Consider the following 129,385-nt stretch of genomic DNA (forward strand, 5'->3'; position numbering starts at 1 on the left):
AACATATAGACAGTACACGTACTGTTCAACATGCAAACCTGGGGTATAGCTAGCTAGTTTGTTTTAAACATGCCCAAACTGGTTCCAGATTTTTTATCAATGCCCTTGTCCCAGAAATTCCCGTAGAATTCACCGTAAGTGAAGCTCCGGTAGAGGGCCGGATGATCATCATCAACCAGTTTCGGGGCAGGTTTGATCACAGCATCGTATGATGGGCAGTAGAATGTTGGGATGGAGATCCTTTCCTTGTCGCTATTCACCACCGCGCGGTGGAGTATACTCTTATAGCGATCATTGCTCAAAACCTAATAAACACAAAATAAAAACCGTCACATATAGAAAAGCAATTATTTATTAGGTATCTGACGTATTATATTATCATATTACACTAAATTATAACAGTCCATGGTACATATTATTTTCATTTAATAATGTTTCTTTCTGTTGAAATAACTGGCATAATTATGTCAAACCCCAAATTCCGAACTTCTTGTTACATTTCAAGTCACTCGATCATCTAGAACTGATGAAAAGTAAACGACACAACTTATCAAACGACAACAACAGGAGCAAAATTCTTCATCTACTTAGGTTGATTAAATCTTTGGTTCTTTACGTACATAGAGTTGACTTCTATCGGGACCGTGTTATAATGTTCCATTTTTGAAAAGAGAAAGAGGCACACCTAAAATTCTTAATCCATGAACGGTCCAATCAAATCGTTGAACCTTACAAAGAAGGCTGTGTGAATTTATGGACCGCTAAATAGTGCAGTGTGTGCGTGTTTTTATTGCTTTAGATCTTCGCCACCTACTCATAAAACTCATAGAGCCAAAATAAAAGCTATGCATGTTGACTGCATGTCTTGAGCACATGTTTCACTCATGCAAAATATCAATGGCGTCACCAATCCAACAGATCGACTACCAAGTCATCTGACGTCATGGGGATTATTGTTACTTATGAGTTTCTAGTTCTGACCTGCATTTGGTCGCCGAGGTTGACGATGAAGGTGTGAGTAATGGGCTTGACAGCAACCCATTTCCCGCCCTTGAGAACCTGCAAGCCTCCCACGTCGTCCTGGAGGAGGAGGGTGACGACGTTCGGGTCAGCATGCCCGGGTAAGCCGTAGGTCAGCTCTGGCTGAGGGCATGGTGGATAGTAATTGATCGCCATGTGCTGCCCATGCTTTGCTAGGGCCTTGTTGATGTAGTCTCGTTCCAGTCCCAGGCTTTCAGATATGCCTTGAAGGAGTCTCACTGCAAGGCCTCTGACTTTCTTGCAATACTCTGCCACATCTTCCCTGCGATAAGGTTCAAATTAAAGTGAATAAACTCCGTAAACGGAAAAACAAGAGACCGTTACAATGCAAATTTCTAGAATAGTTAATGTCCTTCAACCGTTCTGACGAGTTACGTTGGAGACTACGAATGAATCTAGAGTATTAGACTAAACGTCTGTTGTCAAATTTTGAATAAAAATCAAAATCATGTACGGTACGACTATGTGTGTTCAAAATTACCCTTAAATGAAATATAGGCAAACTAGAATCATAGAGTGACAATAAACAAAACAGTAATCCGTCTATTTAGCCTCCCTAAAAATTTTCTTATGTGACAGCTATTGTAGCTTTAACACGTTTATATATGTTGCAAGAACATCATGCATTGAGGTCGAACAAGATTATATCTTTTAAGTAATTCGACTATATGGCCGATGCGGGAGTAGAAATATAAGTTCCAATTATAGATACCTGAAAGAGGGAGGGTTGGCTGGCCACTCATGAATGTAATCCTCTAGAGGATGGCAGTGGAGTCTTAGGTAATCTCTCCAGCAGGATACTTCCTCAACTCTGACATTGAAGCTAGTTGACAGTCTTATGGTCTTATAAGGGTCTTCAGAGTAAACCTTCATCCTTTCACTCTCTGGCAAATGGAAAAACTCCTTTGCCACAGCCAACAAGTTATCGATCACTGCCTCGTTAATTCCATGGTTTTTAACCTTCAATGGTGAATTAGTGGAAAAAATCAAAAAAATAGATGTTAATTTACTTCCATTAATGGAGACGGACTTTGATATGCATGAAACTTAATGTGTGAGGTGTACCTGAAAAAAGCCGTAGTCTTGGCAGGCAAGGCCGATCTGCTTAATGATTTCTGAGCGCCGTGAGCCGTCGAAATCTTGGAGGTCGATGAGAGGAATGGACATATCAGAGGACTGAATGACCTGGTCAAGATTGGGACGATCATGTTCGGGTCGGACGAATTGAGAAGGAACATGGGTTGCACCAGATACAAGGTCGGATATGAGTGCTGAATTTGGAGGTGCCATTGTAATGTGGACAGTGAGAAATGCTATGCTAGCTGTCTAGTGTGGGAGGAGATGGCCCTTCTTGGGAGCTAGCTCCTCTATTTATAAGCTGGGTATCATAATTACCATAAATGAGCGCAGAGCCAGTCCTGAGTTTGTCAAGGCCTGAGATGTAAAAGTGAAAGATTGAGTTTTACTGAAATTTTCATTAATCAAAACCCTCACATTTATAATAGAAGGTAATTAATCATTTTTATACTAACAAGTGAAATTTTCATTAATCAAAACCCTCACATTTATAATAGAAGGTAATTAATCATTTTTATACTAACAAGTTAATTATAAAAGTCAAAAATCAAATTAGATTCACAAAAATGGAAAAAATATATGTAAGTCGTAATTTGAGACCATAAAAAATTGATAATTAAAGTAATATTAAATTCATTTAATAAATGATAAAAGAATATGGTAAGAAAGAATTGAAAATGAATATATTAATTGCTTTATTGACATTTTATTTATTTATTTTATTTTTACAAAAGTTCTGTAGGTAAGTTTTAAAATTTGTATACAATTGAAGAAAAAAGTTTTTGTTGTAGAGAAACTGAATTTGGGAGGAATTTGCTGTGTATACTCATTGATAATAAGGGCCTCTTTATATAGAGGATTACAATGCATAGAATCTCAATCATACAAGGAAAGTAATTCTACATTGATTAGGATTCTAGATCCTTCTAATTAAATCCTATTACCACTAGGTCAAGTAACCTAGAGTTTGGGCTAAACACAAATTAGGTTTTCCTTCAACACTCCCCCTTGTGTTGCCCAAACGCGGTGCTTCTCTCGTTGCCTCGTTAAAAACCTTGCCGAGTAACAAAAACCCAGTGGGACAAAAATAACCTCGGTCGAAAGGGAAAAAGAGCACAACACACCCTTCACGATTCGAGACGAACATGTAGACATCTCCCCCTGATGTCTGCGCCTCCCCCTGATGACTACGATCATGGGAGTTCAGATAAATTCTGCAAGCCAATTCTTAACACATGTTTCTCGAACGTGGTATTGGGCAATGACTTAGTAAACAAGTCTGCCTCACTGTCCTCAGATCGAACCTACTTCACTTTGATCTCGAGGAGTGTCTGTTGTTGCTGATTATGCTTGGTGTTGTCGCTTTTGATGTAGCATTGCCTCATTTGTTCAAAACAAGTAGCATTATCCTAAATGCTCGTAGGCTCATCTGTGGTAGACTTCAAACCACAATTGTTCGAACATGTGTAATCTGCATTGTTCGAAGATATAGCGACTAGGGTCTATTATGTAGACCTCCAAGATGTCACGGTCTTTTCCCATGGTGAACACTTAACCGGATTGGGAATGACCATTGTGTGGGTCAGAGAGATACCCAACATCAGCAAAACCTTCCAAAACACATGTCGTTTTGGGATGGGGACGATGGACGCAGGCCAGTGTTGGCGGCGTACCTGGTGTGTGATGGGTCCGAATCCATCATCTCTTTGTAGGGATAGAACAAGCCCATATCATTCATACATCTCAAGTATCGAAAGATATCTTTTACACCAATCCAATGGCGTCGCGTTGGCGCAGAGCTATATCTAGCTAACAAGTTCATGGTAAATGAGATGTCCGGTCTTGTGCATTGAGATAAGTACAATAATGCGCCTATTGTACTAAGTAAGACACTTTTGCCCCTAACACATCTTCGTCATCATCCTTTCGACGAAGAGGATCCTTTTCAGGATCAAGACTACGGACGATCATGGGGGTGCTTGAAGGCTTGACCTTGTCAAAATACCTAAGCATCTATTGACACGATGCTCAAGTTCCAAACCGAGACATAATCGTGTTCTCCCAAAAACCTTCATCTCAAAACTCGGATTTCAAGTGTTCAGCGGTTTCCCTTAACTCTTTACTTCTAATGAAGATCATGTCCAACATGAACCGCGATAGAATCTGAAACTTGTTATATAAACGCGTGGGCATATCCCTTCCCAATCAAGTAGTCATTTTAGTGAGCGTTTCAACCTCTTTGTAAACGCGCTCCGTGGTCTAGAGCCACTTGACTTGGGTAAATGAAGTTCGCCATGAACCTTCATGTATATTCCGTATCTAGATCCCTATAGAGATACGTAGTGACCACATTTGTAAGCTGCATGTTCAGTTATTCGGAAACAACCAAACTGACAGGGTAGTGGAGTGCAATGACATCCATTACGAGAGAATATGTCTCATCGTAGTCGTTTCCAGGGCGTTTTGTGAGAAGCCTTGCGCCATAAGGCGAGATTGCCATCTCTTTTTCTCATCACGCTTTCTAACGAAGACCCATTAGTCAATAGGTTTTATGTCAGGAGGTGTTGGCATCACTAGCTCAGAAAACCTTCCTCTTCGTTAGAGAATACATCTTAACCTGGATCGCATCTTTCCATTTGGGCCAAATTTCTCTACGTTGGCATTCATTCATCAACGGAGCGTGGTTCGATATCATCGGACTCAACAAACTCATGCGCAACGAAATGCGTGACTACATCATCAATTATGATGGAGTTTTTATCCCACGTCTCATGTACACTAGTGTAATTTTCATAGAGCTCTATATTCTCAGGAATAGGTTTTGACGTTGAGGCGTCCCCCAACGATAACCATAACCCGGAAGATTCTCATGAGACGGATTTTGAGTGTCGATGATCAAAGGATTGGAATGTGCCAAAGTATCCTTCGAAACCACGGGCCTCCCACGCATCCTAGCTGGGGCCATGGCCTGTAACACCAGAGTGCCACTCTCTTTGGCATTGGCGCCATGCCTACCTCCGTTTAGGGTGGCGCTTACGTCCTCTCGTAGGGACGTCCTTCCTTGCAGGCATGTTTGCAGCATATTTGTGTGATCTCGTCACTTTAACAGGGATCGAGATGAGACATAGTGGGGACAGACTACGACAATTCTTGTCGTTCCTGTTGAACATTCGTGTTCGTATCTCCGCCTAACGACGGGAAGATTGTCTCATCAAAGTGACATCCGCAAATCTAGCGGTAAGGAGATCGCCTAGCAAGGGCATTAAGTGGCTGACGATTGTTGGCGTCTCAAATCCAACTGAGTTGCTCATTCGTCTGTAAGGACCCATTATAGAGCGCTGTGGCGGCGCAATTGGCACATAAATGGCTCACTCAAATGTGCGTAAGTACAAAATACTTGTACCCAGTCACTAGCTGTAACGCAGAGAGACATTGAGTGGCGGTAGGTCGTAGACGAATTAGCATAGCTGCATGCGATATTGCATCACCCCAGGCGGATATTGGTGCGCATTACCAATGTCCGGACTACCATCGTAGTCGTTTCCGCGAGACCATTTGGGTGTGCTCATGGGAATATGATGTCCAACATCAATCCCAAATGCAATAACTATCGAAAGTCTTCGATGTAAACTCACTAGCATAGTCAAATCCAATTGACTGAATAGGATGATTCGGGGAGTGAGCCCGTTGTCACATGATATGTGCTAGGAGTGTAGCATAAGTAGCTTTTATAGGTGGACAATGGCACTACACGTGACCGGCGTGTTTGCGTGTCAACCAACATCATGAAATATGTAAGCGTCCATAAGTTGGTTGAATCAATCCACAAAATCCCTACGGATTCTTTGTAAGAACAGAATGAGCATTATCATATCCTTTGCATAGGACGGTCTCAGTCCTAATTTCCATAAGGAATGGGCTTTGTAAAATGAGCGAGAGGCCTTACAAGCAACCAAGGAGAGTTTTGGTTGGGCCTGAGCGTTGGAGACGCATATTGAAGCAAAGTTTGTGACTACATCACCCATCATGGTGTCATGACCATGGGAAGTGGCATCCAGGGCGTTATAACCATGGGGATTGTCATCCATGGCGTCATGGCCATAGGTAGCGCCATATATGGCGTTGTCACAAGGGACTTGGGCGGCCATATGGCGCTCCAAGACAGCTGCAGCGCCAGATGCTGCAATTGTTGCGGTCTTGCTAAGTCCAGGAACCAATTTTGGATTCTTGCTTCATTTCGCTCGAGGGTGTCCATGTGAAGTCTTTAGTAGACGGATCATCATATCATGACCAGGGTGACTTATCCTGTCGAGACAAAGCCAATATGTGTCTAAATCCAAGAGATCTTCTCTCATAACTTTATTGGATTTAATAGCTCGAATAGTGACATAGAGTCCACTAGAGAGACACATAAACTTCTCTAAGATGCGCCTTCGTTCGCAATCATTAGAGGCATTACAAAGGAACTCATTTCCGTTCTCTATATGCGTTTTCGCATGGAATCCGTTGGCTATCCATATGTGCGAGTTGCCCTAGGAGCGTAGAGATTTTCTGTGACATTAATCAAGGTGCCATTTGGCAAAGAGAACTTGGGCTATTCCATGTCCTTGAATTAATACTGATGGCCCAGCCATCGTAGTCACAAAGTAACATGCTCATGAATCAAAATGGAGTCATAATGAAAAGAACTCAAAATTTTATTCATAAGCCAACGGAGTACATCATTGTCTCTTAACCATTAGGAGAATCTAATCCAAATGCAAAACAATGGTAGTCGTCTAACTTCTTTCGGTAATTCCAACGCAAATGTGACCAGGTGAGTAGGGAGATGTCGGTGGAGCAAAGCTCGCTTAATTACCACTTATCTCAAAACCTTCCTAGACATCACATTTACATTGAGTACGCCTACTTTGAAGAAAGACTAAACCATAGGCATCTACTACAAAAATAATATGGCAATTGCCTACATCTCTTGGAAAATAAAGACTTAAACAGAATTGGCGATCTATTGATCCCAACCAGATTCGTAGTCTTCAACCCTTCACTTTAGATCATCTTCTTGATCTTCTTGTTCTACATAGTGAGCTCTCTTGCTTCACAAATATGCTTTGTAGGCGGTGACAAGTTCTTCACGAGCTCTACAAATGTGTGCCCAATGATCAGACACTCCACATTGAGAACATACATCTCTTTGCTCAAACTCTATTGATTGAGGCGCTTTGAAAGCGTCATTAAGATGGCTCTTAGTGTTGGTGGAGCCACCAACATGGCCAGAGGCGTTGCCTCCCTCTCTCTTTCCACGTTGACCTCTTTGGTTCCGTGTTCGCCTATTTTGGCGATTACCTTCCCAAGTAGAGCGATTATATGGACCAGAAAGTCCATAAGTATCCCTAATGTTAGGGTTTTGCTCTTGGCGCCTTCTCTTAGGGGCACGACTATAATTGGATTCCGGAATATGGTCTATTTCCACGGATCTCGAATTATAGTTCTTCACAAGGATGTTGTCATACTTTTCAGTGACATTCATAGCTCCAATGAGCTCATGAAACCTTGTGATCCGTCCTGCAGTAACATCAATTCGATAGTTCTTAGCAACCATCAATGCAGAAACGGGGAAGGTAGAGAGAGTCTTCTCAATCAACATCGCATTTATGATCTCTTTACCACAGAATTCCATTAAGGATTTAATGCGAAGTGCTTCCGAGTTATAGTCAAGAACTGACTTGAAATCATAGGAGCGGAGGCTATGCCATCTCACTTCTAGGTCAGGAAGCAAGGAAGGAGTCACGGACGTTGCCAAATCTTTCTTCGAGTGAGACCCACAGCCTTCTGGGGTCTTCTTCATTCATACACTCGTACTGGAGCGAATCATCCATATGACGAGTCATTAGGATGATGGCTTTCGCCTTATTTGCCTCTAAGGCTGCTCTATTTGCTTCCAAAGCTTGAGCTTGCTCAACAGTTAGCACGTCCTGGCTAGGCTCAAGAATCGTATCCAGGATTCCATCGGCCTTGAGATGCTGGCGGACATCACGAACCCACCTGTGATATTCAGAGCCAGTTGTTCCCAATGGAGCAAAATCCAATTTGTTCAGGTTACTCATCCTGAAAGAGAACAAGAAATTAGGGTTAGTTTCGGAGCGTGAAAGGCTACCACGAAAACATATAAAATTTCTGAGCGTAGTCGCTTCCAAGAAATTAGGAATTTCCGAGCGTAGTCGCTTCCAAGAAATTCGATTCCAAGAGGGATTGGATTAGATCGAAACAATGATGTGTGTGGTCGATCGTTTTCTTCTCAACAAACTCTTAAGTTTGGAGGACTCTACAAGCTCCAAGCTTGGAGTGAGCACGAACCCCCACAGTTCGGCTTTTGGTCTCCCCTATGAAGAAGAAAGGGGGGTAGAAGAAGGGAGGTTGCAAGTCCCCGAGAAAAGAAGAAGAAAAGTAATAAAAACTTCAAAAACGGGAACTTTTAGAAAAGTTTACCTTAAAAGATGGCCGGAAAAATGTTGCCCGAAAAAGTACTGTAGCTGACCGGAAAGTGGCCGGAAAAAGTCACCGAAACTGCAGAAAGTGGCCGGAAAAATCGCCGGAAGTTGGCAGGAAAAGTTTCCGGAAAAGTGTTGACCGGTCTTTGACCGGCGTTGACTGATCGTTGACCGATGTGATGACGTGGCACGTTGCTGATGTGGCAGATCAGTTTGGCGGCTAGGTGGCTTGGCTTGGCGGCTTGGCTTGACGGCTTGGCTTGGCGGCTTGGAGCCTACTGCAAGTGGGCTCAAGTTTTGGGCTGCAGCAGGTGGACTTGGGCTGTGGCTTCCTCCTTTTTTTTTTTTTTTTTTTTTTTTTCTGTTTTCTGCCGGTTCAGGTCATGAAGATTCCGGTGGCCGGTTTGGATATTTTCCGGCCGGTTCTGGGGGCGGGGCCGCCGGTTCTGGACTCCTGGAGTTGAGATCTTCAAGGTGGGCGGCGGTGGTTTCTAGGATTTGAAGGCTACGAATTTAGGATTTCAGGGTTAGGGCTCGTGCTGATAACGTGTTGTAGAGAAACTGAATTTGGGAGGAATTTGCTGTGTATACTCATTGATAATAGGGGCCTCTTTATATAGAGAATTACAATGCATAGAATCTCAATCATATAAGGAAAGTAATTCTACATTGATTAGGATTCTAGATCCTTCTAATTAAATCCTATTACCACTAGGTCAAGTAACCTAGAGTTTGGGCTAAACACAAATTAGGTTTTCCTTCAACAGTTTTAAATTTGGAGGTTTTCACCTAGGTTCAAGTCTGGCAGTGAATGAGCGAGAAGATTAGAAGAAGAGAAAAGAGAGAGAAAAAAGAAAAGATAGAAATTACACAAATTTAATTTAGACAGAAAAAGGAAAATGTGTTAGGTCCAAATTAGTTTTGGCCAAACAAATTTATGAATATGATTCGTGTTGAGAAATTAATTAACTGTTAGTACCCCCAAATATATCAATATTCTAATAATGGAAGTTAGTTTTGAAGTGCTTGATCCTAGGGATGACAAAAATCCCCAGCGGGGCGGAGCTCCAACGGATACCCGCCCCTAATGGGGGGAGAATTCGGGGACAAATGGGGAATGGGGATCCCCAATCTCTTTGGGGATGGGGCGGAGATAGTATTGTGATCCTCATCCCCAAACCCGCCCCAATAATATATACATATATTTAACTTATATATATTTTAATTTATTTTTTATAATATAAATCACAAATATATACATTTAATACTTTACTTTAATTGCTACACTTTTACTTTAATGGTGTTTTGACTTTTGCACTCACTGAATTATGATTTATAAATTTAATAATTTTTTAAATTTATTTGTTGTAGATTTTGATTTTAAAAAATACAATATGAGAAAAAATTATTTTATTTATTAAATTCTTATTGGGGATGTGGGGCGGGTTTTGTCACACCCCCAAACCCGAGACCAATATTATATTGAAATATGGTACCCGAATTCGTGATGTGAGTTATTACAAACAAAACTTCCTCAAAGAATAAATTAAAGTAAGAGAATTTGTAAATAAGTCTGAATAGTACTTTTATTAGGAATTGAAATTATTATTTTTTTACAATACTGAAGTTGAACAAAAATATATTACATTATTTCTCTTGAAATAGTAGTAGAAAATAAAACATTCATTTATTTAGAGAATCACCCCACTTTCCCCAAGCGTCTACTCGTTACCTGAAAACAAGAAGGTGTAGCATCATGAGCAACACAAGCCCAGTAAGTACACAACATACATTCTTATATTAATGTGTCTTATAGGAAATCAAAGTGAATAACCAAGTAAAAATGTACCGGGAACCATTTATATGTTCATACGAATTCTTAAATATGTATATGTATACACACAATACACACACACATATATACAAATATATTCATCTGTGTGAATGGTTTATAATAAATCATATAGTCACATCTCCTTATTGAACCAACAATATATTGCAGCATTAATATGTGAAATAACCTCAAAGAAATGCATGCTCAATTCTCTTTTTCACTTATCATCGTAACATATTAATAATATATCGCAGACAGATATTTTGATCGAAATAATATAAGTACACTCCTCTTCTTAGTGAATTTTCGGATTAACTGGTAACAAATCATAAATACAAGTGCTAGGGTCCAACGTACTATACCCAAAGCACAAGTAAGCCAGGTTGACTGGTAATAATTCATAAATCCACGTGCTAGGGTCCATAATACCAAAGCACGGGTAAGCCGCAGCATACTGAGGACACCTCCAAAGTATGTATACCCAAGGTAGACACCTCTTTCCTATGAGTATAATAGTGCACTATCTGTAGGGACTAGGGCCCAAGGCTAACTTCCACATAACACCAAAACACGTTTACCAGTAATTCACTTAAGCACGGGGTAGTACTAATCACCCGGCTTCACAACTGTACTTCTCAAACATAATCAAATTCACAACATACAATCTTTATGAATTATAGATCATAATATATGTATATGTACTCACACATATAGATACATATACTTAGGAATAATCTCATATGAAAACATGTGTAACATAATTGTATATCACAAACAAGTAAATTCACTAGCAAACAACATAATTAAAAAGAAGCTTATACATAATTGAAATAAAGTAAAATAGGTAATAATAAAGCACAAGTATTAAATAAGTAACTATAAACAATTTAACAAAATTATATTATAGTTAGTATTTCAGTCCTTATGTCCAAATCCATTGAAGTTCATCAACCGTATTCATGTTTCTCCGATTAGAGTCATCAAACTTCAAAATATGTTATATTGTCCATCACAAGTCCGAATTAGTCAAATGAGTACACCATTTCAAAGGGTTTTTCACAAGGAATTCAATGGAATAAGTCATGTAGTCCAGATCAGAGGGATATAGTCCATAAATGGTGAAGAACCATAACAGTGCAGAAACCGATATTTTTGTTACTGACCTTTGATTTCTTAGTCTTTACGTACAGTGTAAAATTACCAATACCTCTCAAACTCTCCAGATCACAAGTAGAGGTCCTAAGCTTCAAATTGATATAAAGTTTGTAGAAAACGGATAAGAAATGAGGGAGATATGAATTTTTGAAGTTGTGATGGCTGTATGAGATTTCCAGCGAGTTTAAAAGTTGAAAACTTTGATTAGCCATAACTTCTTCATTTCTTAACCTTTTTGAGTGATTCAAAAGCCTAAATTGAAGAACTTTTGATGAGGAACTTAATACTGTAATTATTTTTGACAAAACAGAATTTGTTATATACGAAAATACGGGTTTGCAGCAAAGCAGATCCTTTTCCATTTTATCATTGATTATGCAATTTGATAAATCTTAAAGACAAAAGAATATAGGAATGTAATCATGTACTTACTTAAGGAACTCAGAAGGTCTTGTGAAGATTTTGGTCTTGAAATCAAGCTTGGACTTCTTTGACAAAAAGGGAATTTCTTAAGAGAAAAAGAGTGAAGGATTTGTGTGAGAATCTTGAGTTTTCTCTTCAACTAAGGAGGCTTCAAATCAGTTTTGCACTTGATTGTTAAGCTTGTAGGAAAATATGATAGAGATCATGTGTTTATATAGGCTAGAAATAAGCATAAAATAAGTAAGTGACTTAATATTGTAAGGTGAGTGATTAATCACTATTTAGGTTGAATGATTAAAGGAAATTGTAAAGTGAGTGATTAATCACTATTTAGGTTAAATGATTAAAGGAAAAGATAAAATAATAAAAGAAAGAAAGCATAAATCAGCTTGCTAATTATATATATATATATATATATATATATATATATGTATGTATGTATGTATGTACACACACATCCATATGCACATTTACCCAATTAATAAGTAAAGAACTTTAGTGCTTTCTTAAGGTAAAAATAGCAATAATTAGTACTAAAATGACATGCATCAAAATAATATAGATAATAGTATTGAGCTCAATGATAAATATCGAGTGTACACAAGAAATATGAACTAAGGTATTTTGATAAGTTTACTAGAAGTCTATTATTAAAAAAATTACATATCTTCTCAGTGCGGTATGTGATGATATTGATTTCTAAAAAGAAAATACTCAAAACAAAGTAAGACTTTTCGAATATAACTAATAATATAGTGTTCTATAGTTGACACTAATTTTCGGGTTATTACAGGTTTGGAGGCTTAATCCCCACTGGGGATGGGGACGGGGAATCCCCAATCTATTTTTATTGGGGATGGGGATGGAGATGGGGACGAGGAATCCTCAATCTATTTTTATTGGGGATTAGGACGCGGATGGGGGTAGATAATGACCCCGGGAGGATGGGGATGGTATTGTGATCCCCATCCCCAATCCATCCCATTGCCAACCCTACCTTTTTTTTTTTTTTTTTTTTGAAAGGATTTGATGTTATTAGATATCAAAGCCATGAAAACAGGCCAGAGTCTAACATGCACTTACATAAGAGTCCGGTGAAACCGAAGAACCTATCTAAGTCAATACTAAACTCATTAAAGTCTAAAGGGACACTCGCTGGATAGCAAGCCTAAGCAAGCAAGAACAACTTCGCTATTCTAAGGAAAAATCATTCATCCAGTCTAATCTGTCAACACGCAATTGTGGTATAAATACAACTAGAAACATCTTAGAAAAAAGCTCATAGAGATTACTCCAACTTTAGAAGGCTTGTAACCAGATGTCTAATAACAGAGACCTAGAAAAATGCTAGCTCCTTCCCCATAGGGTTGGAGCCAACACCCTTCACGACCTCTTCAGGAGCCAACAACCTCGGCAACAGGTTGGTCTGGCTCTTCTTATCCGAAGCAACTGCAACAAACTCAACCAATCCAAGCTTGAGCTCGAACCCAGGTTCAGGAAACCAAGCCCAAATCCAAGCAGATGGAGAAGAGCCCATCAGCTCAAATTTAGGCCCAAGCCCAAAAGCCCAAGTCCATACCAGAGCAAAGACAACAGCAACCGCAAGGCTTTCTTTCCTCATCAGCCCAAGGTGGAACCCAACCCACCTGATTGAACCCACATTGGAGCCCAACACCTCAAGCTTGATCCTAGGCCCAAGGGCCCAAGCCCTAACTCGAGCCCTAGCTCGAGCCGATGGGGCAGAACCTGTAGGCCACTGTTGCCATGCCGCCTCCGCCGCCGTTTGGCCCTCCGGCGGCCAGCCTATCTTCCATTGCCTCGTCAGTCAGGCCCTCAGCTGGAAAATCAAAATCAATCCCGGTGCGATGCCTCCTTGAACAGTCCACAATCCCACAGAGGCCCTGTCGGAAAAGATCTCTACCTCCTTGACAGCGGCGACCCCTCCCGTGCCTCGCTGGGGTGGAATCTGTGCAGCGCCGATACCCAGATCCCGATCTACTACGCCCAGTCGGAAACAGGAAGACCTCCCGTCACCAAACACCCCAAACTCCACCGGGATCTGAACACCCCAAATACCGACCGACCATGAGCGCAGAGCACCGGGCCTAGGCTAGAAGAGCGCCGAGATGTTGGCGGAACTCCTCTCTGTGCTCGACGAAACCCTAGGGGAGAGCGCCACTTGTTGCCTCATATACAACTTAGTAGAATATACAAGAAATAATAGAATCCATTGCCATCCCTACTTGATCCTTGACTAGAGGATATAAATTGAGATTTTTTCCCCACAAGTTTTCAACTTGTTTTTATTTTTTTCCATTATGTCTACTAAAAGGTTAGTATGTGAATTTTCTTTCAGTTTCTTTTTATTGACCTTCTGTAAAAATCAATAAAACAACTATTAATTGACCCACAAATAATACCTTTTGTTGTAGAGAAACTGAAATTGAGAGGAAATCGCTGTGTATATCATTGATAATAGGGGCCTCTTTATATAGAGGATTACAATGCATAGAATCTCAATCATACAAGGAAAGTAATCGTACATTGAATAGGAATCTAGATCCTTCTAATTTAACCTATTACCACTAGGTCAAGTAACCTAGAGTTTGGGCCAAACACAAATTAGGGTTTTACTTGAACACTCCCCCTTGTGTTGCCCAAACGCGGTGCTTCTCTCGTTGCCTCATTAAAAACCTTGCCGAGTAACAAAAACCCAGTGGGACAAAAAAACCTCGGTCGAAGGGGAAAAAGAGCACAACACACCCTTCACATTTCGAGACCATACATGTAAACATCTCCCCCTGATGACAATGGTCATGGGAGTTCGGATAACTTCCGTAAACGATGCTACCAAACATGTTTCTCGAAAGTGGAATTTAGGCAATGACTTAGTGAGCAAGTCTGCCACACTGTCCTCAGATTGAACCTAGTTCACTTTGATCTTGAGGAGAGTCTGTTGTTGCTGATTATCCTTGGTGTTGTGGCTTTTGATGTAGCCTTGCTTCATTTGTTCAAAACAAGCAGGATTATCCTAAATGCTCGTATGCTCATCTGTGGTAGACTTCAAACCACAATTGTTCGAACAAGCGTAATTATGGATCCAATCCATATACATTCACGAACCTCTTCGTGAAGAGCAATGATCTCTGCATTGTTCGAAGATATAGCGACTAGGGTCTGTTTTGTAGACCTCCAAGATATCATGGTCTTTTCCCATGGTGAACACTTGACCGGATTGGGAATGACCTTTGTGTGGGTCAGAGAGATACCTAATATCAGCAAAACCTTCCAAAACACTTATGTCGTTTTAGGGAGGGGATAGAGAACGCAGGCCAGCGTTGGCGGCGTTTCTAGTGTGTGATGGGTCTGAATCCATAATCTTTCTGTAGGGATAGAACAAGCCCATATCAATCATACATCTCAAGTATCGAAAGATATCTTTTACACCAATCCAATGACGTCGCGTTGGCGCAAAACTATATCTAGCTAACAAGTTCATGGCAAAATGAGATGTCCGGTCTTGTGCATTGAGCTAAGTACAATAATGCGCCTATTGTACTCAAGTAAGGCAGTCCTGCCTCTAGCACATCTTCATTATCATTCTTCGAATGAAGAGGATCCTTTTCAGGATCAAGACTACGAACGATCATGGGGGTGCTTGAAGGTTTGACCTTGTCAAAATGCCTAAGCATCCATCAACACGATGCTCAAGTTCCAAACTGAGACATAATCGTGTTCTCCCAAAATCCTTCATCTCAAACTCGGATTTCAAGTGTTCAGCGGTTTTCCTTAACTCTTTAAGGGCTTCTAATGAAGATCATGTCCAACATGAACCGCGATAGAATCCGAAACTTGTTATGGAAACGCGTGGGCATATCCATTCCCAATCAAGTAGTCATTTTAGTGAGCGTTTCAATCTTATTGTAAACGCGCTCCGTGGTCTAGAGCCACTTGACTTGGGTAAATGAAGTTCACCATGAACCTTCATGTATATTTCGTATCTAGATCCCCATAGAGATACATAGTGACCATATTTGTAAGCTGCATGTTCAGTTATTCGGAAACTACCAAACTGACAAGGTAGTGGAGTGCAATGAAATCCATTACGAGAGAATATGTCTCATCGTAGTCGATTCCAGGGCGTTTTGTGAGAAGCCTTGCGCCATAAGGCGAGATTGCCATCTCTTTTTCTCATCACGCTTTCTAACGAAGACCCATTAGTTAATAGGTTTTATGTCAGGAGGTGTTGGCATTACTGGTTCAGAAAACCTTCATCTTCGTTAAAGAATCCATCTTAACCTGAATCGCATCTTTCCATTTAGGCCAAATTTCTCTACGTTGGTATTTATTCATCAACGGAGCGTGGTTCGATATAATCGGACTCAACAAACTCATGCGCAACGAAATGCGCAACTACATCATCAATTATGATGGAGTTTCTATCCCACGTCTCATGTACACTAGTGTAATTTTCATAGAGCTCTATATTCTCAGGAATAGATTTTGACGTTGAGGCGTCCCCCAACGATAACCATAACCCGGAAGATTCTCATGAGGTGGATTTTGAGTGTCGATGATCAAAGGATTGGAGTGTGCCAAATCATCATTCGAACCCACAGGCCTCCCACGCATCCTAGCTCGGGCCATGACCTGTAACGCCAAAGTGTCACTCTCTATGGCGTTGGCGCCATGCCTACCTCTGTGTAGGGTGGCGCTACGTCCTATCGTAGGGACGTCCATCCTTGCAGACATGTTTGCAGCATATTTGTGTGATCTCTTTACTTTAACAGGGATCGAGATGAGACATAGTGGGGACAGACTACGACAATTCATGTCGTTCCTATTGAACATTCGTGTTCTTATCTCCCTCTAACGACGGGAAGACTGTCTCATCAAAGTGACATCCGCAAATCTAGCGGTAAGGAGATCGCCTAGCAAGGACATTAAGTGGCGGACGATTGTTGGACTCTCAAATCCAACTGAGTTGCCCATTCGTTTGTAAGGACCCATCATAGAGCGTCGTGCCGGCGCAATTGGCACATAAAGGCACACTCAAATGTGCGTAAGTACGATACTTGTACTGTGTCACTAGCTGTAACGCATAGGTAGGTTGAGTGGCGGTGGGTCGTAGACGAATTAGCATAGTTGCATGCGATATTGCATTACCCCAAGCGGAGATAAGGAGATTGGTGCGCATTACCAATGTCCTGACTACCATCGTAGTAGTTTTCGCGAGACCATTTGGGTGTGTCGATGGGAATATAATGTCCAACATTAGTCCCAATGCAATAACCATCAAAAGTCTTCTATGTAAACTCTCTAGCATCGTGAAGTCCAATTGACGGAATTAGGATGATCCGGGGAGTGAGCCCGTTGTCATATGATATGTGCTAGGAGTGTAGCATAAGTAGCATTTATAGGTGGACAATGGCACAACACGTGACCAGCGTGTTTGCGTGTCAACCAACATCATGAGATATTTAAACGTCCGCAAGTTGGTTGAATCAGTCCACAGAATCCCCACGGATTCGATGTAAGAACAGAATGAGTATTTTCATATCCTTTGCATAGGACGGTCTCAGTCCTAATTTTCTATAGGAACGGGCTTTGCAAAATGAGCGAGGGGCCTGAGAAGCAACCAATGAGGATTTTGGTTGGGCCTGAGCGTCTGTAGCGCTATTAGAAGCAAAATGTGTGACTACATCTCCCATCATGGCGTTGGAGCCATGGAAATTAGCATGTATGGACTCATGGCCAATAGGAGGAACAACCATGGCGTCATGCTCATGGTTGGCGCCATTTATGGCATCATCAGATTGTTGCTTCGTTGTGCTCAAAAGGATGGATGTCCGTGTGAAGTCTTCAGTAGACGGATCATCATATCATGACTAGGGTGATCTATCCTGTCGTGACAAAGCCAATATGTGTCTAAATCCAAGAGATCTTCTCTCATGACTTTATTGGATTTAATAGCTCGAATAGTGACATAGAGTCCACTAGAGAGACACATAAACTTCTCTAAGATGCGCCTTTGTTCGCAATCATTAGAGGTATTGCAAAGGAACTCATTTCCGTTTTCTGCATGCGTTTTCGCATGGAATCCGTTGGCTTTTCATAGGGTACGATTTTCCATAAGAGCGTAGAGAGTTTCTGTGACAATAATCAAGGTGCCATTTGGCAAAGGGAACTTGGGCTATTCCATGTTCTTGAATTAATACTGATGGCCCAGCCATCGTAGTCACAAAGTAATATGCTCAGAATCAAAATAGAGTCATAATGAAAAGAACTCGAAATTTTATTCATAAGCCAACGGAGTTACATCATCGTTTCTTAGACCAAGGAAAATCTAATCCAATGAACTAGCTAATGCAAAACAATGGCGGTCATCCAACTTCTTTTGGTAATTCCAATGAAAATGTGACCAGGTGAGTAGAGAGATGTCGGTGGAGCAAAGCTCTCTTAAGTACCACTTATCTCAAAACCTTCCTAGACATCACACTTACATTGAGTACGCCTACTTTGAAGAAAGATTAAACCATTGGCATCTACTAAAAAGTAATATGGCAATTGCCTACATCTCTTGGAAAATAAAAAGACTTAATCAAAATCGCCAGTTTCTGGGTCTTGATCCTTGTAGTCTTCCACCCTTAGATCGAGATCGCCATCTTAATCTTCTTGTTCCATGTAATTTGCCTCCCTTGCTTCACGATACGTCTTGTATGCGTTTGCAACATTCTAGGGTGCTTTACATGCTTTGGCCCAATGTTCAGTTGATCCACATCGAAAACAAACATCATTATGGTCAGGCTCCCTTGATCGAGGCCCCATTGGGGCGCGATTTGGATGACCAATGCTCTTAGTGGCGTTACCACCATGGTCGGAGGCTCCGCCTCTCTCTCTCTTCACACGTTGACCTCCACGGTTCCGTGCACGCCTCTCTTGGCCATTTCCTTCCTCTTTAGGGCGAGAATATGGACCAGAACGTCCAGAATTGTCCCTACTCTTAGGGTTTCGCTCCTTGCGTCCTCCATTGGGGGCGCGACTATAGTTAGACTCCGGAATAGACTTAGTTCCCACGGGTCTAGCATTATAGTTCTTCACAAGAATATTATCGTGCTTTTCAGCTACGTTCATGGCGCCAATGAGCTCATGAAACCTTGTGATACGTCCTGCATTCACATCAATCCGATAATTCTTTGAAATCATCAGGGCAGAGACAGGGAAGGTAGAGAGAGTCTTCTCGATCAACATCGTATCAGTTATGGCTTGGCCACAAAAGTCCATCAGAGACTTGATACGAAGAGCTTCCGAGTTATAATCAAGTACAGACTTGAAATCACAAAAGCGGAGGCTATGCCATCGCACTTCTAAATCAGGAAGCAGGGAGTCACGAACGTTGCCAAATCGCTGCTCAAGTTCTACCCATAGCTTTCTTGGGTCTTCCTCATTGAGGTATTCACTTTGGAGCGCGTCATTCATGTGCCTTGTCATGTGAATTATGGCTTTAGCTTGTTTTGCTTCAAAAGCAGTAGTTTGCTCAATGGAGAGCACGTTCTTACTAGGCTCTTGGATGGCTCCCAGAAGTCCATCAGCCTTAAGATGTTGGCGCACATCTTGGACCCACCTATGGTATCCTGCGCCAGTTGTTTCCAGTGGAACGAAGTTCAACTTGTTCAGGTTACTCATCCTGAAAAACAACACAAGATTAGGGTTAGTTTCGGAGCGAAAAAGGCTACCACGAAAAACGATTAAATTTCTGAGCGTAGTCGCTTCCAAGAAATTAGGGATTTTCTGAGCGTAGTCGCTTCCAAGAAAATCCGATTCCAAGAGGGGTTTTGGATTAGATCGAAACAATGACGTAAGTGGTCGATCGTTTTTCTTCTCAACAAACTCTAAGTTTGGAGGACTCTACAAGCTCCAAGCTTGGAGTGAGCACGAACCCCTACAGTTCGGCTATTGGTCTCCCCTATAAAGAAGAAAGGGGGGTAGAAGAAGGGATGTTGGAAGTCCCCGAGAAAAGAAGAAGAAATTGAAAAACTTCAAAAACGGGAACTTTTAGAAAAGATTAACCTTGAAAAGTAGTAGGAAATTCTTGACCGGAAAAGTTACTGTAGATGGCCGGAAAAGTCAACGGAAAGTGGCCGGAAAAGTCGCCGCCGGCGGCCGGAATAGTGGTCGGAAAGTTGACCGGTGTTGATGTGGCTGCTGACGCTTACGCAAGCGCTGACGTGGCAGTGCTGATGTGGCGCATGAGGTGGGATGATGTCAGTGGGCTGACGTCAGTGGGCCAGGTGCTTGGCGGCTTGGCTGCTGCACGTGGGCTCGGCTATGGGCTGTTGCACGTGGGCTCGGCTGTAGGCTGCTGCACCTGGGCTTGGGCTGCGCAAGGTTCCCTTTTTTTTTTTTTTCTCTGCCGGTTCGAGTCAGGTAGACGCCAGTGGCCGGGTCGGTTGAATTTAGGCCGGTTCCGGTGGTGATTTTTCAGGTTCCGGAATCTGGGGACGAGGTGTAGCTACTGACAAAAGGTGGCAGTGAAGGGAGGACAGGAAGATGGCTAACCACGCAGGAGATCTTCGAATTCTTCTTGGGAGGCCGGTTTGAACACTTCCGGTGGCCGGTTCAGGTTGATTCCGGCTGGTTTTGGGGGTGGCGCCGCCGGTTCTGGGTTCCTGGGATTGTGTTAATGTCTAAAAGTCCGGCGGTAGCTGAACCTTTGTTAACGCTGATCCGGTGAGCGGATCGATACTTGCGGTACTCTCAAAGCCTCCGCTACCTGTCAAGTAAAATACAAAGGGCGTCAGAGGGAGACCGCGTTGGGCGGTCTTCAACTCTCCGATGCCTAAGTTAGTCAATGTATTTATGTTGACAAAGTAACAGTAGGTAAGTATTGAATGCGTAATTAATGAGGAGAGAGGAGAGAACCTTTTATAGGTGAGGAAGAGGTTGATCTTCTCTTTGTTTTCGATGTGGGACTGATATGCTTCAGTTCCCAGTTTCAGAAGCTTCTGATGCTATCTTGGCGCGACGCGTGGCGGCGCGTCGGCGGCGATCTGGAGGTGATCCGACGCTGAGGCTGTAGCCCGCCTGGCGGTGTGTCTGCATGTCATTATAGTACCTTTGGTTGGAATTAGTACCTTTGGCGGTACAATGAGCGTGGCCCATTATAGCTAATTATGCTTGCAAATGTACATGTATGTACAGATTGAGAGCTTCAAGGTAGGCTGCGGTGGTTTCTGGGATTTGAAGGCTACGAATTTAGGGTTTCAGGGTTAGGGCTTCGTGCTGATAACGTGTTGTAGAGAAACTGAAATTGAGAGGAAATCGCTGTGTATATCATTGATAATAGAGGCCTCTTTATATAGAGGATTACAATGCATAGAATCTCAATCATACAAGGAAAGTAATCGTACATTGAATAGGAATCTAGATCCTTCTAATTTAACCCTATTACCACTAGGTCAAGTAACCTAGAGTTTGGGCCAAACACAAATTAGGATTTTACTTGAACACCTTTCACATTCTCAACAAATTTTATTTATTCACAGGAATTATTGACCCTCAATAACTTCCTTTCGTTCTTATTGGAAAAATGGTAAAATATATATATATATATATATATATCCTTATCGAGAAATCCACATATACGAGAAAAAAAAATTTGTGGGGAAAATTAGACCTTTAGAGGATTTTCTTTTGATCCGAGTGAAATGAAATATTGAGCTAGTAAAAGATAATAATAATTGGCCGTGAGCAGATTCATAACCCTTGCATTTTCTATAAACTTTATACTTTTTCAAACAAATTAACCGCATTTCTTGCAAATTCTTTTCCTTTTTGTGTTTTATCAAAAAATTTCACCTTTATTTTATTAGCTATCTTTCAATGAAATTTTTTATGAAACTTCGTTGCATTTCGCCATAGTTCAATTGTTATTTGGAGATTTTACTCTTAAACGTACCGACAATGACCTATTGTCATCCACATTCCACATTTGATGCCTGCCCTCATGCTCAACAAGAAAACATATATTTTTATGTAGATAACGTAAATAATTAGACCAACACGATAAACATCCATACAAATCCACATTCTACATCTAATCTCTAACCTCATGTTCAACACATGTAATACCCGAAAAATTCAAGTTAATTTCCGATGACGTTTTGGAAATGATTTCGTGGTCGTGGACACGAGTACGAAGCTTGGAGGAGTGTGGAATTAGTTCGAACGATTTTATTTCGAAAACTGAACGTTTTAGGGGGGGTCAAAGGAGTTGACTTTTTATTCATTGGGAATTTGGAAAAACTTCCTTCATGAAAGTTGTAGAGCGCGTCGATACGAGTTCGTGGACATGTGGAACGCAATATTCGGAGTTCGTATGAATAAGTTATGAATATTTGAAAATTTGGAAATTTCTATAAATATAAAAAAATGTTGACTTTTTTCATTAAGGACGAAAACATGTTGAATTTGCGGAACAGTCCCCGCGTTTTCTCTCCGTCTCTCCTCAGAACCCTCGGGTTCCGACTGACCCGACCCGGCCAAACGGCGGCCCTCCGACCTCCTCCGGCCCCGGACCCGGACTCCCCCGTGATCGCCGCTCCACGCCCAGCCGTCCCCTCCCATCGCTTTGCCGAGCCGCTGCCCCCAGACCTGGATCGAAGATGCTCAGCCAAGCGGATTCGGACCCGACCGGATTTCCTACTTCCGGCGACCACCCGACAGATTTCTTCGACTTTTTGGGTTGTCCTCCTTCCCCTGATCATCCCCATGTAAGCCTTGCATGACGATTTTGAGTGTAGACCGCTAGATCAAGGTTTGACTTTTTGGACGCCTCTGATTCAATCTAGGATCCGATCGTGCGGCCGAGATTAATCCAACTTCAACGCTTGATCTAGGACGATCTAGGCCGAACCAGGCTTAGCTCCAGGTATGAAAGTTGATCACCCTTTCATTTTGAAGAAGTTTGTAGTTGACGACTTTTGCATCAGAGGTGGTTGACCTTCGTTGACCGCCGCGTTGACCACCGTCTGTCCTCCGCTTGTGGCGGCGGGTCGGACCTTATTTTGAGTTTATATTATCTGGACGATGATCTACGCATCCATACGAGCGTTTTGATATATTACAAGGTTATTTTAGAAAATGTGGATAAATAATGGATTTACGTTTTGACGTTACTATTTAACGTTTTTACGTTTTATCTTCGGTTTACGATCTGCGAAGATCTGACCATCGGTTTTACTTCAAATTATAACATGTTGATCGTATGACTGTCCCGATGACTTTGTGTGGTCATGGGCGAAGATCCGACCGTTGGATCTTCGTATAAATGCAAAACAGTGATTAGGGAGGCGATTCGTGAGAATCCGTCCGTCGGATTTTCGTATAAATTTGTGAAGATGTTAGTAAGGACGATTCAGGAAGATCCGACCGTTGGATCTTCGTGATGATTTTTGGAGGGTGATCCTAAAGGAGATCCGTGAGGATCCGACCGTTGGATCATCATTTAATTTCGATCCGACCGTTGGATTGTCGTTTGAGTATGTTTTTGAGTTGTTGGCTAAGTTAAGGTCATGTTTGACTAGGTGATTGACGGTCTTCCTTGGGTTAGCGGTTTCGGTGTGTATTGTGTTGAATTGAAGACGCAGCGGGAATATCGAGGTGAGTAAATCGCACATGGTTCATTCACGAACCGAAATTTGGTGATTTTATTTAATTGAGAAATTGTGGAAATTGTTTTATGAAAATAAATATTTGTTTTAAATTATATGGACTTGATCGACTACGGTCCATAGGTAAGTAAAATGTATTTAACTATAAAAAAATGAATTTCTAGATTTTATTGCATGTGAACTATAGTTGGTATTAGTGGTCACTCTTGTGTGGGTGACTACATATATATATATTTACGTGGAATATATATTGGATGGTGTGATTTACTGAGTTATATTTTGAGCATTACCCTTTGGAATATGTGATTTATCTTAGATGTTGTGTTGTCTATGATAATGGGTAATTGAGTAAAGTGCGATAGTTGAGTCGTTGAGATGAATTAAATGAGGAGTCGAGTGAATTGAGAAAAGCAGTCATTCGTAAGGTGAACCTTGGCCCAGGTGACACTTTACGATACAGTTAGAGCTCTAGTCTGTCTGCCATCATACTGCTTGGGGGATAAACGAGTTATCATATGCCCTTGGGTATGACATCACATACTGAATGGGATGATTAATATAATTAATCATAAGCCTGTAAGTATGATATACTGAATGGGGTGATTAATATAATTAATCATAAGCCTGTAAGTATAATATACTGCATGGGATGATTTATATAAATAAATCATAAGCCTGTGAGTATATATTGAGTAAGAAGTTGTTTATTTTTGAGTAGTCATGATGAGATGTGAGTTGATTGATGCTTGAAGTGACGTTGTACACTTCAATTCTTATGCAAAACAAAATTAAAATGTGCTTGAGTTGATTGTGTTACTTTAAATCGTGCAATCCTTTCGTTTACTCATACGAGCTTTGCAAAAAGCTTACCGGGTTTGTATTGTTGCAATCCCGGTACACTATTCAAACGGTGTAGCGGGTAATCCTGCAGGTCAGGAGAATCAGGGCGGTGATCGAGCGGGTTAGAGTATTTGTTATAGTTTTACAGCATTTGTAATAGTGAGGTGAGTTAAGCTCATTGAGCCTTAGAATTTGATTTGGTGAGAGTGTGTTGTAATAATTAACTTGAGGATTTGATTTATTGTAATATTGAGAGGTGTGAAGTGTGGTTGTTTGTGAGAAAAAAATTCAGGACGTTAATTGTAATTGTTATTATTCATGTTTCGGATTTGAATTGATTATTCAAAATTCGGGGCGTGACAACACATTACTCTTCTTTATTGCGAATAACGTAAATAAAACAACACGGAAAACATCCATACACTTGAAAAAAAAAAACAGCATCAGTGCAAGGAAAGTAGATGTCAGCTTATATGCAATTGCATAATATCATCACAAAATATATGCTTGAAACAGACAATCTAGCGTAAATAAACCAACACGAAAAGCATCCATACAAAGAATCATCAAGAAACACATACTTAGATCTAAGAGCAACTCCAACAGCTTCCCTATATTTTGATTTTTCTCTATTTTAGGGAAAAATAAGCCTTTTTTGCTCCAACAGATTCCCTATAACCATCCCTATTTTAGGGGGGTGTATTCAATTCAGATTTTAAAAGATTTTGTTTGAGTTTTTATAATCCATGGATTTACTTAATCCATAGATTGTTTAAATTCTATATGGACTTTGATTGATTCTAATGGATTGATTTACTGGTATTTGTTTAGATTTTACAAGTCCTTGTGATGTTTTTGATAGGTTAATTTTTTTTTTCTTCTTCTTTAAAAGTAATAGATGTATGGATCCAACTATAATGCTATTTCAGTGACAAAAAAGTGTGTGTGTGTGTGTGTGTGTGTGTGTGTGTGTGTGTATGACAATCTACCATTCTTTATGTTGTGTATAATGATATATGAATAATAAGAGAAAACTAATCAACCAAAATGTTACACAAAAAATAAAGTAGTAAACTAATGACATAATTTATTTCATATCTAATTTACAAAAGAAACATGCACATGACCTATTCTGGCTTTAAATGAATATATATATATCTGCACCCGGCTTCCGGTTTGATTATAAAAAAAAGTGTATGTATCATCTATCATCTTAACAATACCATTGAAAGTGAGCTTAATTAGCTAGAAGGATTAAGGCTTCCAGAGCTATAGTGATAAAAATTTTAAAAAAATATTAGATGAGAGCAGAGGCAGAGGCAGAGGAGGATAGTGGGAAGATAGGTCTAAGACAAAATGGATGAGTGTCACCTATTAAGAGCTGCTTCTTCTTCTTTTTTTTGGTGAAAAGCTTCTTCATTTTTTGAGTGAGAAAGAATCCATCAAAATCTCTTAGGAAGTGGTTGGTTTGTTTTTATGTTTTGATATGTATAAAAAGTACTATAAAATCCTCCAAAATCCAGCATTTAATGAAATCCTTAAAAATCCGTATACTTTTGAATATCTGCAGATTTGAATGGATAATTTTAAATCTTAATTGAAAATACATAAAGATTTTAAAGGATTGTTTAAAATCTCAATTGAATACCCATAGACTTTCAAAATACAAAAAAATCTTGTAGACTCTTAAATGAATACACCCCCCTTAGAGAAAGTGAGGAAAAAGAAAACCAAATTCCCTAAATTTACAGCAATCTCTAAAATTTTAAAGAAGGATATGGAGATTTTAGAGAATGCTGTAAAATAAGGAATCTGTTGGAGTTTGAGAAGAAAAATAGGCTAAAGCTTTGACTTTTGCTTCTCTACAATACAGAAATTATAGGGAAGCTGTTGGAGTTGCTCTAACACTTGAAATATTTATAAGGGTGCGGCTATCGCCACCCTATTATTTACTTTGTTCACCCTACTTGCTCATTACACCATACATTTTAATTTCAATTATTATATTTACTAAAATCATAATCTGATTTACTTTTTTTTTTTTTTCAATATCAATGTTCATCTATTTCATTCCATATCAAAATATTAGTAAGTTAACAACTATGAGCAATGAAGAAAAGATTGATTTTTTTCGTGTTTTATTTTTTTTACTATAAAGAATATTGCAAAGATTTTGACGAAGTTAACACTAATGGTTTTGTAAATTGAATAACAAATTAACTATGAGGAGAGAACAAAAGGACAAAAAAAATAAGTAATAAATTCAAATTTGGGTGGAGAAGAAGAAGATTAATGTTATAAATTAAGTCGTCTTTGTATTTAAATTTTATCTACAAATTTAGATTTTTAAGAAAATTAGTGTACTTATTAGTCATTTTGCACTTGGGTAATATAGTCTTTTAATAATTCAAATATTTGTAGGGTAAACTAAGAAAATGGTAGGGTGACAATAGCCGCACCCTATTTATAATGATGAAAATAATTTTTTTTATCTTTTGCAGTCACAATTCACTCTCTTAATTTTCTCTCAAAATGAGTTTAATTAATTAAAATTGTTTAAAATGACATTCCAATCAGATTTGGAAACAGGTACAAACCAAGTATATATGGTTTGAAATGAAGGTTAAATAAGATGGACTAGAAGGTATACTGAGCCGACAATTATCAGATTACAATAAAACACAACGCTTGAACTTGTCCAAAGCCCTTTGCTTATTAATTAATAGAAGATTTTGTTTATTTTTTGAGTCAATCAAATTTAGCATGGATTAATACATCAAAAAGATTTAAAAAAAAAAAAAAAACATGTGTATTGAATAAAGGGAAAAAAAAATGTCGTACTTTTCCTACTTTTCTGTATTCAGAGAACCTGAACTCGTGTATTAAGTATTTTCCTACTTTTCGGTATTCAGAGAACCTGAACGCGTTTTTCTTCAGGAGCACATATCATATATGGTTGCATTAATTGCATCAGAGTTTTACTAACAAACGAGATAGTACATACTACAACGCTAGCTAGCTATTAGCCGCTGCTCGATTCTCTTGCTCAAATGCTCAATATAAGGAGGTGGTCACTGATTGATCTCATCTGAGGCAGCTTCGCCATATCATTTGGATCCTTGCACTGATCCACCGCGCGCCGCCTCTCGACTCTTCCTGAATGCATGCATCTTAAATATCACATTTAATTTACCGGCCGGTTTAACAGTTTTCCTGTTCTGTAATAATACAAAACTCTTGGGGAAAGTTAGGAAACAATAAGAAGTATATTTGTACGTTATCGTCATCCAATTAAACACTGCCATATAAACTCTTGTTTTCATGATCTGAGCTGTATTTCTAAGGATATACACTAAATTAACGGCCAGGATGAGTCGGCACCACCTTGTCCTCGCACTCTTTGCTCTCCTCCTTCCTCTGGTCAAGGCCTTCGCAGACAGCGAGGTCATTGTAGTCGGTGGTTGGAGACCCATTGAGAACATCGGTGATCCCCATGTGAAGGAGATTGCAGAGTTCGCCGTGTCGGAGTACAACCAATCCCAGAAGAAGAACTTGGTGTTTCAGAGCGTGGTCCGGGGAGAGACTCAGGTCGTAGCAGGCATCAAGTATCGGCTCGTCATATCTGTCAAGGAAGATGATTCCTTCGAGAATTATGAGGCTGTTGTATGGGAGAAGAGATGGATGAAGTTTAGGAAATTGATCTCTTTTGATGATGTGAATAATTAATAGTGCTGGCGTTTTTTCTTTTTCTTTTTGTTGTTGTTGTTGTTGTTTATAAAAGGTCAAATTCTATTGCTTTCATTTCGTGTGCATCTTTTATATTCATGGTCGGAGTTGAATGGTTGATATTGAGAGAAGTATTCATCTTCATTTTAGTTCGTTTTCTGATTATTTATAAAGATTTATACGAATTAGTCAAGGTGAGCTACGTTCACACAAGTCAAAGTAATCCCTTTCTAAGGAGGGAACCCCTTTGTAAAATGAGAATGGCCACCGTCTAGTTGGCCTTGGAAGAAAATGTGGTCTTCTGGTTTACAATGTTCCACTGTGCCCAAGTGCAAAAGGAATTAAGGCCTAAGAGCAAGTGCACCGCATCAGGCAATTGGCAAAGGCAAAAGGAGAGGTTTTGCCTCCTAATTATGCACTATTCATTGATTTTGCCTTTGCCTTTCATTATTTTGGTGCGCACCCCTGTAAGGCAAGACTTTCATCTGCTGCAGAGTACATTCTTTTCTTCTCAGTTTTGCCCTTGCTTCTGCTTCTCTTTCTTCTTCCCCTTCTTCTTTGTTTCTGTCTTCGTCTTTGCAGCAAAGGTCAAAAGTGAGAAGAGAAAAAGCTGGCAGATAAAATAAAGTGTTTCATATGCTTTAATTATGTAGGTCCCACTGAATTGGTCGACCAGATCAAGAGGCAAAAGCTGCCAGTGTGCTTGATCGATCAGCTTTTAATCGGGCAATAACCCATGCGGTGCATTTGATTCTGGGCTGATTAAGAGGCAAGACCATGGTCTTGCCAGTTGCGGTGCATTTGCTCTAACCATGATCTAAATTCCAAAACTCGAGTAAGGCCAACTATGACGGCTTGGAATATAGAGCTTGATGTAGGCCTATTTTGATAAGCATAACTGGTGATCGATGCAGATAGATGCAAATGAATAAAAAGTCGAGTTATGATGTTCAATTATGATATGACTTAAAATTTATAAAAGATTCTTGTATCTTGCATTTGCATAATTGGTGATGCAGATGCAGGCCAATTATGACCGATTAAAATACGAAGTAGAATTACCATAATGTCAAGACTTTTTTTATGGCTTCTAATACAGTAATACCCAATTAAATCATGCTCTAACACCTAACGTATAACAAATCATCTGAAAATCAACTATAACTGTTTCGTTACTCAAATAAACTAGTGTTATTAAAGAGCTCCCAAACCTTACATCTAACGTCAAATGTCTAGTTCATACATTGTCTCAAGGCAACTTTAAAGTATTTTTTGTTATGATTTGCTTTTGTGTTCGATCAATTCTTGGGATATAGACGGATGTAACGAAGTGAAGTGAAGTGAATTTGGAGCAAGCCTACAAAGAGAACTAGGCCAAGTCCCAAACTACAAATAATGAAAAAGCCCAAACCTAAAACAATAGAGAGGCCCTAAACCCATACCCAAACGAAAATACCTAACCAAAACGACACTCCCCAGAAGCTTCTGAATCTGAAGCTCTCTCTCTCTCTCTTTTCACAAAGTAGGCGCGTCACATGATTCCCCTATAATCCGCGGCCTAACAAAACGTACGGCACAGATCGCACCCCCCTTGTCTCTTTGCACGTAGCGGTTTCCACACTATCCACGTCGGCCCAATCCCCCGCCTTTTGTCCCCGCGTCCGTACCATCTGACCGGTAACCGCCGGTGAACTCCACCGCCACGTCAGTGGAGGGCCCCACGGGGCACAGCTGGAGACGCTTTTACAGACTTAGCCTTCGAGGGGGGAAGGGAGCTTGTGGACGAGAATCGACGCTGGGAAAAAGAATTTTAAAAAAAAAATTGAAAAAGAAAGGAAAAAGCGCTTGTGGGCTAGGACGAACTGAGCCGCTAAATTTTCGACACTTGGCGCGATCTTGAGGCTCTAGAGGGCTCTGAGACTACAGCAGCCATAAGGAAAATAAAAAATAAAAAATAAAACAGAAAATCAAAAATCCACAAGAAAAAATAGTGGCTGAGATTGCTCGTGAACTGAGAGAGAGAGAGCTTCTGGTGGTGTGTGAGGGTGTTATAGTTCGCTTTCTTCTACCAGGTTCCCACTCCCTCTCTTATACTCTTTGCTTTTGCTCTGGAGATTTTCGTGTTTAGTTTCGATTGTTCCGATCAAGTTTTTCCGAGGCTATTAGATCTCTCCGTTGCCGGAAACTATGCCGTCACCGGCGAGCGTGCGGTGACAATTCCGGTTGGTGTCTCATTCGCGGAGAGAGCTCTCATCCGCCATGGAAGGTACTCTTTCTCTCTCGTTTTTCCTTAGGAATTGAGCTTGTCTCTTACTCTCTTTGGTTGCTGATGCGAAATTAAGTTGAAAATATTGATGATGAATTTGAGCTTTGAGCTATTGAGTTTTGAATTCAATGAGTGAGGCTCAGCTCAGTAAGTGATGAACAAAGCTCAGATTTGAGCAATGAAACTTTGATATTTCGATTTGGTCGGCAACCAAACAGAGGTTACGATTTTGCAGAGGAAATATGGAAATGGTTGCAGGTTTACTGATCGAAATTTCTTTTTCGTAGTTAAAGGTTTTGGCGTCTTCTTCTTCTTCGGGTTCATTTTGGTGAGGATCATGAATAAGGAAATTTATTTTAGTTCTTTCGGTGAAGCATCTATCTGATCCTCTCTCTATGTGGTTTCGGTGGATTCTGAAAATTTTATGGATCAATTTATGTTATATATGAGTATCTAAACAGCTTCGGTTTCGTGAGAAATTCGAGTGCTTAATTGTGCTGCTATAAATCAGAGACGGATCTCTACCCATTCCTGTGTTTCTTTTGCAGTAGCAGTAGCCCCTTGTAAGCTAAGTTTGAGTAGTAAAACCACGACGGCTTTACTAGTAATAGCGCTCGGTGCTTTCACTAATGAAAGAAGGTTCTTGTTCTATACTTTGCTGGTTAGAGAGGATTTGAAGCAGCGCTCAGCTCTGCCCAAGTCCAGTAATGGACAATTTCTCATCTGGGGAAGATTTGATCATTAAGGTAACAAAAGTGGAACTCTTTTTGGTTTAAAATTTTAATTGTGCAGTAAATGGTAAGTAGCTGAATTGTGGAATCCTAATGGTAGGCAAGAAAGCCATATACTATTACCAAGCAGCGAGAGCGGTGGACTGAGGAGGAGCATAATAGGTTTCTTGAAGCCTTGAAGCTCTACGGGCGAGCATGGCAGCGCATTGAAGGTTAAAATTCAAATGACCTTTAACTCTAGGCTCTTCCTCCTGTTTATTTCCGTACTAAATATCTTGTTAGCATCTACTGCTTCGAGCTGAATCCCTAAATAGCTCATGTTAGTAGTTTTGACATGATATATTGCTGTATTGTTTTTCCTAAGTTGGGGTCATCGTCTCAATCTTTTTCCTCATCTGTTGTTACTTTGTGGTTTGCAGAACATATAGGAACAAAGACTGCTGTGCAGATCCGAAGTCATGCACAGAAGTTCTTTTCAAAGGTCCATCCATACCTTTTCATCTTCTTCTTTTGCAAGATGTGTGCTTTGCTTCTTATGGTTTGGTTATATACAACATTGATCCTTTGAATTGCACATTTAGGTTTTTATGAAACATAGTGGATAATTCTGCTCTCCATAGCAGGTTGCATATAATTTCATTGCCATGACTAAAAACTACATAACCATGTCATCCTGTCATTTGTCTGCGAGATACTCTGAGGGCCGTTAGAGGTTCTTGTAAATGCTAGTCTGGTAGAAGGTACTTGTTCTTTCATATGCTTGTTAGCTGTATATTGTCTAGTGATTATATATAAAAGACGGCCCAGTACTTGAGGCTCTTGTGAATGCGAGCTGAATCCGCTACTCAAACTGCAACTTGATGGTTGATTGGGGCAAGCAATACATGGAACTGACTGAAACTATTTTATGCTTAAAATGTTTATTAATGCTTGCACATGCCATATCAGAACCTACATGAATTGACTGAATCATAGAATTCATACTTGGAACAAACACAGTTCCATTCTTTTTATATTGTCAAGTAAACTGTAGCAGTATATGATATGTAGTATAGTCCTTCCAGCCTTAGCACTCTCCCTTTGGATCCTTTTGGAAGGAAAAAAAAAAAAAAGAATGATGCTTATGCCTTTGGGGTTTAGGAATATATCAAATGAAGGGTTTTTTTTTTCCTAGCCCATTATATGAGAGAGATCCAGATCCAGATCCAAGATGCTGACTTTGATAATATTGGGATATATATGCTGATTTAGTCTCTCTGCATATTGGGATATATATGCTGATTTAGTCTCTCTGCATATTGGAAATGATGTTTGCAGACTTCTAGTAATGTACTTATTTGATGATTTAGCTATTGGCTTGTCCACTAGAACTTTAATTTGTGCATGCAAGCTGCTATGGTGTATAAGTCAGTATTTGCCTGGTGAGCATCCAAACAAATTTTTGGTCTAGTATTTCACGAGTTTCTGGGTCATGGGATCAGATTTCCTTGATTATCCTACAAAAGAACCTGAAGTTGACTGTAGCCTGTAACAAGTCTCAAGTTTTTTCCCTCAAGTGTATGTGACCTGTGTATAGTTTGCTTATATGGTGAGTAAGGTTAATTAATTCTAAACAGAAGGGAAAGTTAACTGAAATCTACTAGCTTTGGATAAGTTTAACCTTAAAGACATGAAGTGACTCACTTTCAGCGGACAACCTTAGGCTTCAAAGATAGAAACTTTACTACGGGTTTAAAGGTGAAATGGAGGCTACAGGTTTGGAAGTAAGCATGGTTTTTTGAAATTCTTTGGGAATAACTGTACAGGAAAATAGAAATTTAGGTAGGTGCTATTAAAGTTTGGAACTTGGTGCTATCCTAGGATTTTGATGACCCGATAGCAGTGGAACTTGGTGTCATGCCCAAATAGATTCTTTTAATTGGCTGATTACTTTTTAAAAGACGATATGAAATATGCTCTGTTCTAATCTTGCTTTTTTAGAACTCACAAGGGTTCAACAGTGGAGACCCACAGATATAAGATTCATTTCAAACATTGTTTCTTTTATTTATTTTTCTTTCAATGACAAATGCAAGTTATCTTCTTACATAACACATACCTCTCTCTCTCTCTCTCTCTCTCTCCATGATTGCTTGCGATAACTTGTTTATTTTCACCTTTTAATATTCTGTTGCCGATGCATTTTCTTTTGCTTTGGGAAAATAAGAGCTCATTGATTTCTATACACAAACTTTGTTTTCTTTTTCAAAATTTGGCATGCATTCAATGAAGGATCAGCTAACATTTCCATAAAACCAGAATCAAGTACTGATTTTTCTTAAACAGATTTTGCATACGAACTTTTTTTTTCTCTCGATGAAGGTGCATATCATCCCAAGATGACACTACCTCCCCCTGACATATTGATCCAGAATCCAACATCTGTTACCCTTTGACCACCTGACCAACTAATGCGGCTTCAAACTCTACCAAACACATTTGTCCACCTGACCAACTAATGTGGCTTCAAACTCAACCAAAACATTTGTCCATACTTGAAAGACTTCCCAAGAAGGCTTATAGATCTGAACAGTAATTTTCCTGTTCTTAGTAGACAAAATAATGAAAAGGGCATTTGAGGTTATCTCAATCTACAGTGCTACTTAATTCAGAAACAGATATCACTAGATCAATCTAGTATTCACAACCCAATATCGACCTAGTAATAATACCACCTGCACCTGGATTAAAGTCATTTGACTCTCCTCACTTAGATTATTACTACTGAAATGTTTTGAAATTTGCAAAAAGAATTGGCTGCCAGTCAGTAAATCCTGGACGACAAGTATGATATAAGTTTTGTGCTGACTATGTTTAATACTAAGACATGAAATTTCTGAGTTTCCTCTGTTTAGTCTCTGTAAACATCTAGTATCTTGTTCCCTCACTCTTCCCTCTGACCATCATACCCGGACACACGATTTTTCCTATTCTAGAAGAAAAAGGGGTTTGGTTTGGCCAAATACCCCTCTATTCATGTAATTATGTCATTGCGGTTCAAGTGGTTCAAGTGACCACTGATTCAGTTAAGATTGCATAGAATATGTTTGATGGGTCACCACCCTAGCTATCTTTTAGGTGAGAGTTTGAGTATCTTTGGTATCTCAGGTATTCATTTGCTTCAAATGCTCCAGACTATGGCAATGCTGAAGTCATGAGAGTTCAATAATGTTTGATTGCTAAAATTTAATTTCTGATATACCATGAGAAGGATAATCAGATTTCTTGTGCATTGAGGCCTTTTTATAGTATCATTATAATTTTTTTAAATTTCCTTTTCCTGGTATCGAACCATACCGTATCCCCGTAACCGTACCCGTTTCCATGCTTCTTAGATTATACTGTTCTTTCTGAATAGTATTGTTCTACTGCTTACTGTGCTTCCTGAGTAACCAAAGTGGTATGGATGTGGCAGACAATTGAGTGATATGGCTTTGAGTCTGAGTGCTAGGCTATCTGGCACTATAATTCCATAATTAAGTTTTGCTAAGGTGAAGATGGTAGTGCATTACTAATACCTATATTGGAAAATGGAAGAATTAAGTTGTGAGGAAGTATGATGATCCTAAGAGTTGCAACTAAAGAAAGATATAGATCCTGTACGTTATGTTGATTTTCTGGTAAAAAATTGGTTCAAAATTTGTTGGATATTGTAGGATAGATCATTAAACCAATGTTTCTTGGCGACCTTGTTGCTTAATAGCTAGATTTATAGTGAACTTGGCATTCTAGAAGACTTGGAATTGAATCTTGTCTCCACAAGTAGGTAATGGCTTTCACTGGTTAATTATCCCAGGTGTCTTATACAACACACACATAAGAATGAGATAAATTAATTAATTTAGAAAAAAAAAAAAAGAAGCTCTTGGATCTGGGTGCGAGGCTTCCCCTCCCATCAGGGCATTTGGAGGTCAATGCAGCAGGTCTAAATAGCAAAACCTTTACTCTGGTACACCTCCACCCCATGCTGGATTTCAAAGCAAACCCTAATCTGGTTGAAAGATTATAAATAATAAATTAGAATACAAAGAAGGAAACAATTCGTAAACAAAGTTTGTTGGTCAGTCAATTTGAATAGGTTAGTATGTCATCAAGCTCTGCTGGTTATGGATGCAATTGGAAACATCTCTCACTGCTGATATATAGTGAGGCCAACTGTCCACTGTTCCCTGGGGTTATCAGTAGGCATCCTTGTTTTGACTCGTGGTTCCAGAATGGCTCTTCCTCTGAACTTCATACAGAAAGATTCTGCACTCATCAGGAGTTGTGTATTTTAATGGCTTACTCCTGGAAACCACTACCAGTTTCCAGCCATCATCTCTTCATATCAATACTCCTAGACCATATACCAAGGGTTTTTATTATTCTTTTTGTCCTCGTCTCCCACCGAGATTGCAGATAACATAACCATGGTTACACACTACACTGATATGAACTAGTCTCCCATCTCTAGACATTTGCTGCACCATTTATTAGGTACATGTTTCCAAAAATGTAGGTTAAATTAGTGATACTTGAGCTATTTCATTTTCAACAGAGTATTTGAGACATTGAACTCCATTAGACCACTGCTTTTGGTGCCCAGTAAATTTTCTATTTAAATTCATTATCACTGACGAAAAGAATGTTTAACTTCCAGCTGGAGAAGGAGGCAGTCAGTAAAGGTGTTCCTGTAGGACAATCAATTGACATAGATATTCCGCCTCCGCGCCCTAAAAGGAAACCAAGCAATCCTTATCCTCGGAAGTCTAGTGAAGCTGCTCCAACATGGTCCACGTCGCATGTCGGAGCAGGGGATGGAAAACTTGTGTCATCAGCTTCTTCTTCACATTGTAAACAAGCAGTGGACTTGGAGAAAGGACCACTCGATGAGGTTATTATTTTTATTCTTTAAGGATAAGGACTTTTAATAGTTCTCATTTTACTCTTTCTTTATGTAACTTTACTTGACCTGCGACTTGATTAGCAGAGATCCAGTGGAGAAGAAAAGCCAAGTTATGGAAAAGAAAACAAAGATGAAAGTTGCTCAGAAGTCTTCACCTTACTCTCAGAGTCTCACTGCTCCTCTGTGTCTTCTGCAAACAAAAGTTCCATACCTGCACTCAGAAATGCTTGCACTTTTAGAGAGTTTGTGCCTTCAGTGAAAAAGGTAATCCCTCGAGATGGCAATGAATCTTATGTCACTATTGAACTTAAAGGAAATGAGAATTTGAAGAAAACTGATGCCAAAAAGATTGTTCAAGATAATGCCACAAGTGAAGCCTCAAAGTTGGAGAACACTAATGCTTTTAAGTTGGTTCAAGGTGAGAAAGCAGATGATTTGAATTGTTCATTGCCAACAGATGGGATGCGAAGTACTCCGGCCTGCCCGAGGAACGTTCCTATACACATACTGGATGGGAGCGTAGGAGAATGTAATCAAACTACAACCCCAGATTTGTCATTTTCATTCCAGGATTCTGTATTTCATCCTATGGGAAAGATTCGTGTACAGCCTAACCTGTTTACAAATCCAGCTGCATCTACTACTACTACTGAACATGAAAGTAATGTATCAAGATCTTGTATTGACCAATCATTTCCACCTATTCCACCTCCATTTACCCCATTCCACCACAATCAAGAGGACTACCACTCATCTCTTTCCTCCACATTTTCAAGTCTTATTGTGTCTTCTCTGCTACAAAACCCTGCAGCCCATGCTGCGGCTAGCTTTGCAGCCACATTCTGGCCTTACACAAATGCGGAGAACAAGGAAGGTTCTCCTGCATGCTCTGCCGGAGGTTTTCCATCTAGCCAAATGAACTCCCCTCCAAATATGGCAGCAATTGCTGCTGCCACTGTAGCTGCAGCAACTGCATGGTGGGCTGCCCATGGACTGCTCCCCTTGTGCGCTCCTCTTCAAACTAGCTTTAGCTGTCCTGTGCCCGTGCCCGTGCCCGTGCCCATGACTGGAGTTTCATCAATGGACAATGATCAAGCTCCTGCAGCCGAGACAGAGAAAGGACAGGATTCTCTTCAAGTTCCTTGCTTGCAGGATCAACTGCAGGACCCAGAACAGTCAGAAGCTGTGCAAGCACAACATTCACCTCCAAAATCACCAACCACAACCTCATCAGACTCTGAAAATGGAGGTGCAAAGCCTGATATTGGATCAAAAGCTGATGATAATGAGAAGGACCTAGCAACAACTGAAGTTCAAGATTCGAACAAAGCAAAGAGCAAAAAACAGGTTTTCCTTTAATATTGTCACAGAGTGGACTACTAGTCCTGTTTCAGTTACTTTGTACTTTCCCCTAATTTCAATAAAACTTTTTTTTTCTTGAAAACAAAGCCAAGAGCGGAAAAAAGGTTTTCCATAAAAATTGATCAGCTAACATAACTCACTACTAGTCCTCCTTTCAATACTTTGTACTTTTCCTCTAGTTTCAATAAACCAGTATTTCTTATCTTGCAAAAAAAAAAACATAGGTGGACCGTTCTTCGTGTGGTTCAAACACAACTTCCTGCAGCGAAGTAGAGACGGATGCATTAGAGAAGCAAGAAAAAGGTGAGGAAGAACTAAAAGAACCCGACATAAACCCAGCTTCTGAGTCTAGTTATCACCGCACTAGAAGTATAAGCAACATGAGTGATTCTTGGAAAGAGAGACACATGAATGATTCATGGAAAGAAGTCTCTGAAGAGGTATTTAAACATATTGTTTGGTGTATCTATTTGGACAACTCTGTTTATGATTTAATTGCTCTCTCATCAATTCTACTATCTTTTTTAGGGGCGAATGGCTTTTCAAGCATTATTCTCAAGAGAGGTATTGCCCCAGAGTTTTTCACCTCCACCTGACCTGAAGGATAAGGGGCATAAGGACACTATAGAAGGACAGCAAAATAGTGGTGAGAAAGACGGAAGATCTCTAATGTTAGACCTGAACAGCAAGGCCTGGGCACTATGTTGTCACCCAGATGGGGAGAAAATTGCATCACCACCAGGAGGGCTCAACGATGCAGGGGGGCTGTTGACATTAGGCCTGGGATATGGAAAGCTAAAGGCTCGTCGAACAGGATTCAAGCCTTACAAAAGGTGCTCTGTAGAGGCCAATGAGAACAGGGTGGCAAATGCCAGCAGCCATTGTGAAGAGAAAGGTCCCAAGAGGCTTCGCTTGGAAGGGGAAGCTTCAACTTGACATTCGATATTGCATGCAAAATCAAAGGAAACCTTTGCTTTTGCAAGTAATGTTATTGTTTCCCCCTTTCAGTAAGTTATATTCCTTTGCGTTTCATTTGAATTTTCAAGTCAAGGAGATCAGGAACTTGTCTGGGTGTGTGTACCGTATATATGTCATTGCATTTACTCATTCACTACCTTGGACCTTTGCAAATGCACTTGAAGACTTTCTTCATTAGATCGGCCATGATATGGCACTTTTAAAGCTACTTATCAGATAGAAATTTCGAAGTCTACCCATACTAGAGCTGCTTAAAGATTTCCGTCTCATGCAATTGGTTACAGGCCACTTGATTGTGCTTGTAGTTCTTGCAGCTGAACTGTAGACATATTTTCAGATGAAATGAGAAGCTTTTGCATTTACACTGAAAATAAAGAGTGATGCTTTCTAATTGTTCTGGCTGTTGTGAGAATGGTCATCATACACCGGAATGCAAGCATTATTATACACTGAAATAGTTCAATGGTGGAATATACCTTGAAGAGTCGGATGTCTTGGTTTTTTTGGTCAAATATGGGGATGATAAGATCCAGTTTCACTAGTGAGGAAAAATGTGTAATTCTTTCCTACGACCCAGTTGTGTACGATCATTGTGTCACCTTATGCATAGATGAAAAGAGAGATGACTGAGGGATACATACATGAATGTACAAAGGCCAATGGGGAAGAAGGATCAGCGTTTTTGCACACCAAGAACCAATTAGTGAGAACTGATTGCTATAAGTTTGGCACTTGCTATAGCCTACAGCCACTATCCAAATTTACAATTGTGACCATAGAAAGAATAGAAAAGTTATTTACACAAAACTCGTGCAATAAAGGTGATCTCGTTCGATATTGCCTGTGGTCTACTACAGACTTCCCTATAGTAAATATTTGTCACTGTTAATAATCATCATCACCATCACTCACGTAATAAAGTCGTGTCCATCCCTATCATTCCCCAAAGTTCCAAAAACTGCCTGCTGATCTGACCACAATTTACACCAAACCGGTAATATGCACAAAAAAGGAAGTTCGTTGAGAATGGCTGTACACCAGTAATATTTACTTAGTAATGGAGTCTTTAACTTGAACAGGAGTGGGATCTGGTTTGAGAAACTTGATCCGATGGGACTCCAAGTTTACCATGTATTGTTGGACTCGCTTCTTATTAGCCGGAGCCAAGTAAAATGGAGGGCTTAGGGGCAGAGAGGTTGCTTCTCCTGCAATAAAAGAGAGCAGAAGCATAGCTTTGGTGTACAATGCTGCTGCACTACCCTTGTTCTCCATATACTCGTCAACCTAGAACATAGACAAAGTCTACATAGTCAAAAGATAGTGTCATCTGCAAACAAGATTGCAGATTTATATGAAAAAATAAATAAATAAAATGGCAGCATAAAAGGAACTCACAGCGGCTTTTGTCCCAACGTCTAGAGCTTTTTGGAATATAATTTCCATCGCATCTGGTACTTCAGCAGCACCTACAATATAAATGACACAATGAGCAATATATACATGGTAAAACCAGAAAAATCATTTTTACGTATTGAACGTCTAACCATCCATATCTTGGACGTGATAGGATAACTTCTCTGCACGATCAAATGCAACTAGGAAACCTTGCTCGGCCCAAACTGAAACAGATGACGGCCTAGTAAAGTCTACATTTTCTGAATTGTTTAGTGACAAGCCACCCTGAACAACTGAGGATGCATTTGCTGAACTGCTTTCGGGTTCATCCTTTTCAATTGATGCCAGCCAACTGCTGCAAATTTGAAGAGCTTTCTTCCATATGGCCAAAACAACTAGTTCAACTGAAAATGACTCTAGATACAGTCCTGCATTGTACTGCAACCAAAAGTAACCATTACTTCTATACAAGAGAGAGATAGAGAGACTTCTCTGTAAAAAATTGAATTACCCCTACTGTAAAAAATATCAATCTCTGCCTATATGTACATGTTCCAAATGAAAACTTGCAAGTGACGTACCTTTTCCTGAGAAAGATCAGCAAGGACCTGAGCATGCTGATGTAACAGATGGAGCCTGGTCGAAGGATGCAATATAGATAGTCCTTGCACTTCCAGTAACAGAGTCGATGCACAAGATGCTGGTTCTATCACTGATCCTTGAGTTTGTGAACTTCCCACACCAAGAGAACCAGCTGCCAGCTCCTCTGTTTTGATGACACGTGGTATACCATGATCTTTCTGCTTTGAAGCACAGATAGAAGCTCTAGTTGTGGAATCAAGTTGCAGGGAGTGTTCAAGGTAATAGGAGAAACTCTCCATCGATGCAAAATGAGAATTAACCATTACGTAATCTTTTTCAATGGACTCCATTGAATCCGAAACTGTAAAAACCAAATTAAAGTAATTAAAATAAAGCACCAGCATACAGAGGGAACTACAAACAGAAATACAAACCTCGGAGCTGATCCTGTAAGTTTGGATCTTGATTAACAGATTTCCTCGGCCTATCACATGAAAAAGCTGGCACAAGACCTTTAATATGTGCAGCTGAATCTAAACTCAGATTTCCGATAGAGGAGTTGATGGGATGCCTGGCATGCAATTGCAACATCGTATTGGAGCCAGAACAACTAGGCTGTTCACCCGTTGATTTAAGTGGTGAAGTGTGTTCAACTTCCACCATCACCCTGCAGATTATGAAAAAAGAAATTATTGCTCCTTCAATTTCAGCTTCACTACGAATATATGTGGACATAATAAACTGCTATTATATGTACATATAAAATTGATACTCGATTTGTACTAATTGCCAAATGCATCCATAACCATTATATAATACAATTATAAGCTACGAAATGAAATGCTTTACCTCACTTCTCTGAGAAACTTGTGATTGAAGAACTCCTGAAACGACAGTCGCTCAACTGCATAGAAGGTTTGATTTTTACACTGTTAGCTATTTTGAAGAGTTTAGTAACTTTGGATATTCATATGACAGTTGGAGTATCTTCTCCCATCCTTGAATTTCTAAATTGATCAATTACACACAAGCACAATATCAGAGATGCCTTAAAATAGCAATCATTACCTGGATTTAGACGCAAAAGGCTTCTGCAGAGATCTACACAATCTGGATGCAATTCTTCCAAAGCACCTTGTGGAAACCGCAGCTCAGTAGATGTCAGAACATTATGAAAAAGCTGTATATAGCAGAAAAATGATTAAAAAATAATATAGCTCCTTCAAATATATAACTTTCTTACTAACCCTTCCAGTGGCTTATTTCTTAAGGATGTGCATGGCAAATCTTAAAATTTTACTACAAAAGGAAATCTAAGGATTCTTCCAAAAACCTGTAATTGACTATTCCCATCAAACGGTAGCTTCCCAGTCACCAGCTGATATAAAATTGCTCCAACACTCCATAAATCAGCCTGCAAAGACCATAACAATAAGTCAAATATGACATAAGACTGGCAAAGATGCTTAAAAACATGTCAATAATGTCACTTTCACAATCTATCACCTTTGCATCATATTTTTGATTCAGAATAATCTCTGGAGCCATGTATAATGGTGAACCGCAAAGTGTGTCAGCCAAGTCTTGGGGTGTGACGGATCTGCAAGACAGGTGAATCAAATAATTAATGAGTCCAGAAGGAAAAGGAGGAAGAAAAAAAAAGACCAAGTACCAGTTACATGTTGAAATATGTGTCAGTGTGTCACCAATATTTACAATTTTATATTGCCAAAAGAATTTACTAAGGTTTTTGAATTATTCTTGACAAAAGAGGCTGCTTCAGAAATACTTTTAGAAAAAAGATCTTCTGCATATAGAAGGAGTGATAATTTTAATAAACTTCTCCAAGTAACTTCTCTGCTTCAGTTCATACTGTTTCATTCTCACTAGTATAGTACTTCCATAAGCCACAGATTAAGAACAATAAATTTGGATGACAGAAAGGGAAGAAGCTGAAGTTCAAAAAAGCAGAACTCTTTTTACCACATGGTTATGTTGAAGGCGCAAAAATTGTATGAGCTTAAGACTAACCTGACAACTAATAATGTAAATGGACATGAAGTTTATTGGGTCCTCGTCCTTCTAAGCAGGCCAAAATTGGGATAGTGCTAAACCGGTGTTGGTGGAATATATTAGCTATGAACCTTTCTACTAGGAAATGTTGTCATGGCAGGACCACATACAAGCACCACAAAGCTATATAAGTACCATTTACTGGACAGATAGCGGAGATTTTACTTAGGTTGCAGCAGTAAAATTCACAATAAATAGATTATTTAGGATCCTACCTTGCAAAACCAAAGTCCCCTATCTTCAATAGTGGGGTTTCCTCATTGGCTGACAAGAGCAAGTTCTACAAATTCAACGTGAAACCAAGTAAGTCACAAACAAACCTAAATTTAAGCCAAAATTGTCAATGTCATAGAAGTTTATACAGTGACGTGCGGGTGCTACATAGTTATACATTGATTGAGAATACGTCAAAAAAGTTCTCATGAGCCACAAGCACGACCAACCAAAAAAAAAGCAGAATACCCGATAAATTTGGCAATTTGCAATTTTTGGCTGACTGATGTGCTTATTAGAATGACAGTAAGAGTTAAATCACCTAAAATATAACATAATAACCCAACAAGGTACACCGTACCTGTGGTTTTAAATCCCGGTGGATGAGGTGCTTTTCCTGAAGCACTTGCAATCCTGCAGCTGCTCAGGACAACCAAATTAAACATGTCAAAATCCACATAACCACTCACCAGAATAGGTAAAAAATAGCTAATGTGGAAGAGAATCAAAGCCTTATGATCACTAACAAGAGCATTCCCACTCATCCTAATCATAACTCAGAACCTAACCATCCAGAAATCAATTCTCTCCCATAAAAGCGCACACACCAAACTCCCCAGTCATTAAAGAAGCTTTTAACTTTTATCCAATTCTAGAGCCAGGCATTAAAGAAGCTTTTAACTTTTATCCAATTCTAGAGCTACAATTCAACTTCGGGCACAAACCCAAATAAGTAAAGATGAACTACACTACCAAAAACAATCAATCAAACCGAGCATAGAACACAATACCCAATTGCCTCATGAAGTGCCTGGCCACAGTTTCTGAAACTTTCCCATGGCGCTGTATGTAAGCCGCCAAGTCACCACCATCACAGTACTCCAGCACAAGGTAAATTCTTTCCTTGGTCTACAAAACCCAAAAGAACCCACATTTAAAACCCAAAACAGTTCAATACCCAGAATTCAAACGCTCTCAAAACCCAGAAAAAAAAAGTTACCTGGATGGCCTCAAAAAGGTGAATAATATTGGGATGGTTTATGGTGCTAAGAATCGAAATTTCCTTAAGTAAACTCTCGCTGACTTTTGGGCTCAAGTGTTTCTTGTCAATCTCCTTCACCGCAACTTCAATACCCAGTTGGCGATGGGTCGAGCGCCACACGACGGCGAACGAGCCCGACCCGACTTTCGGGCCCAGTATGTAGTCTCCGATCAACCGGGACTTGTTGGTGTTTGATGGGCCGCCGAGACTATCCATGACTGTGTGGTATTGGGTTGGGTTTCAGTAGAAGAAGAAGATCATTGTGAAAGAGTGGAGAAGAGGAAGGGCGGCGATGGAGGTTGTAGGCAGTGTTAATGGTGGCTCTGTGTTTGAGAGGATAAAAGGAGAATTGGTCATATTTGGGAATTGGAAACCAAAAAAAAACCGTCTGGTTTTATTACTTTTTGTGAGGAAACGACGCCGATGTTGCCAATGAGAATTTGCAGAGTGAGAGAGAGAGAGAGAGACTCCCAAAGTGACACTTTTTTGCTTTCGGAGAGTGAGGGAAGCTTTATCCTAGAGCCAAGGATGAGTAGACCTGTTTTTAAACCGTGATAAAAACTCCAATCATCTTCTTTTTAGAAAATACTCCAATGGGGTTTTAACTTTTAGAAAAGACTTCTGATGGTCATCATCTTTAAGGATTAGGCATTAGATTTGTTTCATGCGGTTCATTTATCCCTTGTAATTATCTATTAAAATAAAAATAAAATTATGAAGTTATGAATAGAAACTTCCTTAATTTTATTTTTATAATTTTATTCACTAATTTCATATACACTAGAATATCAATCATTTAATACTCGATAAATTAATAACCTCAATAAAATAATATTTTTGGCCGGTCCTAATTTGGGGATAACATGTTAAATTAATAATAAGATAAATTTATAAGATATTACATTAAAAAAAAATTCATATAGACTTTATATAAATTAATAATTTCTTGATACATAGTGTTTATGATTCGACTATGAGGCCTTCATAAAGAATGACTCGATCGTTGTTCATTTCTTCTTGAAATTGATGTTACCTTGAAATTGATGTTACCTGTATCAAGTCTTCCCTTTAGTAGACTATCAATAGTTTGTTAAGATTTCTAACCATATAGAATGCAAACAAAAAATTAAAAAAACATTTCATATCACTTTGCAACCATTACGATGATTTATAACTTTTGTCTTTTGATGCGCCTTTACTCTTTCTGTCACATACATCAAAATTATGGGGCCCATAAAATTACTGTCCCATAGACTATGCATGTAATACTGCATACGGGCTTGAGATCCTAGTCCATATTGCAAGTCCCTTCGCTAATATGAACACCAGATTTCTGGACTTAGAGAACTCTAGCCAACCCATCAAGTGATTGAGGGTGTTCAAACCCAGCTCAAGATCTCATGAGACACCATGAAGTTCATCACTTTTTTTTTCTTTTTTCTTTTTTTTTTTGCGAAGAACATGAACCTTTTAACATTGGTTTCCTAATTCGTAGTACAATCTATTGTATAAAATTTAACCCCAACGTTGAAAGTCCAATGTATCTGGACAACAAATGAGTCTCTTACATAATGTTACTTTTAGTCAAATGGAAGGGTATAAAAGCAGCGTGACTGGTAGGCTATAAGTGAAAATTTCACAATGACGTTGATGTATTAATGAATTGAAGTTCTATGTTGCACCACATTATCTTTTTTTTTATCAAGATCACACAGTTCCTCAAAGACTTTTTAGGCTCAGAGACTAATCCGTACCATATTATCTTTTTGGGATAATAACCATTTACACAATTTGAGCCTAAAAATTGTCTACTTACTATCTTTTTTTTATCAAGATCACACGGTTCCTCAAAGGCTTTTTAGGCCCAGAGACTAATCCGTACCGAAAATCATGTCAGAACGCTTCCTCTCCCTTGACCACCAAGAATAGATAGGGATTTAACTTCAATTACCGTTGACGGGATTAGAACGTGGGTGTCGGGGTTTCACACTGGAGGTTCTTACCAACTCGACCACCTATGGTGGTTACATGACATTATCTTAGTTATTGATGTCATTGTAAGATTTTAATTCTTTAACTTTTTTTTTTATCACAATGAATGACTTTTTTTTAAATTCTTTAACTTGTCACTTGGGTTATGATTAATAATATATAATATTGAATACAAAATAGTTTATTTATTATAAAAATGAGAAAGAGAAAATAAAAAGTTAAAAATCATAAACTAACTACTATTGTCCCAACTTTGTGAAAAATGTACCCTATAACTTTCTTTAAAAAAAAAAAAAAAGAGTTTAGGTTTAGGGTGTTGTCGTTGTTTTTTTTTGTAATTCTTTTTCTTTCATCGAAAAAAAACTTTCTTAAAAAAAAAAACCGTTATTTATCTAAAATTATAGACTATAGCACATGATTTTTTGTCAAAATTGCATGTTCATATTCTCTCACCAAAATTTTTTCATTCACAAAAAATATTTTTTAAACACTTCCCGAACTAACAAAACTCAAAAATTATAATGCAAATTTTCTTTATGGTTTTTCAACGTAAAAAATAATAAAATCCTTCAAAAAATTCTTTCGCAGTTTCGGTGTTCCTCAATTGGAACATGTTCTAAAAGCCATGTTGTACAAATTGTGAGCTTATGGTACAGAAGTTTCAATAAAAATATTGTTAGCAACAAGGTTTAGCATATTCCGACATGTCATTGCACTTCGCGTGTGCCCCCATGGCACCTCCCAACGTGCCAAATCATGCAAAGTCTCAATCTATCCAATTTGTCATGTTTGTTAATCTCACCATTGGAAAAACATGATATTTATAATGTGGTTTCAATTGATGGTGTTAAATAGCGACAAACGTGACCCGTGGCTCACTATTGTATCGATATTGCCGTGACTTTACCACTCATTAGGTGTTGAGTTTTAACACAAAAAGCCTTGGTAAAGTTAAGTGCGAGCCACCTAATTATAAGTTATATTTTCGTTTGTCACTTTTTTAATGTGAGACTTTTCTTCTCTAACATACGGAATACCGGAATTCTTTAATGAAAATTTTTGTTACAATTTTTCAAAACTGAAAAGCAAGAAAAATTCGTAAAAATTATAAATACAATATGCAAGACACCTTAACATTTGATGTATGGATACACCTGGAGCACTTAAGCCGTTCTAAGTTATAAGGAGCCTTATACTTTCTCTTATTAAAATGATATTACTAAAGGGTCTATTCCCTCCAAGGGGTTAGTGAGTTAGTAACTGAGTCAAGACTATAATTGTGGTCACCTAAGTTTAACTCTCACTAGCTCTAGAAGAGCTCGCCCTGTGGCGTTAATAGAGTTTAGTTGGTAACTCTTTGATACAGTTCTTAGATATTTAATTTGCATGTAGATATATCACATCATTGCCTAATGGTGTATCCACAAATTGTTACTCGGCAATGACCAAAAAAATAAAGACATATAGCTAGTGTTCTAAGTTTGATCCAGCAATTACACCCTAAATAGTTGATCTACATAATAGTATCCATATACTTGACATGCAAGTTAAGGACTTTCTCTCTGAAATGTATCATACCAGATCATTCATTATTCCCAAGTCTTAAAACTCTATCTGCTTAAACCCAAATGGCAACAGTTAGGAGATGAAACTGGCATGGGCATAAACAAATCTCCATCAATTTCACTATACCTAAAAGCATACCAGCTGATTGATCGACACGTAACCCTGGCCGAACTTTGGCATCTCCAAGTTCCCAATACACACAGAGAGGAGGTCACAACAATTACCAAGAAGAATGCTAACCCCAAAACTTATTGTTTCTCATTTCTCCCAAATTCTATTTCATAATTTAGGCTGCAAGTGAAGCAAGCAAACTCAAATCCTGTGAGCTAACACATGTCAAAGGCTTGTTACAACAAACGCGGCTCTACATGAAAACCCACCATGCATGCCTGGCATTGGGGCTAGAGAGATTTACAATTCACAACTCATAGGGGTTTCATATATACTTGGTTTATAGTAGGATTAGTAGCAAAGATTATATATAAGTTCCATAATATATAGTATATTACAGATCTGACATTCCGTAATTATCAAACTACATAGTTTAATTGTACGTTGATGTTTTAAAATACCAAATCTCGAAGGCCATGCAAAATATATATCAGATTTTATATATGAGAGAGCCTTTGAACTTGAATCGAAAACCTCCCACATTGGCCACGCTCACAAAATGCACAGCATTCCATATGAATATATGGTGATATTGTACTGACTGTAGCCCATTCCCCAGACAAATCGTCTCCTCTTTCTCAAACTCCTAAGCTTGCTAGCTATAGCAATTTACCTATCCCATTACATTCCCGTAGCTATATACTATACATATACAGTTTCTTATATCCAAGTACGGACTCGAAGCCTATCATTTATTGGACCATTCTTAGATACTTGCGGAGACTTGTACTTCAAAAGGTTAGTTACGAACTTTGTTTGATATACATCATATTGTTGATTAATTGTTTCAGCGTTTAAAGTTTTAGATGAACGGACTTTAGTTTGTGAAAATATATGGCTTGAAGTTCTGCCCCCATTGCTTCTCCAGTTGCAGTTGCATGATGAGTTATAATGAGAGAGCGTCATACATTGTTAACTTACTTCTTGGTGATAGATCAAATCATAGATTATTGACAACCAAATTTAATGATATTGATATAGGGCTCTCTTTAACATGTCGAAAACATAATTAAGCTTCACTATATGTGTACGTGTATAATGTATGTACAGAGTCGTATTATAAACTACAACCTCGATCTCTCGAGCTCTCTCTCTCTCTCTCTCTCTCTCTCTCTCTCTCAAGCTAGCATTGACACAGAAAAGGCCATATATTTACACATACAGTCCCATATCAACCTGAAGTACTCCTCTTTTCTTCTTCTTTTAGTACCTTAAAGTTTCCTTGCAAATATTCTCTCAAGTCAGCACTTTCACTGACAATGTTACCTCTATCATCTCTAGCTTCCTTTCTTCTCCTTACCCTCTTTAAGTTCTTAGCCATTTCTCACTCTCTCCAGGAACACCACCAGCTACCACGACCAAATATGTGCCATGAAAAATGTGGAGACCTTCAAATCTCCTTCCCATTTCACTTGAACAAATCCTGTTCTTCACTCTCTGATGCTTTCCATCTCTCTTGCGTCAACTCAACTAAAATTTTCCTTAACATTGGTTCCGAAAGCTACCACGTCCTCGAATTCTTCTCTGATGGTTTGCTAGTGGATTTTCCAGGCTCCTCTTCCTACTGCCGCCAGTACAATGACTTGAACTCCTTTGATTTCTTAGGAAATTACCACTTTGGCCTCTCTGCTGACAATGTCATAGGCCTCTATGATTGTGAGGACTCTTCTCTGTGCAAAACAGAATGTGAAACCATTGACTTGCCTGGCTGTGATGGCAATGAAAGCCAAGGCTCTCCTGCTTGCTGCTACCCTCTTTCTGATTACAGCCTGTGGCATCTTGGTGACAAGTTCTCAGTGTTTTCCAAATTTGGGTGCAGGGGCTTCTCAAGTTGGGTTGTTCAGAGAGGCTCCAACTTGGGAAAGAGAGGGGTAAAGTTGGAATGGGCAGTGCCAAGAAACTCATCCAAGGGGGTTTGTGCTACCAATGGTTACATTATCAATGCCACATCAATTCAAGCAGGGGCTAGGTGTGCTTGTCAAGATGGGTTCATTGGTGATGGATTTGCAACTGGAGAAGGATGCATCATGTGTAAGTATTTATCCATAAATCATTTTAAGCATATTCGCTCTGTTATGTGGGTCTTGAATGCCCATTTCTGATTTGAGCATCTAGTATTGAACTGCAGAAAATAGATTTTAACTTATTATCAAAGACTGTCACTACCAACATCATGATGGAGGCAACTCTATGTGATTTGGAATTATTAGAAATTAGGTTCACTCCCTCTTTCTGCAGAATTATTATGGTGCAATGATAAGAAATGAATCAAATGATTGATATGGCAATGAGTAGAACCAGGAATATTAGATACCTGGCCCATGCCTAAAGCAGTTTGATATGCTTTAATCACTTTTCAATTAGATTTAAGTCTAGAATTTCAAGTATATACACCACAGCAGCAAATAATTGCATCCAGTGATAAAGAAATGGTTGAAATACAATGTAATACGTATCAGAATTGTTAAACAGGTATTATGCATGTTCATCCAGTGTTAAGGGGATAGTCACACATACATACAATGAAAAGTTGTACGCTTTGACCTACAAATTTACTGACATGCCTTTTACAGCCTGCATCAAAGAGAGAAGGGAAACATATGGCGCAGACTGCTTCAAAAAAAGGCATGGTAGCAAGAAACTTTTAATTATAGTAGGTAAGTCTAAAAAATCTTCATATGCATTGTGTTTTGACAACCTGATCACATAGTAAAAGAAGTTTTGGCAGAGACTAATTGAAGCTGAAAAGTCATATCAGCTTCAATTTGATATAAATGAATTGTGACATCTTGAATTGCAGGAGTTCTTGCTCCCCTCTTCATCATAGCCTCATTGATTGCACTTCTGTATCTACTCAAAAGGCCTGTTAAACCGGGAACGTTTGATCCAGCTCAGAAGGTTCACTTCCACAGCACCATATCATTCCGAAAAGCTAGCAGGACTCGGCTATTCACTTACCATGAGCTAGAGGAAGCTACCAAAGCATTTGAAGAGGATCAGAAGCTTGTAAGTGGAAATAATGGCACAATATTTGCTGGGGTTCTCGAGGATGGATCCCACATTGCTGTGCACAAGATAGATTGTGAGAATGAAAAAGAGTTGATTCAAGTCCTATCACAAATTGAGGCTTTGTCTGCTATTCTACACCGGAATATAACCCGATTTCTTGGATGCTGTATTGACTTGGCCTACACTCCACTACTGGTGTATGAATATCCAGCAAATGGTACCCTCGAGGATCATTTACACCAAACAGGAGGACAACATGTTGCTCTTGACTGGTACAAGAGGTTGAACATTGCTGCTGAAACAGCAAGTGTTCTTGCCTTTTTGCAGTATGAATTTTCTCCTCCCATTTTCCACTGTGATCTCAAGTCCGGTTATATCTTTATTGATAATGATTTTTGTAGTAAACTCTGTGGTTTTGGACTACTGGTTTCGAGTCATGAAGAAGGCTCGCGTTTTCAAAGAACAGATGTTTATGCTTTAGGTGTGGTGCTTCTTGAGATGATTGCAGGCTCAAACTGCTTGGACTTGCAAATAGCCCTGCAAAAGATAAGAGGTGGGAAGCTAGAAGAGATTGTGGATCCACTTCTTTACTATCATGAACAACCTTCCTATCGCCGCGAGCAAATAGAGACAGTTGCAGACCTTGCAATGAGGTGTTTGTTGTTTGGTGGAGATGGAAAGCTAGGAATGTATGATGTAGCCAAGGAATTAGTACATATCAGAAGAGAGAGCAGTGATGGGGGTAGCAAGAGAGGGCCTGCACTTGAGGAAACGTTTTCGAACTCCAGCCTCCTTCAGATGATATCAATGTCTCCTGATTCAGCATGTATGCCTAAGCATTGATGTGTTCTAATATGCACTCTGTGTGTGTGTTGATGTTGGATGCACATTCTTGAATCTTGCTACTTCCCTTCGTTGTATAATAGCTGATCAAGTGAATTCAAACAGACCAAATCTTCAAACCTTTCATTGATCCTCTATGTCTCATTGATGGTCAGCTAATGTGATCTGAAAATGTGTTCCGTTTTTACATTATGCACTTTAAGTTCCTATATAATTGGCTCGAATCACTTAAATTTGTCTAAATGAAAAGAAAAAAGCATACAACCGGTTCCAGAAATCAAAAGATTTCTTTTACGTACATATAGCAAGTGTTGAATATAATTTTCCTTAACATTCTCATTACAAGTGTACAGTTATATAGCAGCCTAATTGCTGCTGTTACACAAAGAGAGCAAATGGTAATTACATCAAATCAGAAACTGATATGCATTTACAACAAATACACAACTAATCAAAACTGAAACTGATGCTAGATTGTAGCCACTGCATTATTCTCTCTAACACCCCCCTTCAAACTGAGCGGTTCTGGATGCACAAGTTTGGTACGGAGGAGAAGATGACGATGCTTATGAAGTGGTTAATTTGGTTAGAAGATCAGCAGGTTGATCCACCGAAGGGACATAGTTAACAAGATGACTACGAAGTGCTACTTTTTCACGGACAAAGTGATAATCTAACTCAATATGTTTTGTACGGGCATGGAAGACTGGGTTAGATGCCATGTAGGTTGCACTAAGGTTGTCACAATAAAGCAAGATAGGGAACTGAATATGAGCACCAAGTTCATATAATAAGTAGCCTAACCAGGTGGTTTCGGCACTGGCATGAGCAAGGGAGCGATATTCAGATTCCGCACTCGAACGAGCAATGGTAGGCTGCTTTTTGGAGCACCATGAGATTAAGTTGCTGCCAAGATAGATGAGGTAGCCTGAGGTGGAGAGACGTGAGTCCGGACAACCAGCCCAATCTGCATCCGAGTAGGCCGAGAGATGAACAGGTTGTTGTTGAGGACTGAAAGACAAACCATGATCCAGTGTTCCTTTGATGTAACGAAGGATCCGTTTGGCAGCAATAAGATGTGGAACACGGGGCTTGCTCATAAATTGAGACACTGAATTGACTGCAAAGGCTATGTCAGGGCGAGTAATGGTGAGATTTTGTAAGGAGCCAACCATCTCGCGGAACACAGTGGGATTGTCAAGTAAAACCCCATCATTGGTGCTGAGAAGAGACTTTGTAGACATGGGTGTGCTAACGGGTTTGCTAAGTAACAGATCATGCTTGAGTAGGATGTCATGTGCATACTTGACTTGATTTAGGTGAATCCCGTTGGAATGAAATGTGACCTGTAAACCAAGAAAGTAATGCAGAGGACCAAGATCCTTGATATCAAACTCACGACCTAAGGCATCAATGAAGCACTGTAGAATCCGATCATTACTGCCCGTAACCACAATATCATCAACATATAGTAAGAAATATATGATATCTGAGCCATGTTGATAGATGAACAAAGAAGAATCAGCCTTACTAATACGGAAACCAACTGCTAACAGAAACGAGCTCATGCGGTGAAACCAGGCGCGAGGAGCTTGTTTGAGGCCATAGAGTGCTTTATGGAGTTTGCAAACATAAGAGGGACGAGAGGGATCACCGAACCCAGGTGGCTGTCACATGTACACATCTTCTTGGAGATATTTATGGAGGAAAGCGTTCTTGACATCAAGTTGACGAAACTCGGATAAGGAGAAGAGACACAAGATAAATGAGAGACGCAGGAGGACAAGATTGAAGAGCTAGACGTGAGAAGAAGATAAGGATCCTAGACCTAGTCTGATACCATGTTGAATATAATTTTCCTTAACATTCTCATTACAAGTGTACAGTTATATAGCAGCCTAATTGCTGCTGTTACACAAAGAGAGTAAATGGTAATTACATCAAATCAGAAACTGATATGCATTTACAACAAATACACAACTAATCAAAACTGAAACTGATGCTAGATTGTAGCCACTGCATTATTCTCTCTAACAGCAAGACTCGATCAATTTTACTTATTTAAGATTAAAAAAAGGTTATTCATTTCCAAAAGAATGCATATATATTCCTATCAACATGAAACAAATAACCAACCTCAAAGGTTCAACGTAACAGGTGGGTTCTGAAGCTACCTTCTCTCCAAAGCAGACAGATGGGAATACCTCAGAATTTTTGACCAACTTCCTCTTTTCTCTCAACCTCTTTCCTTTTTTACATACTATAAATATTTTGATCCAAATAGTGCAAGCCTTGGCACTTATTCTTCCTCTCTTTCAAGTTTCTGTCTCTATTCCCAAACAGCTCTAGCCATCAAGGTGCGTATGATTCAATCAACTCTTGTATGTTTTGTTTGCAAGTTTTTGGTGTCTAGTGGTTGTCTAACAAGTTTTCGACCTTTTTTTGTCCGAACTTTTAACCACATTTGTGACTTACGTTAATTTAATTGTGAGGTGTAATGTGGGTTGTTTTTAAAATAAGAGGAAGAATGCATGTTCAACATCACTAGCTATGTAACTGATTAGCAGATTGGAGTGTTGCACCAGATTGTACGATCGAATTACTATTTTTCATCACCTTCTTGCACATTTTTTTTCTAATGATGGAGTCCTCAAGTATTCTATTTCTTGTTTGAATGTTTTACTATGATGCATCTGGTATTTTCTTTTTCACTTTTAACTAATACCTCCCTACATTTATATAGATGACTGAAGAAAAAAAACCAACTCCGAAATTAAATGAGAGGATTCTTTCATCTTTGTCAAGGAAATCAGTTGCTGCACATCCTTGGCATGATCTTGAAATTGGTACCTAGCCTATTCTTTGATCTCATAATTTAGCTTTTGTATTTTGAGGCATTTCATTTTACACCCAAATTTAGTCACACCTATTAGATTAAACCCATTCATAATTTTTTTTTAATATACACCCAAATTTGTGGGTTAAGTTGATTAAAGAAACAAATTCTCATAAACTAACATAGAAAATAAAACATGTTTTTGTTAAAAATTACTAAATATGCCACAAGCTCTAAACAAATACACTTGATGAACTAGATCTTTGATTGAAGCTTTTTCAATACCTAGATCAAGGTTTATATATGATTTTCTATATTTTGTGGTATGTTTTTTCTATATAATAGGTATGTTATCTTTTTCATATAAACACTTCTTCTTTTTTTTCACTTTTTTTTAAAGAGGATCAAAGGGTTTCACTTTTGCCCCCATGGTAACTCGAACCCATAAACACTTGAATGGAAAGCAAACATAGGTTAATAACGTACATATTATACAGTTGTTCTATTTGTAAGGTATGTTATGTATGCTATTTCCAATTACAACCTAAAAGTTTTATCTAAAAAAGGTACCTGATCATTAGAATACTTTTTTTCTAGATAATTTGATTTCAGGTATGTATCTAACATATAGGAGGTTTACTTTTTGTTTCTATATATTCGATTACAACCTAAATATTGATAGTTTTTGTATAACATCTCTGTATTAGAATTTATTATTATTTTTTGTATCATACCTCTTTGTTAGGTTTTCTATTATATTATACCTATGACAAATAAATAAAAATATTAGACCTATGATTGTGGTATATATCATTGTGTGTCGACCTCTATTAAGCTTGAAAGTTTCTATTATTTAAGCACTACCTACATATACATATTTAGTAGGTACTTTAGACATGTATTAGTTGAGAGAATGTAAAAGGGAAAATTAGACATATATGAAAATAAAGAAAAATATTCATTATAGGCATACACTATATGGAAGGTTTATTAATTAGTGTGAGTTGGGTGTAAATTAAAAGAAAAGTATGTATGGGTTTATATCTAATTTTCTCTTGTATTTTTACCATGGTCCATGTAAACAACAAGAAACTAATCATTTTGTAAAATCTTGTGTGCAGGACCATCAGCTCCCCAAATTTTCAATGTTGTATGTATTATTCACACCAACTTCATCAAGTAGCCTATAGCCAGCACAATATTGAGCCAAAACTTGTCACTAGATGAAACTGATCAAATGTGGCCAACACATTATTAGCATAAGTTTCTGATGATTTACTTGTTGGAATGGTTCAGGTTGTTGAGATATCACAGGGAAGCAAAGTCAAATATGAACTTGACAAGAAAACAGGATTAATTAAGGTGACAAAAAAAAAAAAAAATCACAGCTTTCTGAGATCAAAGCTCATAGTCAAAGGCTGCAATCTTACGATTCTTTGAATAAATTCTCAGGTTGATCGGATTTTGTACTCGTCAGTGGTCTATCCTCATAACTATGGTTTCATCCCTCGCACCTTGTGTGAAGACAATGATCCACTGGATGTCTTAGTTCTCATGCAGGTGATTCCTTCGATTTTCATATCACCATGCTGGGTGTTAATTCTTAGTTCAAGACTTTAAGTATATATAACATTTGCAGTTTCAAATGCTACATTTTCCAAAGCAACAGTTGACATTCCAAATCTACATGACTCATAAGTCCTAAGTACTGATTTGGATAAGTGGATTAAACAGGAACCTGTTATTCCGGGTGCATTTCTGCGTGCCAAAGCCATTGGACTAATGCCCATGATTGACCAGGTACTACTCTTCCTAGAGCATATGAAGTGAAGTTTGATCTTTCTATCACTACTGTATGTATTTGAATCTTTTAACCTTGGCTTGTGTAACTATGGATTTGTGATTTGTAATTCAGGGAGAGAAAGATGATAAGATCATTGCAGTATGTGCTGATGATCCAGCCTATAATCATTACAGTGACATCGGAGAGCTTCCTCCTCATCGCCTCACTGAGATTCGTCGCTTCTTTGAAGACTGTATCCCTTACAATATTACTTTTAAAACTCAATTCACTACTATGTTGTTGAACACTTTTTGGGGCTTAGTTATAATATGAGGAACAATGCATGGTTTTGCTTAACATATTGCATAGACAAGAAGAATGAACACAAAGAGGTTGCAGTGGACGAGTTTTTGCCTTGCTCAACTGCCGCGGAAGCTATTCAGTACTCGATGCAAGTCTATATTACAGCACAACAAGCTCTTCACTCACCAGCAACTTAACTGATTGCTAGAACACCATATTACACTCTTCTGATCAACTTGTATTTTCCGGTGCAGGGATCTTTATGCCGAGTACATAATGCTCACCTTAAGGCGGTAAACTTATATATAGGCTACAATACTCCACTCATTACAATAAGTCATTTCATTGATGATGATTGCGGAAGAGTCCCCACAGAACTTCAAGTTTTGCTAGCTTATTTGTATTTCGGACTGTGGTTGATACTTGCTTGGTTGATAAGTGATGACATGAGTACTAGAAAATGTTGGTAACATCAGATGTTTAAACTAGATTGTGTTATTAATTATTCACAATCTTGCTATTTGAAGCAATACAGAATTTTTTTGAGAACAATTAAACCACTTTTAATGTTTCTTATTTGATTTCATACCACTACTAGAATTATGCTTATAGGACACCCTCCAATAAAGGTGCTCATTGTTTACAAGGGCCACCAAACTCTTCATTAGCCACTATGCAGCCACCCAATGCATGACAGTGGTGATTGCTGGGGTTTCCTTTGCAGCATAGTGCACCAAAATTGAAACGGTGCCTAGGTTTTCAACATATACACATTGCTGTCATGTCAGCTGTCATATCAGCTGCCAACTCTAGTTATACACCAATTACTACAACTATTAGAATGGTGTCTTCAAATGCCACATATTTAAAAAAAATATATTAATAATAAAACAAAAAACAGTAAATAGTTGAATACATGAATGATGTCTACCAATTTATTGATATACATCATCATTCAATCAAAATCTACCGTTTGTTACAAATGTAACTACAGCTTATTGCACTACCTAATAAAGAAACCTATTACAACTTACAAGCCTATGCGCACAAGTATACATTCATGGTCAATAAGTCGATGTTTCTTTCACTAGTAAAGCTCAATAAGGAAAAACTGCATGATATTGTTGTCTCAAGGTCTTGAGCAGGTTGATTCATACATCACAGTTTCATCAGAAAGTCATTAAGCTTCGGTTTGTCCCATGCCACTTCATCAACTTCATACTCAAAAACATATCAATGAACAAAAATCATAACTTGCAACAACCAAAGTTATAAAAAAAATGGACATTCATTCCTACCGATTAATGTGAGATTGTTCATTCCATTTGTTTGGGTGAATGACCATTCCCGGTTCAAAGTCTGTTTCAAAATAGAATCCTGAAATGAACAAACCACAAAACGTGTTATGGCATTCCCACAACATTTTCTTCAAGCAAAATATTCTGTACTCAGTTCAATTGTCATAGAAACCACATATTTAATGTAGAGACTTATTTAAATGAAATATTTCTTGCCTTTAGGTTTGTGACAAGACATAATGACCATAATTTGCAGTTGCTCACTAGTCAAGATTTCAAATCAGGAGAGAGTAGAAACTTTATGCTCACTATGCCAAAAAACGAATCAGACGACACATTTCCAACAACAGCGAAATTTTTAACTGTCGTCTGATTATATCAGACGACAGCAAAAATTATTCTGTTGTCCAAATTTTCGATTCAGTCAACAGTTATTACATTGCTGTTGTTCAGTTTTCATTCAGACAATGGTTATATTTTGATGTTGTCTGAGTGAGTTTTTTTAGACAACAGTTATTACATTGACTGTTGTGCAATTACTATTCAGACAATTGTGGTATTTTGATGTTGTCTGACCAATCTAATTCAGACAATAGTTGTTTTTTGCTGCTTTATTATGTTGTGTAACTCTCTTTCAGACAATGGTTACAGACAACAGTTATCTATTGATATTTTACTGTTGTGCAATTTATATTTAGACAATGGTTGAGTTTGGATGTTGTCTGACTGATTTTACTTAGACAACAGTTATGAAGTGCTACTTTATTCTGTTGTGCAAGTCTCCTTTAGACAATGGCTTCCGACAACAGTTATTTATTGATGTTTTAATCTGTTGTGTAACTCTATTTCAGACAATGACTATAAATTTATGTTGTCTGAGTTCCACACTTGGCCAAAACTCAAATTTTTTGACTCCCTGTTTCTACTTTGCCCGCCCATTTTTTGACCAAAATTTAAACTGCTGGCTTTTCACAAAACTAATCGTTTTATTTTGGGAAAGAAAAAATAGATGTTCAGACTCAACCTCTCTCTCTTCTCTCGGAGGCCCAGCTCCCCAACGCTCTCTCTCTCTCTCTCATACACACATAAACGCCAGACCTTCAAGAAACCACCCATTTATTGATCGTGAACAAGAAACCGCAAAGAACGAAAAGCACCGCAACCTCAAGAAAGAGCTCCATCAATCCACAGAGCCTGATCCTCTTGCTCCTCAGATGCTCCCTCACAACCTCCGTTTTCAGATCTCCGATCTCTCTCCTTAGCGGCTTCTCCATCTCCTGAATCACAAAACCATCAACTCCGGTCATCAATTACAGAAACAGATCGAAAATCAATTTTTATGGTTTTTCTAGGTAATGGGTCAAACCAAATTATGGTTTCTTTCTAATTTTGATTTTGGGGTTTCTTTTGATTTTGGGGTTTCATCGCTCCTGTTGTAGATTTTGGGGTTTCTTTCGAATTTTATGTACTAATTTGATTTTGGGGTTTCTTTCGCTCCTCCTGGGAATTTTATTTTGGGGTTTCATCGTTCCGAGTTTTACAGCTGCTGAGCTTGAACTTCTTCACAGGCCTTTACTCAGATGGGTGTATTTGGTAAATTACAACCGACAATAAATCCATGTCGTCCTCAGCCCTCAAGTCCAAGAAGGGAAAGACACGTTATATATCTTCCTCTCAACGTCAGTTCGATCTCTCTCTCTTTTCTTGTTTGTTAATAGTATCTGAATTGTGTGTGGGTCAGAGGTCGGTGAAGAAGAAAGGGCTGTATTCTTTACCCCCGGTCGTGGCAGGCTTCTTTATCACTTGTGATCGTGCTGCTGCTTTATATGCAAAAGTATCCAATTTCTCTCTTAATGTCTATGGTCTGAATGTAAGTCATGCCCTTTTACGTTTTTCATATTGTTTGCAGTTATTTAGGAGTGAAGCATCAAATTTTGGATCTCTTTGTTGTTTTCTTTGTTCTTTGACCAAACACATTTCATGGCTTCCTACCTGCCTGAGTTTTGTTAATTTGAGTTGATTGGTGTTAGTTGAACATCATATATGGAACTGATGTTGTACTAGAAATAAACAGAAAATACACAATGGTTTCTAAGCTATGGGTTTTATCTTCTTCTTGGATTATAGAGGGCAATTTTAGATTTACGGTGGATGAATCCTTTTCTTCATTGTTGTTATGGAATTAGTCATTCTTGTTTTTATCTTCTTCTTTATTCATATGAATGCATTGATTTTCTTTCTCCAGCAGAAAAACTAATATATATATATATATATATATATATATATATATATATATATATATATATATATATATATATATATATATTTTCCTCATTAAACCAGTTCTCGGATTAAAGCTCACATATTGGATTGTAGAGAAAGAGAGTTTAGGGGTGTATTGGGATGGCTTTTCGTGGAGATGCAAAGCTGGGTTTTGGATGGTAAATTACCTATTTGCGTTTTTGGATGGTAAAAAAGCTGGGTATCTCTTTCATGAACTGCAGAGGCTGCACTGAAGGAATTGAGGAATAGGTTCCTACCTATTTACCTATCTACCTAACTGCCTCTTTGTTTCTAGAAAGTCTTTATATTGTACTTTCTTTATTTTAGGAGAGCTTTTAAGGTCTTGATTGCTTTATTTTTGCTGGATCTAGAGGGATTCAGAGTTCTAAATTCAAAGACCTTCAGAAACTCATTGCCAACAAATTAGAATGCTCAGTAGTAAAGAAAGAGGCAGTGAATGAATCAAGTCCTATTAAGGTTTTGGTTGCTGCCTATACAAGAGGCAGTTTTCTTTTCTATTTGAGTTTCAGTTCACTTGAGTAGGACTTTTCATGAATGAAATACAATGCTCTACCATGTTTTTCCTATATATTCAAATGGCTGTAATTTATGCTTATTCCACATTTTTTATTCTTCAGACCAAATCAAAGTATTGCTTGACCAACAAGAGAGGTTGTATGAAAGACAAGCTGAACTACAAGCTCTACTGGAAGCTTCCAAAGGTCCTGGACCCCCTGTTAATGGGGCTTCAACAGCCACAGAAGGCTGGTCTGGATCATCGCGAGTGCTTGACCTAGAAGAGATTCTCGAGTGATGCGGCCGGGACGATGATTCCGAATCACCTACTGCAGATTCTCATGATTTACTTAACGACAGCGCATTATTTCTTCGGGTAATTTTGAATTTACCCCCACTCTTTTGGTTGAATTTTGAAATTTTCATTACATGTTTCTCTCATTGTGCATGTTGCAGAGTAGAGTTGAAAGGGTAGTATCTGATTGCTCTGACGTTGGTCTGTTAGGGGATCAAGATTTTGGTAAGTTCACTACAAGCAGATTAGTTTTTGCTTTACTGGACAGATGTGGGTTTGTGACATTTGGTGCTTTTACTTGCTGCTTAATGTGATTGGTTCAATTTTTAGAAGCATATATGGGACGTTTTGAGCAGGAGCTTAGCTCCATGGAGGCCGAGAATGCTAAGGTTTCCAATGAAATTTGAGGGTCTAGTTCGAACCCATGAGGAAGATGAGGGTACTATCTTGGTCTGGCATGCTACTGCACATTGACTTGTAAATGACACATAATGGGATAATGTTTTTGTTTCTTATGAGTTCTGTTTAGGTAGGGTTAGTTTTGATTATGTTCTATCTTTTATCTATCGTTAACTAATCATACTATTATAGGTGTATTATATTCTTTTCCGATGATCTATTGGCTTGCTTTGAGGAGGAAAAGGTAGCATCAGAAGTTCTCTTAGCTGCACCCTGGTAAAAAGTACTGTTTGATTACACAGATCCTACGCCAAAATGAATGCTTTTTTGCCTCAAGGTTTGCTTTTTACAATCTTAATTTCATTTCATTTTTTGTTTTCAATTTGTGTAACCATAAATTTATCTAAAACAATGCCTTTTGGTTATTGATTTGGAAAATGAAAAATGGAATAACCCTTCACCAAGAATGTTGGATGCAACTAACAGTTGTAAACTAATTTTCATAGTCTTGCTTTTGGTTAGATTTCTGCTCAGTCTGGCCTATTATAGTTTGTACAGTCATCCACTATTGTTGTGCAGGGACATGTGTGAAGTGATGGCAAAAATCATGGAAGTCTAGGTTGCTAGAGCTATTGTTAGCATGATTGGTCAGTTTGGTATTGAGTTCTACTCTGCATATCTTGTTGCTGAGAAGGAAGAGGAAGGAACTGTATAGAGGAAGTTGATGGAGAGAAGGAAATGGACAAGTACAATATGTTTCTGGCCTTGATGTTTTTGGCCTTTATGTTTAGGTAGGATTAGTATGTTGATGTTGGGATGATGATGTAATGAACTGGTTTTGAATGTTCAATCAATGGATGTGTTTTTGAATGTGTTAGTCAATTGGTTTTAGTAATATATGTCTTGTGACTCTCTTATGCCATTTCATTCCAAATAGAAATTGTTGTCTAACAATGGAACATCATAAAATGGAATTCAAAAACTGTTGTATGAACAATTTAACTACAATATTTTTCAAACACTTTCAATTGCCCAACGAAAAAAGACACAACAATAAAGTATCATGTTCTGTAGTATCAAACCCAAACACACAATGCTTTCTACAAACTTCTGTTGTTTTGCTTCAAGTCAGACAACAGCGTTATCTCAAAAAAATGATGTAGAACATTTAAAGGGACAACAGTTTCTACACAACTGATCTTGTCAAACTTTGCTTCAAAAGTTACTTTCCATGAGATTGCTGCCGACTTAATATGACTTGCACAACGGACTCTACACAGTCGTATGTCGTCCTTTTTGGTATTCAGACAACATGCATATTAATGCTAGCGCTTGTCTAAATTGGATTCAGACAACAGTTTCACGATGTCGTCTGATACCTGCAACAGATGGCAGGAGTATTAACAACAGCAATTTTCACTATCAGACGACAGTGAAAAACTGTCGTCTGATTCGTTTTTTGGCATAGTGGCTACTCAAAACATACCTGTGAAGATAACAACTTATTCAAGTCTTCTTGTTCCTTTCCACATGCTTACGAGCATCAAAGTATATAGACGCACCTTTAGTTAAAATTTTGTCAGGGACATTTTCAGCTCCATACCTTTTACAATCCTCAGACAACTAGGTACCTGACTACCACGAAAAGATTACAGATAGTAATAAGCGCAACCGCAAAGGCTTGACATATTTTCTATTTGCAGACTTTAGTAAGATAAGCCAATTTCATAGAGTACTAAGTATTAACTTCACACACTTCCATTTATATCACATAACTTCACACACTTCCCATTATATCACACACTTCCCATTGTATCTGCTTCAATATGCTTATATCCTATCGCTGTCAATGCTTCAGCTGCATTTACAATTTCTTTTTGAAAATCCTGAGCATAAGAATTATGAAAAATGAGTTTGACAGATGGAACAAGTTTGGCACCAAAAAGAAATAATAATACCTCAAAAAAATCTGACATTTTAGATTAGCAGGACAAGATGTTCCCAGACTTGTGATCCAAGATAGCAAAACAAATAGCCACCTATATATGCCTAGCAGGTTTCATTGTCATGTCACCTATAAAATCAAACTTTGTTCTTTCCCAAAATGTGAGATCAATACACTAACTATCATCACATTGAGTAGTACAAATTTTTCAGCCATAGTTTGAAGTCAAAATTCTACAATGTAAACAAAGTTCATGTATGCCTTTCCTGCACAAGTAGACCTATACAGTTTCTCTAGCTGTTGATGTCTCTGTCTCTCAACCTCATCTATCACCATTACATCTGAGCTTTCATAACCAGTTCCACCAAACTGCTCTATCACAGCTTGAAATTTTAAAATCAGACAAGAATCTTAACCGAATAAGCTATTTTTAGAATTCATACTTACAATTTCCAAACATTAAGAAATAAGAAAGAACTAAATTGTTAATCTTTAGTTTTAAATAATCAACATCCCCCCCACCAAAACACAAAAAAAAAAAAAAAACTAGTATTTTGATATAATTGAACTCCCGTTCTAAGGTGCAAAGAAAAAAAAAAAGAATTTGCTGAATTATTGAGCAAAAAAAAAAGACATATCCACCTGAAAAAAATTCAACTATGGATTCGCCAACAAGTAAAACTCCAAGTTTTATATAAATTTTTGTAATTAAAATCGTTCCCTAAGCTTGCTATAGGCCTATATACATAGTCTCTCTGCTACTTTTCTGGGTTCTATATCAAAATCAAAAATAAACATAAACAAAATCAGAAAAATGAAGAACAAAACTCTTGCTTGCGAACACTCAAACGCAGCCAAGGGAACCGATTCTTCAATCCACTAGAAGAGAAATTTAGGGTTTATGTATATACTATGAATTAAATTCGATTCCTTGAAAATTGTAGAAGTAATTGATATATTAAGTTCAATAAATTGAAAAAAGGAACTTACAGTAGCATTAGATCAGAAGGACGGCTGTTGAGAGTAAGATAAATCTTTCGCACAAGCTCGCATGGGATGAAGGAGATTGGCAGACGCCAAAGATAGGTTCTTCTCAGATCTGATGCTTTGCAAGAGTCATATTTTGATGAAGTGAGGTTGATCTGGGTCCAGTCTTATATTGGAAGCTTGCTGCCATACCTACTATAGCCATGTGAGAGGGATGGTATTGCTGACAAGAGATGTCCTAGAGGGGCAAAAATTGTAAATATTGGAAACTAAACCCACAACTTCAGAATTGGGCCACCCACATTCGGTGCCAAGCCTCATAACAACTCACTGATCCGATTAATGGTGACAAATTATTCTCAAAACCCACTCTTTCCAAATAGTGGCCAAAATCGGTGTTCTATGGGTGATTTTCTAGTAGTGTACATTAGAGTTTAGAGATAGAAAATGTCCAGTTCCAGTTGAACATGATTACTTGCTTCACAAAGATAGAAACTAATTCCAATTCCTAGAAATACAATGACAGATTTTGATAATAAACCAACACAAAAAAAGCAAAGTAAGTCCAATAATTGAATATATGTGAACAATGCGAGTCAGAAGTGCAAGTATCTGGTTTAAAATAAGTCAGAAGTCCAATAATTAATTTTGTTCTAGTATTCAAAAGTTTTATGAGCTTATCATATTTAGAATGGCTAAGTCATGTTTAACAGCCTAGTGAAACATATAATGTTGATGTACTAAAAACTGCTTGCATTTTCTACTATTGTACGTTGAATTGAACAACATTGTTAGCATTTCAGCAGAAGTGCAAAATCAGCATCAGAAGCTAAAATATGTCCAGAACTTACGAACCGAGATTCAACTTGTTGGAAGTCAATAAAACGAAGGCATGGATTGTGGTCAATGTTGCCCGCTCACTATAACATTTACACTAACATGTTTTTCTTGTTTTACCATTTAGCTATTGTGAGCTATACATATAGCTGTATATAGCTAGGCAGAGTTCTTTGAGTGCCTCTTTAATACATTCACATATGCATAAGTGGGTATAAGTTTTACCATAGGCAAAGTTGTAATGTTTTCTCTGGTCTTTGGTCGTAAGGTGCTTATATAAGACCACCATATGTTGTATGTTTTAATAATCTCAATATCAAGAAATAAGATCAAGAGAAATGATGGCTGTTATTATTGGAGTTGGATTCGATTTTTATTATGCTTGGCGTCACCTCTGGTTAGAGGGTAATTCTACATCTGTACTCGAATGTCTCTCTTATTCTTCTTTTATTCCTCTTTGGCCATTTGCGGGTTGCTTGGTACAATTGTTTGACTCGTATTCGTCGATTCGACGCATCTCTTTCACCTGCTCGCATGTTCCTCGCGAAGAAACTCAGTTACTGATAGATTTGCTAATTTGGGGCTGGTTTCTTCCTCACTGATTTGACATGTCACTCCTCAACTTGAGGTTTGTCCTTACTCGCTTATGGATGCTTTGGATTTTCCTTTTTACGGACAATCTTAATTTGTTACAAATTCTAAGCCTTTTAGTAAGCAATTTTTTATTTATTTATTTATTTTTGATCAAATAAGAACTTCATTAATAATGAACAGCTTACAACGAGTTTTAGGCAACATTTCTTACACAGAAATGGCCACTAGACTTCACACTGGAACTTTATAATGACTGACTCTAAACTTGCACTACAATTGTATGGCAAAGACAACAAACGCAGGAGCAGTGAATCATTGACATCTCACCTCTCGTCCAGCCAATCAGAACTCTGAAACTAGACAACTCACTTGTGTCAACACTAACTCACCAACCAGAGTCCTCCTGACCAGCTTTTGATCGACCGAGCCAACACTCGTTGTGACCTAAACCCGACCAAAAGGATTGCCGGACATTCAAACCTGGGACTAAAGAAACCCAACACCATCACCACCCTATTGTCAACACCGTCAATCCACAACTACTCCAAATTGCCATCGCCTCCGACCCAAAACCAGACAGGAACAACCCACCAGAAGGCCAATAATGCTGGTCAATGGCACAGCCATACTTTTTTGCTGACCCAAAACCAGATAGGAACAACCGACTAGAAGGCCAGAGAAAAAATTGTCTCTGCCACAACTTGTAGTGCACACGACCCTAAATCTAAAACCTAACACAACTGAAACAACAGCTAATACCACAAACCAACCCTCGGTAGCGACTTATTACCAACAAAACAACTTAAAAAATAACAACATTAAATAAAAAAAACCAGGGCAGGGCCCAAAAATTGAGCCCAAACCCCACATCCAGCCCAAGTAGCAGAGAAATCAGAGCCACCAAACAGGGCCCAGCCCAATTCCTGCACAGCCCCCACCTTCGTCCCCTCATTCCTGACGTGCCACCACCTGCAACGGACCGCCATCGTCAGCGCGCCCCTAAACCGGTTGTCTAGCACCATCGCCGACGATGCACCAGCCTGGTCGCGCCACCGCCAGAGATCCACAGCCCACACCCCAATTCAGAAGTCCACCCAACCCAGATCGAGTCGAGGATTCATAGCGCCAACCCAGAATGGATCGACAATACACCACCATCTCTGACCATCCAGGATTCGACCCGCCACAAATCCCATCTCCTCCGCCCTCTTCATCCCCAGACATGCCGCCCAACCAACCCACAACTTTCACCTGCAAGTACTGAACCACCACCCCCCAGCCACTCTGATCTCCCCTACCACCAGCCATTGATCCCAACGATCAAGAGCAAGCCACCCCGATACAAGGGACCACGATCACCCAGCAACAAGGCCCATCTGACAACAACGTCCACTAACGCGCCGCCGGACAGAGGCAAGAGAGTTTTTTCGGAAAACCCTAGCAGAGATAGGTGCGTATTTTATCTGAGAGAGATAAGCAATTCTCTAATTGAGTTTCTTTTTCTTTTGACTCTAGGTGCTTTGTAAAACATTCTTTTCTTTTCCACAAACCTGAAAATTAAAGAAATACTAAAATAATAAAAACTATTATTCCCCTTTTGTACAACCCACACACTTTTTGTATTTTTCTTTTCTTTCTTTTTCACTCACACTAGTTTTTTTTATTTTATTTTTTCTTTTGCACAACATTTTTTTTCTATTTTCCTTTCTTTGGTGACCCTAGTCCATATTGACTTTGAATAATTCTTTTGATATCTTTGAACATGTTTCTAGGGTCACCCATTTTTTCTTGGCTACAAATACACAAATACCCATTTTTTAGTTTCTAGGGTCACCCATTATTAGCTTTGCATTTCAAAATTTTGATTTCTAAACCTGCTCAATTGAAAGTCATTCCAATAAGTGTGCCTTTTTGTTTGTTTGTGCTAGTTTAGTTTATGTTTTTGCTTGAGGACAAACAAAGTGTAAGTGTGAGGTATTTTGTTAGGTCCATAATTACCTAGTAACTATTCCTCTAATCTTGCATTTTTGCTTAACATTTGTGTGTATTTATATATATTTATTGTGTTTTCTTTATCATGCTAGAAAATTAGGGCTGGGCATTTTAGCCCGTAAATCCGAACAGGCCTGAACGGTCCGAGCCCTTTTTTTTTTTTGGTGGAACAGTCCGGGTTTGGGCCTAAGTATTGAAAAAACAATATGAGCCTGGGCCCAGACATTTTTCTAAAGCAAAAAGCCCACTAGGCCCGGATTAGTTAATAAAAGACACATGTCTCATTTTGATTGAACCTTAAGATGAAAAAGTAAAAATATTGGTGCACCTCACCACACCATATCACTCTCTCTATTATCTAATATATAATTCCTAACCCCACTCTCTTTCCTCAATTCTCTCTTTTTTCGTGTGACCATTTTTGGCTTCAGATCCTTGTTCACTGCTTATGTACTCTTCCTTCTGAATGTATGGGACATGTACCAGAATCTAACCTTCAAATAAAATAAAAAGAAATTGTGAAAATTTGATGGCATTTGAATCAAAAATGGGAAAAAAAAGATTTGCCGAGCATTGGCGGGAAAGTGGAACATTTTGTGATCCTTTCTAGGTGTTTTAATCAAAATGAATAAGATTAATGTCTCTGTAATACTTGTACTAAAAAAAATATCAAATGGTTGGAATGTTGAATTTTTTTTTTTCGATCAAGTGGTTAGAGAATCTTGATACGGACAAAAAGAAAATTTGCTTCAATTGAAAGTGATCCTTTCATCATTAGTTAAAGGCTCTACTCTTGGTAGCTAGTTCTATTGCAAATCATACCAGCTGTTATTTGTTACAATCAAAACTGGTGTAATTTGATAATGGCAAATGTGCCATCTTTTTTATTAGTTTTGACAAGAGTGGCATACTATGGTTTTTATCCAAATCTACTATACTGTTTGGATTTGCTGCTATTTGCTAGCTTTTACCGTAATAAGGTATCTAGCTAAGTGATTTCTTTTTCATTTATTTACACCCTACTTGTCTTCTCTTTCAAATTTCTGCATTGTCTTTTTTTGTTTTTTTCTTAATTTCTGCATTGTCTTTTCTCCAGCTGATCTTACAAGCTAGGTGCTCTTCTTCCATAAATTGTAATTTTAGCCAACTCTGGAGAGCTTTACTTTGCAGGAGAACCATTAGTTTCTTTTGTCTTTGGGGAGCTATAGCCTTTGGTCTTTGAAACTTAATTTGAGGTACACTTTGCTTCAGTTCATGAATTTTAACAAATGATAGTGAGGATGTCCTCCACAATGTATTGTGTCTTTTAGCTGTAATTTTACTTCATTTGGTTTGTGTGCGGCTCCCTATTTTTATTTTTCATGTGATTGGTTATGATTTTGATGACTTTGTATGGAAATCTGGTTTATGTAATCTTGAATAGACTTTCTTTCATAATTGGAGACTAGCTATAATCAAACTGCTCCTTAGTAGTGTTACTGATGCAAATATATATGTATTCTAACTAACATTTAATTAAGCTAGCTATGATCAGATTATAACCTTATAGGTAGGGGACTTATAGATCATACAAATATATAGGTAATCCAACTTGTGCATTTCACTATATATATGCAGATTGTAAATTTTGTAATCATGGTACATCATCTTGAAATTAAATGATAATTACCTTTCGAAGACTATATGCTTGTTGTGACTTGTTTGCATTTGTTGTAATTGCTCACTCCATCGAGGACTTTTGCATGCTCACTTGTGCCTATCATCTTCATTTGTGTAACTAAGCTAGATTGAATCACTCCATTGAGGATTATTGCATGTTGGACTTGCTCTCATAATCTAATCTACATCTTATTTAATTGCCAAGTTGAAATTACGCTAATTTTTTATGGACTAATGAAGTTGCCTTGATGGTGTACGTTGCAGATAGAAAAACTCAATGGAGTTGGAAATTGGAAGAAGGACAAGGCGTGCGGATGTTTTATCTTGCAATAACTTTGTGCTAGTTGCTCTCAAGTTCCTTCCACACAAGTGGCCTATAGAAGCAAATATATGTGCATAGCTTGTTAGGAGCCACAAAAGAAAATAATGTATTGTTGTTTTCTCTCTGTGCCAACTACAGACACTGATCCACACCTTATGAATTATGAGTAAAAATGTGTATATCACATGCTTGTCAATGAAAATTTGTGGAATGATTTTTATGATTTTTACAGTAATACTACCTAACTTGTAAGAAACCTTCTCTCCACTCTGGTCATACCCGTTGCTATCATCACCTAGAACATGTCTTGTACATTGTCTAGGAAGTGGTAATATGCATGCCATCCACTTCGTCATAAGCACTAAAGGGCCACAAACTCCCCAAAATCTTGTTATGAACCAAAATGCAATTGGCCAATCTCAGAAGCTATCCATGTAGGTTATTGTTTTTGTAGGATATAGATGCAGCGTAATATAAGTTAGAATATATTAAAATCCAAACAAATCTTGTTACTACAATACAATAGAATCTGTTTAAATCCATATAGAATTAAAACAATCCATGGATTCTAAAGAATTAATCCACCAGAATCCACGGATTGTTAAAAGTCAGACAGAATCATTTAAAATCTAGATTGAATACACCCCCCTAAATCTCTCTGTCTTTCTTTTTCTTTTCTTTTTTAGGGGAGGACCAGATGGTTAAGATGAGGATGCCCAATTTTCGTAACCAGGCACGGGCGAACACCCATCTCGCATAATGCGATATTGACCACTCATCATATCCTGTTTCTGCCTGAAGGATCATAATCTCTCTTCTCTCTTCTCTCTTCCCTCTCTGCATAACTCTCTTTCCTCTCTTCACTCCGTCGCACAAGTTTGAGTAGTGAAGGACCTCCCAAGATCAATTTTCTCAGCCATTCCGTATATATATATTTCAGTATAACCAAGATCAGTCTTCTCCTCATAGCCGTTGTCTTCTCCTCCATGTTCTTATTAATTAGTTTGTATCTTTTTCTCATGTTTTGATTTCTCTTTTTAATTTATGATTTGGATGTAAATTCATTTTACTGGATCCGAATCTTGCATTTATCAAAATATTGTATCATTTGGTTTTTGCAGATCCAAATGATGGAGAAGCTTAAGTTGAGAGAGGAGAACTACAAATCACGAGCACAAAACTGTCGAAACATATTGGGGAATTTCTAGATTTTAATTAAATGCTCAGATTTGGAATTATTGTTTATTGATTATTAAGATATGTTGTTTGTATAATTGTATTAGATTTTTCTTTTTATAGAAAAATAAATGAGAGGTCCTAACCCAGAAAGAGAAAATTTTCCAATTAAGTTCAATGAGTATTTCTCAGCTTTGTTGTATCAAAGAGAAACAACTCAATATAGAGGACTGAAATAGCACAGCTCATTGTTTTTATTTTTTTAGTTCGTTTTTTTACTAATTTTTAGAAATTTGTAAAATGGGCTGCAATGTGGAAATAAACAAAAAACATGAATTTTGGGCCCGAAAGCCCGCAAGCCCGGCCCGAAATGAAACGGGCCGGTCCCAGGCTAGTTGGACCGAGCCCAGCAAAATTATAGTTGGTCCCGAGCCCAGCAAAATTATAGTTGAACCCGGCCCGTGCCCAGCCCTATAAGAAATGATGGAGAAGCTTGGAAATGCCTTAAAAAGTCAACTTTAGCACATTTTCCTACTCCAACTAGGAGAATCCGAGCTAAGCAAGGAGGGAGGAGTGGCAGCCTGATCAAATGAACTTCAAACGAGCTGAAATTTTATATACACATTATAGACATCCTAAGGATAATTTCATATTAAGAGTTTAATAGCTAGTTCTGAGTGGAAGAACTTCAAAAGATCGGTGCAAGTTTCTGCACTAGAAGACCAAAATTGCAAAACAAGACCAGTAAGTATTCCGGCAGCATTTTCGGGCACACCACGGTGAACTAAGCTCTGAAATTTTATCAGGATGATCTACACTCATGGAGGAACATTTGGTATTCAATTCCGAAGTCTTGGTGGAGATTCAATTGAAGGAAGAAAATGCCCAAACGGACAAAAAATGGATCAAAGGAGGTTAACGCTGGATTCCAACAATTTTCAGCCAAGTTGGCCTGCCAAGAACATATGTGGAGGATAAGGAAGAGCTGTTGACTAGGGTTAGAGATTTTAAGTTGGAAGACTTTATTTCTAGTTTATTTTGAAATTTAAAATTTGAAAGATGACAAGTGGTCCCCCTCTTACATCTTACACTTTTGTCTCTTATTTATTGTCTTGTTCCCTTGCTCAATTACTCTCCTACCTTACTTTATCACCTCCACCAAAATATCTATGGGCTTTCTAAGTCATTTTCATGTGGAGTTAAGGACTAGATCCATATTTTGTGTTTACACATTTGTCTACCACATCCAACTTTCATTTTCTTTAATCTCCACCCTCCATTCATCCTTTTGGCAAGAGGGGAGAAGCTATGAGGCAGTCCCAAGTCGAGAGCCTCTCTCTCTAAGTTTAGATAAAGAAAACAGATCTAGAAACCATTGCTCTCTCCCCCTTCTCTCTTCCCCAGAATGTGATCCCTCCGGATCTCGATCGGTGGCTTAGAGTTGGGGGGAGGGACTCTCCTTGCTTTGTCTTGCTCTCACTTCATCTCCCTTGATTCTCTCACACCCTCTATGGTGGTCGTACATCCTCTTTGTGGTGATTTCCTGACTTATGTTCAGATTTAGAGGACTTTGTTCCTTCTTTCTTTGTCAACCATCCCAAAAAAATTTCAAATCCAGAAACCTCCATGATTCCCCTCACCCATTACCTCACATCAACTCCTCTCGAACTACCAAAGGCTTATTCCTTAAAGATTCTTATGGCTACCTCTTAAAAGTGAGAAACACTTACCTAGAGGAGTATGACTGCTCACGCATGGGTGTTTCACCCCCCATTCACCATTGGATTTTTTCTTTGCTATTGGCTTCTGTCCCATTTCGATGGCTTCGGTTCCTTCCCAGATTGAGTCTCTCTAGTGGAGAAGAGAAAGTTAGTGTATGGCTTTGGCTCCAATTAGTCATCTCATTACCTTGGCATGGTTTCGAATGGATTCGTATTTTGGGATTGTATTGGTAGCGGTTATACGGATTTTATCTCCTTGATATGGCACTTTTCCCGACCTTTTGGCTCCGTGCAGCAGTGGCGGCGGCGGCGGCAGCACAGATGGCTTGGGCGGCGGCTGTTGTATTGTAGGAGATGATGTTTTTCTTAATTTTTAGGGTTACACTCTTTTGCCCTATCTATGTGGAATTGGGTTGAGTAGTAATTTTCCTTGTTAGGATTACTTGTAATTGGGCCTTGTTTTGGGCTCTTTCCATTGAGTTCACCCCCTTTGTTTATTATTAATGAATGATTTCATTAATTCAAAAAAAAAACTTTTGGCTTATATATAGACCCTCCCCTCACTTTGGACGATTTACATACTTTCCTTCATCCATTTCATCTTCTTTGTCTCTCCATTTCCTCTCCATTTTCTTTAGTTCTTCATCTTTTAGGTTGTTTTGTTTAGCCTTTGTGTAGAGAGAGAGGTATAGCATCTTTGGTTGATAATCAAAACCGAAGATTCTATACATTTTGATCAATCACACTTTAGTTTTCATAGATTCAAGCCTTGTTCTTCATAGTTTCTAAGAGTTTTGTGGATTTGTATGGTGATTTGGGTTTGTAAAAACTGAAACCACCATACTTTGAAGTATTTCTCACTTTGTGTTGCATTTATGAGGCTAGATTGACCTTTTGTGCTTTTGGGTTTGGTACCTAAAACACCAAACCCATGGGTAACATCCAATTTCTCCACTGTACCTCTTATTTATTTATATGTTTCACATGTTTGTGGCTTAGATTTGTGTAATTACGAATTGTAAGTAGAACATATTTGGGGCTAGGGTTTAGCCCTAGTCGAATTTGTGTACAAACTATGTAGTTAAATTTAATATGGATCATGCCATGAATTTCTACTTTGCTAGTTTAATTGTTCATCATTTATGCATCTTAGATTTGTCACCTAAGGTGTTGATAATTTCATGGAAGTATGCTAGGCTGACAAATTTAGTAAACTAAAGCATGTTGCAAATGTAGAAATGGTAATCTTGTGATAATCAAATAAGGTTGCTTGGGTTCTTACAATTGGGCTTATCATGTGGGTGTGGGTTAGGTTTCCGATAATCAAGGGACTTAGCTTGCATCTACATAGGTCTACTTGTATCCAATAATCAAGGAATTGGTAGAAACTAAAAGGTTTGTAGGAGAGTTAATTATTTCTGATAATCAAGGGGTAGCTTAAATACATTCTCTAGTATAACTGTTTCTTGGTTACTCGATAATCAAGAGAACCGAGGGGGAGTCCATCTTGGCATGAGCATGTTAGGTTTGGTTACTTAGACTTTGCACTAGGCCTGGGCACGGTCCCAGCCCGAGGGTCAATATGCAGAGCCCGGGACCGAGCCCGAAGTTTTCGGGTCGGTCTCAAATCAAGCTTTTCGGAAGTCGGGACCGGAGAGAGACCGGACCGTGTTTTCCGGACCTGGTTTCTCGGGTTTTCGGGCCTGTTGCACCATCTTCAGATTTGGAACATCCTGTTGCACCATCTTGATCTAAGATTTGGAAACTGAAACTTCCCGATCTACAACTCTGTTTACATCAACTCATGAACCGAAATTTGAGGTATGGAGAAATAGAAATGAAAACTTGAGTATCTAAGATGACGAAAGTCATAGCTAGAAGAAGAAAAAGAAGGTATGAACAGAGAATAAGAGAGGCGATGAGAGAAGAAGAAGAAAAAGAAGAAAAGATCGAGGAGAAGAGGGTGTGCGGCAGTGAAAAGAGGAAGAGAGAGAGTGATAGAAGCATTTTAATGTGATATTTTAATAGTTAATTCCTCACATTTTGCTTAGTTAATTCCTTAACGAATCGATTTTTAATTCAATTTTTATTTTTAGGTACATTGGAGTAGATGATGATGAAATAAGTGTTAGGTCCATAAAATGATGGAGAAAAATGGAAATGCACTAAAAATGTCAACTTTACACATTTTCCTACTCCGGCTAGGAGAAACCAAGCCAAGCAAGGAAGAAGGAGCGACCACCTGACCAAATGAACTTCAAATGAGCTGAAACCTTCCAGATCCATTCTAGACATCCTAAGAAACATTTCTTATGAAGAGTGCAAGAGCCAAAAAGAAGTGGAAGGCCTTCAAACAGTCAGCCCAATTTTCTGCAGAAGCAAAACTGGAAAACTGGACCTGTAAGGAGTCCAGCAGAAATTCCGGCCCAAACACATGGAGATAAATTCTGAAAATTTTACAGAATGATCTACACTCATGATGGATCATTTCATATGAAGAAGTCACGGGCAAAATCTGAAGTCTTGGTGGAGAATTAATTGAAGGAAAAATGAGTAGAAAGTGACTCAAACCTAACAAATTCCATTAGTGTTTAAATATTCAAACCTAACAAATTCCATTAGTGTTTAAATATTCAAACCTAATAAATTCCATTAATGTTTAAATGCTCAAACCTAACATATCATCATTTGTTTAAATCCAAATAGTTTTGCTTGGTAGCCTATAAATAGAGGCTACAACAAAGAAGAAAGGACATTCCTTCATCCATTCCATTTTCTTTGTCTCTCCATTTCCTTTCCATTTTCCTTTCCATCCTCTAGTTTCAAGTTTAGTCATCTCCACGAGTTCAAGCAAGGCCAAAGAAGAAGAAGAGAAGCCGTGAGCACTTCCATCCATAGCCATCCTTGAAGCTTGCTTTCGAGTTTCAAGAATCCACAACGTGAATCATCCATCTCATCTTCATCCACGGTGTAATCCTATTCTCCTTTGTAACCTTTGCTTTGAATTTCGTTGGTTATGAACTAGTTGACATATATGTTTGAACAAAGTATTATTTCTGGAATTTTTATGATTAATTGAGAATTTTCAGATTCATATATTGTGATTCGAGAGTTGCTTATGTGGGTTTGTTTAATTAAATTTGCGTTATAGATAACTTTTGTATTTTAATCTTATGTGGTTGCAAACACTTAGGGTTTCGATATGAATGGTGCTAGGTTTAAGAACATGAAATCGACTTTTCGTTTTGTGTAAACTTGAATCAAAGTAGTAAAGGTTTTGTACAAAGATCGAATTTAATTAAAGAGAATTGCAATTAGGTGGACTTTTCCATACTAAGTTGTACACTTGAGTTGATAGCCTTTCTCTATGTGTAATGCGTTAAACATGACATGATTGACTAGCTTTCTAGGGTTTGATTGCATGTTTGATAGGATTAATCTAGGTGCTTTCGCTTAGGTTAATTAGCATTGAAAAGTAAAAAATGGGAATTCATTTGCTTTCGAATGTTTCACATGATCAACTCCTTTCTCATGACTTAGATGAACAATATTAGGGTTTGAATCAATTTTAATCATAAGTTTCGGTTTTGATCTTTGTTCCTTCATTCCATTCGTATTTTTATGTTTTTGCATTTTAATTGTTTTTGTTAACTTAGTTTCATTTTCGAAAAAACCAAAAACAAAATCCCCCCTTTTCGTGTAAAATGTTTATATTTTGTGAATACATTTGTGAATATTATACTTTGTTTTAATTTTAATTGTTTAATTGTTTGACAATGACAGGTGTACCCTCAATCCCCGGAATAGAACGATCCCTATTTGCTTATACTACTAACGATCTTTTCAGGGTTAAATTATGCGCTTGCTTTGAGCGTATCAGAGAGTAGGGTAATAGCTTAAGTATTATATAGTTAATAGAAAATGTCAGTAAACGGGCCTTCGGGCTTTTTTTTCTTCTGATTTCTTAGGCCCGGGCCCGGACCGTTTATATTGCTTTCTGGCCTGGCCTTGCAAAACTATGAAATTATTTTTTAAAGCCCAGACCGTTTGGGCCGGTTCCGGGCCAATTTTCGGGTTTTCGGGCTAAATGCCCAGCCCTACTTTGCACAAAGGAGGTTAGGTGTGATGCCTTACAACCCCTTTTTCATCTCATTTGATCAATTCTCTTACACTTTGTTAGTTTAGTTTGTTTTACTTGCACTTTAATTTTAATATAGTTAAAATCAATTCAAAAGCCGATTCACCACTTTACTATTGTCAATATCATTATTGATAGTTTTGACTTCCAAAGGGCCGGCCGAGACTATTAATTGGTAAAAAGATAGACTCGCATGTGTTTTCTAGGTTTTATTTTCGCGGTAATCTAACTTTGGGTATAATTACTCAATCCCTTGAGTACGATACTCTTACTTTTCTCATTTACTAAAACTTGACCCCCTATACTTGGGAGTAGGGCACATCATCCATAAATTGCAGATACTTTCATACTCAAAGATGTCCCCAAATTTTGTTGGATATTAACGTTGTGCACCATTGCATGACTTAGAGTTTGATTGTAGGTGTTCAATGTGCTGCGCTACTTTGGTTAGTTGGCAAGGGTGGCAGTTTGGGAGGCATAATTAACAAACCTTCTTTTTGCAACTACAAGATGAGGGACCAACGTCAAGGCTGGACTTGCCTTCATTTATCAAGGTTGTTGCTGCATGTTTTTGAAAATCCGCAGCTTAGCAAGGGTTTTACTATTAAGATGACAAGAACTCCTTTTCTTTTTAAGTTTGGGTTTTCTTTAGATTCTCTTTGTTTTGGGAGAATTTCTAGAAATTACTTTTTTTGGGAAGGTTTTGGTTGTTCTTGTATTTTTTTTTTTTTTGTTATTATCACAAATGGTACCTGAACTATACCTTAATTTTATTGATGGTACCTGAACTTCAATTTTGATCACAACCAGTACCCAAACTTTTTGATTTCATTTTAAATGGTACCTAGAGCCACCTCCGATCACTATTCCAACTAAAAACGGCATGGGAGGCGATCATAGTGATGATTTTTAATGATTTCAAGGGTTGCGATCATATATAGTGATGATTTTTTGGTAATAGACTTGCCTTGAACTTGTTTTTTTGTTTTTTATTTTTTTAGATTTGGGTTTTTTGGCCGGAATAGTGACCGAATGAGTCTTTGAGCTCATCGTTCTGATTATTCCTCTGCTTCTTTTTTCTGAGGACTCCTGTGCTCTCTCTGCTTTGTTTTTATATTCCTCTACGTAAGACTCCAATTTTGCTTTTTTTTTTTTTTAAGAAAATATAAAAGCACAAATTGAAGGAAAAAAAATTATCTTTTCTAACGTAAAGTGGAAGGTACTCCACCTAATGTTCATCGTGAAATTGTTTACACCGGCGGTAAATTTTAAGGTTTGTACTTTGTCTCGTGTAATTACTGTATATTGTGGTTGTGTATGACCACGCAACATTATTATGTTGTGATTTAAACTAATACGATTACGATAATTTGGTGTGAAAAAATGAGTAAATTTATCATCTATAATTATTAATAAATTTAAATGGAGAGATGGGCGGTGGATTTCCGGTTGTAATGGCCCCCTTTCCTTTGGGATTGTGGGTGGCTGCTTTACGACCCAAATCAGTTATTACAAAGGAGCTAATATCATCCTCTATCTATTGAAAAATAAATAAACAAAAATAAAAAAGATCAAGAGGGATGACATTCTTCCTCTCATATTTTATCACAACTAGAGTTGGAAGTTTTTTTTTTTTTTTTTTTTTTAAACCCCGCCCCATTCCCACCCTTGATGGGGCTCGAACTCCTGACCTCTTATATATGAGATCAAAGCCTTACCACCCCACCAAACACACACACCCAGAGTTGGAAGTTTAAATTATATCAAAGTCGAAAGTTCCACGAGAAGAACTACTAGTTGTCCTTAATCTCAGGATCTGCTACAACCAAAGACTCAATGCAGACACATCAAAAACGGAAGTTGTTAAGGAATGAGTCAATAATATCAACATTTAAAAATGCACATATGTCAATAACTTATGAAAAGACCGGTGAACCAACTAATTAAAATCAAAGCATCACTAATTTTGGATTGCTTTCAACCTTGCAATTGATTTTTTTTTTTTTTTTTTTTTGAATAGGGGGTTTGGAACCCAGCCTAGCTGGGAGGCTCAGCCTCACGCCCGGTTCCATTTATTATATTAATAGTAGTAAAATTTTGCATCGGGGGGGGGGACATAAAACCTGAACCCCGAGCTACATAAGAACACTGACACATATCCTCGTAGAGAACGTCCTGAATAATAGCAGGAGTCTCATCTAACCATACATCGTCAATAGCAAAACAACTAGCAAGGTGTGCAAGTCTATCCGCAACACCATTTGCTTCACGGTAAATATGCCGAATTCTAACTGATTGGAAAGCATCAAGATAATCTCTACAATCATCAAGAACCCAACTTACCTCCGAGAAATTCTTCTCCTCACTCTGTAGAGCAGCAATCAGAATGGCAGAGTCGCTTTCAATATCAATGTCATCCCATAGATAGTGTTAAACATTTACATTAACTATAACAATACTTTTTGCAAGACAAATTACTCTAGAAAGCAGTTACGGCACATTAATAGTGACGTATTCATTAGATTAGGTAGACTGGTTTCATTTATCGGCAAACTAGCTTAGCTTAATTTTGACTTAGTGATCTCGAGTTAGTGTACTATGAAACTAATGTACTGCTATAAAGAACTAATTTACATGTGATTTGCCTATACATTAATGTATGCCAACCTGCATCTACCACACACCCAATTATGAAATCTTAAAAGCAATGGGATTTAGACATGTTAGGCTAATCCATATGAACCAGACGCAAATGGTGCAAAAGTAATGGTTTGATAATGATATTGATGGAGACTATTTTTACAATGATTCAATCTGAATTGTCAATCCACGTGAGATCCACCTCTACACACTGGTTTTTCCTATAAAAGATACCAACTTTCAGGGCTCAACGTAACGGGTGGTTTCTATGCAGCTACCTTCTCTCTCAGGCGGACACGTGGCAATGCCTCCGACGTTTTGACCAAACCCAGCCCCCTCTCTCCCCCCACCCTTTCACTTCTCACCTACTATAAATGTTATACACTCTCCATTTTCCTTTCTTGGTTTCTAGCTCCAAGTTCTCAGCAACCCAGCAGCCCCAAACAACACCAAGGTTCGTGTGCTTTAACTTTTTCTTTGTCAAAGTTCCAATCTTTTTTTTGTTCTTTTTCAAAAGTTTGAGTCTTTTAGTTTTTGGGTACATGTTTTAATTCACGTTGTCCATATGTGAATCACTGAATCTTGTTAATGACGATCTTGTCTTTTCTGGGTTGTTGGCATATTGATTTACAAAGGTTTGTTTGGATTTATATTTAGGAAGATATGAATACCAACCATGAATGGAGTCACTAGCTTATTTGCTATACCTTGTAAATTGGTATTAGAGGATTCAAATTTGGGCATATTCATCTGTCATCATTGTCTTCCTTATCAACCATTTACATCTACCAGCTCAAATCTTGATCTCTCCTTTTGAATTACAATAATTAGATTGATAAATTTACCATCATATGTTTGCTAATTGAACTATATGACTGTACATTGTTTGCTAATTGTTCATATCTGCTATTAATGGCAGCCTATGATATTTAATCTACTATTCAAGAAAAAAAACACAGATCTATAGCATCTTTGCATGTTTGATTTTTCCTGCATCTGATTTTCTTTACTTTGGACTATTATTACCTGCCTATGGTTAGAGATGACTTCTGAGGAGAATGATGAAAAACCACATAAACCAACTCCCAAGTTAAATGAGAGGATTCTTTCATCTTTGTCAAGGAGATCAGTTGCTGCTCATCCTTGGCACGATCTTGAAATTGGTACCTACAATATTTCGATCTCTTTTCATTGATTCTCACTATAGAATGGAAGAAAGTATCTAATCAAACTCTTGTCTGCAGGTCCTACAGCTCCACATATTTTCAATGTGGTATGTATCTCACTGTAACTTTTTTGTCAAGTAACCAGCATAAACTGAGGCTTCTGTTCTCCAGGAATAGGTACTCATTGATCTTTTTGTTGGAATTAACGGTTCAGGTTGTTGAGATTACAAAGGGAAGCAAAGTCAAATACGAACTTGACAAGAAGACAGGATTAATTAAGGTATGAAAAAATAGTTACTTTTTTGACACCAAAGGGGAAGCTACATATTCTAAGATCCACGTTTCTGTTTTCATAAGTATCTGAGTTAAGATTGTCCTTTATGTTAAATTCTCAGGTTGATCGGATTTTGTACTCGTCTGTGGTCTATCCTCATAACTATGGCTTCATCCCTCGCACCTTGTGTGAAGACAATGATCCACTTGATGTTCTAGTCCTCATGCAGGTGCTTTCTTCGATATAATTTTCATGTTAAGTTATTCTACAGATTCTTGTTAACTAAATTCTTTGAGTGGTTATGGAAGTTGGAACTCATACAATGCCAAAGGGACAAAATACATTACCAAATGCTACTACATGTGTCCCTACATATATAACCCAACCTACTGTATCGCATACTTTCATATTAGCTGATACATAAGTATTCATCAAATTCAATGAATTTAATAGGAACCTGTCCTTCCTGGTTGCTTTCTGCGAGCAAGAGCCATTGGAGTGATGCCTATGATTGACCAGGTACCATCCCTTAGCTCTCTAGAAAAGGGAGTAATGAACCCCTACCACTTATTTCTATTATATTTTGTGCATCAACTTTCACAAATTGAGGAGTTCTCCTTTTAATTTAGGGAGAGAAAGATGATAAGATCATTGCAGTCTGTGCTGACGATCCAGAGTATACGCATTATACTGAACTCAATGACCTACCCCCTCACCGCCTTTCTGAAATCCGTCGCTTCTTTGAAGACTGTATCCTTCACAATCTTATGCTTAAACATGACGCCCATTATACTAATGTTTTTTGAACTTTACTTGAACACCATCCCCCAATGGGTTTCTTAACATATTTCTAGACAAGAAAAATGAGAACAAAGAGGTTGCAGTTAACGCCTTTTTGCCTGCCACATCCGCTCTTGAAGCTATCCAGTACTCCATGTAAATCTCTCTTGTAAAACTACAAGCTGTTTAACCATGGCGTCCTAAAGTTCTAGCATTCCTTACCATATTCCACTCTCCTGACATGTATGTTCTGGTGCAGGGATCTTTATGCTGAGTACATACTGCACACCTTAAGGCGGTAAACATTCCTATACAGGCTACATTCCACCAATTACAATAAGTCATTTTGTCGATGGCAGAGGAAGATCTCAAGCAGAATTTCCCTAATTTTACATTTTGTACCTTGGATTATTATTGGTTCTTGTTTGGTTGATCAATTAAGCGAAAGGAAATTATAGAAACTGTTTGTTTACATCATATTTTTTTTAGGAAGACAATATATGCTTAAATTGGGTATTCCATTCTCATTATGTCTGGTTGAAGCACTATTCAAGGAAGTATCATGTTCAGAGCTTATAGCTTCAATGTTACAGATGAGGTCAAAGGAGAAGGGGAAGGTTCAAACTCTGACCTTGGTTGGAGGGAAAAATCCTCCCTTAATGCTCTTCAAAGTAGTCCACAAGAAGAGTTTTACTTTCAAATCTCATTAATGTAGTACCAAAATACCTTCTGCCAAAGTCACTTCCTATAACACATAGTTTTCCATGAAAAATTCACTATTCTCTACTTTTGAGATTTTATGTATAAATACCAAGGATGAACTTATGGTAGAGACCAATTTCATGATTTTTAAAGCACCAGAATTATACTTTTGTTTTCTCATTACCTTCATAGAGTCGTATTTTGAGAAACTTTACTTCAATTTGCAGTGATATCAGTGTTCTTTTTCCGTCACCAAAAACATGCAAACAATCTTTTTTTTATTTCTTTCTTTGTTTCTATTTTAAAGAAATAAGTGTTCAACCAATGTTATTTTCAGGAAGATTTGAATTTCGTAACAGAATATGATGACAACGTTTCATGAAAATTCATCTGGATTTGCTATTTCGTAACAAAATCTGATGACAACGTTTCATGAAAATTTATCTGGATTTGCTACATCAATTTAATGAACACTATAGCATTCGGCAGTCTAGCAGATCTTGGTGAAATATTGAGGCTGAAGACGGAAGCATTTAACTGCAAAAAATAGTTGCATCACCATCACTTGTATATCTTATTCAATAATTCCAATAGAAGAACTGCTGCCGAGTCTTTGGCTTTCTTGACACTCGGCATAGGCTCTCCTACGCATTCGTCTATCCATCCCCTGTCAGTGGTATTCACGCGGACAGCAAACGTAAACTTCTTTGCATGAGCAGGGCCACCCTCATTGACACACCTAAAGATGAAAACATATCACATTCATAAACAAATATAACCTTCAAATAATATGGAGGACTCTACAGGTGGAAGTGACCCCATAACTAAAAGTCTTCAGAATTTCTCACCTGTAGAATGGCATAGGCCAGTTTTTACGCAAGCATATGTCATTCAAGGTTTGCCTGGTAAATGTTTGGCTACCATTCTTCTTCTTCTTCCCGTTATCTTCCTCCTCCCTCTCCTGCCTCTCCTTTGCTTCAGCTGTGTCCTTATCTTTTAAAGCAGCAAGAGCATTCCTGGCAGCCAGTTTCTGTGCCATCTTCTTTTGTGGATTCTGAGCAATTCCCACCTTGACACCATCGATCAAGACTTCAACAGTAGCCAAATTGCCACTTCGACTGGCTTTGTATTCCAAGCCTTCAGCCTGTTGCTGGCATCTTTCTTGCAGCTCACGGACCGGATGCATTGGTAGTGTCTCTGGGGTGACCATTGGTTGAAGCAGAGGTTGAAACACCTAATAACATAAGAGATTGAAAGGGCAGCCATTCATGTATCAGTTCAGCCCAATTCGTTACAAAAAGAAATGGAAAAAGAAGAGGTTGAGTAAGCTATGTTGACTGGGATTTACCTTCCAAACAACTGAAGTATCACGTCCACTATCGAGAAAAATGGCACCAGCAATAGATTCAATAATGTCACCAAGAACCTTGGGAGCTTTACAATCTCCCAAACCAAATGAGTTGAACCCAGGCTTTGTTAATTCATTTGCAGCTTCCTTCACAAAGTCATGAATCTGTAAACAGAAATCCAAAAAAAAAAAAAAACAACGCATTAAGGAGGGCTCATCCGTCGAAGTATTAAAAAAATAGTAATAATAAATTATTCTTAAAAAATAAATAAATAAAAAGCCAAGGAAGAAACTGGCGAACCTGTCTTTCAAGAGCACTGGATCCATGTCGAAGGTGTAGATGGAGATTATGTTTTACAGCAACACGTGCAAAATTTTCATTGTTAACAGCAGCAGCTCTAAGATCGGTCAACCTGCCTGGAGGCAGATTTGTGTATGTGAAGAACAAGTGCTTTGTGATGAGATGATCTAAGACAGCATCACCCACAAACTCCAACCGCTGATAGCAGGCTACTCCAGAAGATGGTCGGGAAGCATGACTAATGGCTTCCACCAAGAGGCCCTTGTCTATAAATTTAATATTCAAAGCACCCTCTAACGCATCAAAGTCGATGCTCCTAAGAATGCTATCTGGAACATTAGATGGCCTTGTTGTGCTCTCTATCTCATCAGCATTAAACTCTACATCAATTCCAACCCATTTCATGAGATGGTTGGCAGCATTTTTCCCACCTTCTACATAATAAACCCCAATAAGCGCTTCAACAACATCTGCAAGTGTCTTGCTTGACAGGACTCTATAAGAACTCAAGTCACTCTCCAGCTCGCCATCCTCCAATTCATCATCCTCATATTCATTAACCGAGTCATCTGTTTTCCGTCGAGTCACATCCTCTTGGTCAAACAAGGATGATTCTTCATCCTTTGTATATTCATCAAAGACAGGCAACACCCCAGGAGCCGCCCATCGAGACGGAGCAAAGCGATCTGCTTGGATATATGATTGAAGTCCTCTTTTCAAAGCATAATGATACAAAACCATGTTACTGACCATTTGTTGTCTCATCCTAGTAAGCTGACCTTCGTGTTTCTGAGGGTATTTAAGAAAAAGAAATCGACTAACAACCCATTTGAGGTAGGCATCACCCAGAAGCTCAGCTCTTTCATAGCAAAATGTTTCCTGGCATGAAGCAGCAGTCAATGCTTCCAAAATCTGCAGTCAAACGGCACAAGTCAATCAAAAAGCACTTAAAAGACCCTTTAAAATCAAAACTTGAGATGATCAAATACCTTAAAAGCAGGGACAGGATAATTTATTATCTCCTTAAGTTCAACCGCTAGCAGCATGCTTTCAACCCTTCTCATTATTGAGGGTAATCTTTGGGCTCCACGGACAAGTGATCCAGACAGTGGGTGTACTAAACAAAGCTCAGGAGGGAGAAATACGTAGTATGTTTTGTCCAGAGACTCTTCTGATTCACCTTCAAGTTCTACATGAAAAGTTAAATTAGTTAAAAGAAAAGGGGAAAAGCAATCTAATTCTTTTAAGGACGGATATAAGGGGAGATGCATACCTTCCATGTGGTCAAACCGGGGGGACAGGAGATTCTTACAATATGAGACACCACGTCCTTTTATTAGAGGTTGTTTCTTATACATCAACTGAACTCCATACCTATAACAAAAAAAGGTCAAGCAGCCAAATGCACCCATTATCGTGCAAGAAGAAAGAAGAAAGCTTCTCATCTGTAAGGATTTACAGCTATTGTCACTGGAAAATTTCTGGAACATTCATTAATGAATCCAGATATTTTCCACCTGACAATAACAAATTATTTCCTTTCACAGATAAAGGTTAGGCAGTGTCTGGTTCGTGAAAATGAAAACAAAAATCATTACCCGACAAGGGAATATGAAAGATGTTTTCATTCACAATATTTCTAAAAGCTGTTTTTGTTGGTTAAACAGAAAACAGTTTCAGAAAATCTAGAAACCAAACACAAGCCTTAGCTTTCCTCTTCCTTCAAGCACGTTTGCTGGGGTGCATTTGTAGCTATCCATTAGAATCAAGCTATTTCTAATTAAATCCAAAAAGGAATGATTAACTAGAAGAGAAGGATGGGAATGTGTATCATACTTTTGCTTGTAATAATCAGCATATGAGCTGTACTCCAGAGGGCCAAGATAACCTTCTTTCCTCGGGAAAGAGTTTTCTGCAGTCATATCATAGCATATTGAATCAACATAAAATCTCTTCCCCGAGTGAGCAGCTGTCACAATTTTCCCTACCAAATCTTCAACATTAGTACAACTATCTGCCATCATCAACTTGCGTTGCGGCAGATCCATATCCTTTTGCATTTCAAAGGCATCCCGATCAGGTATCAGTCCAGAAGCTTTAACAACATCAAACTGTGCCACAGCTCCTCTGATACCATAGGTTGGATGGGATTTTTGCCCAAAAGCCATGCCATGACGCAGTTTACCAAAACCATACTCCCTTCTGTCACCTCCTAGGGTTCGCTCATTTGTGCCAAGGTAAACATCGGGCCTAGCTCTTTGAAGGGGATTGTTCCACGCATCCGCACCAATTATATTTTCAACCAGATCCCAATCTATTTCTTTCATAGGATCTCCACATTTATAGCTAACCACGGGGACAAATAAATAAGCCTTTGCAGGATCCCAAGGAGTGGTGGAAGGTTCAACATCCACATCCAGCACAATACTCATCAATCTTACATGGAAACTTTTAAGGGATGCCAACTGTACACAATCAGAAATTGAAGATTTGCCAATTGATTAGCAGCTGAAATCTAAGCACTAAATCATTTTGAAATCAATAAAACCGAAGTAGAGTACTCAACTACCAACCTGACTTTCAGTAATACGAATTGAACCCCTAAAGACAAGGGAAGCCTTTGTAGTCATGGTCCGAGCAACAAATAGATCCATCGACATCGATAACACCTATTAACAGCAAATGGAGTTTTAAAAAGCAGGCAGGGGAAAAGATATTTATATTTTCACCTTGATGGTACAAATGAAAATAAGTACCTCTGCATCCAGCTCATTGCCTAATAGAATTGCAAAATCTGAAACTTGAGTCAAGAAAGGATCTTTTGAAGAGCCAATGTCTACACATTTCACAGAATACATGTAAACATGAATCAATTTGGCCTCATTGCCAAGATCTCTTCCAGCTAAGATCCATTCTCCCTGAAATGCCACAAAGCAGTAAAGCATGAATTCTGTAATACCTGACTAAAAACAAGGAACCTTCAATGTGGATAAAAGCATATGGTATGCAAGTTGAACTTACCTGGAGAATATTAGCTACGCCTTCAGGATAGAACTCTCTGTGCCTAGCAGTTCCAGGTAGTGGATCTCCTTCGTCATTCTTGTCAACCTTTTCTTTTTCTTCCCCAACTCCCCTGTCGGGCAAGAGCATGTCGGTAAATGCTCCCATCTCATGGAGTTTCTTACAAGCAGCCAAACAAACAGCCTGTTGCGCAAGGTGCATTGAACTGCACACAGGGCCTTCAAGTGTCTCAAATGGTGCATTACAAGGGAGTTGAAGCTTGCATGAATATTCAGTCGGGCCTTCTTGCTTCTCATGCCTCACCATAACAAATTCAGGATGAAGTATTGAGTACCTGATCAATGAATTTATGGCAAAGTCAAGATTATGGACCTATCATTCTTAAATGTTGTAGCAAAGAATAATCTGATAGAAGAATTACCTGTCACTCGGAAGCTGAGAGCAGTAGAAATGGATTAGTCCAACAGCAGAATTTAAGCTCACCAAAGCACCAGTTGATTCCACCTGATACACTGTACCTGGTGCTGTTTCCACTGAAATTAACCTTGAAGTATCCTTCAAATCACTCAGGTCGGTCCTCTCTATTGCTTCTTTCCGTAAAGTCTCCTCGCTATTTCTAGCATTCCGTAAAAATGCTTCATGTGACAGATTTGCCCTAAGAACAGTGAGCAAAAATTGAGTTACTTCATCCATTTTGTCTGAAAAATTATAGATAGGGCCCAATGCAAGTACCTTTCCACCATCAAGATATAATCTGACCCAGGTTTTCTAGCACGGCCCCTAGACTGAATATAAGCCAAAACAGTTTTTGCAAGGTCGAAGCGAATAACAACATTGCACTGTCGAATATCAAGTCCTTCCTCAGCAACACTAGTTGCAACTAACAATGTCACCTACAAAGATAATCAAGAACCTTTTAGATAACAGAACAACTTTTTCTAAAAATTTGCCTTTTGTTTAATTAATTCAAAATTCATGAAAAATGGAGTTTCAACATACACGACCATCCTTGAATTTGGCAATTGTGTCCTGCATTTGGCTACTTCGCATTTCCTGACTATTATTGTGGCCAATCAAGCTTGCACACTCTATAAAACCTAGAGATGGAAGCTCAGCAAAGACCTACATGCTTGGAAGAACAATACAATAAGGAACTTGAACGATATCATTGAGAAAAACAATATCAAATAGCAATACAACCTTAGGAAGAACTAAAGCAGAGACAACTCGCTCCACAAAGATGATTGCACGGAAATCTTCTGTATGCTGATACTTGAGAAGAACTTTAATTAGTGACTGCACTTTTGGCGTCACCTTCCCATCAGCTACAGCAGCTCCTATTATCACATCTACATGCTCCCCACCAGAAACAACTGCACCGCAGAAGTAGATAAAATGCTGGTTAGTTCAACGAATAAATGATGAAGAGCATGCTTGACACATATAGGCAACACCAATGCATGACATGTTACCTGTAACCCTAGACCCTGGAAGACATAGGATTTCATTGATAGTCAATGATAAGGATACTTCATGAGCAATAAAATGGACAACAGTTGACACTAAAATAGTCAGGGACATAATCTAAATTTCATGCATACTATTCTGATCATTTCCCAAGTCAATTTTTACCAATGATTATTTTCCTTCATTTAACTAATGAAGAAAACAATTTTCTTAGATCATCATGATTTTTTGGGAGCTATCAAGATCTAATTTTGTAAACAGATAATATAACTGAACAACCAGACTAACCATGACTATCAGGTAGCTCTCCTTCCTCAATTTCATCATGAGAAACGTCACTCTTTGAATCTGGTAGTTTTGTTTCCTTGTCAGAAGCAGCGCCCTCTGACAGATGACATTGTAAAAGAGATACAACTCTGATCAGGTAAGTTTCTTGAAACTTGACATCAAGCTGGTAGTTTGCCCTCTCATCATTTTGTAAAGCTGTCAAGAATGATTGTGCCACCTGCGAAGAAATGAGTTGGCACTTCTTTCACAGATTTTTTATAGCTGACCAAGAAACATACAGTTGAGAACAATTCAAATAACCAATACCTTGTAAGCACACCACTGACCCAGTTCACCGAGTGCATAATTGATAGCCCTCAGCTTCTGAATTAGGTTAACAGCCCCATCACTTTCTGTTCTTTCTGAAACACCATACACTTGGCGTAGCTCTTCCTTGGCCCCAGCATCTCTAGCTCCCATAAACTGCCATTTACTTCTTCTAGAGCTAGACTTTGCAGCTTCTTCAACTTCCACTTCCATTTGTTTTAGCTGTTCGTGAAAGGACCATAAGCTGGCTGCTTTGTCATACTCCACAACAATTTCTGAGGGCATCGGAACATGCTTTTCCAGGTCCTTCCGGTCCTTTATGGTGCAAACAACGGAATCCAGTTTACTTTCAAGATTACGAATCTTTATTGCACAATCTAGTTGATTGGAAACACCTGAATAGAACATAAGCAGAAGAAACAACAATTTACTGTCACTTAAAACCATTTCCATGTGAAAACAAGAGTTGAATCTCAGATACAAATATTGAGCAATTAAAGCGACTGACAAAAAAGAATTACCTTTTAAGTTAACAGGAGAAGCAGTCATTCCAAATACAGATGGTCTCTTCTCTTTTGGGGTTGTATGATAGAACTCGGACATCACTAAAGAGTATGGATGTTTCTTCACAGCGTGATGGCACTCATCCAGAATCAATAGATTAATCGATTCCATCTTTATAATGCTGTGTCTTAGAATGTTCAATAGAATTTGAGCTGTCATTACTAGAACCTGCAATGAAAAATATCAGGCAGCAATCAAGGGCTGAGCAGTAACCATCCTAAGTTACAGGATCAAGTGGAAGTGGATATCGACCTATGCAGAATTCACTTTTCCATCAGAGCCAAAATACTATACTCTAAAAACCTATAGAATATTTTAATTTGTGGATTAAGTTTTACAGATCAAGGCTACATTTCAGGGATTTTTAGTCTTATGGACATTTCAAAATTTTTGCTTTTCCTTTATATATGTAATTTGTACACTCCCACTCTACTATTTAAAGTCATTCCAGTTTATTTCCCTCCCAAAAGTACTATAACCCAGCCAAGGTGAACTAAGTATAGAATAAACTAATATAAGCAAGCAAAAAAAACATAAGAACTTAAGGTAATGATTACAAACCTCTTTTATAACATAAATTCAAAAGACAAAAGTTTATCACGAGAAAATGAGAAAAGTAGAAAACATTAGGGTGAACATATGTTCTAACTTCGAAGAGCAAAAGCTGGAACATACCTGTTTAGTATCAAACTCACGCTGCCATCTTCGTGTATCCCAAAAATCTTGACCCATCTCACCACAATAGTGGCCCACTTGGAAACCAGTTCGCTCGCGAATAACTTCTGCTTGCTGAAATTCGACAAGCAAGATAGTTATCATTAACCCAAAAACTGATATTGTAATGGATGAACTACAACAACAACAATGAGTCTCCGAATTCATGCATGTATTACCTGATAAACAAGTGGAACTTTAGGAACTAGAAACACAGAGAGCATCTTTTTATTCTTCTTTTGCAAATCATTGCAGACACTTTGCATGAGGAGAATGGCAATGAGTGTCTTCCCAGCCCCAGTTTCAAGAAAAGCTATCGTATTGTTCTTCTTTGCCTGTTCAAGAACATCCAATTGATACTGTCTGGCTCGTTCCTCAGGAATCTTTTCTTTCTTCAGCTCTTCAGATTTCTTCACATCCTTTTCATTGATTTTGTCATTAGCGACTTTCTCCTCTTTCTTCTGATGAGGTTCATAAGCTCCTAATCTAAAAACAAGCTCATTTGACCCCAATTTATCCCTCTCCCAATAGCCCTTTGCTTCCCAATCTCTACTATCCCTCCTATTACTACCATAACTCTCTCTTCTCCTAGTCCGATCTCTATCCCTGTCCCTATCCCTATCCCTCCTATCAATGTCATCCCGAGGATCACGAGGCCTCTTCCGACCAGAATTCCTCTCCCTCAGCTGATATTGCACTCTGCCTGAACTATACCTCTCATTCCTACCATTATCTACCGCAACCCTCTTGGGGCACCGCTCTTCACCACTCACATCTCTTTCCCTCACACCCCGATTCCACCTCCCATTACTCTCATACTTGCTCAAACCATTGTGATTACGCTTAGCAGCAGAAGCCACCACCACCACCGCCACTCTCCCATCTCCATTAGCACCCTCAGAATTTCGACCCCCACTCTGACCATTCTCACCACTCAGTCCATTGGAAACGCCAGTCGCCCCAACCTCCTCCACATTGCCACTGCTCACTACCCCATCCCCCTTCCCATCCGGCAATCCAGCTCCGCTTTTGATACTGTCAAGAATGTGATCAATCCCGCCGAAAAAATCACCCACCTCCTCCTGATTGCAACCATTCCCACTCGCCACCACAGCCGTAGCACCCAAATTTTCGGAAAAGTCCACAAAATCCCCAATGTCCTCACAAGCATCCAGCCAGTAAGAAGCCCGAACCGCCTCTCCCCCATTGCCACCACTGTCCCCTGTAACCCTAGCCGCCTCTGTATCCATTCTAACCTCACAGTCACAACAAAGCTCTGCAAATTTCAGCAATTTCTATACCTATATAACCCTATCTATCACAAACCTCACTAAATTTGTATTCCTTTTCTCCAATACTCAAGAACAAAATCCAAAACTGCGGCGAAAACACAAGAATCAATCGAAATCAATCGGAAGAAGCAGAGTCATAAAAGAGAGAGAGGGAGAGTGAGAGAGGAGTGGATAGACCGTACAGAGACGCAGAAGCCGATCAAAAACGAAACCCTAAATTCAAAGAAATTTTTTTTTTTTATGGGAGAAATTTTTTTTTTTTTTCCTTTCTGAGATTCCACGGTCTATCTACGCCTGTTCTGCTCTCTATCTCTCTTCTATTCTTCTTCTTCTTCTTCTTCTTCTTCTTCCTGTGAGACTCGTTTGACCAGAGTCAAAACCGAACCCTCAACCCCCACCACCTCACGCGTCCACCGTGCTCTCTCACTCTCTCTCTCTCTAATCCCTAAAATCCTCGATTACTTTCTGCTACTACTTTCGGAGCTCAGAGACACAGAAATAAAAAAAAGAAAAATAGTGAAGAAAATATAAATATTGAAAGTCGAGACTTTAAAAAAATAATATAAATATTAAGTAAATATCGTATATTAATGAAAATTATTTATATAAATTATATAATCAACTAAAAATATATTAAAACTAAAATATCAAACCACCTCGTGTGGTAAGGTTGGTCGAGCGGCCTAACATAGAACTCTCATGTCTAGCGTTCGAGTCTCAACTCCCACTAGTTTGTAGCCAGTAGGTTTTAGGCTTCTTTGAAGTCGTACTCCTGCGCAGGAAATTAGTCTAACTTTGCTGGGATACTTTTGTGGACATCAGTCTAAATACTGACTGGGTGAGTTTGTTACTAACTCGCTAACGCCTCACCCCGATAAACTCATAAAAGAAAACATATATATATACTAGTCTTTATTGACACATGCATCTAAACAGTTTTATTCTTATTTTTACTTTTTGGAATAAAAAAAAGTAGGAAGTTACAACGGTAAGATGTGGGAAGTTATATCTGTAGAAAGTGGGATGAATTTTCTTTTTTCTTTTTCATAAATAAAAATTTATATTTATATTTTGCTATTTACCATAACACAAATAGATCGATAAAAAAGAATAGTGGTTATTTATTTTTTGGACATAAAAAAGTGGTGATTTGACTATTTTTTTCAATGTACATTTTTATCTATTTATATTTTATTAATTTAATTTGATAATTATATTATTGAAGGGTATTATAGGCACTTTAAAATTTGGTGAAGTCCTTTGACACCAAAAAATGGCCTCCATTTATAGTAGTAGAGATAGATATCAGAAATATATGAAAATTAATATTGGTGTCTTTGTAAAAAAATGGAAATACTAGAGAAATATTGAGAATATTTTAGTTCTTGCTTTTTTCCCAGTTTCTTTATTTTAAGGGGTCGTGACCACTTACCCGATTTTAGGCTAAAAATAGCTCACTTACTCCACTAAGAGTTTTTTAACCTCATTTACCCAATCCAACAGTGTTTGACAGTATTGTCCTCATTTTAATTTATAAATTACACTCATATCTATCTCTCTCTCTCATCCCTCCGATCTGCGTTTTCTCCCTCCTCTCTCTCTCTCTCTCTCCCCCCGCAACGTGCCCGTTGCCGCGCTCCACAGAGGCCGGACGACGCCGCAAAGGCCGGATGACGCCGCATAGGCCAAAGACGACGCCTCAGAGGCCGCAGATCGAGGACTCTGTTGAGATCGGACGACGACGAGCACGGTCGATTTCTGCGATCGGGCTTCTGGTCGATTTCGGCAATCTGGGCTTTCCGGTCTGCGACTCCAATTGGAGAAGCAGCATCCACTCCTGAAGACGACAAAGCAGCTTTGGTCGGCCTACCTCGCCGGAGTCCAACACCTGGTAGGCGAGAAACGCGTCCGGTCTTGATGTGGGTGCCCAGATCATTTTTCTGGGTGCCCAAATTAGTTTTTTTTTTTAAGTAAAATAAGGGGCAGAAGGAAAGAAAAAAGAAAAAAAAATGTTTTGAATGTCAATTGGAGGCCAATAGAGAGAAGTTAAATGTCTATTGGGGGCAATAGACGTCTAAAAATCACATTACTGGGGGGCAATAATATTTCTATTACCCCACAATAGACCAACATAGTACACTACATTTCCACACTATAAACACAAATAAACGTATCAGCTATCAAAAACATAATTCCCACAAATAATAACATAGAGTCAATAGATTATTGGGGGAATAACATAGAGTCAATAAATTATCGGGGGGCAATAATATGTCTATTGCCCCCCAATAGACCAACATAGTACACTACAATTCCACTCTATAAACACAAATAAACGTATCAGCTATTAAAAACATAATTCCCACAAATAATAACATAGAGTCAATAGATTATTGGGGGGCAATAATCTGTCTATTGGGGGCAATAATCTGATTACTGGGGGGCAATAATATGGTTACTGAGTATTATTGAGGGGCAATAAATTCATACGCCGGAATCCCGACACCAGTCCGGTAGCCGGATTCCGGTCACCGGTCGCCGGCCGGCCACTGGTCACCGGAGTCGGGCAAGGTGGAGGATGATTTCTCCCTCTAAGTGAGAAAGAAGGAGAGGGCAAAAAAGTCCCAAAAATTAATAAAAAAGAATTAATTGGATATTAGGGAAATAATCCCTTAAAGTGTTTTGGGTAAACGGAGTTAAAAAATAGTTAGTGGAGCAAGTGGGCAATTTTTAAGCAGAAATTGAGTAAATGATCATTTCCCCTTATTTTAAACTAGTTTTCTGCTCACATGCTCTTTGCATGTGTAAAATTTTTATAATTATTATATTGAGAAAAAAATAAAAGTTATTTGTTCTTTCAAAAAAAAAAAGTATAGATTTGTATTTTAAATTTACGTTTCTACCCCTTGTCCTGATTGGGAGAGGCCCCAGTGGAAGTGGGTGGGACTGTGGAATCCCACCCGGAAAATTAGGGGTCGGACTGGACTGACCGGGAAAAGGCAAAAGTAGTGCTCTCTCTATCTCTCTCCTAAAGTCAATGGACGGGGGATTGGATTTTATTCGGCAGGAGGGGAGAATGGTGGGAGGAAAAGAGGGAATAATTTCCTGAGATCGAGCTGAATATTTTTATCCTATCAGATCTTTTCGCTGGGACCCAAAACTGTGACCGGTCTCTGTTTTGGATTTAGATTTATGCCTCCATGTCCTATATTCCCATTTTTGCTCTTGCATAGTGCGTGATAGAAGATCCTGGCTTAGTGGCTTTCAAATTTTTTGCTCTTGTATCATAATCATGAGGAAAGTGCGAGAGTACCAAATTTTTTTCTGAGATTAATAATTAAAGTGAAAGATTTTTTTGCCATAGATAACGGCTAGCGCGTAAATACTATTTCCTTCAATATTTTTTTTTATGATTAAAACGTAAAGTGTATTAATTAAAGGAAACAAGTCCGGTAATACATGTGGTCCAAATCTAGAAGTCCAAAACGAAAAGGAAAAACCAAAGCTTAGCTCGATCTCTACTAGATTGGTCTTCAACAGAATTTGCGCACCACCAGCATCGATTAATTTTCGGAAGGTGGTGGAGCTCCGCCAGTACCTTTCAATAGATTTTGAAACACAATATCCATTTCTTTATCTTGGATTGAAAGAGGTTTGGGTTCCCGCAAAGGGTATCCCAGTCTCCTGCCTGTCAGGAGATTTTAACCTTATGTCTGTCGTGACAACTATCAAAGAATTCGAGAACAGATATAGGCATATAGCCACTCAAGACATGGGAGAAAAATACTTGCAAGTTGCAAGTGGCCATCCATGAGAGATATTCGGCGGTAGATGAGAGTGGTTTTCAGATCTAGTGATTATGATGAGAAGACACGAGGATGAGTTGGGGAAAACTTGAACTAAATAGTTAGGACATGCATCTGGACAAGAAAACCACCTTCCCTCGCAAACCGATAATCTAGATCTCGCCTTAACTGACCTAGACAAATGTTTGTATAGTCGAAGCCTTCTCTCTCCCTTTGAGAGAAAACCGTAACTCGGCGGCGCCCCAGTGCTAACTTCTCCTGGCAGCTCGGCTGGCCTTGGCCTCGCCGATGTCATGTGGTTTTGCTGCCGGACGGGGAATGAATGGACTGTTCATGTAGGCCTTGGATTGGGTTGCTCAAGTTTTTGGCAGGTGCAGTTTGGTTTTTGTGTTTCCAGCAGGTAATCTCTGGGAGGTGGCAGATCTTGTGTCGGTAGAGGCTTGGATCGACGGCGTGATTCGAATTCGGTGGCGGCTTCGATGGGGGACGATGAAATCGAGACTGGTTCGTGGGGGTGCAACTTGTGGCGGCCTAGTCTCATCGGGTTTTCGTGTTGCGGCGGGGTTCATCGGGTTTGGTCGTGGCAGACTGTGGCGGACTCGGGGTAGCGGGGACATGATGGAGAAGGCACCAAGGAGGAGCTGCGCTGGAAGTTTGGTGGTCTGGAGGTGATGGCTGGAGCCGCGCCAAGCCCAGCCTGCTGGGCCTTGGGTGGGCCTTCTTCTTGGGCTACTTGGACTCCAGTATTTTGGGCTAGGGTTTTTGTCCTAGGCCCATCTTTATGTTTTTAGTTAGTCTAATTACAATAATTCCTTGTTTTAGGAAGCTAAGCGTTTCTGCGCACTCTATGTTTTCTCTAGCGTCTCTGGAGTAGTACCAAAGGAGGATATCCGCTATATCTACGTTCATGAATGTCTAATGGGTAGGTCTATTTCTATGTACCACTGTGGGTACTACCACTACCTTCTTGTCTGTCTGTAGATGGCAGCGGAAGGGTATGTAACGGCCTATTCTAGCTTTAGATGAATATATTGCCACCCGCCCTTTGGGTTTGGGTTTGGGTTTGATTAAAAAAAAAAAAAAAAAAAGATAGATTAAGGGGGTTATTGTTTGTTTGTTTGTTGTTGTTGTTGTTGTTATTATTATTATTATTATTATTATTATTATTATTATTATTATTTCTTTTTATAGATAGGCAATATGTTCTCTCTGGACGGTGACTAACTCATTTTAGATATTTTTATCTAAGGAGATAAGATAAACAACCGACTGTAGGAACTCATTCTAACCTATGTCATAAAAAAAAAACTCATCCTAACCTAGCCCATTCATACATGCTAAACATGCCTCATGTGTGAGATGAAAGCCACACAGTACCATTTAAACCAAAAATTGGAAGAACCTGCAACTTTTCTTTTTATTTTTCCTTTTCAGAAAAGACTCTCGAGCAATTCGAATTACACGTGTCAAAATTATGAACACTAGAAACACTTAAAGGAGGACATAAAGTCTAAGGTTTGATTCTTATTGATCATATAACTCTTCTAATATTCGAACACTACGAAGTTTGTTGCTCGAAAGATACGCTTCAAAAGTCTTTTTCTTCAAAGTTGGAAGAATCAACTTTGATCAAGTATATAAAACACGTCTTGAAAAAAACTATTGTATATATGTGAATGAAAAACTGAATGGAGCATACATTTATACTATACAGTCTTTTAGGAGCTTGAACTCCAAAGTTTTCTGCCCAAGTATATGATGATGGGCCTGAAATATGAGCTGAGAGTATATGTATGGAACTCTTTGCAGTGAAATCCATTCACTTGAGACCCAGAGAACTAGGGCATGCATTAATTCCACAGATTTGATTTTTCTAAAGGCAACAAATGCGTGCGCAGAAGAAGGAAAAAAAAAAAAAAATTGGGTTGGTGGCATAGGAATCCGGATTGTTCATTAATTCCTGGTAGTGTTTCTAGTTGAAAAGGAACTGGAATATGAAGAAGAAAGATGAAATGAGAGAGCTCGACGCAAAACACGCATAATCAAAGTACAGTATTTATTTCAATGGCTCAAAGCAGGTTGGCCATGGTGATCTTTATCATCTCAGACACTACTTCAGTGACAGACAGACATACATCACCCAATTGATTCAAGCCCCACACCCAACTCTCCAACCCACTTTCCAAAATTCTCTGCAGCATGTGTATCATGCACGCACTGAAATATTGAATTCTCAGTATTAGGGTTTACGTACTTCAGCAACCCACAAAGACATAAAGTTTGAGGTTTCTTTTTACCTGTAATTGTACACAGATTCATAAAGACGTGTGTCATATAAACGAAATGCTAATTAACGAGCTTAAGAATTTGGTCCAGCAGGTGATCTTCTCTTATATATGTTGTAGATGATCTTGTTCCCTACGGTTGTAAGCTATGTATTCTTATATATCTTAGCTGTGGCTTTTATGGATCAGTTATTACTTTGTTACCAGCTAGTAGCTATAAACCCTAGCCTTTTTTTGGAAAGCTCCAACCATATCTGAGATCCACATGCATTTTAATTAGTACGTAGCATCTATATGCATTATAAAGGCATGCTTTGGACCACTGGTGCTTAATTAACATAATAAGGGCTCATAATCATTTCATCTTGCCGGCCTATATAGTTTGCCTTTATACTTCATAGGTTTTAATAAGTACCACAATTAACATAGCATGTTTACCCTAAGGCCTCGTTTCGTTCACGGAAAGGAAAATAATTCCTTTATCTTTTCCATGGGAAGGCAATTTCCCAACAACTTTCCATAAGGAAATTATTTATCAGAAAAGTTGTTAAAAAGTTGGTAAATAATGTAATAAAAAAATATGTTGTGAGTAATAAATGCAAGGAAAAAAAAGAAGGAAAGTGATTCCTATGGGGTTTGGAATGAACCAATTTCCCCCTTATTTTCCCTTCCTTCAGGAAATGATTTCATTTCCTTTTGCATCCCAAATCCAGGAAATGAAGAAGTTTCCTTTCCTGATGCTTACTTTCCGCAAACCAAACATGACCTAATTTCTTAGACTCTAACCACCAAAATGTGTGTTTTATTACCTCGATATTAGCTAATATACAATACTACGTACGAACATAGATCTAGATATGTAAAGTCGATCAGTACGAAAAAAGAAACCAAGGGAGCATATGACCTTAGTCAGGGTCACATTTTGGTAGATACTAGTGCATGTAATAAGTATGTTGCTTCTATACCTAATGATGCCTTGAAGAGGGTACCTAGATAACCAAATAGCTAGTTATCCACACACGTACACTTATACTTTCTCAAGTAAGGTTAACCTCATTTATAGAAAGTTACAAACACTTATTTGAGCTAGGATCGATATCATTTATTTTATAGGTTACTCGTGATATATGATTCTATAAAATTTAGTTAAATCGAAACTATTTCTTTAACTATTTGATCTATTGCATCCTATGTTTTGGATTTGTCTGTTAATATATATATCACCATTTTAGTTGACAAAATAGTTATCAACATGGTTAGATTTTCCAGAATTACTTATTAAAGAAATATCAACAAGTTTAGTTATTAAATTCATAGTATGGTTATCGAATTGACCATGTTCACAGTTCTTTAAAACGATGACCTTATGCCATATGTAGTGAAGATCGAGGAAAGCGACTTAACAGAGAGTGAGGCTTCTGAGAGACTCAACGGTTTGTTCAGAAGACAGAGTGGGATCGAGAGAGCTAGGCATGAATCAATGCCATTGCTAGGAGCTAGACTACTACCAGTGTGGGCCTTGTTTGTTATATAAACTTTCTTTCTTTTGAGAAAAGAGAAGAGGAATGGAGGATCTGATCGGATCTCTGTAAACAGTAATATGCTGCTGCTGCTTGATGGTTATAATGATCCATGCTTTCTTCGATCTTCTGCCATGCCGGCCGGAAAGCCCCACTGGGATAAATCTAAAGGGAATTATTTGGGTAATCTCGCCTAAGCTAGGAGAAAGAAAGCCTCCATTTCATCATCTTTGGTTTTGATCCTTTTGTGTCCCCTATCCCATTGCATATGGTCCTACAGATACCCATATATGGTGTCTCCCATTAAGCATGTGTGTTGTTTATTCAAGACAGCTAGCATCCTCTAGCTTCAATTCCTAGTTCGATTCTTTGCTATGAGTTGGGATATCATTATCATCGATCATCAGATATATGGATATGGGACTCATCCATATATGATATTTCTTAATGAACTTTTTTCTTTTGAGATGAAAAAGTTGTGATTGAGTTTTACTTTTTAACTTCTCTACTTACTTCTCGAATAATGATTGACTTGCGAGGAAATTTTCCAAGCTTGCAACTGATTGGTCTAATTGCACACAGTGGTCCTCATTCTGCCGATTACATTTTGCCCTACTCAAGCATCTTTAAGACACCTTTAACCAATAATATTTGAATTCACACCCCAAGGGCTGGAAGACAAAGAAACGGCTTCGATAATTTCGTGTGTAGTTTGTTTAGAGCTTGTAGAGAGACAGAAAACCAGAAATGTGATGGGTAGCCTTCTGTGTTTTCGGGTTAAGCTATAATGAAACACCTAATAACATATTGTCAATCCAATTGTCACAAACTACTTTTACATACATACATATATATATATATATATATATATATATATATATATATATATATATATATATATATATTTTATTTTGAGAGAAAAAAATTTAGTAACAGTCAAAACAGTCACTTTCGCCAATCAAGAACTTAAAAATAACATTTAATAGCTAATAAATTCAACCTCTTGATAGAAACTATATTTGTTAGCACACAAAAATTGTCTTGTTTAAAGCAATAAAGAGAGTCTCACATAGAAATATCAAATGCTCATCTTTAATAGCTAAACAGCACTACCATCACTCAAGAGATATAGGTATGACCGTATGACTATCAATTTTTCAAATAAAGACTATCAATCATATATGGTTAAAAATGGATCCATATATATCTTGTGTTGATTTTCTTTGCTCTCCCGTTTAATTTTGTCTATGACAACTTCGGATTGAATGGAAAATTGTTTGCACTTTATTTATAAAATGCGATTATGCTCATCTCACATCTTTCAGAAATGTAACAAAGTTGCATTATGTGTTGACAAACTATCATAATTATATACTTTTATATGGTTTGGTGGACTTTTAATTGATTCATCCCTTCATGCGTTTTCATCGTTTTTATCTTGTAGTTTCACCAGTTTGTTTGTTTGTTATTTTCTACTAAGAAAATTTTTGCTTAATGACCATGGGGGAAATTCACCCACAATGAAAACACATTTTACTGCCCAAGATATATGTATGCACAAAGAAACAAAAATACAAGCATTTATCAGTTGAGTTCAATAAAACTATTATAAGATATATGATAATATGCTGATGGTGCGCCGATGGAGTATGATTAGTACTTCTGGTTATTTTGGCATATTAGAGAAAGAGAGAGAGAGAGAGGTGGCCTGGGGGGACAAAGTGCCAGCACCAGAATAATTGATGGAAGAGGAATGAAGAAACTGTAAGGTAGACGTAGTCAGACTGTATGGTAGTTGATACTGAATGGTGATCCATCTGGTTTGGTTCGATTTCTACTCTGTAGCTAGCAAGCTGCCCACCCAGATTAATATATAAATATTCTCACCTATTTCGCACTTGCTTGCATGTGGTCCTAGAAACCCTAGCTTAGCTAGACCCTATTATTGTATACAGCAGAACAGAAAATTATATATGCACTCTAATTATCATTACAATAGAAAATTTCTGGATCTTAAAAGATGAACATTAAGTGCGTAAGCATGAGTACTGCAGGAGCTAGGTGCATATATATACTTATAGGATCGATCGAATAAATGAAAAGAGAAGAAGGAGAGAGGGAAAGAGGTCCCAAAGCCCCGAATAGGTTTTCTGATAGGCTTTAGCTTTAAAGAGAGGGAAGGGCTGGCAGGAAGGACAGGGCGGCACCACTAGCCAGTCATGACTATCGACCATGCATCCCCCACACTTTGATGGTTTCTTGTGACAGTTCCTCGGAAATTCTTGCCAAAACTCACCTACCACCTGTTTGTATCCAGCTAACTATTCAGTGATTAGTATTTAAGATTTTCTGATCAAAGAAAGTATTTAAGATTTCTATATAATAACATTTTCAAAAAGAAAAGATTAAAATAAACACAGTTTTGGACTAACTTTATTTTTTAGGCCAAATTTGTCATGCCATAACTTCTATTTTTATTGTTCACTTTCTATAAGACCTTGGTATTTCGAGGGTATTGAAGACACTTGATCTCATAGATGGTAGAAAATCCTTAGATGATAAGGACAAGGATTATCAATTTACAACATAATGGGTTACGATTCTCATCCCGAATTGACAATACAAGGATTTAATATATATATTCAGAGCTACGTACTCACCTAAGAGATATTTTTTTAGAGATCGTAAGTGACAAATGCATCTGACGGTTAAACATAGGGCGCGGCTATTGCCACCCTACCATTTTCTTAGTTCACCCTACAAATATTTGAATTATTGAAAGACTATGTTACCCAAGTGCAAAATCACTAATAAGTACGTACACTAATTTTCTAAAATCCAAAAATCTGAGGAAAAATAAATACATAAGATCATCTTTAGCAGACTCTCTATTTTGGCTCCTTAGCTATTTTAGAGAGCATGTTTAGCTTGTTATCTATTTTAGCAGCTGCACCAGACTCCTAAGTGACTCTCTATTATAACTTTTAGCTATCTCGCTTCTAAATATAGAGAGCGAGATGAGGCTCTCTATAATTTAAAATATTCATTTTAAGTTACTTTATGTAATTTATAAATACTTTTTTAATATTCCTTTAAAAAATAATATAAATTTAAAATTAGCTAAAATAGAGAGCATTGATACAGGCGTATTTCTAAAGTGGCTAGCCAAAATGACTTTTTAGCTACTTTAGCTAAAATTTGACTCAAAAATGGCATTGCTAAAGATGCTCTAAGTAATTAATTAAATACAAAGATTACTTAATTTCTCATTGGATAACATTAATCTTTATCTTCTCCACCCAAATTTGAATTTATTACTTCTTTTTTTTGTCTTTTTGTTGCCTCCTCATCGTTAATTCGTTATTCAATTCACAAAATCATTAGTGTTAACTTTATCAAAATCTTTGTAATACCATTTGTGAACACCGAAAGTAAAAATTTAAAACAAAAAAAAAAAAAAATCAATCTCATCTTCATTGCTCATAGTTCTAGACTTACTAATCTTTTTTTTTTTTTTTGAAGAAACGTACTAATCTTTTTAAATGGATTGAAATAGAGAACACTGAAATTGAAAAAAAAAAAAACAAAATTAAAAAAATGAAGGTAAATTAGATTATGATTTAATTTTTTGAAATAGATTATGATTTTATTAGAAAATTTTAATATATTTTAGTTTTTTTATTGGTATAAATTAAATGAGAGATTTTCGTTAAAAATATTTTTTTCAATTGGATATGTCATATAAGGATATTATTGGAAAGAGAAATGGGTTAGATAAGTAAATTTAATAATTGAAATTAAAATGTATGGTGTAATGAGCAAGTAGAGTGAACAAAGAAAATGATAGGGTGGCAATAGCCGCACCCTTAAAGATAAATGCACAATTTAAAGTTATTATAATTTTAATATTTAAATTTAATTAATACATGTGGCTAAGATACACTTTTACCTCACGGTCCCTTAAAATTATACTTTAGGTGAGCAAGTGTGTTTATATATTTACCTTTTGTCCTGTGAATATGTTTGTGTTTATGCTTGACTAGTTTTACTTTTGACAATTGAATTGTTAAAGCCATACTTTTGTTGTAGGAAGACTAAATGCAGTGATAGAGATGGAGATTAAAATGAACATGTATTTTTTCTTTAGATGAGGCCGGCAAGATATGCATAGTGGTTGATATATATTCCACATAACGAACGGGAATGACAAATCCTCGAAAACTAATGTGCGTGCAAATCGTCTTTCATGACTAATCGTAAATGTTTACTTCTAAGCTAACTAGTTTAAATTACAAAAGATGTGTGTATTAATCAAGAATCTCAAACTTTTTAAGTAGGAATATCGGTATGCTAAAATTTCAAAGTTCTAAGAAGTGGGGATGGTAATGTCACTAATGTGAGTGTGAACTTGGAAGGTGAAGTTAGAAGTTTCAAAATTTCGGCTTCAACAAAGATAATTTTAATTTTTTTTTCTCTATCAATACATATGAAGGAGTAGGAGCTCAGCATCAACAAAGATAATATATGTGTGGTACCTGCAGAGTTTTGAAGCCATAATGTGGAAGATGAAAAATGGACCACAAAAATCAATAATGGGCAGGTCAAATGTGAACAAATATAGTTCCCAATGAAAATTGGGACCAATATCTATGTCAATGTAACTAAATTGAAAATTATTTGAACAAAAGCAAAAAGCTCAATTGAATAGTATAAGAAAACTCATAAGAATAATTTGGTCGTGTTTTTTTTTTTGTATTATTATTTTTTTTTTTAAGAAGCAGATAATTTCATTCCTTATCATAATCAGAACAACACATACATCAATTTTTATCTTTGACCAAGCAAACAATCAAAACTAACAAGTACCACTCATTGCAAACAAGTTTAGCTCGTTTATTCTTAAAAACGAGCCTATCAAAAGGACTAAAACTTGATTAACCTAACTCTCTAAATAGCAATCTCAATCGCCCAGTACAATTGAAAAAACTAAGAATCAAGTAATCAAATGGTCAAAGTCCATTCAATAGGCAAAATAAACCTAAGAGAAACTAAACCTTTTCCTTGCCCTTGTAACTAAGGCAAAGAGGCGGGTCTCGACCAAAGTAGTCGTTGAGAAGCCTAGTGAAATCGAGCAGATTGAAAATGGGGAAGACCTAGGCCTGCAGATAGGGAATGGGGACCATGATAGAGAGGTTGTCATATATAAGGATGAGGATGCTTGATGATCAGGTCCATGGTGGGGTAAAAGCAGGGAAGGAAGCGCAGGTAGATCACGGGCATCGGGGTGGTGCCTTCGGCCTGGATAAGGTTGACGTTATGACTGTCGTTATGGGTGAAAGTCGCAATGTTGGGCTCCAAGGAGGGCGACGAGGTGGTGGCTGATGTGCCATTTGGTTTCCTCGACATAAGGGAGGGCTGAGGGGCCATGCTACGAGAGGACGCCATTCAGGAATGTCGCCTCCTCTACTCTGATTGGGGGGTTGCCATCGGATTCGGATCCAAATTCGGGTAGATTGAGACTTGAGAGAGAAAGTGTGGACGTGCTAGGGTTTCTAGCACTTTTAGTTTATTTGACTATGCATTGTCTCAATTAAATTGGAAACAATTAGAAAACTTATAAGAATATTTTGAAATGATAAGAAGCCCAATTATTAACTTTCTAGATTATTAGTTTATTACACTAGTTTTTATCCATAACTTTAAGTGTAAAGTTTACACCACTTGATGACATTTGAGTAAAATGATATAGAATATGAGCATAAATCATATCCTTCATGACATTTGAGTAAAATGATATAGAATATGAGCATAAATCATATCCTTCTATAACGTGAACATTGAACCTAACTAGCTAAGTCACTCAAAATTTTATTATAACACGTGATGACATTTGAGTAGAACAATACACAAATATACAATGTATTTAATATTTTGAGAAAAATCCAGTCACCGTCCCCAAACTATGCTGTCAAGGCCAATTTGATACCCGAACTCTCAAAAGTATCAATGTGATACCCAAAGATATATTTTGACATCAACGTGATGCTTCCGTCCAAAATTTGTGACGGTTCCGTTAAAAATGATCACGTGTCATACATGTGACAGATTTTTAAGGGCAAAGTCGTACTTTTACACCAATTTTGTTATATATATATATTAAAAAAAATGTATGCTTTTCATCTTCAACTTAAACCGAAGAACAAGAACCCAGGAAGAACAAAAACTGAAGAACAAGAATCCCCAAAATTTCAACTCTCTCTCTCTCTCTCTCAAAATTAAACTAAATAAGCCCCAAAATTTCATTCTCAAATCGGAAACCAAAATCAACCATGGCAAGTTCCGTCAGCAGCTTCGAAGATTGCTTCGAAGATTTCGAATTCTTGCAATTCGAAGACTTTGATCAAGACTCTCTCTGGGAATTCATCGACCTCTCCGACGCCGACTTCGACGACAACCTCCCCACCTCAACTCCAACGCTGAACCACCACAAAACTCCGAGCTCATTAGGCCCAACACTTCATTCGACTCCCCAATTGCTTCGCCCATCGCTGACCTGATCCGAGCCCACACCCGTCGTCGTCAGACCCCTCTCGTTCGCCTTCTCGATCTACCTTTCCTGAGCCCTCTCAATTTCGATGACCGCCGTGGCCATGATGATGATGACGTCGGCGGTGAGCGACAAGTTTTGGCTGGAGAGGATGAGGAAATTGGGGAAGAGGACATTTGCTCAAAGATTGCAAGGAAATTTCCGGATTGGGTTTTCTCATGTGAAGGTGAGAGATTGAGCTTCAAGTGGTATAATATATTGGTTTTGTGAAGGATTTTTGGAATTTGGTTTATGCTATAAAGGAAAAAGTGTTATGTATGTGAGAGGTTTAATTGTGTTTATTGTATTTGTTTTGTACAATGTAGCTCATGGATTGTGATGTTCTGGATGACTATAAGCTATTGATTGTTGATTAGTTCTTGTATTGATTTGAACTTCGTTGGTTTTGATACAGAAATAGAGGGCTTTTTGGTGCTTAATTGGGGATTTTGAGATAATGCTGAGGAAGAGGACCAGGTCAACTCAAAAGGATCAAGATCAACACCAAATGGGGCATATGCCAATTTCTAATGCTCTGTCTGAGTCACATTTCCGGTCTGATGTTCTTGGACCGAATCTGAAAAGCAATTTTTTTTTTCATTGTCCCTGGTCTGTTTGTGGGGTTGAGTCCTATAGGTTTAACAAATTTTGATTCAGTTAGGAGCCCAACTTCGCCTCTAGATTTTAGGGTGTTTTTGTATCTAGGCAGCCCCTTTAGGTCCCCGAGACCACCTCTTCATGGGCATAAGAGGAGCTCGGGTAGTGGTAAAGTTGGCTTAAGCATCATTGACTCTCCTGATGATGATGATGATGTCAAGTTTTATGGGAAAGTTCCCAGATCATCAGAGAAGAAGAAGAAGAAGAAGAAGGAAAAAGAAAAAGAAAAAAAAATGAATTAACAAAAGAAAAGGGTACATTGGTCCTTTTCTTTAGTTTTGGTCTTCATGTGCTTGCCACATCACTTTTTTAACGGAACCGTCACAAATTTTGGACGGAAGCATCACGTTGATGTCAAAATATGTCTTTGGGTATTACATTGATACTTTTGAGAGTTCGGGTATCAAATTGGCCTTGGCAGCATAGTTTGGGGACGGTGACTGAATTTTTCTCTAATATTTTTGTAAACACGAGAATCTGAAAGCAAACAGAATACAGACACGTGTACAAAAATAATAATTTTATTTATTTAAGTGCGGGTTACAATATTTGGTAATCCTCTGATTCTATCTCTGACGATGAATTTCGCTGAAGGGCTTGACGCTTGATCTTGAGTGGTACGATGATCATGAGAGTTGACAGGTGACGAACGTTTTGACTTGAGGTTGGTGAGGAACCGGCTATTTGGCAACTTGAGGGTTCTTCACACGAGCTTGAGAGGCTTCAGAAATTTTGAGAGTATTTTCTTCTCTTTTTTGGCTGAAGTCCTTCTCTTGATTTGAGAAGGGGTATTTATAGTGTCGGCGTCTCTCTTCATTTGGAATGCCTTGATGACACGTAATTAATTACATTTTCCTTAATAACATAATCAAATCAATCAGCCTTAATTAACTGATTTAATCACGATCATTAAGGAATTAGCCAATCAATTTGATGGCTGATTTTAATTATCATTTTCCTTAATAACATAATCAAATCAATCAGCTTTAATTAACTGATTTAATCACGACTATTAAGGAATTAGCCAATTAATTTGATGGCTGATTTTCATCTTGATTATAAATTGACATCTAATCAGCAGACGAAATTTAATACTTGATTTGACTCGGAATCAATTGATTTAATTTGATTGATCTGCTTTAATATCAGCTGATTAAGTCGGAACAAATTTATTTATTGCCGTCGGGCTTTTTGTACGCCGCCACGTGTCATTCCCTGAGTCTGCTTAGTTTTGCTTACTCATAAGCCACGTGCACATTTTGTGGGACTCACATGCCGACTAAATTTGTTCGGTCATAATTTGAAGTGTTAACCAAATTATTTAATGAATTTTATTTTCATTAAATTTTTGGTGTCTACAATTTTATATCAAATACACCCCTAACACCTTACACAATATTGCTGTTTCAATTGTTTGCTCTGAAGTTTTTTTTTCTGCTCAAGTTAATAAGAATTAATAGTCGGATGCACGTCAGGTTGTCCGGCCTTTACTATGTTATGGAGTATGGACTGTATGTTTTTGGTTAATTGATAGATACAGGTTTTCTTCTCGTGTGATTCTTGTGTGCTAGCTTTTTATTGCTATTAATTCATTTTGTTGCTGATGACATTTAACAATTAAGAAGAGTCTCTCTCTCTCCCCCTCTCCCCCTCCCTCCCTCCCTCTCTCTCTCTCTCAAAGAAAAAGAAGAGAAGAAGAAGAAGAAGAACAGTGCATACCAAGCAAGACGGATGATTTTTCTCGGCAATTTGAACCACAGGATAAGCATCATGGTTACCATAAAAGGAAATAAGAAAAAAAAGATATTCTATGCTTCACTTAACCAACTAGACTCATAAACACCGATTTAATTTTGGAATAAGATCTTCCAAAAACTTTTTTTGGTAATGAAGCGATATCATTTAGGAGCATTAATTAATTTGCCATCGAAAAGTCCAATAGAAATGTATTAGGGTTTGGTCGAGAAGATAGAAGTCATGGACAAGAAAAGAATATTAGTATTGGGGTTTCGCCCTAGGGTTCTTTGATTTGAATATATAAGGTTGTGAAACAAATACGTATGAACTTTAATTACATTTGTGATAATATGTATCTATCGGTGGAAATATTAGAGTCTTATACTCTCGATGTTTCAACGCACCTAAATATTGAAATAAGTTGCAACGACGATTTCACTCTCACGAAACAAATACTGTAAATATATAAAATTAGAAGAATAAAGTCACTTGTACTACATTTATCGATTCATTTTCCTTGATCATCACATCTCTTTCACACAAAATAATTTTAGCTATACATGGGAGTTTGCGAGAGATGTAAACAAGTCATTTATTGTATGTGTGCGCCTGATTAGGGAACCATCTCTTTCGGAGTCCGACCACGGCCGGCGATCGAACAGAAGTTTGGAGGCGCGCGCATGCAACCAGTCTGTGTGCCTGCAGCAGACGATCACTGATCATATCAGTGTTCGCTAATTAAGCTAAAGCTCGATCGCCTGGCCCTGGGGACTTGCTGGATGGCAGGACCAGCAATTGTAGCTATAGTACACTATCAATGACACCAAAAGTCAAAAAAAAAGAAGAAGGAAAAAACCCCAAACCTAACCCTCTAGCTATAGCTAACGTGCCCTCTAATTTCCACCACAAGTGGCCTATAATAATAGAAAGAACTACAATAACATTAACACTGTTATCTTTATTGTGCAGATGAATTCCCACAGTAACTATGTTCCAGCAGCCCTATCTCTTCTGGTGTTCTAGCCTTGCTGGTCTTCTCAGCACAGAGAGAAATTAATAGATAGGTAATTAGCCAAAAATTATTGAATAAAGAAAAGGACAAAGCTCACATGACCCAAAACCCCATATCCTTCATATCATGGGTCCCTAGCTAGCTAGCTATGTATAACAGTTTCTTCTTCTCCCTCAGTCCCCTCGCTCCTTTCTTTCTTCTCAAGAAGAAAAACTGAAGACGGATGTGTTTTTCTGCTTTCTTCTCACTTCTGAAGAACATCTAGCTCAGCTTCATCAATGGAGGTAATTAATAATCAGCTACTAAATTGAGCAGTACAATTAAAGCAACATCATCGGTCAGCCATCTGGTCCTTGCATATGCATGATGATCTCTCTTCTCTTATCTGGCTTGGTCAACAGTACCCAACAACTACTATTCCACCTTACTTATGATGTTTAGGGTTCGAGTGAAAGAAGCCACCGGCCCTTTTACTGTGGGACTCAAACTGAGAGCTAGATAGAGCTCCCTTTTGGCTATCTCTAAGTCTCTAGGGCCTCAGAGATCTAAGCAATTAACTGGGTAGTTGCTCCAGGTAAGGTCTTGTAATTCATTCATTATCGGTATTTATGATCTTAATCTTTCCATTTTATTTTTCACTGATTAATTAAGATTACTATACTGAGCAGGTAGGGTTTTGAATCATATTGCTCCAGATCCAGGAATTGATATACAGTTAGGCTGAAATTGGAGGTGGGTCATGGAGTACTTTGTGCAAGGAGATCAAAAAGGGTATTCTGATAAAGAAGAGGATCAAGAAGAGGAAGAAGAAGACAAGAACCACATCATTAACAGTAAGTACTTATCTCCTTCTTACAATTATGGGTCATCATCATCCTCCTCCCAAACCCCAGAAGCCATAAACTTCATGGACTTGTCACTAAGAAATGCGAAAGACAACGACAACAACAACAACAACAACAACAACGATTGGCCCCCAAACAGTGAGCGAGAGCACATGTTTGACAAAGTTGTTACCCCAAGTGATGTGGGCAAGCTCAACCGTCTAGTGATCCCAAAACAACATGCCGAGAAGTACTTCCCACTTGATTCGTCCACCAACGAGAAGGGTCTGTTATTAAACTTCCAGGACCGGACTGGGAAGCCGTGGCGGTTCAGGTACTCTTACTGGAACAGTAGCCAGAGCTATGTGATGACCAAAGGCTGGAGCCGGTTTGTCAAGGACAAGAAGCTTGATGCTGGTGACATTGTGTCCTTCGAGCGGAGTGTAAGGGACTCAAATGTCTTGTACATTGACTGGAAACGCCGCCCTCCGCCTCCTCTACCCCCTAATCAAACTTCTCTCTGGGGAGGTGGAGGGCGATTTTACTCGCTGCAGCGGCCTCCACTAATGTCAATGCCGCTGCGGCATCACGAGCATTTTCATTACAACATTCACCATCCATACCATCACCAGTATCAGTATCATCAGATCAACCCCTACCAACTGCAGCAGCAGCAGCAGCAACAACAACAATACTACCACCACAGAGGAATTAGTCCCGCCGTGGTGATTGATTCAGTGCCACTGGTCCAACATCATCACCATCACCATGGTAAAAATATGAGTCCTACTACTAATAAGCGGCTTAGGCTGTTTGGTGTGAACATGGAGTACAGTCCAATGCAAGAAGATGAACCAGAACAATGTCAGATATTGTCTTCCACAGTGGCTTCGCTCTCTCCACATCAACATCATCATCATCATCACCTTCCTTCTTCTTCGCTTTCTCAACCTCTGGAATTAAGGCTGCCCAATTATGCTGCCCCACTGGCCGGTTCAGCGGATCAGCTGCTTTCTGAAAAGGGAAAATCTACTTCCTTGTCGTTTTATTCGGATCCCTAACCTGCATTTGATGAGGCTTAGTTCAGATACAGGAAAACCTGCTACTTCCTTGTCGTTTATAATTGTCTTTGATCATTAGGAACTATATTATATATAAAACAAAGTGATATATGAATTAGCAAATCAATTTCTTTACAGCAATATATATTACGGGTTCTACTAGCTAGTAGTTGATACTATGCACTTTGAATACATTGATCATATCATTGGATCACTTTCACATCTAAATCTAAGACACAAAAAAGTTGACAGTACTGATGATAAATTCTTTGGTTTAAAGATCCATCAATTGCGAAAAACAATGTATGTATGCCAAGGTATGGAACAACTAAGTCTAATTAAGGGCAGTAGTACTTAAAACTCTCAGTGTTTTATACAGACTTACAATATACAGGTATTTATTCAGTAAATTTATACATCAAACATTTGATTTTTATGCCATATCGTTGTTTACCAGTTATGTGCTTATCTTTCTGTACTTTCTGAATTGTGTTAATTAAGTGTTTACTTAGTTGCTTGCTGCTGCAGCTGCTAAGTTAGGCATCCTTTACAGCTGGTAAGGCGCGGAAACTTCAGTGATATTGTCAAGAGGTATAGCATGAATAGCTCCCACATATATTCAAAATCTCTAGTACCATATGCATTGTCAAGTATTTTACCCTAGCTAGCTAGTTTTAATCTTGGTAGTTAAATGTACGTAGTCGTCTTAATCAGTTTTGGTTCTGTCTTAATTACTTTGGATAGGAGTAATCCCTTTGTTTACTTCATACGTGTTATACTACATATATAGTTAAATTAATCACCCAAGAGAAATGTAAGAAGTCTGATGCTAGCTTCTGATACAAATTTTTCTTCGAAACGGTGTGTTTTGTAGATCTATATTGAAAATATATGTAGATTCAAGTGCTTCAAGTATACATCGCCTTTGTGTAATTCATGCTAATTTGCTCACAAGTCTAGCTAATCATGCATCTCCCATTTCTTAGTTATGATTTTCACCTCGTGATCATGATTTGTACTTATCAATCCTCAAGCTTATTAATTGGTTATCTTATTAATTTTAACATATATAAGGTACGTATATTAGAGGATAAAGTAGTGTATTGTTAGTTAATCATGTTAAGTATATACGAATTTATTACATGTCATGGATGATGGAAAACAGTCAAAACACAAACAAATAATTATCAAAGAAAGGCAGCTCACATCTAACATGAAGTACGATCACATATATAGACTTGATTGCTTAAGATGATAATTAAGTACTACACACTCTTCAACTAACTGCTTCACGTTATCCCTCTTAGTCCGAGTCTTATAATAATTAGTCGCAGTACGTTCTTAATTGCAAGTGTTGCACTAGTTATGCATATATTTACTCCATGAAAAGCTTAATCAGAACGTACTATAAAGTATAAACATGTTTCCTTTTCTATGTGGTGATTGGTAAGGTTCCAAAAAATATAATGCTGCTGTGAGATTAGAGCATCTTTAGCAATGCTAGCTATTTTTTAGTTAAATTTTAGCTAAAATAACTAAAAAGTCATTTTAGCTAGCCACTTTAGAGCATCTTTAGCAATGCCATTTTTGAGTCAAATTTTAGCTAAAGTAGCTAAAAAGTTATTTTAGCTAGCCACTTTAGAATTACGTCTGCATCAATGCTCTCTATTTGAGTTAGTTTTGAATTTATATTATTTTTTAAATAAATATTAAATAGTTTAATTGTATTTATAAATTACATAAAATAACTTAAAATGAATGTTTTAAATTATAGAGAGCCTCATCCCGCTCTCTATATTTAGGAGCGAGATATCTAAAAGTTATAATAGAGAGCCACTTAGGAGTCTGGTGCAGCTGCTAAAATAGATAAAAAAACTAAACATGCTCTCCAAAATAGCTAAGGAGCCACAATAGAGAGTCTGCTAAAGATGCTCTTAGAAATATATTTGTATCAGTGCTCTCTATTTTAGCTAATTTTGATTTTATATTATTTTTTAAAGAAATATTAAATAGTTTAAATGTATTTATAAATTACATAAAGTAACTCAAAATGAATGTTTTAAATTATAGAGAGTCTCATCTCGCTCTCTATATTTAGGAGCGAGATAGTTAAAAGTTATAATAGAGAGTTACTTAGGAGTCTGGTGCAGCTGCTAAAATAGATAAAAAGCTAAACATGCTCTCTAAAATAGCCGATAAGCCAAAATAGAGAGTCTGCTAAAGATGCTCTTAGGGTTCATATATTTAGTGTAACTCAACAAATTCCAGTGCCTGACTGATGCCCCGCTAATACAGTAATCTTTCACTGAATCAATATATATCATGCTTTATAGTTATTTACAGTAGATGATTCTTCCAATCTAGCTATTATATATGTAGTTTTAATGTAAATATAAAAGAAGTGATAATCTTGCTGATCGGACTATATTTTTTGGACCTGAGTTTCAGAGCTTACTCCATAATTATTCATAATTCATAAGAATATATAATTCATACCAATATCAAATGATATTAATCAATCTCAAACAGCTAGCATGTAGGATAATTAATTAATATATATATCTTCACTGGCTCGAGGAAATGGAAATCCTAATTTGATTTTCTGGATGTATGTAGCTAGCATAAAAAACAAAAGAAATTAATATAAATGAAAGTATATATGTATATACTTTAAAGTTGTATATCAGTGCGAAGCTTAATTCAAGCGGTGATCGAGTATCTAAAATGGTTGGTTCAATGATGCACATAATATATAGATTAAGGAAAATCATTAGACATGCTGATTTTGTTAAATAAATTAAGGATTATCTAAGCGTTGAAAGTAGATCTAGGAGGTGCCCATTCTATAGCCTCTAGAGCAGGTATACATAGGTTGCTAGGCTTACTTAGGAGTCACCATTGATGATGATGATAGAACAGGTCACATGGCAAAGGTAAAAGACAAAAGAGCAGACAAACATCTTTAAACGTACAGACTACTAACATGTGCAGTCTTTTATACTCATTTCTCAACCATTAAATATTGTGCGATTCATTGTAGATAACGCTCGCGCACAGTTCTCTATGCTCATTTCTCAACCACCGATTATTTCACGAATCACCGTACATGTCAGAAAGTCGCTAGTATTTCTCAAATCTAATCCTCAAACTATCAATCTCAATCTGAAGATGCTTGAGCACAACTCCATTTAACCAAGCAACAACAGTTGCATGGACCACAATAGGGTGGTCTAGCTAGCTATAGCCAACTATCAATCCCAAGAAGGGTTGTTTTGTTTCCTTTTCACTACACATTTTGAATTCAAATGTGCTACAACCTAGCTAAAAAGAGAGAGCATTTCAATGCGACATCGTTTGAATGAAATGAGAAAAACCAATGGGCCTAGAGATTTGGGGCTTAACCCCAACATTTCAAGAAAATGAGGGAAGAGCCCAAATTGGGTATAACAGAAAGAAGAACAGTGGCGCCAGAGAAACAGAGACTGGGAGAAAAATAGAGAGGTAGAAGAAAAGGGTCTGAAGCCGATTGATGGAGTATCGATGTGTGGAATGTGGGGCTCGAATGATGAGGCTTTTCGTTCAATACTCACCTGGAAATATTCGACTCATGAAATGCGTAATTTCTTTTTTCTCTGTATTCAATTTCACTGAATCTCAAGAACCCATTTTGATTTTACCGGAGGTAAAACAAGGGTTTCAATTTCTGTGATTAGGATAATTGCAAGGCAGTTGCGGACGAGTACATCGAGTGCGAGCCCATAGTAAAGCTTCTATCTTGGTTTGTTCTTCATCTTTGTTTTCACAGTTCAATAAAGATTGAAACTTTTTTTGTTCTTTTGGGATTTTGTTGGGTACTGCCAGATTATTCTGATTGATTTGATTCTGCACAAGAAGAAAGCTTATACCCATTTGCTATATAATGTGATTGACTCGCAAGCTCCCGCCTTTCAGGTACTGAAGTTGCTTAGTTTTGCTTAATGGGCATTGTGTTTAGTTTTATAGTACAGCTTTTGGTTACTGGGTTTTTGAGTAATGGTGATTTATTGGCATAATTTGCAGGGTTTGTTGTGGAAGTCAGCTTTCGGGTTTCTTCTTTTGGATGCTTGTATCCATTACTACTCGGATTATGGTTTTCGGAAATTTTTTTCGTTTCATTTACAAATATGTGTCAAGATAAATGCATTGAGTGCCTTAGCTATATACTCAAGATAGGAGTTTATTTCTGGAAAGGACCAGGGAAGAGTGGGGTTTGTCCATGAGCTTTGCTTCTTTGCTTTGGAGGTTTCAAAATGTAGGTAAATTTTGTTGGATTTGATGTGTTATAGATTTCTAACTTGATGTGCATTGTGATGGGTTGGAAAATGTTTTCATTTCAGATGCTGATGGATGTTGTCTTTGGGAATTTCATGTTTTTTTCTACCTTTGTGCTTGCTACGAGGGCTCTTTTCAGCAAATTCCCTAGATCACTCGGGTAATATTCCCTAGTCATACTTCTCAGGATGAATCAGCATCGAGGCATCCTTTCATTACCTGTCTTTTTGAAAATTAGATCAGAAAGCACGCATATCTTAATCATTTGATAAGCTCAGAAGTTTGAATTGGATAATTGCTTATCTTTGATTTGTGACCAGTTGAAAATATTGAGTGATAGTGGATACCAAAGAATATGGTGATCCTAAGATTAGTGAGAATTTGGTCAGAAAGATTAGAACAACATGGTTTGAAATTTATGGAATGGAAGGAAAGTAATACAGAACATACAAGGACAATGGTTTATTATCACCCATGTCATGGCTTAAAAGAATATAACGGTAATCTTCTAGCCAGCCTTTAATGCTGTGATAAAGATTTTTTTGTATTTGTTAGAGCATAATATATACGTTATAATGTACACGTTATATGATTCTGTGTATTTTGATATAGGTACAAAGACCTTCTGCTGGCAATACTTATTTCAAGTTACTTCAAGATGTTTCTAATTGCAATGATGGTATGGTTTGCACATCTAATAGTTTCTTTTTCTATGTTTTTTTACCCTCCTTAAGTATACTTGGTTAGACTCCATGTCTAATCTGAATGAAGCACCCCTTCTACAGGTCTGGGAATGTCCTTCTGTGATTTTGATCATTGATTTATTTGTATTATCCTCCAACACTGTGGCACTCAAAGGTCAGACGATAAAGTATTTACAGTCTCGGACATCATTTTACAGTTTTCAATTTCAATATCTACATCACACTTTATGCCTGGTATCTGCTAAATGCATATATCCAAGTAGTGTACTGTTGTGTAATGTAATGTTCATGATGTAAACAGATACTTTTTCTTGATTTGATGTGGAGAGTGCATTAGCTAATATTATGTTTTCATAGTATTTCTCAAATTCACCATGTGCAAGATTTTGTAACTTTGGATGATGACTGCAGTTGAACATCTTTCTTTTTCTTCTTTGGGTGAAACAGTGATAACTCGGTCAGCTATGAGTAGATGTATAGCAGCCTGCTTCAGTGCTCATGCTGTAAAGTTTTTAGTCACACAAAGGTGCTGGACTTGGGAACTTTGAGATCTTTTCTCACATACTGTTTGTTATAGGAGAGATCTGCTATCATTGTTGCGTCTGAAATCTCTTTCTTTGAGAAAGGCGGCACTTCTGAAAATTGTTTTTGTTGTTTCCTGCAAAGGAAGAGGCAGTGACAGATAATTAATATGAGTCCTGTAATATATGGTGCAGTAAACATGTAAAATGTTTGTCACTAATGAAATCAATTTCCGATAGCTTTAGTTCTCCTTGCAGTTTTATATTCATGCATCGTTTAGCAATTTACTATAAACCACTTACAAGTTTGGTTAATAGTATCAATCCATTAAGTTATTCTGTATTTGAACATTGTGCAGCTTTCAGCATAATCTAATGCTCTAACATTAGCTTGTGCTGCATATAGAAGCTTAGACCCAAGTAATGAGCAAGATGCATCCTAGATTAAATGACGCCTAATTCCTTTCTTCCGCTTAAGTAGCCATGACATGACATATCCAAATGCCCGAAGTCGGTATTCTAGTGATCTCTCCTCTTCTAGGATGATAGTTTAGTGTTTTCCTTCCCACGAATTTATGGAAATATATCAGAGATGCTCATTGCTGACTGAATGCAATGGCCATTTTCTGTTGAAAACTGAGCGATTAAAAGCCTGTATGCATTGTGAGTTCAAATAGAAGGACGGAATAGAATACACAAAATTCCATTGAATGTTCAAGCTTCATAATGAACAAAATGTACAATAATATTAGCGTAATACAAACAAGAGCAGTTTGAACTGCAATACAATTTTTGGTTGTAGGCATGGGTCAGACTCTCAGTCTGAAGTCCTCTCTATGACCTTTGATTGTATTCATACATCTCGGAAATGATTGTAACCACTACTCCATTAACAGATGGAGCCCAAAACTTCCTTTTTCAATAACCAGACAGAATGCTGCAGCCTGATTATTCTTCAGCAGCTATGCTGCAGCTGCTATGTGATACCGCTTACAGATTAGCGACTATGCTACAGTTGTTTGTCCATAGTGGCCTCTCAGGCTAGGACTACGAACTCGGTACAGTTGTTTGTCCATAGTGGCCTCTCAGGCTAGGACTGCGAACTCGGTCCGTATGCTTTACTGTTTGAAGGAGACGCTTCCTGGAAAATGGAAGAATCCTATAAATTGCTGCCAGCTTCGAACTGTTGTCTGCTTCCAGGACTTTCAGTTTCTTCTGGGCAAGATAAACAGCAAATATAATGCTTCTGCATCTTCACCAACCTGTAAACAGAAACCAGATTTAGTTAAGGAATGTAGCAAATAGCCTTAAAGTTTCAGCATAAAATTTTATTTACTGTGAAAGAAGGGTTCTTTAATGTTATCAGATTGATTATCTCACCTTGGCTTGTGATGCTGCTCTGCAGTCGGATTCTTCTAGGAGCACCTCCCATGTTTATTTCTGTGATTGTCATCGATATCGGATGATACTGATGTTTAGTGTATGTCCTTTGATCTTAAGGACAGACTAATTGCAGAGTATCTGCTTGAGGAATGACTATTGGTGATCCTGAGGATTCACTAATGGGGATGAAGATATGGATACTTATGCCCTTTAATTTTAGGAAATTTGAAAACTAAGGATATGAGGAACAAATATCGGTACTTTTGTTGACACGATAGAGGAAGGAATGTTGGTACTTATATGGACAAGACAATCTGAGGAATGAAAATCGGTAGTAATGTCAACAGAGGAAGCTCCACCTCTGAGGAACTGCTTATGAGAAAAGAAATCTTTATTTCCCTGGACTAGTTGCATTCAGAGGCATTCCAACCATATGGATTCCCTCTTTCAACTAAGAGTTCACTGGGGGATGCTGTGACCCCCTCTCAAAGAAAAAGAAAAGAAAAACAGAAAGCCTCCAGTGCAAGAAATGCAGAACACACTGAGCATTTCATACAGCTTGGAGATCTTTGAATCATTTGTAGGAGAATATCACCAACTGTAATAATGCAAGTTACAGACACATCATTACTGTGGCCTCCACTGATATTCTCCTATAAATAAAGGTTGACTAGCTACATTGGGTGTTTCTCCTATGGCTAATGTAGAATAATCGTTTACCGATACAGAGATGGCTTCGGTGTTTCCGTCACAGGGGTAGCAATCAATAAATGTATCTGAGAACTCGAGAGAAGAGTCAAAACCTTCTGTTATAGATGGAAACTTACCCCATTCAATTAAATTATTGTCACGGGGAAAATCTCCCGGTTCTCTGTTTATTGATGGTAGTTCCTGCGACTGAAATGAATCAGATTCCAGATTTTCTCCTGGTTGAGAATATCCCTGAATTAACAATCACAGAAAGAAATAGTTAAGTTTGGATACACTTGTTGTGCTGCTGAATATTTAGAAATTCAAATAAGAAAGGGTTTAAGAGCATGCTTATTCTCACCTCTGGAATCGCATCCGCAGCTTGATTTTCAGAATTAGATGAAGAGTTGCTATCTACTTCATCGATATGATTCTTCTTCGTAAGAAAAGGGTCATTATCCCCAAATGAATATTTCCTCTTACGAGATTCATCATTTTGGACATTGGTGGTGCCCAGCTTTGTGTATATTGGTGACTGCAGTTGAGGTGATGGAGGTGGATGAAGGGGTAAGGCCAGATTTCTTGGCTCATCAAGTGGCTGGTAGATCAAGAATTACAAACAAGATAGTGTTAGTTACATTTTCAGTATACTTCTTGTGCTTCAAATTGAAAATTTCATAGCAGAAATTAAAAGGCATGTTTGTTCTCACCTTTACAAACATATTGGGTGGCGGAGGTGGATGAAGGTGTAAGGCCAGATGTCCTGGCTCACCAAGTAGCTGGTAGATCAAGAATCACAAACAAGATAGTGTTAGCTACATTTCAATATACTTCTTGTGCTTCAAATTGAAAATTTCATAGCAGAAATCAAAAAGCATGTTTGTTCTCACCTCTTCAACCATATCGGAATCAGATGAATTGCAGCTATCAGCTGGTTGACCTTTGACAGAGATCGAAAGATCATTCTTATCAATATAACATGGATCAGTTTGCGAGCCACTAACTTCTTGTTCATTGCCATCATATTCCGGCCAAACAGCATCTATCAGCTCCTTGAATGTCTGGTTTATTTCTTCTTCTGTAAGCATATCAAATGCTGCAGCTTCATTTTCAAAACCAGGGGTGATGAGGCAGCTGCTTCCATGTTCAGCTTCATTATCATTGCCATTGGGAATCGGAAGATCATTTTCCAGCTGTTTGGATGCTTGATTTTCAACATCAAAGGCCATACTGCAGCTACCGCCACCATGTTCAGCTTCATCATTATGGCCATTGGGAATCGGAAGAACAGTTCCCAGCTCTTTGGATCCTTGATCTTCAACATTGGAGACCATACTGCAGCTACCACTATTAGGTTCACCTCCATCGCACAGTGGATCGTCCTGCTGATCATGATCAGACTTGCCTGACTTGTTCTTGAAGCGGCAAAGAACAAAGTCCCCGATCTGCTCATCAGAATTCGGCTTAGTCTGATAATACTCATGGATAACAAAGTCGGTCTTCTGTTTCTCCTGCAGGTAGAAGGTCAAGATCCTCTTCCCCCCGATCTGCTCATCAGAACCTGCCCGAGTGATTCTGCGGTCCTCACCTTGCTTCTTCCAGTAGCCTTCCCCCGTCTTCCTGTTGGAGCGAGTGCTTTTGCTTTTGCTGTGTTTAAAAACTCGCGGACTGTAGAAGTACCGCTCCATGTCCGGAGAGTCCGCCATGGTGAATTGCCACTCCCTGATCAGAAATTTCACCCTTGGTACCAGGGCTGCAAAATTGCGACACAACTCTCTAAGTGTCGACCTATATATATATAGCGGCAAACAAAACACATGCACGTACATATATACATGTTATGTGAATGACTGTGAATCAAGGCTAAAAATTTAGTTTGAACTACTTGATGGTTTGGTAAATCCACACCCGCACCCACACCCACACCCACAGTACATACAAAACAAGTGGATATATATAGAATCCGGACATTGATGCATGGCTTTGCTTAATTACCTGGTAAGTCGCGAGGCTCGTGCTCTAACATCTTGGTTACAGAGATGATGGCCTTGATTTCGAGATCCTTGCGCTGATTCTTCTTCTCCAAGTAATCACTCACCAGGTCCTCGTCGGACGGCTGGAATCGGAGATCATTATGAAGTGTGATGCAGCCGCTGCTCATCATCTCTCTCTTTCTGACTTTCTCTTTGATCGAATAGACTGTGTACGTTGTTTTAGGTTGTGGAAGTGCAGAGGAAAGAATGAGGTGGTACATATAATAGTCCAAGGTGATCACTGAGCTTACCGAGCAAGTTCAGCTGAGTGGGGCCTTGCGTCATTGGTGGGTCCCCACGTCTGACGACGACCAATTAATCCCGCCTTTAATTAATTCCTACAGTTTCACTGTGCTTTTTTGAGGAATCTGACTTTTATCTTATCCTGACTCCCTCTCGGAAGTTGAGGGCTTTGGAGGCCCCAATTGCTTATTCCTTTTACTTACTTTTCTCTGTTTATCCATTTCATGAGACAGGCAACACACCCAGGGAACATTCAGGAACTTTGGCCAAAAAAATTGGAGAAATTTTTGGCGGGAACATTCTAGAGTCTCATCCAGTGGATCAAAGGTTTGTTCAGGAACATGATAGAGTGACATTGTGAATCTTTCGATGCTTATTTATTATATCATATTTGCTCACCTAAGAATAATTTTAAAGGACTGTGAGCGATAAATACATCTCAACCACATGTATTAAATATAAAAGTAGAAATTATAACAACTTAAAACTGTGCATTTATTTTCAGTCGTCAGATTCACTTGTCTCTCAGAGTCTCTTAAGTGAGCAATCTTTTTATTATATTTCCATACTGAATTAATTATATAGTATATAATTTCCAAAAAATAAAAAATGTAAAATAACATGTAAATTTTTTTTTTTTTTTGATCGGACATCTAAAGTTCAATATGTGTCGAAGAAAATATTTATACAAAAAATATTGCGGACGAGTACATCGAGTGCGAGCCCATAGTAAAGCTTCTATCTTGGTTTGTTCTTCGTTTTTGTTTTCACAGTTCAATAAAGATTGAAACTTTTTTTTTTTTTGGAATTTTTGTTGGGTACTGCCAGATTATTCTGATTGATTTGATTCTGCAAAAGAAGAAAACTTATACCCATTTGCTATATAATGTGATTGACTCGCAAGCTCCCGCCTTTCGGGTACTGAAGTTGCTTAGTTTTGCTTAATGGGCATTGTGTTTAGTTTTATAGTACAACTTTTTTGTTACTGGGTTTTCGAGTAATGGTGATTTATTGGCATAATTTGCAGGGTTTGTTGCGGAAGTCAGCTTTCGGGTTTCTTCTTTTGGATGCTTGTATCCATTCGTATTCGGATTATGATTTTTGGAATTTCTTTAGTTTCATTTACAAATATGTGTCAATATATATGGATTGAGTGCCTTAGCTATATACTCAAGACAGGAGTCTCTTTCTGGAAAGGACCAAGGAAGAATGGGGTTTGTCCATGAGCGCTTCATTGCTTTGGAGGTTTCAAAATGTAGGTAAATTTTGTTGGATTTTATGTGTTTTAGATTTCTAACTTGATGTGCATTGTGATGGGTTGGAAAATGTTTTCATTTCAGATGCTGATGGATGTTGTCTTTGGGAATTTCATGGTTTTTTTGTACCTTTGTGCTTGCTACGAGGGCTCCTTTCAGCAAATTACGTAGATCACTCGGGTAACGTTTCCTAGTCATACTTCTCAGGATGCATCGGCATCGAGGCATCCTTTTATTACCTGTCTTTTTGAAAACTAATTCAGAAAGCATGCATATCTTAATCATTTGATAGTTTGAGAAGTTTGAAGTGGATAATTGCTTCTAAAATCTTTGATTTGTGACCAGTTGAAAATATTGAGTGATAGTGGATACCCAAGAATATGGTGAACCTAAGATTAGTGAGAATTTGGTCAGAAAGATTAAAACAACATAGAACATACAAGGACAATGGTTTTTTTATCACCCAGTGTCATGGCTTAAAAGAATATAACAGTAATCTTCCAGCCAGAACATACAAGGACAATCGTTTATTATCACCCAGTGTCATGGCTTAAAAGAATATAACAGTAATCTTCCAGCCAGCCTTTAATGCTGTGATAAAGCTTTTTCCGTATTTGTTAGAGCATAACATACACGTTATAATGTACACGTTATATGATTCTGTGTATTTTGATCTAGGTACAAAGACCTTCTGCTGGCAATACTTATTTCAAGTTACTTCAAGATGTTTCTAATTGCAATGATGGTATGGTTTGCAAATCTGATAGTTTCTTTTTTCATTTTTTTTTACTCTCCTTAAGTATACTTGGTTGGTTAGACTCCAAGTCTAATCTAATTCAAGCACCCCTTCTACAGGTCTGGGAATGTCCTTCTGTGATTTTGATCATTGATTTATTTGTATTATCCTCCAACACTGTGGCACTCAAAGGTCAGATGATGAAGTATTTACAGTCTTGGACATCATTTTACAGTTTTCAATTTCAATATCCACATCACTATTTATGCCTGGTATCTGCTAAATGCATATATCCCAGTAGTTTAGTGTTGTGCAATGTAATGTTCATGATGTAAATATATAACTTTTTCTTGGTTTGATGTGGAGGTGTGCATTAGCTAATATTATGTTTTCATAGCGTTTCTTAAATTCTCCCTGTGCAAGATTTTGTAACTTTGGATGATGACTGCAGTTGAACATCTTTCTTTTTCTTCTTTGGGTGAAACAGTGATAACTCGGTCAGCTATGAGTAGATGTATAGCAGCCTGCTTTAGTGCTCATGTTGTAAGGTTTTTAGTCACACAAAGGTGCTGGACTTGGGAACTTTGAGATCTTTTCTCACATATTGTTTGTTATAGCCTTATAGGAGAGATCTTCTATCATTGTTGTGTCTGAATCTCTTTCTTTGAGAAAGGTGGCACTTTTAAAAATTGTTTTTGTTATTTCCTGCAAAGGAAGAGGCAGTGACGGATAATTAATATGAGTGCTGTAAAATCTGATGACAGCTAAGTGATGAAATCTGAGATGAGAGCTGTCAACCGTCCGATTTCAATCGGACGGTGAGTGACCATATTCCCCATGGTCAGCTGCTGTCCAGGGGAACACGGCTGTCAGGAACATTGGCCAAAAAAATTGGAGAAATTTTTGGCGGGAACATTCTAGAGTCTCATCCAGTGGATCAAAGTTTTGTTCAGGAACATGATAGAGTGACATTGTGAATCTTTCAAATAAATCGACTGAATTAATTTTGTAGTATATAATTTCCAAAAAATAAAAAACGTGTGTAATTTTTTTTTTTATCGGACATGTGAAGTTCAATATGTGTCAAAGAAATTATTTATACAAAAAAAAAATAATAATAATAAAGAAAATATGATAATCTACACTCTTGTGATTTTTCTTTTTATTTTTCACAGTTTTGTATTCTCAAAAGGCTCAAATTGACTTTTGAGGGAGTTTGTTTCACTATGGAGCACAATTGGATCATTGGAGACAAGCTTATCCTAATATCTGGTTCGTACGCTTCTTGTTGGATGCAGTGGTCCCAATGGTTGCATTACTGTAGTTTGTGGTAATAATTATAATTTAGGTTTATGATTTTTTTTTTTTTTTTAAAGAATTTTTGTTGTTTTGGTTAGGTTCAGGTTTAAATTTGGTGCTATGAGAATGAGATTAATAGTAGTTAGTGCGGCTTTTGTTTGTTTTAATTTTGCTATGTTGACTCTACTTTAGTTTTTTATGAATCTTTGTTTTTTGTATGAAAATTCATCTAATAAAATTGATTGTTTTGGTTAATAAAAAAATTGTGATTCACAATTGAAGAAAAATAGCTATACAATATACTCAGAGAACATCTGAAACCCATTTGATGAAAAAAAAAAAACAAAGTAGAATACAAAAGTGATACACTAGTCTATCATAAAGTAAAGTTGGTATAGAAGACTACTTAAAGATCAACACTAGTTTAAAACAATGTTGCTGGTCAAATTCTCTCTTTGTATTCAAAGGCATCAGTACTGCTTAACTCTAATTTTGCATAAGCAGATTGCCAGTGAGAGGTTTCAATGCCCTTCAACTTATTTTGTTAGTTGCCATGTCATATACCCAAATCCCCAAACTCAGTCTTATAGTGATTTTTTTTCTTTGCTATTGAGCCATCAACAGAAACATGGAGATGTCTAAAATCCCATTAAACTTGATAAATTACTTATAAGGATTCCATCTATTAACAGTCATCTATGAGTGCTGTAAAATATGATACAGTAAACATGTAATATGTTTGTCATTAATGAAATCGATTTCCGATAGCTTTCAGGTCTCCTTACCATAATTGCATCTTTTAGCATTTTACTATAAACCACTGACAAGTTTGGTTAATAGTATCAACCCATTAAGTTATTCTGTATTTGAACATTGTGCAGCTTTCAGTATAATCTAATGCTCTTAAACATTAGCTTGTGCTGCATATAGAAGGTTAGACCCAAGTAATGAGTGATACGCTCAAAGCAAGCGCATAATTTAACCCTGAAAACATCGTTAGTAGTATAAGCAAATAGGGATCGTTCTATTCCGGGGATTGAGGGTACACCTGTCATTGTCAAAAAAAAACAAATAAAGAATTAAAATAATAAAGTAAAAAGTATTATGTACAAAAATAAAATAAAGAATAAAAATATATACAAGTTAATATAAAAAGGGGGGTTTTGAGATTATAGAATTGGAATTAAAATTAAATGAAATAAAGAAAGTGTAAAAACACATATACAAGGGTGGAACACAAGAAACAAAGATCAAAACTACAATCATATGAATGAAATCCAATTACAATTCCTATAGTTGATTATCTATGTCATGAGAAATAAGTTGACCATGTGAAACATTCGAAGCAAATGATTTCCCATATTTTACTTTCCTTGAATATTTAATCTAAGTGAAAGCACCTAAATTAAACCTATTGAACATGCAATCATAGTCTAGAAAACTAGCTAATCAAGAACACATTCAATGCATGAAGAACAAAGAAAGGATGTCAACCAAAGTGCACAACCTAGTATGAAAAAGTCCATCTATTTGCAATCCTCCTTAATTGATTTCGACTTTTGTCCAAAGCCTTTACTACTTAAATCTAGCACCAATTACATGCATATATCCTAAGTTGGCCATCAAAGAACACATACATATAAAAGTTTTCCATAATCCAAAATCAATTAAGCAATCTCACATAAGCAACATAAAAATCAACATAAAGAAATCACAATTTTTATTCAAACATAGAAATTGGGCTTAAACTTTGCCCTTAATGTTATTGTTAACTAGAAACAAATTCCTACGAAATTAAATAAGGAAAAAGAATGAATTACACCGTGAGTTGGAGATGGAGATGGAGTGCTTGAAACGTTGAAATCTTGAATCTTGGAAGCAAGCCTTCAAGGTGGACGATGGAGGATATGATATTCCCGGCTCCTTCTTCTTCTTCTTCTTCTTACTTGAAAACGCAGAATTTTGCAACTAGAGAATGGAGAGAAAAATGGAATGGAAATGGAGAGACAAAGAAGATGAAATGGATGAAGGAATGTCTTTAGAGTGAGAGGAGAAGGTGTTTATATAGGGAAGAAAAAGAAGAGTGAAATGATAAATGGAAGAAAAATAATGAAAGTGGTTTGTAAAATATGGAAAAGATGGAGTAATGATGAAATGAAAGCAAGGCATGAAGGTGTAGAAGTATGGAAGTGATGATGATCTATTGGAGCAGAAAAATATATCCAAGGAAAAAGAGAAAAGCATCTAGCTTTCTTCATGTGGGTAGGAAACTTGAACATGTGGTGTTGAGCTGTTTTTAGATCAGTTTCTGCCCCTTTATTCCTTCAATTATTTCTCCAACAAGCATTCCCAATTTCACTATGACCTCTTCATAAAAAATGTTCCATTATGAGTGTAGATCACCCTGGTAAAATTTCATATTTTTATTCCATGTGGTTGGGCCGAAAATGCTGCTGGACCTCTTACAGGTCCAGTTTTCCAGTTTTGCTTCTGCAGGAAATTGGGCTGACTGTTTGAAGGCCTTCCGCTCAATTCTAGCTCTGGCACTCTTCATAAGAAACGATCCTTAGGATGTCTAGAATGGATCTGGAAAGTTTCAGCTCATTTGAAGTTCATTTGGTCCGGCGGCCGCTCCTTCTTCCTTGCTTGGCTTGGTTTTTCCTAGCCGGAGTAGGAAAGTGTGTAAAATTGACATTTTAGTACATTTCCATTTTTCTCCACCATTTATAGGTAAGTGTGGACCTAATGCTCATTTCACCATCATTTACTCCAATGTACCTAAGAAAATAGAAATTGAGTTAAAAATCGATTCGTTAAGGAATTAACTAAGCAAAATGTGAGGAATTAACTATTAAAATACCACATTAAAATGCTCCTATCAAATTCCCCCACACTTAGCTTTTGCTAGTCCCTTAGCAAAATCAAAAACTAACAAACCAAAAAGACTATGACACAAAACAAAGAAACCAACGAAAAAAAATGACTAAGTATGGAAACAAAAACACAAAGACTCAAAGAAACCAAAAACGTAAAACACAAAGCAAAACACAAAGAAAAAAAAAAAAAAACGTCACACATAAAAGAGTAAATTCAAAGACAAAGACCAAGATGTTGACATCACAAAGACCTCTATTGCCCTTTAACATATTGTCTCAGAAATCTCTTACTTTCACAACACCAAGATTAGCACTCAACCAAGAATCAATGTTAAGCATTCGAGAGTTAATTAAAACATATGATCCACACATACACAAGTAGGACTTGGTTGTAATAATGGTGATTGGGGTTTAGCTTAGCATGCTTCAGACAAGTATGATTCATATCCTCACAAGGTATATCCACTTTTTCTTCTCTCAGATCAAGGCAATGCTTAAAAGCTTATAATCACTCATTTATATGTGAGAGAACATATTTTAAGGCAGTCAAATAGCTCACATATATAAGAAACGAAAAGCACTTTGTGAATATAATTTTTTTTTTTTTTTTCAAAAGATCTCATGAAGGATATCAACTACTTGCACGAATGGACCCAAGCCATAGGTTCAACTCTTGTAACTCATCTCCACATCAAAGGCTGTCCCATCTTAAGGATCAAGAAGGTCCTCTCAAAGGTTGTAATGGGGCTAAGGCTCAAGGTTTAAAGAAATGAAAGGTAAGGATTATCAAAGTGTCCTAAAAACCTAGTAGAGCTCATATGAATGTAGAGATCTCGAAATATTTCACCAAGGCATTGCAAAAACGTCACTTCCCCATAGAGGTAATATAAGAGGGCCAAATGTCTTCATGTTGGGCCCAATCTTCAATATAAACTTCCCTTGAACTCTAGTGAAATGGACAAAGGCCAAATTTTTCTGTAGTGGGCCTTCAATTCAAAGCAAACTCCAAAATCACTAAGTATGGGGGATGAAAGTCCATAAACATATATATATTTTTTTTTTCTTTTTCTTTTTAGCCGTACACAATTTTTCTCTTTTCTTTTCATTTTTCACGGCTTCAACATATCTTTTTCTTTATGGACAAGTCTATCCCCACACTTGAACTTTCACCTCTTCTCAATCTTCATCCTTAGCACCAAACCCATGTAGTATGTCTCAAAAGATAGCTCCACTAAGTCCTTAGAACAAAGGGTAGGGTTGTAACTATACTAAGCTTCATGGTTAAGGATTTTAAGGGTGATGAACGAAAAGGCTCAAAGTAGGCTCAAAGGGGCTTATCTAGGGGGGTCCCACGACGGGCACAAATGGGGACACAAGTTTATTTGGCAATGGTGGTAATTCCTAGAGAACCTCTATCCCTTCCAGAATCAGGGCCATGTATTGATATCACGTCTCAACAAGCACAAGAGCGAATTCTAGCATTCTCTAGTCCATTAAACTTAATCTATGGCAAGCAGTCAATCAAGATGAAAGAATAATGAGATCATCAAAACATCGCCAAGAAATTAAGAATATATTTTTCATTTCACTCCAAGAAAAAGGGACATGGTTCAATTATCTCACATGGGCTTTATGAATCACAACTCATCTTAACATGCTCATATTCTGTACCAAGGTCATGCAATCCATATCCACTACAAGGCACACATTTTTCATATATCTCAATTAACCAAAGAATACCATGTTTAAAATCATCTCAATGTTGTGATCCTCTTTTAGTCATGATTTCAGAGATATAGAATCATCCCAGACAGTTGAAAGGCATCCTAAGACTCAAAACAAAACAAACAAACTAAAGAACAAAGATAAACAAAAACCAAAACATGAATATAAAACCTAAAACAAAGTTAACGATTTTTTTTTTTTTTTAATTTAATTTTTTTTTTTTAATTTTCTGATTTTTCTGATTTTTTATTTTGTTTTCTTTTTATGACAAAAACTAACTACAAGCATTAATCCTTCCCCCCACACTTAAATCATACATTGTCCTCAATGTTAAACAAGTTAGAGCATGCAATGAACAATTATCATGTGAATGGAATGATTAACTCAAGAAAACCTAAAAACAAAAACTAAAAACGCAAATAACAAAGATACAATCAGAAAATAGTAATAGAGGAGATAGAGTTTAAGAGAGCAAATCTGCGTTGATGGCTCCTCCACAGCTACGGTTGAAATGGGTTGCCTCCCATGCAGCGCTTAATGTTTAAAGTCTTTCAGCCTAGACTTGTACCTCCATTTACTCCTTTGGAGGAGCGGTATGCGGGCGAGTGGCAGCCTTCTTGCTGGTTTCAGCCTTCGGAGGAGGGTTCTGATGGAGTGACATAAATAAAAAAAAAAAAACGGGGGAGGCAAGGTTCGAAACCTTAACCTGCTACACGAAACCTTTGTCCCCAACCACTGGAGCACAAGCTGTGCTTAATATAATGTGTACA

At 37.9% G+C, this 129,385-nt stretch overlaps 12 protein-coding genes, 3 long non-coding RNA genes, 1 other non-coding gene and 1 pseudogene across 26 annotated transcripts in view; 10 read left to right on the top strand and 7 right to left on the bottom strand.

Moving 5' to 3' along the window:
- The window catches only part of LOC133713472 (protein DMR6-LIKE OXYGENASE 2-like), a 2,419-nt gene extending 70 nt beyond the window's left edge, over positions 1-2,349 (bottom strand). Inside the window, exons 1-4 of the mRNA XM_062139512.1 lie at positions 2,107-2,349; positions 1,754-2,001; positions 982-1,303; positions 1-305 (exon numbers count right to left, since the gene is read on the bottom strand). The exon at positions 1-305 is cut by the window's left edge and continues 70 nt beyond it. Of these exons, the coding sequence (XP_061995496.1) occupies positions 54-305; positions 982-1,303; positions 1,754-2,001; positions 2,107-2,331 (1,047 nt within the window). The 5' untranslated portion in view covers positions 2,332-2,349 and the 3' untranslated portion in view covers positions 1-53. The remainder of the gene's footprint in view (positions 306-981; positions 1,304-1,753; positions 2,002-2,106) is intronic.
- A 25,185-nt stretch (positions 2,350-27,534) lies between these two features.
- On the top strand, positions 27,535-28,331 carry LOC133717841 (cysteine proteinase inhibitor 5-like). Its single transcript, XM_062144588.1, has one exon. The coding sequence runs from the start codon at positions 27,900-27,902 to the stop codon at positions 28,254-28,256; it is 357 nt and encodes a 118-aa protein (XP_062000572.1). The 5' UTR covers positions 27,535-27,899; the 3' UTR covers positions 28,257-28,331.
- A 1,963-nt stretch (positions 28,332-30,294) lies between these two features.
- On the top strand, positions 30,295-38,653 carry LOC133714235 (protein LATE ELONGATED HYPOCOTYL-like). Of its 3 annotated transcripts, none has more exons than XM_062140317.1 (9): positions 30,295-30,522; positions 30,810-30,850; positions 31,071-31,268; positions 31,354-31,465; positions 31,673-31,734; positions 35,932-36,165; positions 36,262-37,524; positions 37,764-37,979; positions 38,068-38,653. In XM_062140317.1, exons 3-9 carry the CDS (start codon positions 31,230-31,232, stop codon positions 38,473-38,475), a joined length of 2,334 nt encoding a protein of 777 aa, XP_061996301.1. In that variant the 5' UTR covers positions 30,295-30,522; positions 30,810-30,850; positions 31,071-31,229; the 3' UTR covers positions 38,476-38,653. The 3 variants fall into 3 exon arrangements, with proteins under 3 accessions (XP_061996301.1, XP_061996303.1, XP_061996302.1); XM_062140319.1 differs by having other exon boundaries at positions 30,816-30,850; XM_062140318.1 differs by having other exon boundaries at positions 30,810-31,268.
- A 640-nt stretch (positions 38,654-39,293) lies between these two features.
- On the bottom strand, positions 39,294-44,350 carry LOC133714236 (serine/threonine-protein kinase ATG1a). The gene is made up of 13 exons (XM_062140320.1): positions 43,781-44,350; positions 43,572-43,689; positions 43,142-43,200; positions 42,783-42,847; positions 42,001-42,094; positions 41,828-41,908; positions 41,563-41,674; positions 41,344-41,398; positions 40,929-41,161; positions 40,494-40,855; positions 40,062-40,350; positions 39,913-39,983; positions 39,294-39,801 (listed from the first exon to the last, which is right to left on the bottom strand). Exons 1-13 carry the CDS (start codon positions 44,036-44,038, stop codon positions 39,565-39,567), a joined length of 2,034 nt encoding a protein of 677 aa, XP_061996304.1. The 5' UTR covers positions 44,039-44,350; the 3' UTR covers positions 39,294-39,564.
- Positions 44,351-48,810: 4,460 nt separating this feature from the next.
- On the top strand, positions 48,811-51,529 carry LOC133713457 (probably inactive receptor-like protein kinase At2g46850). The gene is made up of 3 exons (XM_062139495.1): positions 48,811-49,582; positions 50,125-50,208; positions 50,352-51,529. The coding sequence occupies exons 1-3, from the start codon at positions 48,811-48,813 to the stop codon at positions 51,401-51,403; spliced, it is 1,908 nt and encodes a 635-aa protein (XP_061995479.1). The 3' UTR covers positions 51,404-51,529.
- Positions 51,530-51,969: 440 nt separating this feature from the next.
- Positions 51,970-52,971, bottom strand: LOC133716796 (uncharacterized mitochondrial protein AtMg00810-like). The gene has a single exon (XM_062143453.1). The coding sequence runs from the start codon at positions 52,969-52,971 to the stop codon at positions 51,970-51,972; it is 1,002 nt and encodes a 333-aa protein (XP_061999437.1).
- Positions 52,972-53,671: 700 nt separating this feature from the next.
- On the top strand, positions 53,672-56,886 carry LOC133713459 (soluble inorganic pyrophosphatase 1-like). Its single transcript, XM_062139496.1, has 9 exons — positions 53,672-53,760; positions 54,147-54,249; positions 55,361-55,389; positions 55,536-55,601; positions 55,692-55,799; positions 55,974-56,039; positions 56,155-56,275; positions 56,392-56,473; positions 56,580-56,886. Exons 2-9 carry the CDS (start codon positions 54,147-54,149, stop codon positions 56,620-56,622), a joined length of 618 nt encoding a protein of 205 aa, XP_061995480.1. The 5' UTR covers positions 53,672-53,760; the 3' UTR covers positions 56,623-56,886.
- Positions 56,887-57,238: 352 nt separating this feature from the next.
- On the bottom strand, positions 57,239-64,280 carry LOC133715277 (uncharacterized). Its single transcript, XR_009848983.1, has 4 exons — positions 64,052-64,280; positions 62,603-63,940; positions 57,624-57,702; positions 57,239-57,539 (listed from the first exon to the last, which is right to left on the bottom strand). It is a non-coding gene; the product is annotated as an uncharacterized LOC133715277 (long non-coding RNA).
- LOC133715276 (uncharacterized) lies at positions 58,625-61,993 on the top strand. Of its 8 annotated transcripts, none has more exons than XR_009848980.1 (6): positions 58,625-58,975; positions 59,167-59,493; positions 59,967-60,155; positions 60,545-60,798; positions 60,879-61,453; positions 61,696-61,993. It is a non-coding gene; the product is annotated as an uncharacterized LOC133715276 (long non-coding RNA). The 8 variants fall into 8 exon arrangements; XR_009848982.1 differs by having other exon boundaries at positions 58,626-58,975; positions 59,967-60,064; XR_009848978.1 differs by having other exon boundaries at positions 58,626-58,975; positions 60,000-60,155.
- A 5,861-nt stretch (positions 64,281-70,141) lies between the features above and the next one.
- On the bottom strand, positions 70,142-70,239 carry LOC133719110 (small nucleolar RNA Z279/snoR105/snoR108). The gene has a single exon (XR_009850838.1). It is a non-coding gene; the product is annotated as a small nucleolar RNA Z279/snoR105/snoR108 (small nucleolar RNA).
- On the top strand, positions 70,198-70,869 carry LOC133718891 (uncharacterized). Its single transcript, XR_009850644.1, has 2 exons — positions 70,198-70,454; positions 70,574-70,869. It is a non-coding gene; the product is annotated as an uncharacterized LOC133718891 (long non-coding RNA).
- An 8,559-nt stretch (positions 70,870-79,428) lies between these two features.
- Positions 79,429-81,874, top strand: LOC133718369 (soluble inorganic pyrophosphatase 1). The gene is made up of 9 exons (XM_062145203.1): positions 79,429-79,581; positions 80,168-80,290; positions 80,372-80,400; positions 80,508-80,573; positions 80,689-80,796; positions 81,021-81,086; positions 81,197-81,317; positions 81,422-81,503; positions 81,607-81,874. The coding sequence occupies exons 2-9, from the start codon at positions 80,170-80,172 to the stop codon at positions 81,647-81,649; spliced, it is 636 nt and encodes a 211-aa protein (XP_062001187.1). The 5' UTR covers positions 79,429-79,581; positions 80,168-80,169; the 3' UTR covers positions 81,650-81,874.
- A 436-nt stretch (positions 81,875-82,310) lies between these two features.
- On the bottom strand, positions 82,311-91,833 carry LOC133717949 (endoribonuclease Dicer homolog 1). Its single transcript, XM_062144724.1, has 19 exons — positions 90,238-91,833; positions 90,020-90,133; positions 89,302-89,512; positions 88,781-89,175; positions 88,475-88,691; positions 87,920-88,092; positions 87,719-87,841; positions 87,452-87,612; positions 87,141-87,374; positions 86,720-87,053; positions 86,455-86,616; positions 86,272-86,367; positions 85,535-86,163; positions 84,972-85,072; positions 84,688-84,887; positions 83,699-84,610; positions 83,398-83,562; positions 82,898-83,283; positions 82,311-82,788 (listed from the first exon to the last, which is right to left on the bottom strand). Exons 1-19 carry the CDS (start codon positions 91,306-91,308, stop codon positions 82,611-82,613), a joined length of 5,862 nt encoding a protein of 1,953 aa, XP_062000708.1. The 5' UTR covers positions 91,309-91,833; the 3' UTR covers positions 82,311-82,610.
- A 17,057-nt stretch (positions 91,834-108,890) lies between these two features.
- On the top strand, positions 108,891-110,981 carry LOC133715651 (B3 domain-containing transcription factor NGA1-like). 2 transcript variants are annotated; one of them, XM_062142249.1, is made up of 2 exons: positions 108,891-109,527; positions 109,649-110,981. In XM_062142249.1, the coding sequence occupies exon 2, from the start codon at positions 109,693-109,695 to the stop codon at positions 110,836-110,838; it is 1,146 nt and encodes a 381-aa protein (XP_061998233.1). In that variant the 5' UTR covers positions 108,891-109,527; positions 109,649-109,692; the 3' UTR covers positions 110,839-110,981. The 2 variants fall into 2 exon arrangements, with proteins under 2 accessions (XP_061998233.1, XP_061998232.1); XM_062142248.1 differs by having other exon boundaries at positions 108,892-109,527; positions 109,622-110,981.
- Positions 110,982-113,992: 3,011 nt separating this feature from the next.
- Positions 113,993-116,613, top strand: LOC133715653 (protein ARV 2-like). Its single transcript, XM_062142250.1, has 9 exons — positions 113,993-114,454; positions 114,552-114,599; positions 114,700-114,789; positions 114,898-114,943; positions 115,047-115,129; positions 115,215-115,309; positions 115,762-115,828; positions 115,935-116,007; positions 116,301-116,613. Exons 1-9 carry the CDS (start codon positions 114,368-114,370, stop codon positions 116,399-116,401), a joined length of 690 nt encoding a protein of 229 aa, XP_061998234.1. The 5' UTR covers positions 113,993-114,367; the 3' UTR covers positions 116,402-116,613.
- Positions 116,614-117,064: 451 nt separating this feature from the next.
- LOC133715649 (uncharacterized) lies at positions 117,065-120,716 on the bottom strand. Its single transcript, XM_062142245.1, has 6 exons — positions 120,443-120,716; positions 119,338-120,200; positions 119,158-119,226; positions 118,809-119,045; positions 117,755-118,699; positions 117,065-117,636 (listed from the first exon to the last, which is right to left on the bottom strand). The coding sequence occupies exons 1-5, from the start codon at positions 120,699-120,701 to the stop codon at positions 118,385-118,387; spliced, it is 1,743 nt and encodes a 580-aa protein (XP_061998229.1). The 5' UTR covers positions 120,702-120,716; the 3' UTR covers positions 117,065-117,636; positions 117,755-118,384.
- A 348-nt stretch (positions 120,717-121,064) lies between these two features.
- Positions 121,065-123,447, top strand: LOC133716797 (protein ARV 2-like; annotated as a pseudogene).
- The last annotated feature ends 5,938 nt before the right edge of the window (positions 123,448-129,385 follow it).

Source organism: Rosa rugosa, chromosome 6, assembly GCF_958449725.1.
Source record: "Rosa rugosa chromosome 6, drRosRugo1.1, whole genome shotgun sequence".
NCBI lineage: Eukaryota > Viridiplantae > Streptophyta > Magnoliopsida > Rosales > Rosaceae > Rosa > Rosa rugosa.

Coding starts and splice junctions, on each gene's coding strand:
- LOC133717841 (XM_062144588.1), top strand. CDS start 27,900: ATGAGTCGGCACCACCTTGTCCTCGCACTCTTTGCTCTCCTCCTTCCT.
- LOC133715651 (XM_062142249.1), top strand. CDS start 109,693: ATGGAGTACTTTGTGCAAGGAGATCAAAAAGGGTATTCTGATAAAGAA.
- LOC133717949 (XM_062144724.1), bottom strand. CDS start 91,308: ATGGATACAGAGGCGGCTAGGGTTACAGGGGACAGTGGTGGCAATGGG. Junction 86,368..86,454: donor GCAATGAGCTGGATGCAGAG/GTACTTATTTTC, acceptor TGCTGTTAATAG/GTGTTATCGATGTCGATGGA. Junction 84,888..84,971: donor CCGGTTTGACCACATGGAAG/GTATGCATCTCC, acceptor CTTTTCATGTAG/AACTTGAAGGTGAATCAGAA.
- LOC133718369 (XM_062145203.1), top strand. CDS start 80,170: ATGACTTCTGAGGAGAATGATGAAAAACCACATAAACCAACTCCCAAG. Junction 80,291..80,371: donor TTGGCACGATCTTGAAATTG/GTACCTACAATA, acceptor TCTTGTCTGCAG/GTCCTACAGCTCCACATATT. Junction 80,574..80,688: donor AGAAGACAGGATTAATTAAG/GTATGAAAAAAT, acceptor TTAAATTCTCAG/GTTGATCGGATTTTGTACTC.
- LOC133715653 (XM_062142250.1), top strand. CDS start 114,368: ATGGAGTATCGATGTGTGGAATGTGGGGCTCGAATGATGAGGCTTTTC. Junction 114,600..114,699: donor ACATCGAGTGCGAGCCCATA/GTAAAGCTTCTA, acceptor GGGTACTGCCAG/ATTATTCTGATTGATTTGAT. Junction 114,944..115,046: donor GTTTCTTCTTTTGGATGCTT/GTATCCATTACT, acceptor TATATACTCAAG/ATAGGAGTTTATTTCTGGAA.
- LOC133713457 (XM_062139495.1), top strand. CDS start 48,811: ATGTTACCTCTATCATCTCTAGCTTCCTTTCTTCTCCTTACCCTCTTT. Junction 49,583..50,124: donor TGGAGAAGGATGCATCATGT/GTAAGTATTTAT, acceptor TGCCTTTTACAG/CCTGCATCAAAGAGAGAAGG. Junction 50,209..50,351: donor GAAACTTTTAATTATAGTAG/GTAAGTCTAAAA, acceptor CTTGAATTGCAG/GAGTTCTTGCTCCCCTCTTC.
- LOC133714236 (XM_062140320.1), bottom strand. CDS start 44,038: ATGGATAGTCTCGGCGGCCCATCAAACACCAACAAGTCCCGGTTGATC. Junction 41,909..42,000: donor ATCAAAAATATGATGCAAAG/GTGATAGATTGT, acceptor TGGTCTTTGCAG/GCTGATTTATGGAGTGTTGG. Junction 41,399..41,562: donor CCTTTTGCGTCTAAATCCAG/GTAATGATTGCT, acceptor CCTTCTATGCAG/TTGAGCGACTGTCGTTTCAG.
- LOC133714235 (XM_062140318.1), top strand. CDS start 31,230: ATGGACAATTTCTCATCTGGGGAAGATTTGATCATTAAG. Junction 31,466..31,672: donor AGCATGGCAGCGCATTGAAG/GTTAAAATTCAA, acceptor TGTGGTTTGCAG/AACATATAGGAACAAAGACT. Junction 36,166..36,261: donor AGAAAGGACCACTCGATGAG/GTTATTATTTTT, acceptor CTTGATTAGCAG/AGATCCAGTGGAGAAGAAAA.
- LOC133715649 (XM_062142245.1), bottom strand. CDS start 120,701: ATGTACCACCTCATTCTTTCCTCTGCACTTCCACAACCTAAAACAACG. Junction 120,201..120,442: donor CGAGCCTCGCGACTTACCAG/GTAATTAAGCAA, acceptor GCAATTTTGCAG/CCCTGGTACCAAGGGTGAAA. Junction 118,700..118,808: donor CTGCGGATGCGATTCCAGAG/GTGAGAATAAGC, acceptor TTGTTAATTCAG/GGATATTCTCAACCAGGAGA.
- LOC133716796 (XM_062143453.1), bottom strand. CDS start 52,971: ATGAGCTCGTTTCTGTTAGCAGTTGGTTTCCGTATTAGTAAGGCTGAT.
- LOC133713459 (XM_062139496.1), top strand. CDS start 54,147: ATGACTGAAGAAAAAAAACCAACTCCGAAATTAAATGAGAGGATTCTT. Junction 55,390..55,535: donor CTCCCCAAATTTTCAATGTT/GTATGTATTATT, acceptor GGAATGGTTCAG/GTTGTTGAGATATCACAGGG. Junction 56,040..56,154: donor TAATGCCCATGATTGACCAG/GTACTACTCTTC, acceptor TTTGTAATTCAG/GGAGAGAAAGATGATAAGAT.